Source organism: Eublepharis macularius, chromosome 7 (assembly GCF_028583425.1).
Source record: "Eublepharis macularius isolate TG4126 chromosome 7, MPM_Emac_v1.0, whole genome shotgun sequence".
NCBI lineage: Eukaryota > Metazoa > Chordata > Lepidosauria > Squamata > Eublepharidae > Eublepharis > Eublepharis macularius.
Window position 1 is genome coordinate 94,319,615 of NC_072796.1, and position 111,655 is coordinate 94,431,269.

General features: G+C 41.0%; 3 protein-coding genes and 1 non-coding gene across 6 annotated transcripts; 1 reads left to right on the forward strand and 3 right to left on the reverse strand.

Moving 5' to 3' along the window:
• Positions 1–1,820: 1,820 nt before the first annotated feature.
• Positions 1,821–15,471, forward strand: VXN (vexin). Of its 2 annotated transcripts, none has more exons than XM_054985665.1 (6): positions 1,821–2,928; positions 5,060–5,115; positions 10,366–10,534; positions 11,636–11,697; positions 12,823–12,911; positions 15,156–15,471. In XM_054985665.1, exons 3-6 carry the CDS (start codon positions 10,366–10,368, stop codon positions 15,340–15,342), a joined length of 507 nt encoding a protein of 168 aa, XP_054841640.1. In that variant the 5' UTR covers positions 1,821–2,928; positions 5,060–5,115; the 3' UTR covers positions 15,343–15,471. The 2 variants fall into 2 exon arrangements, with proteins under 2 accessions (XP_054841640.1, XP_054841639.1); XM_054985664.1 differs by lacking the exon at positions 1,821–2,928 and adding an exon at positions 3,548–3,611.
• A 27,197-nt stretch (positions 15,472–42,668) lies between these two features.
• On the reverse strand, positions 42,669–65,412 carry MYBL1 (MYB proto-oncogene like 1). Of its 2 annotated transcripts, XM_054985308.1 has the most exons (16): positions 65,342–65,412; positions 61,649–61,754; positions 61,491–61,562; positions 61,158–61,250; positions 60,639–60,859; positions 58,576–58,753; positions 57,968–58,042; positions 55,101–55,199; positions 51,790–52,023; positions 50,990–51,346; positions 49,457–49,602; positions 49,136–49,250; positions 48,407–48,523; positions 48,215–48,319; positions 43,862–44,038; positions 42,669–42,797 (listed from the first exon to the last, which is right to left on the reverse strand). In XM_054985308.1, the coding sequence occupies exons 1-16, from the start codon at positions 65,359–65,361 to the stop codon at positions 42,669–42,671; spliced, it is 2,244 nt and encodes a 747-aa protein (XP_054841283.1). In that variant the 5' UTR covers positions 65,362–65,412. The 2 variants fall into 2 exon arrangements, with proteins under 2 accessions (XP_054841283.1, XP_054841285.1); XM_054985310.1 differs by lacking the exon at positions 43,862–44,038.
• Positions 65,413–66,208: 796 nt separating this feature from the next.
• TRNAY-GUA (transfer RNA tyrosine (anticodon GUA)) lies at positions 66,209–66,298 on the reverse strand. Its single transcript is given in 2 exon segments — positions 66,209–66,244; positions 66,262–66,298. It is a non-coding gene; the product is annotated as a tRNA-Tyr (tRNA).
• A 14,822-nt stretch (positions 66,299–81,120) lies between these two features.
• On the reverse strand, positions 81,121–98,150 carry VCPIP1 (valosin containing protein interacting protein 1). The gene is made up of 3 exons (XM_054985595.1): positions 95,343–98,150; positions 93,032–93,118; positions 81,121–86,043 (listed from the first exon to the last, which is right to left on the reverse strand). The coding sequence occupies exons 1-3, from the start codon at positions 98,011–98,013 to the stop codon at positions 85,196–85,198; spliced, it is 3,606 nt and encodes a 1,201-aa protein (XP_054841570.1). The 5' UTR covers positions 98,014–98,150; the 3' UTR covers positions 81,121–85,195.
• Positions 98,151–111,655: the final 13,505 nt, after the last annotated feature.

The following is a 111,655-nucleotide window of genomic DNA, read 5'->3' on the forward strand; positions in this document are numbered from 1 at the left end:
GTTTGTTTTGCCAGAAGTCTCACTTGCATATAGCAGGGAGGGAGTACTCCATCACCCCAATGCCCTATGAACTATATTTTGCACTTATAATGAGTTACACAAACTTGAATGTTGGTCCCAAAGGCCTTAAGTTCCCTACTTGGCATTCAGATGCTGATTTACAGCTGCAGCTAAAATAGGTAACATATCTTAAAGATTGATTGATTCTCAGGGACTCCAGTGCACTCCTGCCCTTTTCCATTGTGGTGTTACTTGCTTTGAAGAGCACCAGTCATTGTCTGGCATTGTCAGTGTGGTTGTGGACACAGCTGTATTTTCCAGTGTGTGTGTGTGTGTGTGTGTGCATGTGCATCTTCTACCCAAACACACAGCTAACTGCTGCAGAATCCAGCTGATGCTTCTGTCTATCAATACATAGTCACTAGGCAATGAGCGTGACCCAGTTGGGCTATCCGTATTTTATCTATAATGTATATAGATAGTTTCCTCTGGATGCAGAGAAATGCCTGTCTTCTTTGGATCTAAGTTTGTGCCTTCCACAGCACTTGATGCATACAGATCTGCTTGCATGCAACACTTTAGTGTGTGAGCATCTGCATCAAGGCCAGTGTGGGCAAATTTCATAGAAAAAAACCACAACCTACATTATTACTGTGCTTTTCTAAAAGCAGACTTTGAGCCATGCCTTGCCTACATTATAACAATGAAAGCATACTAATTTGAGAGGCAGGAGCTGCAGATAACTGGAGATAATCTCCTTATTAGGGGAGTAAAAACAACATTGGGGTCAGGTGGTATAAACGAAGCTGTGGTTGTCATACACACACACAGCTGTGGTTGTCATACACACACACATACACAGCCAAGGTTAGAAATCCTCCTCACTATGTATTTGTAGCATTCATAGATCTTGTTATCTGAGGTGATTTACTTTAATCAGATTCGTAAAATGAATTAAAGCTTTGACCCTCTTCAGAGCAGTATCAGTAGAGAGGCTAAGGGCAATCGGATGAGAGAGGGAATTACTGATCTGATAGACTGCAGCACTGATAGGAATTTCCTTGCAGACAGAAATAAACCAGTCTCTTGGGGCACCTTAACCTATAAACAAAATGTGTGTATATGTATGTTTTCCTTCTAGCATCAGAGTTCATGGACTTAAGCCCACTTAGTCCAACAGAAAGAGTTATTCAGACATATTTAACATAGAAATGTACCTAAAATGTGAAAAAACAAGCTAATTTTACAGTAAAGTTGCACAAATTTTAGTTGACTTACGGTTAGATTCACCACAGCAAGAATATTATGTACAACAATGTTTGTTAGATGGACATTAGAATTAATATTTAGTTTAATACCTAGTAACCTGAATTATATTTTATGGATCAGATACCTTATCAATCTTGTGATTGTTGTTATGCCAGTAAAGGTATATGATGATGATGATGATGTTGATGATGATGGTAACCCAAATTATACTGATGTCTTTTTTTAATAACCCACTTTTCTCTTCAATGGACACCCAAAGCAGCTTTCATAACATCATTCTCCCTTCTTCCATTTTATCCTAACAACAATTACCCTGCAAGGAAGGTCAGGCTGAGACAGTGTGACTGGCCCAAGGTCAACCAGCCAGTTTCCATGACAGAATGGAGATTCAACCTGGGTCTCCCAGCCCCTAGTCTGACACTCCAACCATTACATCATTCAGGTCAAAAACTGCTTTCCAAAACTGGAGGGGGGGGGGTCAGAGTACAATGCCTTAGTGTTAATACCCAAATTAGCATTGATTTTAATCACTTTGGATGCTCTTATGAGAGTCTGCCTTACTGAGTACCTTAAAATAAGCAGGTGGTGAAAAGTCAAACTATATTTGTTACAGCTCTCCATTTTTGTCTGTGAGTCCATGTGAGCCTCTGTTAGTTCTGATCATTTTTAAAAGCTTTGAAATCCCCACTGCCTACCCTCCACTTTGCTCACCGCTGAATAGATGGCGAGCTGATCTTTTTATTAGTCAGTAATGGATTTGGTTTGATTGCTTGACACAAGAACAATGGAAGAATAAACAATTCCATTTGTGGCCATGAAATCCCCCATCTGTTTAGCGTGTTTGTGTTCAGGACGAAGTGGACAGAGACCGATGAGCAAGCCAGCCGCATCTGATGTTAATGACATCAGTCATAAAAACAGAACATGTGGCACCATAAATCAAAATCTAATTGAACTTTGAGACAATTGCATTGATTGCTTTCTGAACATTTTAAACGTATCAGTGATTTCTAGAACAATAGCCATTCCCCCTCATGCTGTAATAGATCTACTGCCATGATGTTTTGAGATCACCCTAGGAAGGTCAACAAGTAAGGCAACTATTGCCTTAAAATCTGTTTGTTTGAGACTGTAGCCTGGTTCACAAGTTACAACCTGTGTTCAGTACGCACTTCATTTTATATATGTATGTGCATTCACTGTAGCATGAACAAGGCCCTTTACTCTTGTGGAAAAGAGCTCTTTGGCTAATTTGCTCAATATAAGTATCTTCCTTTAAACATTTTATTACATCATGACAGTGGTCGCAAGTTGTCTTTCTGTGCCATCATGTGGCAGAAACCAGTGTTTTTGACTCAGAACTACTTTACCACATATGCAGTCAGGTAAAGAGTGCATTTACATTTTAACTTCTCAAGAAATTTCTCAAAAATATTTATAAAATCAAATACACTCATTACGATGGCATTAATTACTAAAATTATAATCCTGAAGAGAATTCATTCATAAGCAGATAAGCATTAAGGTGGAGAAGATGCAGTGATTTCAATGAGCTTTATTTCTGAGTAAGTGGATGTAGAATTACACCTGGTGTCTATTGGTTTTAGCAGGAGCTCAAGATACATCAGCAAACCTGGGCGCCTATTAAAAAGGCTAAAGGTAGGCTCAGAGTGCTTAAGATCAAGCGTTTATATTTGAAAATGTCATCTCCATGCTAATGGCCTGAGTATTGTTGGAGGATCTTAGCCCACTGTCTTATAAAACTGTGTTTTCATTACAGCATCTGTTAACTACCGGATATCTATTTTATAGAAAGGAATATGTCTGTTTGTTTATAAGTAAAGTACAACTAAAATATAACAAATGCAACAAAAAAGCCTACTGTGATAACTTCTATAATTTCTTATTTGGTCATTCACAATCTCTACACAATGTGCCACATTCCTGCAGTACTTCACTACTTATTATTCTTGAGGGGGAGCCTGCAAATTGTATGGTAATAAGAGGGACTATGCTAATAAAATATTATTAGTGTGGCAGTGGCTTCAAGCAGCAGCTAAATCAAACCTTGGCGTGAGCAGAATTCATACAAAAGGCAGACAAGGGTAGAAAATGTGGCAATGAAGAATATGAAATGAGATGAGATCACAGTATCAGTCTGTCCTTTGTGGATCTGGACAATGATCACGGAGCCAGATGGGATTAGGGAAACCTATTTACCAGAAGTTCAGAGCAGTTGCATGAAGCTGATAGGCAGCCAGAAGAGAGAGGTGAAAAAATGCACCAGATTTACAGCTGCAGTGATGAAAATTTGGAAGTCTTTACTGTGATTTCTTCCAAATGTGAGTACCAGTCAAAGTTATTGCCAGGGCTGTGGGCTTTATGGAAATGAAGTGTTTGGCAGGGAGGAGGAATCTTCAAAATGATACATTCAGACGCATTGTCAGTTGTACTGTATTTGCTGTGTAGTGATCACTGGGGGGGGGCGGGATTTCCTCCCTTTGCTGGAGAGAATACAGGCAAATATTTAAATGTTTCCACAAGAATAAACAACGTGCAGTTGTGTAATTTAATGTGGCTTTGTTCCTAGTCCTTTGAAGTGATTTAATGTTAGGAATATAAATAAACAAGATGCAGAAAATGGCTCTGTTCAATTGTGTGTGGCCTATCGGATCAAAGGAGGAGCTGTTTCCAAATTAGTGTCCTCAGGCTGAATGTATAGATAACCTCAGTGTTAGCCTGTCACAAAGAGCACAACTCAAACAAAGATCCATATGCGCTCACAAGAATAATAATTTTTCAATTTTAATTTTATTTGAAAAGAGAAAAATTAATAATAATAATTTTTCAGCTCCTTAAACTGGGGGAGAGAGAGATCTATGTGTAAAAAATGTAATCCAGCAAACTCAGCTCAGGGGGAAGAGCTTTGTTTCTCAGATTACTATGAAATGTTGCAGAGAGACTTGTCACAGTTCAAAAGAATATGTTTTCATCACTGGATCTATTTAGTGCATGAACAAAAACTTCCTTGTTGAAACATTTTTAGATAATCTATTTTTAGTCTGTTGTTAATTTTTAAAAATTTTCTGGTAATATGTTTGCTTTCAGTTCTTTTCACTCCTGACAGGAATATAGTGATCATCCAAGCTAAAGGGCATGCATGCTCATCTGCGTTCCATCCCACAATGCCCCCATATCCTTTTATAAAGAAACAAAACATTAAATTACAAGGAAACCTTTTGCCCAGTCTCCCTTTATTATTTATGGGAGGGAGAGGTGATAATAGACTGTCTCCCTGGTATTTGTCTGACATTCTGAGGGGACTTGATTTACCTCATTGTACCAGTGAACTTGGCCCATCCCCCCCCAAGAACTTTCTTCAAGGTCAAACCAGCTGGGGGGGCTTTCTTCAAGTTACCACAATTTGTCTGAAAGGGCTCCTATGCATTTAACAACAGTGTGATGAACTGGAATTCAATATGAGAAGCTTTTCCTGGCATACAGTTACTGGAAAAGTTCATCTGTTCCCTTTCTTCCTCTTCACTCAACTGTTAGAGGCATGGATAGGGAACGGGGTGGCAGCCTCTTCTCTGGAACCTGGATTTGTAAGGGTAACATCTGGAACCTTTCTTATCAGGGTAACAACATATTTCTAGATGATCGGCGACAAGGGCTCTTTTTATCTGAAAAGGGGTAGTGCATTTATATTCCGGTTTCAGTTCAATGTTACGACAAACATTGAACACGGTGGCTTCCCTTCATTCTGATAAACTTTCTGTTCTGTTTGTAGCATGTAGTCCAATCAGAAGAAAATCCAAAGGTACACAATGCATCCTATCAAAAAAGGTAAGAAAAAGTGTAGATTTCTTTTGTCCATGGAACTGATAAATGAATCATGCAAGAACATGGTATACAACTAGAACATTTAAAAGTATAAAAAGAAATATTAAATGACACAAAAAACAGTTTTTTTGAAAAATATTTTACCTTTTAAAATAGCCTTTTCATAAAAGAAGATTACTCTAAAGTGAATAAAAGTACAACTCAGAAAACATTATGCCCTATGTTTAAAATATCTGAAAAACCAGGACAGATATCTGAAAAACCAGGACAGATATCTGAAAAACCAGGACAGATTAAATGTATTAAAATATGAATTCATGTATGGCATATATATGTAGCAAGGACACCAATGTCTTTGCTCAATGTTTCAGGGGGAAAAGATTGCCCTTCTAACTAATCAATTTCCAAAGGCTGACTGAAATACCACAGTCTTCATACTAATTGGTTCTCTGGGCAGTTTACAAATTAGGACTTTTCCCCAGTGCAGGGAAGTGATTAGAGTTTCAGAATAGGATCTGAGAGAGCCAGGTTTGAATCCTATGCAACTGAGCCTTGTCTCAGCTGGAACCACACACCTGGGCAACAGGGGAGCGGCTGCAGGGTGGGAAGGGAAGAAGATGGATGGGAAGAAGAGAACGAAGCAAGAAAAGGAGTGGAGGCTATGGGGACAGGGAAAGGAAAGAGGACATTTGGGGGAGAGGAAAATGAGCTGTCCTGGGCAAGTCTTTGCAGGTCCCCACTTGCAAGTAGTATAAAAACAGCAGCATCAAAACAAGACCCCACAAAATAACATGAAAACTATCTATTATAAGCTTTTCAAGAAACAGCTTGGAGAAAAAAGTATTTTTGTTATACCCACACATACAACACACACACATACATACATCTACACACACACCACTTTTCTCTGGGAACCAAATTTAAAGTGGCTTAGATATCAAATTTTAACATAATCAAATTAAAGTACAACACAAATATTATAAGAACAAAGGGAACCAGTCCCTAAAAGCCCACCAAAAATAACCAACAGGTCTCTGACTAGATCAACCAAGGCATCAATAATTAGGCCATTTCAAAAGCATGTTGATATATCCGGCTTTGAGCAGCTACATGAACTATTGTAAATTAGACATCTTCACTTGCTCCACATACCTGTGTGATCGCCTCTCCCCCTATGTTCCACAGAACAGCTTAATTCATCTAGACAGGACCTTCTGCAGATACCACCCTGCAGTTGGGCAAAATCAACAGCTGCCTGTACATGTGTTTTCTGTGTGGTAGACCCCACCTTATGGAACGGCCTGTTGGAGAAGTTCAGGAAAGCTCCCACTCTCCTGGCTTTCTGCAAACTATGCAAAACTGAATTATTTAGGAGGGCTTTCTACCCAGGTTATAGGACTGTGTCATAAGAAGTAGCTTAGAGAGAAGCTTAAGTTGGGACAGGGACTATATACTCCTCTGTTAGGTACTATCTGCTAATGTAGACACGAGCCTACTATGGAATTTTTATGTTGCTAAACATGCCATGTAAATTAGTTATGCGTTGTTTCAGAAAGATGTTATCTTTATGGTTGTTTTTCAAATGTTCTTCTACCATACCATATTGTATCTCTTTCCTTGAATGTCTTAACTGTCGTTCATTATCATACTTTGCTCAATGAATGTCCTAGCTATTGATTATATTGTATTTTCAATTGCACTGTGTAATCTGCCTTGGATCTCAGTGAGAAAGGCAGACTATAGATTAATAATAATAATAATAATAATAATAATAATAATAATAATAGATTTATATACCACCCTTCAGGACAACTCAGAGTGGTTTACAAAGTATGTCATTATTATCCCCACAACGTATTATCCCCACAAAGTATGTCATTATTATCCCCACAACAAAATACCCTGTGAGGTGGGTGGGGCTGAGAAAGCTCCAGAGAGCTGTGACTGACCCAAGGTCACCCAGCTGGCATCAAGTGGAGGAGCGGGGAATCAAACCCAGCTCTCCAGCTTAGAGTCCCGCGCTCTTAACCACTACACCACACTGGTACAACAATAATAAAGTGTCAGAGCAGCAACAAAAAAAAGCTTGGGCCATCTTGGCATAGATCTTGCTTCTCTACAACATGACATTATTAAAACTTGGAGTGACAATGAAGTTGCCACTTAGATGTATATGGGAAAAGAATGTCCCAGCTGACCAGCCAATCCCCGCCCCGCCACAGTTTAAATGGCCATTTCCCTGCCGTTCCAAGCGGGTCTTGGTTGGCCAGCTGGGCTTGGCTGTTTAAACAGCCCCACTGTTTAAATGATCAGCAGCACAGAAAGGGGCATTGGTATTAAAATGAACAAACGAACCAGCAGACCAGGTCGTGGAAGTTCGTGGAAATGAGCTTCCATGAACAGCTGGTTCGTGAACCACGAACTGGGCCGGTTCGTGGGTTTTTTTGGTTCATATTCCAGTTTGTGCCCATCTCTAGTTAATCATCATGTTGCCAACTGAAGCTTCCCTATAACTGGAAAGTGATGCCAAGGTACACATTTTTCCCCAATGCAAAGTAGTAAAACACTCTCTTTCTCTCTCTCTGTCTCTTTTAAAAGCCTCTTTACCTATTATTAGAATTGCAACTCTGCCAGAGATGATATGAGGTCTTCCACTCCCGTACTCTTGACAGATACACTAGCTTAATCCTCAACAAGGACAAAAATAGCAGTCACCCTGGAAACCTGCCAGAGTCTTCTATAGCAATAATACTTGTGTGAGCCAGGGCAGTGTTAAGTGCTGCACAGTCATATGACTAACCCTGTGAATTAGCCTCAGATGCCTTCCCATTAACTATTTTCTAGCTATAGTCACCCAACTAGATTCTTAAGCTTGGAAATTTCCAAATAACCAGTTGTCAACAAAACATGGCATTTATTCTTCGAGTTATCACTGCCCGTGTGTTTTCTCATCTGGAACATTTGTTTTCAAAGTCTTGAAAATATGTGGAACTGAAGTGTTTTAAAGGTAGTTGTTTTCTTGATGGTGCTTGATGTTTTACCCCCTCATCACAATAAGCTAACAATTTCTAAAATCAAGCCAGTATATCCATGCTAATCAAGTGTTTAGCTCTCTCCCATGGACACCAATGGACTTATAAGTGCTTAACTTTGAGTAGATCTTGTGCTAAGCCCATAATCTGTGGTACTTTACTGAAGTAATTAATTATTTGAACAGGTAATTAATTTTAATTAGTTTTCTGGAACATAACAAGTGACTTACTACAAGAGTAATTTTGTAATGCATTAATGGCATACAATATTCTTATTTCTCCACACTGGTTTCTGGATAATTCGACCACAGTTTGTACAAGACAACTTAGCACGATTGGGTCAGATCTCACCAATCCATATCACTGAGAGCCAACGTGGTGTAACGATTAGAGTCTTGAACTAGGATCTGGGAGCAGAACCACAAGTGACAAAAGGCACAGATTGGACACTTGTCTGCTTCCCTCAAGTTTTGATGGGAAATGTAGGCATCCTGGTCTCGCAGCTTCGCTCTCTGACTGCTGTCCAATGGACTTTTCAACTGTCACTTGTCCAACATTCCGCCAAGTTGCCTACATTTCCCATCAAAACTTGAGGGAAGCAGACAAGTGTCCAATCTGTGCCTTTTGTCACTTGTGGTTCTGCTCTGGGAGACTCAGGTTCAAATCCCCACACTGGCATGGAAGCTCACTGGGTGACCTTGGGCCAGTCTCATTCCTTCAGCCTAAGCTTCTTCATAGGATTGTTGTAGTAAGAATAAAATGGAGGTGGAGTCCCCATTGGGGAGAAAAATGAGGTATGAATAAATCTCTAAATAAATAAACTAGTGGCCACACTTTTCTCCAGTGGCAGGAGACTACCTTTTATGCAAGAGCCTTGTCTGCCAATGAAAGAGCCTCTTGCTCCACTGTATGCTCTTTGCTCCAGAGGAAAGCACTGTCATTAGTAGGCTGGACCCTCAGGAACCAACCCAGTTTCTAAGAAACAGTTATTGGTTTCTTGGAAAATGCTGTGCAGAGGGATGGGGGAAACAAGTTTGGCAAAGCTTTGTATTTCAGGACTCTACAGCAAGCTAATCCAGCAGGTTAATTCAGCAAAAGGAGTAAGTGGCTTGTAAAACAGTAATCAAATATTTAGAAAGTTGCTCACTGATGCTGCTTACTTTGAAGGACTCTGCAGTGCATCTGAACAGCCACCAAACTCACATTTGTTGCTTTGATACAATTAGAAAAGAAAAGTGACATCAAGATTATCCTAGAGATTTACCTTGAGTGTTCAGAATGACCTAGAGAAGCTTGAAATCCTGTTTGGATCTAAACTGTGCTACTATATGCATGGTTTCCTGACCCACATAAGCCATCCAGACTTATCCTAGCATGGCATGAGGCCATCACAGACATGTGGCTGTATTAACAGCCAGACATACTCAGGTTTTGTGTGCATGCATGTATCTCTCCTTATATGCTGTAAAATAATAGATTTAATTTTAATTTAATTTATTAGATTTATATTCTGCCCTCCCCACACCTGCAGGCTCAGTGCAGATCTGGCCCGATGCCCTTCAGATCAGCTCTGATGGGTTCACAAGTTGCATCCCTTCCTAGAAAAGCAAGATCTAGACACAATTATCCATGCTCTGATCATATCCAGGTTAGATTACTTTATCACAGTCTCTGTTGGGCTACTTTTGAAGACTTTCTAGAAACATTTACAGCTGAGAACATCAGACAGAAACCCTGGTGTGTGTGTGTGTGTTTTTCAGTGGTTGGATGGGTAGTCAACAGGAACACAGCTTTCCCTGTTTTGATGCCTCACTCTTTTCCACAAAAATAAGACACACTGTGTGATTTGTATATTAGGCTCCGTCACCTTTGGAGAGTCTTTTTGGTGGCAGTACCAAGACTGTGGCGAGCCCTCACCAGAGAGAAACAGCTGATACAGTCCCTTGAGGTTTTTAGGAATGTGGTGGATACTTTTTGTCTTCAGATAGGCATTCAGACTAAACTAGGCGGTTTTGTGCAGGATTGATTTTAAAAACTGTTGGTCTGCTTTTGTGTGATTTTAGTATTTTTGCATTAAATTATAAAGCATTTTAGATTGTTTTTACTTTAAATTGTTTTAGCACATTTTTATGTAACAATAAGCTTCTTTGTGGGTACTCGTACTGAGAGAAGCTATCCATAGCAAACAGGTAATGAGACAGTTTCACCTCTTTCTCCACAGATGGTAGCAGTGTCTGATTATCATCCTCAGGGGACAGATGAACTGTTGTCACACCAAGGCGATCTCATTCAAGTTTTCTACAAAAATAAAGCTGGACCAGAATTCACCCAACTACAGAACAGGCAAAAAAGAGTCATCCGTAATCCTATCAAGTGCTCTGAAACACATTGTAAGTCCCCAAAAAAGTAAGCAATTACTCAGGCTTTGAAATTGTTCCAAAACCCAACTAATCTGGGACATTTGGAGACTAAAGACTGGACAAGGCATATGCTGTAAACTATCTCAAGTACTAAACATGGTGGTGAGATGGTATACAAGTTAAATAAATAAATAACAAACAAGACACTCACAGAATCAGATCCTCTTCTGCCTTCCCTTTTCTTCAGAACCCTTCTTTAACTCTCCAAAGCCATTGCTGAGGTTCAGGGGACATTCATGGACAAAAAGCCATATATCATTGGAAGTTACTGCAATGAAACTGGGAGAGATTAATCTCTCCTGCCAGTGGTGCCTCAGTCAAGGAAATTTTATGTCCTACTGCCTCTTCCACTGGCAGAGTTTCCAGAAGATTCCTGGTAGAAAAATGAAAGGAAAAATAATTTTGCTTGCCTCTCCTTTCTCACTTCAGTTCTACCTTGTTGCATGGCTTTTTATCCATAAGGCTCCACCACCCTTCCCCGGTGACTTTTGGAAGTCAAAGGCAGCTACGACAGGCAGGCTGAGATGATTTCCATACATAAATGCTTTGCACTCATGGTGCATACGGTCATCACTAACACATTAATCTTATTAATTGTAGCATGCATGAATACACAGAAAATACTTGATGTGGCAACTTTCATCTACATGAAGCTTTTTCTTCTGAGAAAGGTAGTTTTGGTAGGATCCCTCACAATTAAAATTGTGGTAATCATGTTGTAGAATATTAAGAAAAATTTTAAGCAAAATTCAAGTTGCTCCTCTACAAGATAATATATAGTATTCAAACACCATTCTAAATAATTTCTCACACTTTCACATAACATATTTTTTTTCCACACATCACACTACCACCCATTTTCTGAAGTATTGATCTAGCAACCCTTGCTCAGAACAGGAAGGGAGGATTCATCAGCCGATCTCCACTCAGGCAATACATCTTTCTAACAAAGAATTGTTACAATATGACACTTATTGAGGAATTAAAAGTCCAATATTGTAACAGTTTTCAAAACATAAAGAGAGAAATGAAACCATTAATGAAGTTTATCCCCTTTATTGTACATTGCAGCAGAAATTTCTAAACAACAGTCATTCAGCTATGGCAAAAACCAGCCAGACATAAATTCTTTGGTAAGTACAACATAATACAAAGCCAGCTGTGTTATTGTAATTATTGTCACAAACTGAGTGAGTTTTAGTACAATTTTTGAAACATCCTCAGCCCTTTTTATAACTGATGATATTGTGTTTATGTCGGTTGGATCGTAGAAAATGACACTCCTAGAGATAAGATTATAGCAGTCAGAACCAGAAAGAACTTGTTACAAAATTCTAAAGAATGAGGGGTATTCTAAAGAATATCTGAGAATTATATAAGCACTGTTTGAGTAAAGTACTGTTAAGTCATAGCCGACTTAATGGAGACCCCCCACCCACCCCCACCGCACGTGCCAGATCCCTAAGGTGGTGCCCATGGACACAATTGTGCCCACAGACACCTTTCCTGGTGCCCACCAAGTGTTTTTAGAAAGTCAGTGGGACCAGATGGGGCTTTTGCAAAGCATGGATTCTGACGGGCCATTGGAGCATTGACTGGCAGTGCAGATCTTTAAAAACATTGCTTTGGCAGAAACTGCTTCCACAGCACATGGATCTTCACTGTGTGACTGAAGGTAAGCTGTAATAGCTATTTTGTGGGTGGCTTTGTCTCCTGCAGCAGCCATTTTATGGCAGACATTTTGTTGCTGTGCCCACCACACTGTGTCAGAATTCCAAATGTGTCCACAGACTCAAAAAACCCTGCCATAGTGTTTTCCAGGCAAGAACAGAGGTGGTTTGCCATTGTCTGCTTGTATGTAGTGACCCTGGACTTCCTCAGTGCTCTCCCATCCATGTAACTAAACAGGGCCTTAGCTTCCAAGATCTGATGAAAACAGGCTACAAGCACTATCCCTTGCTAAATTGTTTTGCAGTTTGTCTGCAAAGTCAGTAAGCATAAAGAGAGCAATAATAAAGATTCGAGAATAAGGCTGGGCATGTCAAATGTTCATTCCATTCTTGAATTGACCTTCTCTAGTTTCATAACTGTTTACATATTGAAATACCAGAATCAGCTTTTGATACCTACCAAGTTTATACAGTGCCAAAACTCCTTCTACCCAGCTATAAGAAATACAATCACAATGTTTTTTCATTGCATCTGGTCATTTTGTATTTGAGTGTTAAATAGACTTTTAAAATTCCTGTATAATTTAGCAACCTCAAGCATCTTCAGGAGGATCCCACCACAACATAAAATGGATTGCAGTTAACGAGCCAGCAATAAAGAATGGTGTTGCAGAAGAGTAAGGTTTTTTTTCCTACTACATTATTTACAAAGTATTTCCTTAGGGTACCACATAGTATATCTGCACTAGAAATGTATATATTTATACCAGGTTAAATGTCACACACCACCACTGTCCTGTCCCCCAGTCCTAGGAATTGTTCTTCTGTGTGGTGTGCAGAGAATTTCATTAGAGATCCCTAGCCCCTCTTTCAGAACTACAGTTTCCACTGACTACTTCCAGAGTTACTTTGAATGAGAGAATGACTATTACATCAGTTTCCATCTAGTATAGCTATATCCACAGTTTCTTGTTCATATTCCAGTGCTGTGAGACATTTAGCAGTTTGGGTATATATAACAAGGATATCTTTGTCCTACCACCCACTCTAGAATAGTGCTGTAACTGGACTTGGCATTCCTGGAAAAGAAGACTCTTGGAGGGAAAAAGTCTACCAATCCATGCTTCCTCCCCACGATTATGCTATCAACATGCATGGCCCTAGTTAGTTCCAAAGTTCCCCAGCACTCACTTGGGACCTCTTTGCTTGCCCCTGGCAGTGTTTGCAGGCTCCTTTGCTCCCACTCACCTACCTATCTCCTTTTACTGTCTCCTAGGGTTGGCTGCTTTGGAGAGTGGACTCTATGGCATTATATCATTCTGGGGCTCCTCCCTTCCACAAATCCCACCCTCTACAGGCTCCACCTCCAAAATCTCCAGGAATTTCCCAACATGGACCTGGCAACCCTACTGTCCCCGCCCTGCAGCTTTTCCCTTTTGACCCTTTTAACTCCTCCCACCAGCTTTACCTTCCCCCCTTCCTATCTTTTACATTTTTTAGTGTCTGTTTCTCCCCCTTTCTCACTCCAAGACTAACTGATGCCTGGAATCCTTAGCAATGCTGGTTGTAAGTTGTTTAGCAACCCCCCAAAATGACCACCAAGATCTCACACTGTAGTCTTGCAAAATCATAATGCTTCTTTTAAAAAGTATACATTGCTTCTATGATTTATACATTTTTCTAACCTCTCCTTTTTCACATTTCATATTTTTCTGCAAATCTAGAACTTCCATAAGGCTTGTATAACACTACCCCCTCTGTCTATCCATAACCCAATTCTGTGGGGTATTTGAGCCTCATTCTATAGCCCAGTTCAAAATTGGATATAATAATGGTACTTTAAAACAAAAATGTAAAGAATCAAATGAATTAGCAATGTTATGGAAGTAAGGTGGGAAAGTGGCTTTTCTGTCTGGGAATCTCTCTTAGAAAAGGGTTCATGGAAAGAACTCTGGTACCAGCTGCCACCACTCAAGGACCTCCTGGAATCTTTTAAGAACATCTAGGCTGGCCCATGAGAAGGTGCTCTTCCCATGCAGTACTAGAACAATGACCAAGTAACTGCAAAATACCTTATAGCAACTATGTAGCATTCATGTAAACTGGCATATAGGGAAGAGATTCAGAGAAATATCCCAGGGAAATATATTATACTAAAGGAAACCAAAGGAACAAAGAATTGTTTTATTAAAAAAAGGTTTATTACAGAAAAAGGGGGGAACAGATAGTGGTTGGATTCAAAAGCAGTAGGAGTTGGGTAAAACTCAACTAAGGGAAGGACACAATCTCACAACACAGAGACTTTCAGATATAAAAGTAATAAAGTTGATGTAACTCAACAAAGTGCACTTTGTGTAGGCTATAGTAGATTCCTCAGGGCATTTACAGAGTTCCTTGCAGTATCAAGATAGTGGAGGAGTCTTTAACCACTGCCCATTGGTTTTGGGGTATCCTGATGTCACACTATCTCAAAATGGGTACAAAAATAAAGGCGCTGGTTTCCCAGATATTTATTGGCAATGGAATCTGACTTAAATCCATCTTCTCTGTAACTGACTAGCAGATTTAACTAATCCCAAGTAAAGCTCCATCTCTGATGTCAGAGGCTACTGTCACCAATCAGGAAATTATTAGAGGATGGTCTTATCCTATTAATGACTCTCTACTTCCATGAGAAATAGAACATCTGGCCCAAATTAGTTGTCCTTTGTCAAAATGGGGTTGTCTGGCTAGTTAGCTTCACGCTTACTGGGTAAGGAAGTTATTCTCAATTTCTCACATAAAACCCTGATTCCAGACACTCTAGGTGGCGCTCTTGAACCATACTGAATGTAGGGTTTCTGTCACAAGCAAACATCCTATAGTTATTCTATCAGAAATTAAGAATGAAGTTTTCTACCCTCTCCTAATTTAAACTGTAGGCATGCAAAGTTTTCATGGAGGAATGCTGAAGATGACACAGCCCTCACTCATGGCGCTGAAGTTTGTTTACCTTTGACTGGGAGCACTTTGCACGGCACACCTGGTTTCCTGAGAAAAATATGGATGAAACATAAAAAGAAGGCAGAATACCTGGGGGCCACCAATGGTGCCTTTGAAGCAGATTGAGAAGCCTCAGCCTGCCTTTTGCAGGACAGAGTTTACTCTGAGAGAATCCTGTCGTATTTATCTTACTGGTAATGAATAAAAGTGTTGCTAACACATATCCATACAAATATTGTTTGCCTAATTGGCAGAAGGAAAAGGACTAAAAACAAGGTGCCCAGGAGAACAGGAAACTGTGACCTGATGGATATATTTATGCATGTTTTGATCCTCATGAACTTAACCTATTTGGCTAAGATAATTCATTAATCAACACATTGCTTCTTTTTCTGTCCCTCTTGATTTGGATTCATCGGGAGTGTCAGAGAACTAACATGCTTCTAAATAGGCCCTACATCCACTACAGTGTGCCAGTAAGGTACAGTCCTGTATGTGACTGCTGTTCCTGAAAACAGATTCTCTAAAACAGTGGTTTTCAGACTTTTTATGTTCAGGGTTTTTTTTTTGCATTTCCTTGTTTGCTGAGAAAACCCCTGCGTGTAGCAAAAGATTTTCTACATTCTGTTTACATGGTGTGCAAGCTGGGACTGCTGGATGTCACCATTGGCCTCTGTGAAAAGGCTACACTCCCAAAAACATAGCCAATACTGTCCTGCTGTTTCACTTGAGAATGAGCAAACAGTAGAGATGAGCAAACAGCTTAAGAAGGTTGTCTTCCATTACCATCCTTTAGCTTAAGGAAAAGCTGTTAAAAAATTCCATGGTTCGCGAGAATACAGTTTGAAAACCACTGTTCTAAGCCAAACATAACTATTTCTTTCTCTCAAACACAGGACTTAAATATAACTCAAAGAAATATATACCACTCTGCGCAGTCATGTGTACCTGAAACTTGGCCACCAGAAATAGTCATCTTTAAAACCACTGAAGCATAGTGTATATCGGTGACTACTTAACAGGAAAGCTTTGTCAGTTCAGAAGTCTCTGGTCTCTGGTTATATATAGAATAGCTTTAAACAGTATAGAAAAGTGGCACTGAATGTGGATGTTTTCTACATAAAAATCACAGTATCTAAAAAAAAAAACCACTTATGTTTCCCCCTAATTTATTTAATTTATAACTCAGATATATCTGGTGAGGTTTACAAATGTAATTTAATTTATATTCTTTGACAATGTTGAAACTCTTTTGTAAATGTAGCAAGTACCAGTTTTATTGTTCCAAATGAAGTTTGTCCCCTTCCTTCAGTAAGTTCCACAGGGCTGTTTGCCCTCAGAAAAGAAGTGGGATTGGGGCAGGGGAGGGGGGAGGAATAGTTGCTCTATGTGAATTTACTAGAAGGAAAAGCAGAAGTGGAAGAAAACACAAAAATACAAGGCTGTTATTTCCTTACTCTGACATTTTACTGTGTTTTTCATCATACTTCCAATAATAACTCTTTCTCAAAGTTATTGCACAACTAACATCAAGTCATAGTTGATTTATGGTGACCCCCGCTGGGTTTTTTAAGGGAAGAGGCTAACAGAGGTGGCTTACCATTATCTGGCATGGGTCTTCCTTGGTGGTTTCCCTTCCAATTAGTAACCAAGGCCGATTCTGTTTAGCTTCAGAGATCTGTGTTCTACTACCAATATGATCCTGGCCTAATTTCAATTTACTGGAGTGCTGGTTTACATACCATGGGAGAATTGCAACTATAGGCCACCTGCGGTTGCCAACCTCCAGTTGGGGCTAGAGTTCTTCCAGAACTACAACTATCTCCAGACTACAGAGATCAGTTCCCCTGGAAAAAATGGCAGCTTCATGAAATTCCTCCACAAATTCTCCCCTCTGCAGGTACCTACATACAGACTTCAAATCTCCAGGAATTTCCCAGGCCAGAGCTGGCAACCCTAAACCCACCAGCCAACGTCCTGCATTTTGCAGTTAGTTATGTAATTCTCTCTGCTAACAAAGAAATGCAAAACCTGCATTCATTCAGGGACTGATTGTAAGCTTACCTGTGATCTAGAAATGTCCAAAACACTGACAAGCAGAGTTTTCCTTGTTTCTGTTTGTGTGTATATGGTGCCCTCAAGTTACCACCACCACCACCCCTTTCTCTTTTTTCTTTCCCCACCTCAGCTTTCCTTCATTTCCTTTTATTCCCCTTCTGTGATTCTTTTAAAAAGCAAGTAGGGAGGTATGGTGTTTGGTTCTACCTCCTCAGCAGCCATTTGGCTTTGGCTCCGCCTCCTGTGACAGCCATTTTTGGGGTAGTATTCATCACTTCATTGCAAAATTTCAAAGATGCCCACAGACAAAAAAGATTGGAAACTGCTACTCTAGATTCATGTCCCCTATACGGACAAGTAGTGCGTATACAGTGTCTTGGGGCCAAGCTAGAAGAAGCTGTGTGATCGAGTGGAGTGCAAGTGAACAGGGAGGAATATATGTGAGTCTGTTCACTTGCCATTCAAGTGTAATTCATCGCTTCTAGCTTGGCCCTCAGCCAAAGATTTTTCACAGCCTGGGTTCCTGAAATCCTTTAACTGAAGGTGATAAGTAGGGAGTGATGTATATCTTTGAACATGTGCACAGTGCCTCCCCTTCAATATTAATGGATAACCTCAGTCTAGCTCAGGAGAAACTTGCAGAGTAACTACTCTTTATTATTACAGCACTTAGCCAGTACGTTAACCATAAAATTTAAGTTGCAGAGTAACTAAATATATCCCAAACAGACTTCACTTCTTATATGATAAGCACTGCACTCCCCACATCTCTCTGCACAGTCCAGCAAACAGTCCACTCTGGTTTTCTCCTCCTCTTCCCTTATGCAGGGATTCCTTGCAGGAGGCTTTCCTCTCACACAGGTTTCCCTCCCATCTACTCTACAACTCTTCTGAGCAATTAAGATGCACATTCTAATGTGTTCATGTAGTGAGTTGCGTCCAAGCAGTAGATGACGTCCTGGCTGGTAGACTGATGACATCACTTTCAAGCTTATCCTCAGTTCAGATAAATGAGCTGTTCTGTTGACTGAACGCACCATGCTAAGTATTGTTTCATGCTTATCCAGTGCCCCCCATTGTTCCATATTGCAATTTGAAATCTCTGTTAAGTTATTGATCTTTGTATACATACCATTAACAATGTGAATTCCCAACAGTCTTTGATTGACCAACAGCCTGCCTGATCAGCCAGTAACCTGAGAAGGCCAGATGGTGTGCCACAGGTCAGGTGATGTATCTTTCCCCTGTCCTTTGTCTTCTTTGGAAACAGGACAAACTAATGTAGTGGGAATATATGTTGCCTGTACAAAAGCAGATTTAAGAAATTTCCCTTGTCCTGTTGGCACACATCTCCAAGAAGCTTTTTGGCTTATATTATAATTGGTACTGCAAGTTAGAAAAGAAACTAATCTAGTTGATTTGTATCCCAGCTTTTAGAAACCTGAAAGCATCCAAATACTGCTTCTTAATACACATTTATTTCCATGGTGGAAGATCAGTCCCATAAATGGTCATCATGATAGGACACTAAACCTTCTTAGCTGCTTGAAAATGCCATAAATACAGATGGGAAGAGAGGCAGAAACATTTATTCTACATTATGCTACAGCTCCACTTGCTCTGAACTGATTACATCTCATTCTATGGACTACCAGAGCTTCATATATGTAATCAAGGAATTTGAATTTTTTAGCCACGCTCTCCTTGTAGTCTGAGATTATTTTCTAATCACAACTTGCTTATAGTGGATTATAAGCATCTTTTCACACAAGTGAAAATGCCTCTCATTTTCTGTGATATTTTATCTTACTGGTTGTGAAATAAATGCTTAGAAAGTCTGAGAAAACTGACACTGTGATGCCTGCCAAAAAATGAGCATTGAATTCTGCCCAAATATTTACTAAAACTTAGGCTCTGTTTTTACAATCAGGTTTTAAAAAACATTTGTAGTGCCATGCCAAACTTCTCATTTAGATCCAGTGTGTGCTGTCAGATTACCAAGACCACCTCATCTGGGGATGGGGGGCTTTTCTCCTGTGGCTAACAGACTGAGAAGGTTATGTAAAAACTATGGCTTTTTGTCCTTTAGCCAGAAAATGGTAGAATATTTTAATATTTTTGTGATATATACATCAAAAGATCATAAGCCATCATAAATTTATGTTCAGCAAAGTGAAAAGACACAGAAGGAAAATGTACATTGACATACATTATAGATGTAATTATAACAACACCCTCGTCCTAGGCCTAGCTACCATGTTTTGTGGTGCTACATGCCTACTTTTTAAGGAATCATAGATGTGACTGGGTGCTACACCACCAATGTCAGTTACTCAACTGGAGCACGCAAACGCATACAATGGGAGGACGCCTATGGAACCACCTGCTGCCACTACCCCACACATGCTAGTAATATGAAGCACTGAGTATTGCTATTCTTATCTCCCTTCCATTCTCACCTCACAACTACAGCCATCTTTTACTAGCATTAGAGGCTTATCTAGGGGTGGGGACTTGCTAACACCTGGTCTACTAACCATTTTGATTTTCACTTGAGCAAGTTCAAACACATTGTTTTGTCTCACAAACATCATTATTACAGTACAAGACTACATAAAATAACACTTGTCTTGCAAACCATTATAGGTGGGTAACAAGTCTGGCAGCTCACCAGCAGAATTAATCATCATTCTGAGGAAGAAAGCTTAATTCCTCTCAGGTGGCCTGCGGGCATTTGGCATTAGATTTGTATTTCACCTTGCTTGCAGCTGTCATATTGTTCAGGGAAACCAATAGCTTAAAGACCGTTAATCACATTTGCTGAAGAGTTGAAAAGAAAAGAAAAAAGAACCTTTTCAATGGCTAGGGAACAATTACACATTAAAGGCATTAGGCTAAAGAACTCACCTGCAGTTGGGAATGAAAGCTGCCTTCTGACAATTCATTCTGGAAACATCTTGACAGAACTAGCATAAACTATAAACTTAATTCCATTTTTAACAAGTTCTATAATAGGAAGTGATGTGCTGCAGACTCAGAGGAACTCCTGGAGAAAGGGCAAAAGCTGCCCTCTGCCCCTGATACAGGGTGTCCCACTCCCAGCCCAGCCAATCCTTGTTGACTGGGATCCTACAGAGGGTGCATGTGCCTGTGCACTCAGATATGCACTGCACACAAAGTATATACACACCCAGGAGTTCTTGTGGCATACAAGCCCTCCTCCAAGAACCAAAGTTACCGTTGCTATGACATTTTCAGGTAGGTTGCCATGCTTGGTCTTTAAGGTGCTACTGGACTCAAATCTTGCTATTCTATAGATCAGAACTAGCATAAACTATAAACTTAATTTCATTTTTGCTATTCTATAGAATAGCAAGATTCAAGTCCAGTAGCACATTAAAGACCAAGAAGATTTTTGGGGTATAAACTCTTGAGAATGAAAGCTCCCTTCATCAGATCCATGTATCTGACAAAGAAAGCTTTGACTCTTGAAAGGTTATAGCCTGAAAACCTTGTTGGTCTTTAAGATGTGACTTGAATATTGTATAATGGTTTTACAGATATAGACAGATTGGAAAGCTTACCTTTTTGCTTCACAGAGGTTCTACAGGAGAAAAATTATATATTAGATTTATAATCTCAGCCTCCACCACCACCACAGAGTGCTCACAAGAAATCTGAAGTAAAACATAATAAAATATCTAAGCATGAACAATGTAAAACAAGAATCCAATGTGAAAGACCAACCATCAATTAACAAAAGGACCCTCCCCAAGAAGGTCTCTCCCCTCATATTGGCCCCGGTTTGTTAGGGTAAGCCTTGTGAAATTTGTTTACAAGTCTCGGGGCATTTCCATTTGAAGCTTTTACCCATTCCCTTTTACTTTAATCAAAATGCACCCAACGAAACAGTTCTCTCCATTTTAATTTTGAGTCCAGAATTTCTTTTACTTCATGGTGCAGCTTTCCATCTACCACGAGGGTGGGGGGGACTCCACGGTCCGGATGCCATTTATCAGGTCGGGGAGCTTTCTTCAGGAGGCTGAAATGAAACACTGGGTGGACATTCTTTAAGTTCTTAGGTAGACACTTCATTGATTATTTTTCTGACTTGGAATGGACCTAAGAATTTCCACCCCGGCTTTTTACTGGGTTACTCCCCTCTTAGATGTTTAGTGGAGACATAATCTCCCACTTGTAATTTCCATGGGACATACCTTTTTTTGTCTGCATATTTTTTGTAATCCTCTTTAGCTTTTTCCAGAGTCTTTTTAATTACCCCCCACTGGGTCGTTAATTTAGACCACCATTCTCCCAGATCCCCGTTTGTTGGTTGGGGTTTTCACAAATGGTATTGCTGTGCCTTCATATCCATGTGCAACCATGAAGGGGGAAGCTCCGGTGGAACTATGCACCGAGTTGTTATAACAATATTCTGCAAAAATTAGGAAATCAGCCCAGTTATCCTGCTGGTAATTTATGTAGCATCTTAAGAATTGCTCCAGCACTTGATTAACCCTTTCGGTTTGTCCGTTGGTCTCGGGATGATGGACAGAGCTAATTCCCTGTTCAATCCCTGCCACTTGCAGTAGCTCTCGCCAGAAGTTGGCAACGAACTGGACACCTCTATCGGATATTACCTTATCCAGAAATGAGTGTAGCCTGACAGTGTGCTGCATAAAGAGGGTGGCTAGTTTCTTTGTGGTTGGAATTTTAGAGCATTGGGATGAAATGAGCTTGCTTAGAAAACAAATCAACCACCACCAAGATTACAGTCTTTCCCTTCGAGGTGGGGAGGTCAGTAATAAAGTCCATTGAGATTACAACCCGTGGCCAAGAGGGGGTTTCTAAGGGCTGCAGAAGAACAGGCAGTTTACCCCTTCTGCTTTTCCCCATCAAACACACTTGGCAAGTGGATACATACTGAGAAATATCCCTTCTCATGTTGGGCCACGAGAATTGTCTTTGCACCAGATGCAATGTTTTTAAATATCCAAAGTGGCCAGCCAATTTGGAATCATGACATTGTCTTAACACTTCCCCCTCAAACTGGCTGGAACATACAATTTACCCTGTCAATACCAGCCACCACCCTCTCCCTTCTGCAATTTCCTGAACTGCCTGGCCGATAACTTCCTTTTTCAAAAGGTGGAGGAAGCTACAAGGGGCTCGGCCATACTAGACTTGATATTAACCAATGGGGAAGAATTGGTAGATGAGGTGAAGGTGGTGGGGACCTTAGGGGGAAGTGACCATGTCCTCCTTGAATTCCAGTTGCTGTGGGGGGGGGCAAGGAAGTTCATAGCCAGACTCGTAGGTTAGATTTTCGTAGGGCCAACTTCGATGAACTCAGAGGCTTGATGAGAGTCGTTCCATGGGGGAGTGTGCTGGAAGGGAAAGGAGCAAGTGAAGGGTGGGCTCTTCTCAAACATGAGCTTTTACAACCTCAATCCCTCACTATCCCAGCAAGACGGAAACATGGTAAGGGCTCCAAGAAACCGATGTGGATGTACAGAGAGCTCCAGAATAAGCTAAGGGAGAAAAAGGAAATGTTCAGGAAATGGAGAGAAGGACAGACCTCTAAAGAGGAGTATATGAGGGTTACTAGGTACTGCAGATCAGCTCAGTACTACCAACTGGCATGTAAAATAAGGCCCCTTTTGGTCTCACCTCTGGAGGTGCTGGTTCCTTCATGACCTGCCGACAGGGTTTCTTGGTTGTCCCCTGGTGCTGCATCTTCAACAGCTTTACTACTTGGTCCCGGTTCTCCACCTCGCAGGTGAGCTGGATCCATCCCAGCAGGATCCTGGGGTCATCCTGTACCAAGGCTTTGGCTACCAAGTCAGGGTTCAGCCCGGCCCAGAAAAATCCAATCTTGATCCCTTTCGTTCAGTCGCGCACCTTTGCTTTGAACTGCCTGAATTCTGCGGCATATTCAAGCATGGGCTGGTGGCCCTGCCACATCCTCTTCAGTTTGGTTCTCACCCACTCCTCCTCAAGTGGGTCCTTGAACTGAGCCCGCAACGCTCGTATGAATGTATCGAGATTCCATAGTTCTGGTGCCCAGGCCTCATATAGGGTGACATAGCACTTAGCTGCTGAGCCCCCCAGCCTGGACCTCAGGTGGCTTACTCAGTTGTGCTCATTCAGGAAGGTATGGCCCCACTCTTGGTAAAACTCCAACGCTTACACAATGAAAAAGCCCAACTCTTCTGTGTCTCCCTCGAACCGTGTATCCAATTTGCACCACCCCTGCCATGGTGGCATGATGGGAGGGACCCCTTGTGGGGCGACCGGTAATCCTGGGTGCGGTAGAACCAGAGGAGGTGGCCGCAGTTGCAGAGGTTGCAGAGGTGGCCCAACCGGCACCCCTCCTGACAGCTGGATAGCTGGAGGGTGAGATTATAAATCTAATATATAATTTTTCTCCTGTAGAATCTCTGTGAAGCAAAAAGGTAAGCTTTCCAATCTGTCTATAGCTGTAAAACCATTATACATCCTAAAGACCAACAAAGTTTTCAGGCTATAACCATTCAAGAGTCAAAGCTTTCTCTGTCAGATACATGGTATCTGATGAAGGGAGCTTTCATTCTCAAAAGTTTATACCCCAAAAATCTTCTTGGTCTTTAATGTGCTACTGGACTTGAATCTTGCTATTCTATAGAATAGCAAGATTCGAGTCCAGTAGCACCTTAAAGACCAAGCATGGTTCCCGCCATCAGGATTCCCACCATCAAGGTTCCCGCCATCAGGATAGGGACTGTTAAAGTTTTGGCCGGGGGGGGGGGGGTGAAGAGGAGAAACTAGGTTTAGGCTAGACAGAACAAAGAATGAAATCATCTCAGTTCCCAAGGATAAATTTCGAGCCAGCCACAGCCAGCCTTCAAGGACACTTGCTGGAGGCAGCGGGGAAAGAGAAAGTAAATACTTGCAAGATAACCTACTGCCTTAACATCAATAAGAAACTTCTTATGCCCTCAGAGGACCAGTACATAACACAGAATACATCCATGGCAGATATGCTGATAGGCATATATGACAAAGGCCTTCCTAGTATGAACAGTTCTGCAGGCTTTCCTAAAGGCCACCAAGATGGGTAGGCTCTTGAGTGCTACTGGCAAACCTTTCCATGACTTCAAGAGCAGACTGAAGCCACTCTAACTGTCCTGAGAGATGGAAATAACAGATGAGTGTAGCTGGGGTTTATCCAAGGAGAGCTTCCCGAAACTATGTAGTTCCCAGATCACCTCTGGCTTTGAAATTAAGAACCAGCATCTTGAATTCATTCCTAGAGCAAACAGAACTGCCTCAAAAACAGTATATTGTGTAAATTCATCTGTTCCTGCCATAAAAGTGAGTTGCTGCATTCTATACTAGCTAAAGTTTCTGAATTGTATTCAGTGGCAGTCCCACATACAGTTGTGTTGCTATAGTCAGGGTCCAAGGTTATAACAGCATGGACAAACATAGCCAGGGCAGCTGAGTCTAGAATGGACACACTACATCACACACAATTGACAAAAGGCACTTTTTACTCCACACCAATTTGTTTTATCATCAGCAAGGAGAGATCCAACAGCATCAACAAAAATCCAAGTTCTTGACTGGCAGGACAAAGTACCTAAGCCCATTGGCAATAAAGCCTATTGATATAAATTTGTGAACATAGCCCTGGAAGGGAGCACAGACACTTATCCGGGAGCTGGTTTCAGGTAGGTAGCTGTGTTGGTCTGCAGTAGAACAGCAGGATTTGAGTCTAGTGGCACCTTAGAGCCCAACAAGATTTTCAGGGTATGAGCTTTTGTGAGTCAAAGGTCCCTTCTTTAGATACAGAGAGGAGTGGAGATCTTTATGATTTTAAATCACAGTAAGGAGGTGGGTGGGGTGAAGCAAAGAAGGGGGTCAGGTAGGGTTGCCAATTCCAGGTTGGGAAATTCCTGGAGATTTGAGGGGTGAAACCTGGGGAGGACAGGGTTTGGGGAGGGGAGTGACCTCATCAGGGTATATTGGCATAGAGTCCCTCCTCTAAAGCAGCCATTTTCTCCAGGGGAACTCATCTCTTTTGCCTGGGGATCAGTTGTTATTCCAGGTGATCTCCAGCTGCCACCTGGAGGCTGGCAACCCTAGAGTCAGGATGTAAAGATACAATGCAGCTTGATTAGAGCAGAAATTAGCATCTATAATGAGACAAGAATCTGATTCAGCCCCTGAAGTTCTATAAATGAACTCAGGTTCAGCAGTCTCATGTTGTAATCTGCCCTTGAAGCGTCTTTGAGGACAGGTCAGCAATGGAATGTCCTGGAAGATTAAAATGTTCTCCCACTAGTTTTTGAGTATTGTGATTTTTAATGTCAGGTTTATGTCTATTCATTCTTTTGTGTAGGGACTTTTTTTCCATTTTATATATAAGGCATTCCTCAAACACAAGAGTGATTCTTCTGTATTCATATAGCCTACAACATTAAGATTGTGTACTTCTCAAAGTAATTTAGATTATTTAAAAATACCAGCTGAATATTTCTCTCTAAATGAAGATCTTGGCCAAATATACGCTATTTCAGATGTGCTTTTTGGCCCAGAGGAGTGACCCTATGAGGGACCACAGTTCTCACTATTTTCTCCTTGCCGTGAAAGGTCATTAGGGAAAGGTCATAGGGAAAGATGTCGGACCTTGCAGAATGCTTTGCATATTCGGCTGAGGAAAGAGACTCCATTTTGGCCATTAATAAATCTTTATTGAGCAGTAAGACACCAATACCACTGGAGGATTGGATTACATTGGAACAATTAGAGACTAAAAAATGTAGATTGCTGCTTAATGCAGCTTCCTTGACGGACTATTCAGTCAGCAAATTTATCCCAAGAGGCTTACGTATTCATAAGCCCCCCGGGATGTTTCAAGAGGATGAGGACTTTAAGCAGCGCTGGGCAGCTAGTCTCAATAAGTGTTCGTTTGATCTGATGTTATTGCTTATTAAAACATCAAACGTAGAGGCGGATAAGCTTTCATTAGAGATTACTCGAATAGAGGAACAACTGAAAGCAAAACAAACAATTGATGAGTTTGATGCCAAAAGGGCGGAACTGGACCGCTCTGTGGCAGAAAGTAAAGAAAAGCTCAAGGAAATAAAACTAAGGAAGTTTGAGCGTGATAGGAAGGACTATACTTCTGGTAGGATTTATACCTGGAAGGAGGATTTCCCCACCAGACCCCGCAAAAGAGTATCTTGGGCTAAAAACCTCCAGACTGGGTCTGAATTTGAGACGACAGAGCCCTCGGAAACGGACACTTCGGGTGATGAGGGGACCAGTACTAAATATTTGCGTAATCGTAACGTCTCCTATCCCTCTGGGGGCCCCCGGAGTAATTTTTTAGGGAGAGGTCCGCCACGCCCCAAGAGACCGTACAAGCCGAGGACCTAGTGTTCAATCTGTCCTCTCGGCCGCTGACTCAGGCCGAGAGGAGAGTTTTGAACAAAGGTCTCGGTTTTGTACCCACCCCTAATTACTATGGGTTCAACACCAGATTGGATGTATACAAACTTATTAGACTTATCAAGCTTAGAAAGTTTTTTGGCAATCTCCCTGATAGGGCACAGGATTTTGATAGGCAAATTAGATCCAGATCTACCTTTTGTCCACCCGTCTCCGATGCCTCCATTGATTGTTTTGAGAGAGTGGTCCTGCGTGATATTGAGAACCTGGAGAGGGAGAGGAGATTCCGGAGGTATAATTTGGACCGAGAGGAATGGCAAGCGCTTAATTCCTTAAAAAATGACCACACAATAGTAATTAAATCGGCTGATAAGGGCGGGGGTATTGTTATCCTAGATACTGCCCACTATATTCAGGAGGCGACTCGACAACTCTCGGTTGCCACCGATTACAAGAAAATCGCCACGAATCCATTACCGCAAATTAAGAGGGTTATTAAAATAGTCCTTGATGAGGGTCTAGGCCAATCTGAAATAAATAATAAAACACACGAGGGGTTACAGAATAAGAATCCCCGCACCCCCGTGTTTTATTTACTCCCGAAAATACATAAAGGGGGCATTCCGCCGCCTGGCAGACCAATCATTTCGGGGAGCAATTCGGTCCTTGAACCCCTCTCCCAGTTTTTAGATAACTTCCTACAGCCACTTGTTGTGGAAACGGCGGCTTATTTACGAGATACTATGCACCTTATTTCTTTAATAGAAGAATTGGAGCTACCTAGTTCAGCCTATTTGTTGACTCTTGATGTAGCCTCTCTGTATACATCGATTCCCCACGAGGCAGCCAGGGCCGTGGTACAAACAGCACTGCTAACTAGGACACAGCAGAGCCCCTCCACTCCTTTTCTTCTAAACATTTTGGACATTATACTTGAACGTAATTATTTCAAGTTTAATGGGGAATTTTATTACCAGATAAAGGGGGGTGGCGATGGGGTGCGCGGCGGCCCCTAGTATCGCCAATTTATTCATGTCACAACTAGAGAAGGATTACATATTGAATGACATTAATAATCCTCTTAAGGCGACCATTAGGTTTTACCGCCGATATATTGATGACATCATAGCCATTATGGAAAATAAGGAAAGTGCAGAACAGTTTGGCCAATGGATTAACACGATCAGTACGGATATTAAATTTACCTGGCAGGGGAATGGTCAATGTATCAACTATTTGGACGTAACTATTTACAAATGTAGTGAGAGGAGACTAGGTGTGCGTCCCTTTAAGAAAAATACGGATAGGTGTTCATACCTTCATTTCTCCTCGTTCCATCCACAGCGACTAAAATACAATATTCCCATTAGTCAATACCTTAGACTGAAACGGAATTCATCACAGAATGCGGATTTCAGGGAAAGTGGCACTGCATTAGGGAAGGCACTGGTTAGTAGAGGATACCCTTTGGCTGCCATTGCTTCGGCTAGGAACCGGGCATTGAGGACACCGCGTGAACAACTATTGGTTCCTAAAGTCACGGATAGGAACACACATTTAAAATGGGCTATTGACTATACCACACTAGCCACCCCCATTTGCCGCATTGTCCGACAGCATTGGCACCTTGTTGATAATATTCCCGGGTGCGAGGTGAGTCCAAGCATTGGTCTCCGTAGAACTCGTAGTCTTAAGGACATACTTACTTGTTCAGAATTTATACAGCATAAATTACCATGTGGCTCCGCTACCCGGGTGCCGAGGGGACATTTCCCGTGTGGGGATTGTAACGTTTGTACCCTGATGACAAAATTTGAAGATCTGTTCCCTGGACGCCGAGACGCTCCAGGTGGATTCAGTACATGTCGGACTCCCAATGTGATATATGCGATTTGCTGCGGGTGCCCTTTAATTTATGTTGGCAGCACGTCACGTCCACTCAAAACTAGAGTGCAGGAACATATATCGAGAATCCGTAATCAGGTAAGAGAGGCACCATTGGTCCAACATTTTTTGAGTTTTCAGCATAACCCAAGAGATCTGAAGATAACAGTTATTGATATGATTCGGGAGGGTGTTCAGGATGGCCCCAGGAAATTGTTGCAATTAGAGTCTAGGTGGATCTTTAAAGTACGGAGTTTGGCACCAGGAGGACTCAATAGTGAAGTGGATTACTCATGTTTTTTGGGTTAATGGATGCCCAGCGTTGCCTTACCCATTTGGGGGATATAGACTGCATTGTCTTGTTGAATGTGTAATTAATATTACTTGTCTCTTTAAAATCGGAACAAGACTTAAGTGGTGTTGAGGTCTGTGCTGCAATCTAATTGTTGCTTGTTTCATTGTAATTTGGCCAATCATTCAATTACTGGTTTGTGGTTAAGAGAGTCCTTTCCTATGCATGATTTCTGTCTGTCAATTCATGCTTTTTGAAATTGAATGGAATCAGAATGGTATAAGCAGCAATATTGGAGCTACTGGTGAAGTGGGGGCTGGTGAGTAGATGGAATGTATGTACAGAGTTTTGTTATGTATGTTGAATTATAAATTGACTACGTTTAACTTTTGTTCACAGTCCATATTTATTGTGCCCATGAAGAAGTATGTTATACGAAACGGGAATTGTATAAATATGCACGCATAATCCCGTCGGCACTTTTGGACTTATTTGCAGTTTGGACTGGAGCTTGCCATCTCATGCCTCCCACACGTCTACATTGGAGCTCTATCTGAGGAAACCTGCATGCTGCTACATTTTCATCTTAATTAATTCATGGACATTGTTCCTTTGAAAAATATACTTCATAACCATTAGTATCAAATTCTGTATTTTTACCATATTTATTGCATGTTGGGACAGAGATATCAATATTTTATTGTATTTATTGTATATTTATTATTGTATATATAATCATGCACTATATTTTGCACTTTGCACTTTGCACTATAAAAATATAAAAAATTGTTAGATATATACATATTCCCGGAATTGTTTGTTTGTTTGGTGAAAGGTCATTATAGCTGGTGCTTTCTTCCTGGTGGCAAAGGGATGACTTGAAAGCCTGTTGCTTGAATTCAGCTGTCAAGGCTAAACTGAGCAGCAAACTTTCCCTGCACGGTCACAGTGTGGAGGAGATGGCAGAGCAGCATGGCAGGATTTTGAGGTATATTATTAATCCTTTGCAGCCAGCCTCCTCACCAACCTCTCAGGTTGCTTTGGAAAATTTCATGCTTCAGGTCTTTCCTATGTCCTACTGAACGACTTCCTCCACTTTAAGGGACAATAGTTTGGTCACAATTACATTTGAGGCCTTGGACTATTTAATTGGCTCCCGCTAAGGCTATAAAAAGAAAGGGAAATAGCAGAGCTCCTGGCCACAGCACATAGAAATTCAGCCACTGAAAATCCTCCCCTTCACTGAATTGCCAACATCAGGAAAAACTCACCCGATGAATTTGATCTTGTCATAAAACCACACAGACCCTGCCAGCAAAAGATGAGAGCAGGGTAAGCCCCACATGGCCATTTGATCATTTGGACCCATATGCAGTTACTCCTTAGTGTAATCATTGTGTTGGGGGAAAACTAACAAACCTTAGGAAATCTCTAGATGAGTTTTTTTTAAAAAAACACCCACCACACAGAAGCACATTTCATAACATGTTCATAACATAGTTATTTCCTTCTCTCCTTCGTCTGTAACAGAGAGATTTTTATTATCTTCAAATTTATTTGATTTCATTTACTTCCTGCCATTCTCCCCAATGTGGACCCAAAGCAGCTTACATCATTTTCCTCTCCTCCTTTTCCTCATAACAACCCTGTGAGGTAGGTTAGGCTAAGAGTAGGTGACTGGCCCAAAGTCACCCAGCAAGCTTCCAGAGCAGAGCAGGGAACTGAACATGGGTCCCTGAGATCGTAGTCCATAACTCTATCCACTATATCACACTAGCTCTCTTTGTTATGTAGTTATAGATGGTTGAAGGTATGTATATTTCTATTTATTCTCTCTCTCAGGACTAATATTTTTAAAATGTATTCTCTGTGGATAGAGGAAGAACCAGATTGTATCATTATGCAAGGAATCCACAGTTGTAAGTAAATTATTAGAGAACCCAAGCCCCTCTCGGTTGGTTAGCATTTTCAGTGCACACACAGATCTACCTTAGAGGCAGGAGAATGACCTTGAGCAAACTACAGTCTTAAATCAAACATTTAACCGTTCAGGTCACACAAGTACTTAACAGAGAGAATAGTGTGCTTTCCTTCAAGAACTCTATTACCCACTGAAACAGTTAACATTTTTGAAAAAGGTAAAATGAAGTTTTGTTCCCGCCAAAAATTATGCGGTCTCAACAGTCCACAGAGTGCCTGCCAGATGACCTGCTTGTCACATTCATAATTGTGTGCCATCTGGTGTCTGGCATGTAACAAAGCCTGGCCGTTTGCCAGAGGAGGACAACCCTCACAAGTCGGTCGATCTGCTTCACTTCTGGCGCGGCAGCCAGGCTCTGGGGATGCTGTCATCCTACTCTTCTTAATACTTCTGAGTATACGGCATTCACTCCTTTATAAAAACTATTTTGTCCCTCTCTAAACAGACTTCCAGTTGTTATGAATGAGATGTAATCAGAAGCATCAGTAGATTTGATTTTCTCTTTTATTTTTCTTTGAAATCTGGGACTACCTACATTAATCCAAACTGTTAAATGACACATGGCTATATTTTTTGAAGGGGGAGACAGCTGGATTCTGCCATCTACCCTAAAAAGCAATTTCTTAAACACTGGCTGACATGTAGAGCAAAGAACTGCAGCATTGCATCTTAATGTTTAGCTTTCCACATTTATTATAAATCAGCGCATTCAATGGTAGATCAGAAGCTGAAAGGAACCCTATCAAAGTTTTTTTCCTTGTGCACTCCCCTGAAAAACCCTTAAACGTGCATCCCTGAGCAGATTCCAAGATAACAGTCTGCTCATACTCTGAGGTAATTCGTGAGTGTGTGTGTGCATCGTGAAGTTTAAAGAACAATGTCAATTTATTGCCTACCAGGTTGCTTCAAAAGACATGACATGGACAAGAAAAGCTATGTTGGAATCAACCTCTGATTTCATGCAGATGTACAAAAGTAGATGGCACACTCCTACTGATATCACAGCCTAGCTTACTTATAATAATTAATAATTAATTGAATGCTGATAGACCCAATACAAGCAGTGATTTCTTGTGTCTGCTATAAGCAATTCACAATTGCTTAGTTATTCTGAGAAGCTATGTTTAGTTACATTGAGTACCGAAGGCAAGATAATGGTACAGGCTAGCATTGTGTTTGCCAGATACATTTAGGCAGAAAGAAATTCTTAAAAGGTAACAAACTCAGAGAATGGCTTATTCTGTAGGATCACACATGCACAAATGTAACATGAGCTGACTTTGCCTAATCCATTCTTCCCGGGCAAAATGATTGAGAGAGCAGTAGCTGACCAACTCCAGATGATCTTGGAAAACTCTAGTACTTCTAGACCGTTTCCAGTCTGGATTCAGACCAGGGCATGGGACAGAGACAGCACTAGTAGCGTTAGTGGATTCTCTCCATCAGAATATAGACAAAGGCCATGCCTCCTTATTGCTCCTCCTGGATGTGTCTTCAGCCAACACAGTAGACCATGCCATCCTGTAGAGGCATTTAGAAACAGAAGTGGGTGTCGAAGGATGTGCTCTGGACTGGCTTAAATCATTTCTCATGGAACGGACTCAAAGGGTTGCCGTCAGAGATCAGCTGTCTCCACAACGGGAACTATCTTGTGGGGTTCCGCAGGGCGCAATCTTATCTCCCATGTTATTCAACCTCTACATAAAACCTTTAGAACTCATTTGCAGCTATGGAGCAGCATGTCATCAATATGCAGATGACACCCAACTCTATATCTCGCTATCCAGGACCCTACAGGATGCAGTAGAAATCTTAGATCACTGCCTGATAGCTGTGGTGAAATGGCTGAAAAATATCAAATTGAAATTGAACACAGACAAGACTGAAGCGATGCTTGTTGGGAAGGCAGAGACCTTGAAAGACATTGTACTGCCCACTTTCGATGGAGTTCATCTGACCCTTGCAGACTTGGTTAAGAGCTTAGGGATTATACTGGATCTAGCACTACTACTAGAAAACAAAGTTAAGGCAGCTGCAAAAAATGCTTACTATTGTCTCACTCTAGCCTGGAAGATGGCTTCTTACCTTGGCATGGCCGACCTGGCCACCTGGATCCATGCTATGGTAACATCAAAACCTCACTATTGTAATGCACTATACATTGGTCTCCCATCTAAGTTAACTAGGAGTCTCCAATTGGTGCAAAATGCTGCAGCTCAACTATTAGCAGGAATGAGCAGGAGCATAAACATCACTCCCATCCTACAGTCACTCCACTGGCTACCTATCAGTTACTGTGCTCAGTTCAAGGTAATGGTTATTACATCTTCACGGCCTTGGCCCAGCATACCTATGGGACCACTTCCCTCTCGATGTCCCTTCACGGTAGCTTCGCTCCTCTGAACAGGGTCTCTTGCAGGTGCCGGCCTGCACATGGGTGAAATCAACAGCAGTCTGCACATGAGCTTTCTCTGTGGTGGCCCTTACCCTGTGGAAAGGCCTGCCTGAGGAGGTCAGGAGAGCCCCCACTCTCCTAGCTTTCCGCAAATGATGCAAAACTGAATTATTCAAAGAGGCTTTTTACTCAGCTAGAAAAATATTGTAGGGAGGAGTCTCAGATGCTTCACTAATGAGTTAGGGAGCATAGACTTCACCACTATGTTACCTTGTACATTATCTGTTGCTTTGAATATGTACTCCTATATACAACCTGTGCTTTATGTTATCAAATGTCAGTCCTAGAATTGGCCATGTTCTGTTTCAACAATTCTTCAACTAATGCTATGTCTTTGTAAAATCCTATGACATCGTTTATGGAAATGTCCTTGATACTGGTTGTACTAATCTCACACTATGTAATCTGCCTCGAGTCTCAGTGAGAAAGGTGGACTATAAATAAATAAATAAATAAATAAATAAATAAAAAGATGATATGCATACTAAAATTTCTAACTGCAACATAAACTATGAACCAATCATATTGGAATTAGGTACAATGACATGGTGATGTCATAATTGCTATAAAAACTCTGCTGCTCAAGGGAGGAGCCAGAGGGAAACATTTTTGGTATTTTGTTCTCTCTCCTATAATTGCAATTAAAGTTCTATAGACCACTCCCTCCACTCCAGCCCTTTGTGTTTAATTGGGAATGGCGCAGAGGGTTAGTTGTTTTCAGGCATAACACCACTGTGCAAATAAATACTGTACTAGTCACATTCTATGACCCAAGCAACTAGTATTTTCATTCTCCCCAATTACTCAGGAATATATCCCTCTGAACACAGAAGGTCTTATATCTAAATAAACGTTAGTATAGGACTGCAAGCATAGCCTAATAATTAATCTAACCTTGTGTGTATCCTGGACTTGGTCAGGTAGGCCATTTGTGGCTCCTGTTCTTGTGCCTTTTTCAAAAGCTCAATCTGCAGCCATCACACTACATAAAATTTCATATGCCAATCTTTGCAAATCAAAACACTGAGAAGGCCAGGTGACTTCCCCTCCCTCCGCTCCTGGTCAGCTGGCAACCCTCCTATAGACTGCAAGCCTGAGAAAATCAGGCCTGCCACATTTTAATCACACTCACTAATATTAAGCATACTGTTAAATTCTTGATTTTCCCCATTTCAATTGGATTTTGCACATCTAATCAGCTCTGGAAGTTGCTGACAAATAGAACAAACTGCAGTAAGGGCCAAGCACCAAACTGCAGGTCTGAGTATCCATCCATCACATTGATCTGGAAAGAAAAGCATGGCATTCTTTTTATGCTAAAAATCTGTTTATCTATTTTAAGTACTAGGTTATTTCAAGGATTCCTTTGTCTGTGAAGGATTTCATAATATTAAATCAATATGTTTAGCAAATTCCACAGAAGTGATGACTACCTTCACCACAGGGCAGGGGAAGATATGAACAAAGAGTTGTCCTTTTTTTGGAACAGACTGACATCATAATATACAAGATATTGGGCTGGTTTAACACTGTAACATAAAAATATGACCGTATCACATCCTGAAATATTTAGCAGGAGCTGGAATATTGGTATACAGCATGGGCATTAGTATTCTAAGCAGTATAGGCTCATCCAGCACCACTTTTAGAGTTAATATTATTTCTTTATAGTCCACCTTCCTCAGAGACCCAAGGCAGATTATATAGTTCAAGTCAATGTGATCAGCAGGTACAGCATTCAATGTTGCAAAAAATAAGTAAATTGTTGCAGTAAACAAGCATAAATCCAAACACAGATGAAAACATTGCTGAAACAAAACATAGGCAATTGAACATTACATCTTTAATGATGCAGAAACTACCCAGTAAGAGCACATCTACAATCAACAGAAAGAACACAGTAGAATAATCTACAGTCCCTGAACCTCTACCAAGGTATCTCTCTGACCCGTTTCTTAACAGCACAGCCCTATTACCCAAGTAATATAATTTCACTGGACCTATGTCCCACAAGGTCCCTCACAGCCTAGAACCCACGTATCTGCAGGATGGCCTCTCTCGATATGCTCCACTGAGGCAGCTTTGCTCATCTGAGGAAAGCCTTCTGAAGGTAACCCCCTACCAATTAAGATGTGTGGAATGACATTGGCAGAAAACTTGTGCTGAATCCAAGCCTACTGGAAGACTTATAAAGTAAGCGGTGATAGCAGCAAAGAAACATTACTTTTCTGCAACCATTGCATCGGCTAAATCACGTCCATCCCAACTGTTTAAGGTATCTTAATATCTTTTGACTGATAAATCTGAACCTTCTCTGGTTAAAGGACAGAAAATTAGCTGTGACACCTTTGCTAATTTTTTTTCTGATAAAATAGCTTGAATTTGCTCTACTCTGGATTGCACCTATAATATGGGCGAACCAGAAGTAATGTTTAACACACTGTCTGGCCCATTTTTGAATCATTTTGATCCAGTCACAGTGGTGGCAATTGTCATAATTCTAGCATCTGTGAAGGTCACTACTTGTACTCTGGATCCTTGTCTATCCTTGCTAATAAAATCTTGTAAAGACCACATAAAGGAGTCCTTGATGTCTATCATAAATCAGTCACCAACTCAAGGCACTTTCCCTCAGTCTCTCAAACAGGTGGTCATCTGCCAACTACTTTAAAAAAATCCTTAGACAAAAATGATATAGCCAATTATTGTCCAGTCTCTAATCTACCCTTTCTGGGCAAAGTGGTTGAGAGCGCAGTAGCTGACCAACTCCAGGCCTTCTTTGACAACTATGGTGCTTTGGACCCTTTTCAGTCAGGTTTTAGGCCAGGCTATGGGATGGACACAGCTCTGGTGGCTCAAGCTGATGACCTCTGCCTGAATGTAGACAAAAGCCATACTTCATTGTTGCTCCTCCTGAAACCTATACTGATGACCACGCCATCCTGTTGAAGTGTTTGGAGGGAGAAGTAGGTATTAGGGAATGTACCTTGGACTGGTTAAAATAATTCCTCAAGGAAGGGAATCAAAGGGTTGCTATTGGAGACCATCTATCCACAGCATGAGAATAATCTTGCAGGGTTCCACAAGGCATAATCTTATCCCCCATGTTATTCAATCTTTATGTAAAGCCTTTAGAACTCATTCCGTAGCTATGGAATTGGATGCCATCAATATGCAGATTGCACTCAGCTCTAAATCCTCTAATGATAGAGGTACTGAGTCGCTGCTTGACAGCTGTTGTCAACTGGCTGAAAGCAAAAAAATTGAAATTGAACCCAGACAAGATGGAAGTGTTAGAAAAGCAGAGATCTTGAAAGACATAGTGCTTATGACCTGGTGACTCAGTTACGAGCTAGGGGTTATACTAGATCCAGTGCTGCTGCTAGAGAAGCAAGTAAATGCAGCTGCAAAAAAAAATCCTTCTCCCAGCTCAGACTAGACTGGAAGATGGCCCTCTATCTTGACATGGCCAGTCTGGCACCTGGATTCATGCCACAGTAACATTGAGACTAGATTACTGTAATACATTCTACATAGGCCTTCTCTCAAAGCTGACTCGGAGACTCCAGCTGGTACAGAACACTGCAGCTCCTTTACTTTCAGGAGACTGTCAGAGCAGTCATATCACTACCATTCTCTGTGGTGGCCCCCATCTTACGGAATGGTTTGCCTGAGGTCTTATGGAATGGTTTCCTGGCCTTCTGCAAACTATGCAAGACTGAACTATTCAGGAGGGCTTTCTGCCTAGATTATAGGGCTATGTCATAAGAAGTAGCCCAGAGAGATGCACTGGTAGGAATGAGGACTATACACTAATGTATATATGTACATACTAGGGTGTTTCTGCTTTGCTAAACATGCCATGTTAATTAGTTATGCTTGGTTTAGAAAGGTTTCATCTCTGTGCTTTGGCTTTATGCTTTTTAAAAACATTTCTACCATTCCCTATCTGCTTCCCTGAATGTACTGTTGTTCATTGCTGTACTTTGCTCAGTGAATGTCCTAGCTGTTGATTATATTGTATTTTCATTTGTACTGTGTAATCTGCCTTGGAGCTCAGTGAGAAAGACAGACAATAAATAAATAGCTACACGTACCTATGCATTCTCTGTTGGGGCTCCCTCAAGGTGGAGTGGCCTATCTGATAAGGTGAAGACGGCAGCCATATTTCTGTCATTCTACAGAATGTGCAAAATCATCAGGAAGACATTTTTATAAAGAGAATAGGATTGTAGTAATGTCTGTAGAAAATATTATGCAATATTCATCACATTAATGTATGAATTATGCAGTTTTATTGTATAATTATGCAGTTGTTATTCTTTTATTGCATTACCTGTTGTATGTTTTATAGAATAGCTTTTGATGTGTTCTCTAATTTTGTATTCCAGTTTTCATGCATTATATATATTATGTTTTTATCACATTTTTCTTAGTTCTCAGCGAGAAACACAGCCTGTAGATGAAGTGAATAAAATAAAAATAAAATTACCAACAGCAGGTAAAGGCATACTACAACTTGAGATGAGCCTCTATTGCTCCAAGCAAAGGGTCCAATTCCAACAAAACGTGTTCAGGAGCTGGGGGTTTTTTTAATCACTTTTCACTGCCATTGCTTGCTGGAAAAAAGCCACCTCTCAGCTATTTTTACACCTGCTGGTAAAAAATAAAGGGCATTTGTATTTCCCCCCAGTAAGACTAAAAGCAGCTCAGAGGTGTTGTCTTCTTGTGAGAAAAGGGTTACAGTTTTTCCCTCTTTCTCTCTCCTCACACCGTTCTCTTCTTTGATCAAACAATCCTGGAAACTGCACGGTCCTAAAAAAAGGGAACATGTAGAACCCTGAGTCAAGAAAATGAGATAAATGTCTTGTCTCGATGAATAACGAGGAGTTAAGACACAGAATTGCATTGTTTTGTTTCCTAAAAAACAGATACCTCTCATCAAGTCTGAAAGGCATAAATGTATACAATTAATTACATACCTTATTAAAATACTTGTAGGCTTAATTGCACCCTCATTTCAGAACAAATCTTCAAGTTAGAAACAGATACAAGTAAAGCATACCTTGTGCTTGTTTGTTTTTAAATATTTATACTGCATTTATTATTTTTTAAATTGTGGTTATAATTTTAATGTATATAAATGTGATTTCCCCTGAGCCTGCCGGTGCGGGGAGGGCGGAATACAAATTTAAACAAATAAATACCTCACATATTGAATAACAAGGAACAAAATACAAAGAAAATACGCTTATGTCCAGCAGATGTGTACATAAATGTTTTATTTCTGATGTTAATGTGGACCTGCATGGTATGCAAAATACTTTTAAATAAAACAGATCTGCAGTACAACAACAAATGTAACAGAACTTCATCAAGATTCATCTTATAATTAAAGCCAAAACTTTTAAAACAAACATAAGTATTAAAAGATGCTGTCAGTTTCCAAATGCATGTTTGGCTGCTGCAGGTATATTCTACTTACACCTAAAATAAAGTTTGATGCTTCTAAGACTTAAAAGGTATTTTTTAAAAGAAAGATATGCCTAACATGTCAAAGTTTTTTTCTTCTGCTAAAGCAACACTAAAGCACTTATCTGAACGATTCAAACAATACCAAATCCAATTGGTACTATGTACCAGAGACCTCCGTTAAACGCTGGTAATGGTGACTTTGGTACCATTTTTTAATTATAGAATAATTTACATACCTTCTGCAAAGCAGCAGGGGGATCCAAAGAGCTACAGGTCAAGATTACTAGCATTGAGTCTCTACCCCACCCCGATCCTACTGTTACCTTTCATATTCCTTCCTCTAAGACCTACTCCAGAAAATCAGGGGAGCCTCAAAAGTAGCTGCTAATGTAGCACTGGGAACTGCAGCCAGAAGGTACGCACTAGGGTACACACAAACCACACACAAACACACACAGGGATATCTTTGGATCCTGCCATACTGGCTACAAGTTAGGTGTTTGCATACACCCAGCAGATGTCACCTACCCATACTACCTCATTATCCTGCCACTAAGCTGTGGACATGGCTTGTGACTGAGTTGCAATTTAAAAAAAGCTATGTTGGGTTTATCATTAGATGACTGATCTCCTGTACTGTAGCCTGTACTGTATGCCTGCCCCATTCACTTGACTTCTTTGTGTTTCAAATAGGGAATCTTCAAAAGAAAGTTCTTTAAAGAGTGAACATACCAAAACCAACAATGTTATAGAGTTCCAAACTGGTTTCTCACATTTCAATAAAGAGGAATAATTCTCTTCTTTAGAGAATTCTTTAGAGAATTATTCTGAAAAAACTCAAAAACAGTTTTAAAACTGGATAAAACTTTGTGTGCCTATTGAAGGCAACTAGGTGAACATTCTATATATAAATACTCCTTTAGAATAATAAATAAATAACTATGGTATAGGACCTTGAGCTATTTTTTAAAAGTATTGTATGTTTTACAAACCACACAAACAAGGGAATTCATTCTGAAAGCTCATGGTGGTATCAAGTTTCTTGCTAGTAATTGTATTACCCCCCACACCAAAACAGCCAATATCAACGTTAACTTGAGAACATGCCATCATTCTATTTGTCATTTACTTACAGTGCATATGATGCTCGCTCTTTCCATCTCTCATAGCAGCAAGCAGATTCTGCTGCTATCTATAGCAGCACACCCAGGAGTGGAGAGGAAGAGTGTCAGATTTATAAATAGCTAACATCTACAGTATACAATTCTATTTACCTGTCAGTATTTAGGTTGACAGCACACCATTATGTTCTACAAGAAATTAACTAAAAATAGCTACAACACAAAGCAAAACCAAGACATTCCTTCAAACAGGACAAAATAAGTGCAAATGTCTAAGGCAAGTAAACTGAAGCAACTGTTGTAACCCGTGACACTGTGAGGAATGGATAAAAACTTAGTTTTTTAAATAGTTTGGCATCTGTGTATTTGAGGCTTCCAAGGGCAGATATTAATGTTTTAGAACTAGTTGCCATTCTCAGTGCCTCTCCACAGCCATGCACATGCCTATGCCTATATGGAGAAATAGCAGTGGCTGTACACAGACAATTGCTAACAGCAAGTTAGTGACTGCAGAAGCACCTCCTCCAGCTACCATATTCACAGGCGTGCCTGCAGCTATATCTGTTTACAGTCTAGTTCACACCACCAGCTCCCAAAGTTCTGTCCTTATATAAATATATCCCTTTATAACCAAGTTATTGGAATACTTGTAGTATAACTAAGCTGAATTTAAAACTACTATGTAGACCAAACATGATTTAAAAAGGAGATGGTGCAATCCTGAAGCTGATCAAATGCAAGCTTGTGTACTTCACAGCATATAATGTTGCTGCTATTCTATGCACCAAGGTTAAAATTTGCCTTCTTATTTCTGCTATAGCCACTATCAGGAAAACATCAGCAGCTTCTAGACAACCTGCATGCCTATAAATATCTACACATTAAGACTGCAATCCTACATAGCATTTGTGCCAGTATAGACCTATCTGAGTTGCTGGTGTTTGCAGAGCTTCAAGCACCATGTCATAGCAGCAGATCCTCCACCATTATCCTTCACAGAGAATATCTTAGATTCCCCATTTTCCTATTTACACTGTGCAGATTATAGGAAAAAACCACCCGAGCCTTCAAAAGAGGAAGTATTTCTCTTGGGGATGTGTTTATACCTAAACCTGCTCTTCTCCTTGACCTCAACACAGCATGCATTCCTTTACTCCTGTGATGATCACAGACAAGCTACAAGCATCTTAAAGTCATCCTTCCTCAATCAGAGAAGACTCAGGTCCCATAACTAGTCCAATCAGTTTGCCAAGAAGAGTTATAATGCATTTGTGAGAACTGGAAGGTAGGGCACATGCTAAAGGAGACCATCAGTCTCTTCTCATATTCAAAACTTGTTACATTCTGTCATGCACAATATTCTACAACTCTTCCACAGCTCTGTCAGTTGCGATACTTTAGATGTGACAGACAGCCTGCTCTTCATTTTCCCTACCATACAGTATCTCTGGGGTTACAAGATACTCTCTGTAGTGACAATAAACTCAATCTGAGTATGAGCATAGCCCAGTAAGAATGCTTTCTTCACATCCTTCCGACCTAGAGGGTCCTTTCTGCTTTCCACGATGGACCCACTCTAAGACTTATCTCACTATTTTCCTTTTGTTCTCAGCTTCCTTATAAAAAAGAACTATTTTTTGCTGACCTGAACCAAATGTTCTGCATTGTTCTTCCAGTTCCTATCACATGAAGACAGAGCATGATGTTCTCACAGCTTAGACATGGGGGAAAGGGAGTAGGTTCAGATTTGCCCGTCACAGGAGATAGACTAACTTCTCAGGACTATCCTGAAAATTTTCAGCTGTGAATATGGGAAATAAGGGATAAAGGAGATATCACAGACCAAAGTAGTTGAGGAAGATAGCAGGAGATAAAGTCTCTCTCAAAGGACAAGAATGGACTATGTGTGAAAACAGATTGTACACCAAGCAGAGACTAAAGAAAGTGGAGGAGGAGAGCAAGGAGGCGTAGTTTCTGAGCAGCAGGTATTAAAATACTAATTCCTATGCACAGTGCAAGTTTGTCCGGCTTTGCAGCACAGCAGGCATATGTGCACACTTTGTGAGACTGCAGCCTTAAGTTTTAAAATAAAAATAAATTAAACACAAACACACTTCCAATTTACAAAAGCTTTCCTGCTCCTACATGCTGTACAATACATTCAACAATGGTCTCAGTTGGAGATTTATGAATACTGATGCTTTACCCTAATAAAATTCAACTTTTTCCTTTGCCTCTCTTATTAGAAGTACCATTCACAAATAAATACATTTAACACTGTAGTTAGTTCTGTGCAGCATACCTTAGAACTAGTAGTGCAACCTCCTATTCTTCCTTTAAGTCTCCATTCTTTTGTGTTTCTTTATCAAATTGCTACATAAGCAAATGAGCATTTAAGCAAAAGCATTACCAAAAGTTTTGTGTGTTATCCTTTCACCTAGTACCTGTAAACCTACTCTATATTAAACGTTTCTTAACAGAAGAGTAGAATCATATAGTCAGGAATACTAAAAAATTGCTTAAAAAGAAAAAAGTTATCACAATTTTCTTTAGATTGTTTTTAAAAGATCATTTAAAATCCACTTTTTAAAAAGCTTTACATGACGGTTGTCATTTTCTAAAAAGAGACTTGTTCTCCCTTATAAGGCATCCTAGCAACTACACAAAGAATCAAAACGTACATCGCTGAAAAAAAATTCAGCATATAGTCCGTAGTAAAAAGGAAAAGGAAGATTGGTACATTTATAACAATCACAAGATTAGAGCCCTTGAAGTGCTGCCAGTAGCTGTATAGGTACTCAGGTATCTTCTTGCTTGCTCAGTCATGATAAGTTGATCTTCTGTCTTTCCATAAACAACAGCTTCCCATTCACAATTTGCCTGTAACATACAGTCCAGTTAACAGTTTGTGTGAATTCAGCAATTCTTGAATTGGCGTTAGATAAACTGCTATTTTCAGCCCCACTCCTCAGCCTTCTGCAATGCCATTATGCATGTTATTGAAAATGTATGCAAAGAAGCAACTGAAATATGATCTAGTTCACTAAAACAGTGCCCACATGTGGAGAATTCCAATAGGCAGGCAAGGCAATGTGTCATTACCTCCCATCCACCCCTCCCTTCTGTTTGGTGCAACATATTCTTGTGTGGTGAAGAAAGTCTGGTTGGGAATGTGGGAATCATCCACAGATCTTCCATTCACTTTAAACGCTCTTTGCAACGCCCATGTATGCCTAGACAAGAATAGAAGGGCAAAAACAGGGCCTGCAGAGTGCTGGATCCTAGCCTTTCAATAATCTGGTTGTAGGGTAATGTTAACATTATATAATGCTTCCTCCTGAAACTTTATTATTTATTTATGTTATTTACAGTCCACCTCTCTCACTGAGACTCCAGGCAGATTACACAGTTAGTAGCAGTAAGGCTACCAAAAAGACACATCTCTAGACATTGATATATACAAATAGGGAACATACAGGTCTTGCGGGGGATCTCCCATTTCCCCTGTCCCTCCTCACTATTGCCTGTTTGGCTTCCCTGGCAGCCCCAAGACCCTCTCCCCTTCTACTTCCATCTCACCCATCAGCCAACCTACTTTTATTTGTCCCAATGCCCTCCCTGTCTTCAACTTCCCCTCATTTCCTTCCCCTGTGCAAAGTGGCCATAGCCATCATGACAAGGGAAGGGAAGGGAAGGGAAGGGAAGGGAAGGGAAGGGAAGGGAAGGGAAGGGAAGGGAAGGGAAGGGAAGGGAAGGGAAGGGAAGGGAAGAGGACCTTTTCCAGGGCTTCCAACCATGCAAGAACCTTCCATTCTATTTGGACTATATTGAAAAGCATAGTACAAGTAAGCAGGAAATGCTTACAACTGAGAAAAAATGTATTTTCAAAGAATATTTAACAGCCAACCTGAACAGAACAATACCAAGATAAGATGAATACAGACCTGAAGCATCTTTTCCGTTTTAATATTTTTTGACGTGCAAGTATTTAATTTTCTTTTCATTGCTACATTTGACTTTGCTAAGCTGGAATCCTGTTTCTCTGTAGTCAGGTTTCCTCTATTGTCGTGTATTTCCAGTAACGGAATCATGAGAAGTGATGTGGTATAGATATTTTCTGACTACATAGCAAAGAAAAAGAAGTTTTAAAAATTATTTATTTATTTATTTATTTATTTATTTATTTATCTATTTATTAAATTTGATTTTTAGCCCGCCTCCCCGCTCAAAACATTCAGAATACATTTAACAATCAAAAACCATGATACATATGCGGACAACATCTCAGATGGCAGCCCTCTCCAATTTCCCCAATCATAATATAAACAAAAGAGTGGAGGGTGGGGGCCACAGTTAACATTCCAGTGACTGCACTTGTAGGGGGGCAGATGATTTCCTGACCCCCCTGGCGGAAGACCGATAGGAAGGCTCCTAAGACAACCAAAGGCCAGCCTCAACCGTATGCCTGGCAGGCCTCCCTGGGGCCAGGGACCACCAGTAAGTTCTTATTTGCTGATCTTAGTGCTCTCCTGGGTACATACGTGTATGTATGTATTCAGGTATGCTGGTCCCAGTCCATTAGGGTTTTAAAGATTAAAACCAAAACCTTGAACTTGATCCAGAACACCACAGAGAGCCAGTGCAGCTGCTGCAAAATTGGAGTAATATCTGCCCTGTATGGTGTACCCATCAGGACACATGCAGCAGCATTCTGGACCCGCTGTAATTTCTGAGTTAGACCCAAGGGCAGCCCTGCATAGAGCGAGTTACAGTAATCAGTTCTGGAGGTGACCATTGCATGGATCACTGTAGTTAGGTTGCAGGTTGATAGATAGGGCACAAGTTGCCTGGCCTGTCAAAGATGGAAGAACGCAGACTGGGCAGTTGCCGTGACCTGGCCCTCCATTGATAAGGAGGAATCCAGTAGCACTCCAAGACTCCGGACCGATGAGACAGGCACTAGCGGTGCCCCATCAAAGACCAGGAATCACATTCCCAAATCTGGCAGCTCCAGACTCAAGTACAGGACCTCCATCTTTGCTGGGTTCAACTTCAGCCAGCTCTGCTTTACCTACGATTGATTGATTGATTACATTTATAGCCCGCCCTCCTCCCCGCGAGCAGGCTCTGGGCGGGTTACCGCAATAGATAGATTACAGTGTAAAGCAGATAAAACTGTAAAACAATAAAATCACATCTCAACATAACAGTATACATTTCAGTATCCCAGATGGGGCGCCATTCCTCCTTCCCTGTACACTACACACATGGGGAAAGAGGGCAGAGATGTGGGTTGGTAAACAATAACTCCCCAGCGCATGGGGGCAGGGAGGTGATGGACCATATAGCCCACCATCCAGCTACAGCCTCCAAAGTTCTCACCAGGACACCCGGGGCAGAGTCAGGCCAGCCGCCCATCAACAGATACAACTGGGTGCCCCACCCCTTCAGAAGGCAATGGCATCCTGACACTCCCAGGTCTGTGGGAGAGACATGCAGCTTTCTTTTGTGGCTGGAGAGTCTTTCTTCAGCTGTTCATCACTCTTGATAAGACAGTAATCGGAAGATACTCATTTGTGCCTCATTTGGCTGTCTCCGTCCTGTGGCACAGGCGGAAGCCAGACTGGAATGGGTCTAGGACATTACCTTCAGGAAAACCTGCAGCTGTTCCACCACCGCCCGCTCAATCTCCTTACCAAAAAAAGGGAGGTTTGAAACTGGTCGGTAATTGTGGACGGATTGGTGGGATCCAAAGATGGCTTTTTCAAAAGAGGCTTCACCATGGCTTCCTTCAACGCTCCAGGGAAATCCCCGGAGCTCAGCGATTGATTAGTAATAACCTCCAGCTGGGACCCCAACCCGTCCACACTGGCCTTCACCAGCCATGAAGGGCAGGGGTCCAGGGAGTACATGGTGGGCCTCACCAGCCACAGAATCCTGTCAACTTCCTCCTGGGAGACCGGACTGAAGTGATCTAAAAAAGGACCAGAAGACAGCCAAGGGGTCTCCAATCCCCTTACTGTATCAACCATGGCTGGCAGATTGCAGCGGAGAGACAAAATTTTATCTGCAAAAAAGCTCCCAAAAGCATTGCAGCTACTAGCTGCAATTTTTAAATTTGGCAGTCTCCCTGAGAGAGGGAGACCAGGGATCAAACTACTTGAAACAATTTTGCTGAGTGTGAACTTGCAGATGCTATGGAGACAGCAAAGAAATCCTTCTTTGCCACCACAGCCACCTCATAGGCTTTCATAAATGCTCTATAAGATGATCTTGCTTCTTTGTCCCGATTTCACCGCCATGCTCGCTCAAGTCGTCTCAATTCGTGCTTCATCTGATGTAGCTTCTCCATATACCAGGGGGCTAGTCTAACATGGGAATGGAGAAGGCAACGGGGAACGATTTTGTTGATGGCTTCAGAGAGACAGTCATACCAGTTCTCCACCAGCTCATCCAATGAACTGCCAGAGGCATCGGATCCCGCAGAGCATCCTGGAAACCAATTGGATCCATTAGTCTCTGCTGGCGAGTGTAAATTAGTTCACCCCCTATGCAGGAGGAGGCTGTCGCTCCCAAATGAGCCTTCAGGACAAAGTGGTCTGACCATGGTGCCGCTTCAACAGCATCAAGGTCCACCTGTATCCCCATCCCAAAGAACAAATCTAGCGCGTGGCCTGCCCTGCTTGATGCATGGGAATGGAAACAATTTGGGAGAGTCCCAATGCTGCCAGGATGACACCAAGTCCAAAGCCTGTACAGAAGCGGCATCATTGACGTGAACATTGAAGTCACCCAGGACCAATAACCCGGAATGCTCCAAGACCCATCCCGCCACCACCTCCAACAGGCTTGACAGGGTGGCTGCTGGTGCACTAGGTGGTCAGTACACCACATAGATAGCCAAACTCTCCTCAGTATCCCATGTCAGGCCAACATAATGCCAGTGATCTTTGGTGTGGGGAGTGGCCTAAAGGAGAAAGACTCTCAAATGAGTATCACCACCACCCCCAGCCATCCGTCCGGGGCTGGTGAAGGACCGAGAACCCTGGGGGGGGGGGGAGAGTTCTTTCAAGGCGACTGTTTCGTCATCCCTCACCTAGGTCTCAAGTCATGCATACCAGGTCCACATTTTTTGCTGCAATATAATCTTGCAGTTTTTGGGTCTTTTTATGGACCTGGCATTACACAAAACAGTGCTGGAGGGAGGCATTTCATCCTCGTAGCCTCACAACCAGCATGCCTTGGGATGGGGTGGTCGGAAGGACACTGAGCCCTACCACGTCTCCGTGGCCTTCCTTTCCAGCCCCACGCCCCACCGCCATACCTCCCTTGACCCCGGACTACTGGGATCCCAGCCCCACCCTGGTCTCCACTTTCACACTTATGGACCGCCCCATTCTTCACCCCATCAACTAATACAACTAACCTATGATGTAACTGTTGAAGAACAGCAAACGAATGAAGTTAAAATAATGGACATATCAACATTTAAAAGATTTGTACCTAGCAAATGTGTAGTAACTTTAAAAGCATATAATTAACATATTTTTAAGCTAACAAAATTTGAATTAAGCAGATTTAGAAAATATGATTCCAGTGGGGCAAGCTATTTTTAACACCAACAACTTAAAATTAATTATGTATTTGCCTGACAACTCTAGAATATAAACATACAATTGGTATGAATAAAAGAGTCATTCTGACAACAAGCATCATTACAGGCATTAACCAAATGTGCTGGATTCTCAAGCTCTGTCCCATCCCCTACCAAGGAACCTGCAGCAACTAAACCCACCCCATCAAGAATGCCTTAGTGACCTGGTCAGACACTTCTCCTTCCCCATGCCTGATGTGACCACTCCCCTTCCCCCTAATCCAGGGAGCCATCCTATGCAGCAAGGAGTCAATCAGGCCAGCTGCCCAAGGGTCCTTCAGCAGAACTGGATCCTGACAACTCCAGGTAGTCTGAGGGGGAGTGAAGCACCTAATGATGATGTCAGCTGGCAGCACCAGCTGACAGAAGCCCTGCAACAACTAGAAGAATCAAGCTGGCTGGCTGGCGAGGCAAGAATGGGGTGCATACGCTTTCTAGTGGCTGACAAGAAGGAGCTTGCCCTCTGGGTGATGCTGGCTAAGTGAGAGATCTAGATAATCAAGTACCCAATAGCAGAACTTTTATCAGTTTACTTTCAGATGTTTAAGTGGCCCCAATGCAGCTCTCGTCAATAAGGCTTCAGTTATTACAAACAGGTTGCAATTTCCTCAAATATTTGCATTTTGTATACCATGCTGCTCACCTGCACATCTAAAATATTGTCCTCTGTAAAAAGTTGGGCACCAAGCTCTTCTTTTCCCCAAGGATCCAAGACTAATGATTTTCTGACTTTCTTTGCAGAAAGATTCTGTGGCCAACATTTTAAAGACAAAGAAAGAATTAAAATTTCTTCCATTGTTCTTGCCATTCTGAAATGTCAGGTAGGATAATTTACCTCTAGTTTGCAGCCCTTATAGACGGACTCCTCCTCTTCTTTGAAGAATATATCTGTTCCCGTTTCCTCCTTTAAAACTTCTCTAATATCTTCTTCCAAATAGGCAAGCGGCTGTGACTAAATAAAATGGCAGAATACAGAAATTCAAAGTGATCCTTTCATATTCCTTTGCTCATTTTAATTTATCTAACAGGAATGAACAGCATTTCTATAGATCAAGACATTTAATACAGTTTTATAACCATATGTGGTGATTCACAATTTTTAACACCACACAAAATGCTAAAGATTTGTAAATGATTTTCTTCCACTCTGAAGTCAATTAAAATACCCAAGGGGTAAAATACCCAAAAAACCCAAGGTCAGACTATAGTTTATGCCACTTTAAATCCTATTTCCTGGTAAGTAAAGTAAATGTCTGCATAAGACTTTTATAATCATGTATTATATAACATCATAAGCATAACTGCATGTTGAATTTCTGTACATTCTCTCTCTCTCTCTCTCTCACACACACACACACACAGGTAGGGAAGTAGGTCACCAAGCCCCTAAACTCATCTTAAAGCACAGCTTAAAGCAAGGAAGACAAAGCAGGCATAACTAGTTTAAAGCAAACAGCACAGACCATGCTTACATCTTAAAAGTATTTCTTCTAGTGCTATACATTTGTATCATCAAGTTAACTACGAGCACACTAAGAGAAATACAAATGAAAATGCTACATACCACAATTTTCAGAGGACCGTATTTTTTTTCCTGAGCAGCTAAAGCATTCTTGAATGGAGTTGGAGTCCTTGGTGTTGAACCCAGAAGAGATCTTCTAATAGTAGGAGTCCTAAAACTATCCAAGACCCAAAAGATGTTTGTGTCATGTTATACTATTTAAAAAACAATGGTTCTAGGGAAAGGTTTCTTGGGAGAATCAACCTATGTTGTTTTTTTGCTATACCTGCCAAGTCATTTTTTTAAAACATAGCTCTATTTATTTTCTCTTCAAAAAGACCGCCCCCCCACTCATTCCAAATCAAATATTTAATATCAACCTACCCTGCATTTTCTTTTTGATCTTTGGGAGTCACTTCTTTGTTATGCAAAGGAGTTGTAATAAGAACTTTCTGTCCACATATCGGAGTTGATGTAAATACAGGATTTTCAAGGTTAAACTGCTCGTTTCCAGAACAGGTGTTAAAGAACTGCACATAAGACAGACAAGAACAAAACTTGTTATATGCACGTCAAGCAAGAGCTTCCTCATTCATCTCAGATTAAATACACTAAATTTGACAATACAGCCTTAATTTTTCTTTTTTGTTATAGAGACATATTTATAGAGTCATGATGTAGCAGAGCACTAGGAGAAAATTACAAGCATTCTGGAAAGACCCAACTACTTCATTCCAGGTAAAGGTGATCAAAACTGGCAATGATAAAAGCAGTTCAACACCGCAGTTATAAGTTTTAAAACTATTTCCATTTACTTCGTAAAAGCAGAATTTTAAGGAGCCATTCCCATATTTTCTGTGTTTTTCCCTGAAGTCAAGAGGACTAGACACTGGAAACAAAACTATACAAAAGCACAGCAATCTGGTCATTCCTGCTGTGAGTCAATTCAAAACCTTTGGATGGGGAAGGGGGAGAGTACAGGTTTCTTAGGTACCAAAGATTTAATCCACCAGACAGAATGAGGAAAACTCCTCGCTTAATAGCTTTAAATCACAGTTCAATCACTGTCTGCACTGAAGAACACAAAGATTATTGATCTAGCCAATGCAAGCAAACTTATTATTAGGTTAACAAAAGTGGGGAATCCACAAGCACTTGCACTTATCTCATCTTTTCCTGTTCCTGGCAGCCCCCATATCTTCTGCATCCTTTTCTTCCCCCCACCCAAGCTTCCCTATACCCTTGTCTTCAGCTTTATGTATTATTTAAATCATTTATGCCCTGCCTTTCTCCCCAAACAGCTTATATACTTCTCCTCGCCTGCATTTTATCCTCACAACAAACCTGTGAGATAAGTTATACTGGCAGTAAGTGACTGGCCCAAAGTTACATATTCATGGCAGAGTGAGGTACAAAACTGGGTCTCCCAGATCTTATTCTGACATTCTTATCACTACTCCACATCAGCTTTCATGTGGTGGCTCCTGTTAAATGGTAGGTAGTAACCAGGTGTTTGCTGCTGGGTCTGGCCGTAGTGAGTCCTCCCTTCCAGGGCATGGGGGAGGAGAACAGGGTGACTGGTGAAGCACAAACAGCCTTGGAAAGGACCCTGCTCCCTCCCACTTCCTGTTGCTTATAGAAAACCAGAGCTTGAAGGCTGGCAATATTGTTATGATCACCTAACAACCTCTATAGTAGCCACTGAATTCTCAGAAGGTATCCATTTCTTAAAGCTACAGGTGCTGCTTCTATCATTGTAATCCTCCAATGTATTTTCCCAGATTTTTCTACAAACCTAGGGCTTTTCTCAGGTTTACAGAAACATCTGTTTTGTCTGTTCATAGTCCCAGTCTCCAGATTTAAATATCCAGATGCAACCATGTTGACAATTAGATATACTGACTGATTTGTGCTTACCTGAGAGGGAGAAAAGGGTAGTGTTTTCACTGGTGTTTGTTTTAGTGCAATATTGGGAGCATTACTACATGAGCCATCATTCTGCTCACTGACTGGTGACTGTCCAGCTCTGGGTTTCTTCTTCTTTCGCAAAATGGTAGGGGGGGTGCTGAACTTGGTGGCACTTGGGGATGTTGACACAGTTACCTCTTCATCACTTGTTTTCTTGCCATCAAGCACAACACTGACATTGAACTGGCACTCCATGGCCCCATTGTTGTGTTGAATCCGCATCTGTTTTACTGGTGCTTGATTGGCAGGAGAAGTAGCCGCATCAGAAAGGTCAAAGCTGGTGACATCACTCCATGCTACAGGATCCTACCATACACAAGTCACATAGAGAAAAAAAGCATCTGTTAAACTGTTGTTGAAAGAAACAGTTATTTCAACTGAAGCGAATAGGTGGGCTGAACTCAGTATCAGCTGTATCATTGTATATCTTCATTCTAACAGGAAGTCACGACTTTAACATCAGTCCTTATATACATATTTTACTGTTTTATGATACAATTCTCAAACCGTTGACTTCAAAGGGTATGTTTAGGATTGCACTGTCAATATAAAATTTTCTCAGCGATTATTCTAGAATTTTATATATTTCCTAACTACAAAGAGCCAGCTGTATATGACAGCAATCCATGTACATGATACTAACGCTAATATAGGCAATAGTTCATTAATTGTGAATTTCTCATGTTGTATACTCTGAAGTAAAATAACAGTATTAATTAAGCACTGGAAATGAGAGTCTTCAGACTTACAGACTCAATGAGTTCTAGAGTCTCTGCAAATTCAGGAATGGTTTGTAGAGAAGACAAAACTGCATTTGCCTCCACAGCCAGATATTTGGTCGGAGAGTTCTGCTGAGCTCCTGCAGCTTGGGTTTCTTCTATAGCATAAAATTCATTTGTTTGTTCCCCAAGGCCATTCAGGGCATTTGACATGTTATCTTCCATGATGAAGCTTCCAGACCAGTTAGAAATATTTCCAGCTTGCTAAAAATACAAAAGGTATTGCTATTATACTGAAATTAAACATGAAAAGTAAGTTACATTATTGCAGGGATTTAAAAGATGTCAACAGAAACCATCAATAAATAAAGTAAGTGTGCCACTTACTAACTGGTTAGACACCAACTTGAGTAGACAATTGTTTTGTTTTCCCTGTGCTCTACACAAGTTGAGGTTCTGTAAAGTTAAACCAGGAAAGGACTACATATCTAGTTTAATTAACACAAACTGTTGTTCCTAGTTATGTTAACTTTCTATCCTTCTAAATTCACATAAATACTAATCAACTGCTATCATGTGATTGCTTGGCCATCTGAAATACACAGCAGCATCTGTTGCTGTAATATGGGTAATTTCTGTGTCATTTAATATGTTATGTTAAATTGCCTATGCTTTGTTTCAGCATTATTTTAGCTTTGTATCAGTTTCTGCTTGTTTTCAAATTTCTGCCAATTTGCATTTGCATACTATTGCATTATTTATCAAATGTTCCAGTTGTTGATCATATCTGCCTCGAGTCTCAGCGAGAAAGGCAGAATAACATGAGTATATAAATAAATGCTATGCAGAATAGGCCAGATGATTTTTTCACAATATAACACAGCACCCTAAACTGCTTCCAGAGCTTGAACTAAAAAAAAAAGGCAAGTTCACTGTGAAATAAAATGCTTGCACTCAACATTTTTTCTTTTTTCTTATATACTGTATACTGATTTTTTTAAAAGAAAAACAACTATGGGTAAGAGGTAATTTGGAGCAGAGAAGAGACAAAAGTAATCCCAACTCTTTTTCCTACCTACCACTCTGCTGCGAATTACACCCTCACACTACCCATCTTGTTATAGCCCAAACACTTAAATGGGCTACAAGAGACTGCCCAAAGGAGGGAGGGGGACCAACTGTGTGTCACCTACATGAACAGATATTCAAAATGCTTCACGTCATGCCAAACCCACTAGGCCAGGCACAATACTACACATTATGCCACAGTACAGTAATGGACTTTGAGATACCACCAGGGTCCTAGCCCTATGGGCAATAGATACCCAGGTTTCTCATGTCTAGGTCACATATATCACATATATAGTTGAAGCAGGGGGGAGGGCTGCTAGAGGACAGCCCTATGGGCACTACTGAGTCTTCTATACGTAAGGTGTTTAGAAGCAGCAACAAGGAGCGGTAATGTATGCTCAGGGCCTGGGCCGTGTAGCCACTAAATGAGGAGTTAGCTAAACCAAAAAGTACCCGGAGGTAAAAGGACAAAATCCTCTAAGTATTATGAATCTAATTTATACATTTTTAATATTTTTAGTATTTTTATTACTATATTAAAGTGCAAAGTGTTAACAATGTGCAATAACTACATATAAATAATACATTCATATACTTAATAATCAAGCCACTCCATAACAAGACTAAATAGTAATAGTCAAGAATAAATAGTAATAGTAGCAAATAACTGTTAAGAAGTTCAATCACAGTCCAACTGGTGAGAAGTCAATAAGCCAATAAATATACGTTTTTCTATTGTAGGTAATAGTTCCAGTTGTAAGAAACTCATGGAAGTGACTTTCACAATCCACTGTTAAACAGGAGAGCACCAAAGCCAAATGTTACATCCAAAAGCTGATGGGCTTTGCCAGCATATTTTCAAGTTCCTGTTTCGTATCCACATTTCTTCATATGCTTTAATATTAAATTAAGAGTCACTTATAGTACAATAGCTCATCACCAAGTCGGTTTGGGCTGATGGCATTGTTCCGTCAGTTGGACTGTGACTAAACTTCTTAACAGCTATTACTATTGGTGGGGGCCCACCATCTGTTTTTGTGTGTATTTGTGGTGTTTTTTGGTTTTAAATGTATTTTATATGTTTTAATGCTCACTGAGCATTTTATTGTAACCCACCCTGAACCCATTCGCGAGGATGGCAGGCAAGAAATAGAGCCAATAAAATAATAAATAAATAATAATTACTATTTATTCTTAGCTATTACTATTTATTCTTGTTATGGAGTGGCTTGATTATTAAGTATATGAATGTATTATTTATATGTAGTTATTGCACATTGTTAGCACTTTGCACTTTAACAGATTACTAAAATACTAAAAATATTACAAATTTATAAATTAGATTCATAATACTTAGAGGATTTTGTCCTTTTACCTCTGGGTACTTTTTGGTTTAGTTAACAGTCTGTTATTCCGGGTGGAGCCTGTCTAGGTTAGCAACTAAATAAGGAGTAGCTGGAGCCTACCAACATCGCTAGCACTTACTCCACCCAAGTTACAGGAGTTAGGAAAGAGTTTGTTGTAATCCAGCCAGACTGCATTTTTGATTCCTCATATCTATACACATAAGAGCTGGACCACATGAGTTACTACTTTCAAGATACCGGTTCATGACAATAAGGGCTTTTGGACTTTGTGGTAAATTATAACTGATTGGTAGACTTTGTGAAGACATGTTCCTGGAATTCATAGAAATAAGCTTTTGGAAAAACTGTGTACAAATCAATCTGCTTCTAGCCTAAACAAATGTATATGCAGACATATTTTTCCAGGCACTGCTTGTCTAAACTGCAAGCAAGCTACAATTCAACTACAATTTGGGACCCTAATCAAAACAGATTCCACAGATGAAAAACAGGTCATTCATGATTCTGGAAGAGAAAGCAGTGCAGCTACAGTTGTGGTCTTCCTCTATGCCTCTGAAGCCTTCCTTTGCCCTCCCCAATTTAGCCTTAAAAGAAGGGAAAGCTGGGAAAAGCAACAAGTACATGCATGCTTTGTTTGAATCTTAAGCAACTGTTCCCAGTGCCACATTATGTTACCCCAAACTCCGTATCAACTATTCTCCCCCTTGTCCCCACTTGCCCAGAGAACAAGATCACCCTGATCAACACCTCTTGAATTCCATGCATACATGAGAACAGGAAAGGAAGGCACACATTACAAAATTAGATATATGAAACCATTCATACACACTATGTACTTCAGAAGGGCATCACTGTTATTCATCAATGCACTATAAAAAGCACATTTATTCAAGCAGCTCTTACAGATGAGACTCTCTTTCTTCTGATTTCATTTTCAGCTGACATAAGCAGCAACTCAAGTTCTTTTATTTTCTTCTCTTTGTCAGGATCATCATCAAATGGCTGGTGAAGGGTGCATATTTAAAAATAGACAAAATATTTTATTTAACATATGGTTTTTAATAATGCAGCTTTGGTTTGTTAAATTCTTCCTCCCTGGAAAACAGCTATTTAAACCATTTCAGATTAAGGCAGCAATCCTAATGAACTCACTAAGAGTCTCTCTACACAAGATGCAGAGGAGTTAGCTGTGTTAGTCTGTAGTAGCAAAATCAAAAAGAGTCCAGTAGCACCTTTAAGACTAACCAACTTTATTGCAGCATAAGCTTTCGAGAATCACAGTTCTCTTCGTCAGATGCATGGAGGGCAAGACCGGTTTCTTCTTGCCCTCCATGCATCTGACGAAGAGAACTGTGATTCTCAAAAGCTTATGCTACAATAAAGTTGGTTAGTCTTAAAGGTGCTACTGGACTCTCTACACAAGACATCTTATACAAGTAGGATCAAGTGAAAGATCTAACACTAGTTCTCCCATTGTGGATACACATGCACTGCTAGGGAGACAGAGACCACACAGAAAGTAAATCAGTTGAGAGTCTTCGTGTAAGATGTCTTGTGTAGAGAGACTCTAACCATGGATTGGATTCTACAAACCACAAGCAGCTGGTGCTCACAAATTTGGACTTTTCCAATTTCTTCCGTCTTCCAGCAGCATCTAAAAACCTGATGCTGAGAATTGAGGAAACCACTGAGTCAAAATGCCACAAATCAAAGATGTGTGTGTGTGTGTGTGAGGATAGGAAACTGGGTAGTCACCACACCTCTCTCGTCCACAAGCAGCAGCTCTGCCAGTAGAAGTGAGCTAAAAGTTTGCTCAATTTTTTTTATTCTCACTGCAATGCCATAGCATGTTTCTGGATTAAGTTTCCATGCTCCCTTCATACCAGTTTTTCAGGGACTGCTTTGCAGATATCTTCAGGCAACCAAAAAATAAATCCATTCATTCTGACCATTCTCACAGCTATGAGAATGCAGCTGCTGCACTCTCTCATTCTTGGGACTGTCTGCACCTTTGCAGCTTTCCTCGATGGTTAGCAAGTTGCAACTGCTAGGAGTGTCTCACCAGCCACCAAGGATGGCTGCAAAATGTAGGCCTGTGTGTGTGGGGGGGGGGGGGGGTCATGTGTGAAGGAAAATCATATCCCCTGCCCATGCACACAATGGATTCCACTTTCCCCTCTGTCTGTTGTGTCTCCAGACGAAGGGAAATCTCATTACTTAAGTCCTCTGTACCACCCTCCACTTCCAGCTGTTTCCAAATTCTTTTCTCTCCCTAGCTTCCCAATCAGCCTTTAGTCTCTCCTGCTGCTTCAGTTCACTTGTTTCCTGCCCCAGCTGTTGTGGTTGCTCAGTTCATTTTTTTCCCCTCAGTTGTTGTAGTAAGCATTGTCTGGTGAATAAAAGAAGAGAATAGGACACTGCAGAGGGCAGCAAAGGGAAAATTAATTAGATAAGAAAGTGGGGATGGGGGCGGGTCAGCACCTTTGTCCTCTCTTAAGTGTAATTCCTTGTCTGTTTCCAGAATGCTTACTTTAAGTCTATATTCTGCTTCTTCTCAGAAGTCTCTCTCTTTCAGCAAGCAACATAGTGTGAACTACATCTCTCACCTTTCTATTAAGTATGTAAGTTCCTCCATAAAGCTTTCTTTACTCCTTAATTACTTTGCATAGTCATTACTCACTCAGCTAATATCAAATGGCACTTTTACTGTTTGGGGTGGGAGCCCAAATCCCAGCTTGTAAAATTATCTCCCCTATTTGTATGTGATACCATTGTGTAGATTTTTTTTACCTGTACCTTGGAGCCAAGTTCAGAATTAGATATGATAACTTATGAGAAATGATAATTAGTTATTTGGGGAAAGCCAGTTATTTAAGTTTGGACATACTATACTAGTCCCCTGTCTATAGTAACAAATACTGTACCATTTCTTGTGATATCACATTAAATATTAAAAGAAAGAGACATCTCTTAGCCATAGCTAACAAATTTAGTGTAGCATCAGTTCTGCCTGTGATAAAATAAGCTCCAGCCTGTTAAAAACACAATACACTGGTTAACCCTGGCATAAGATTCTGTTTATATCTTCTTTCCCCATATAATACTTAAGTGAGCTTTTAATTAAACTTATCAATTGAATGTTTCAACAGCTTTACAGTATTAGACTTTCCAAAAATAAGATCAAAATGGGTAGCCGTGTTAGTCTGTCTGTAGCAGTAGAAAAGAGCAAGAGTCCAGTAGCACTTATAAGACTAACAAAATTTGTTAGTCTTATGGGTGCTACTGGACTCTTGCCCTTTTCCAAATGTAAGTTACACCTGTTTACAACTTATACATTACAACCCTTATCTCGCCTGAGGCCCTATAGTTTTACCTTGAGAAGTGTAAATTCCTATAACAAACTTTCTAGCTGTAGAGTATGTAATCTATTTCCATATGAAAGAAAAATAATGCTTGAAATACCAACCTGGCTGGGACAGGTTGGCCCAGCTGAATTCCTTTCAAGGGTTCTCCAGAGGCCTATATTATAAGGAGACTGATCAGTGCCGCCCCCTACATTGCCCCCACAGAAATCTGCACACGCTGTTATCCATTTCCATGATACCGGTGCAGATCATATTTCCAATACACAATGCCTGTAGAAGTGCCTTGGAAAAAATATCTGTATATAAAACCTTTAAACTATAAAATATTTTCCAGTTCTCTATCTATAAAGAACGTTATATGATTTTTGGAAGTTTGAGAAGTCAATAAAATAGACAGGAAGTTACCTGAATAAAGCTGGAAGTAGTTGGAACATGGTCTATACAGTTGCCTTCTGATGACATATACTGGTACCCTGGGATCTAAGAAATCAAAATTGTTCTTTATTCATTGCTTTGATAATTTTCTTCTGCATTTTTCATTGTAGTGCACTAAGTTTTCATAAGCTTATTTTAAAACTGATGGTATTTTGAGACATAACTTGAACAGCCAGATCATCAAATTAAGAAACCAAAATTTATCCCAAACACCAAACTTCCACAAAGATGATGATATACCAAACGGGATTTAAAAACTTATCAAATAAACATGTCAACTGTAGAGTTTTGAAAATGTTTTGACTCTTTAGGTCAGAAAATTACAACCAAATGCCATCTAAATAAGGAAGTTTATGCTGCATGTTTTAAGCAATGCATACACTTTTCTAAATTGCTACTTTTACGAATTTACATGGAGTACATTCATAATGGTATTTGCTTTAAGAACTTGATTTTTTAGTGCATCTTGCCAACAAAAAAAAATTTACTGTAGTTTTCACCTATTCGTTCACCTTTCTCTCATTTTCATTAAAAAAATTATATAAAGACAAAAAAATCTTTGGATAACTTACATGTGCCTGAACAGGTATATAAAACTGATTTTGGGTATGAAGATGATCATTAGAAGTGCAAGTTTTATGTGGAAGTTTTGATGAACAAGGTCGTTCAGTCTTGATTCCATCTTGTAAATATCCTTCTTGTTCAACTTTTCTTCTCATAGTAGAGTTCCAATGATTTTTTATTGAATTGTCAGTCCTAAAGAAATTATGGGACATGACCAATCCAAAGTTAAGAGCCTTTAAGTTATATTGACTTCACCAGGACGAAGATGATTATATGTTAGAGAATTCAATCCTAGTCTCACAATTCTCTGAGAGTAAAGCACATTAATAATACTGTGACTTCTCAGCAGAAATGCATAGGATCAAGATGTAAGTCTCAGTGAAATCAATGGGACATTATCAGTGAGACAACTTGGCTGGATTGTGCCCCAAACCTAGAAATTATATTGATTACACATTGCATAGATCTGGGAACTGAACTAAGCAACTTATTTACGGTAGAAACTATTTTTACCTTTATAAAGATAAAAATAAATTTCAAGACTTTCCCAGATTGAAGAAAAACTGTTCCAAATACCTCTAAATAAATAGCATGATAATTTTAGCAAACAAAGAGTTGATTTTCTATTGCAAAAAAGGAAAAAATATTTACAGAAACCAACACAGGTAGATTTTTGTATTTTTCTCCTTTTTGCTAACTGAATCATGTAAGAGACTGCTTATGAAACTCTTCTCAGTTTCAAAGGGACGTTACTGTGTGGCAAGGAGACTGCTTTTTTTAAAATTAAAGTTAATTCCCAGCTCCGCAGGCTACCTTACATTCCAAGAGCTATTTTTTTGGAGTGTCTGTTATTTAAATATCCAGCATTAACAACTACTTGAAAACCTCAAATACACATTAACAAAGACTTTGGAAAGTCATATTATCATGAACTTTCCTCACATTAGTCAATGGAACAAAGCAAGTATCAGCAAGTAGCTCATGATCAAACTATTAAATATGTATCAGATAGTCTAGGATGCAGTGGATTTCATTAACCCACAAAACAGTTAAGAAAATGGCATAGAAGTTTGTTTCAGCCAAGGTCTTATTTGCAAGCACTTTCCTGTATAGGAATAATAAGAGTACAGCTGTAACATCCATAATACAGTTTTTTTATATCCATTCACATACGGACCTCTTTTATTTTTCCTGAATACAACCCCATTTCATTTTCTGAATCGTATCATGTAACTCTGAGAAGCAGCTAGCTGAAGATATTCTATGTAATCCAGATTTAAAATAATTCAAAATGAATTGTACACAAGGAGGAAGGCTGAAAAAAGAGATAGGAAATGTGCACACAGCCTGTAATCTCCGAATTGACAAATCCTGAAAAATCCACTGGAAAACTGTCATATATCTCCTTACTTAGTTCACCCTACAGAGTTACTGACAGTTTGAAAGCCAACTTGGTATACTGGTTAGAGTGCTGGACTAGGATCTGGGACACTCATACTCAAATCCCCACTCTGCCATGAAAGCCTGCTGGGTGACCTTGGGCTAGTTACATAAACTCATCCCGCTTAACTTACCTCACAAGGTTGTTGTGAGGATAAAACAGAGATGATCCCTAATGAGGATAAAGGCAGTGTATAAAGTAAATAAATAAATAAATGCATACCCCTAAGAAGTGAGATCAGATTGCATGTCATTCGGGGGAGGGACGTCATAATGCAGCCCACCCCAGGAGCATTTGTGTCAGAAGGCCACATGCCAGAGACTTAAAGAAGCTGAGAAAAACTTAGCTGTTTGCACATTGGTTGCTGAAGCCAGAAGACCACAAGGCAGTTGTTCTACCAAGCACCTCTCAGTCTATTTCAAACCATCAGGATGTGGCCGGGTGAAGCAACTACATTTGCATGATGTAACAGCAAGGTTTTGAAGATACATAGCAGTAAATACTTAAGGTACAGTATGATTGCTGCATCAATATCATGACTTTAAGTCTGGTGCCTTAATTTGGGTATGAACTTCACAAATCTAGAAATAATTTACTATTTGCATGTACAGCATACAGTGATAAATTTAAAAATACCTTCCAGGAAGCAGTTTTGCTATTTCAGCCCACCGGTTTCCCAAACGTTTGTGAGCTTCATAGATGATTCTATCTTCCTCTTCAGTCCAGGAAGATTTTTTAACCTCAGGATTAAGATGATTATGCCACCTCTCTCGACATTGCTTCCCTATTCTTCCTTTTAAGTGCTTTGCAATCAAAGACCAGCGTTTTGGACCATATTTCTGAACAAGTTCAATAACCTAGAATATAAATGGACCAGAGACAGTGCTCAAGTTAGCCTGTCAGAAAAAGCAGGCGCCATCATACTAAAGAAACAAAGCACCAGAATCACATTTATGATATTTGGGCAACAGAACTTTTTAAGTACACAACAATGTGAATGCAGATTTCTATAATATGAATGTTTGCTCACTGAATACGTTAATAAAATTCCTAAGTCTGAGGCAGCCATATTGCAAAGTGGGATATCTTACTCTTGGGTGATCCTAATGTTCTTTTAAAAAAAAGCATCAACTATGTACTATGTAAATTATTTACCCTCTGGTCCTCTTCTTTTGTCCAAGGGCCTTTAATCAGTTCTGGATTTAGGACTTTCTGCCATCGATGCTGGCACTGAAAATCAGAACGATTCTGCAGAAGAATGAGGAAAAACTATTTGTTGTACATCTTTGCTTAATCAAATCAGATGATGGAGAACTAAAATTTGAACACACAAATTTATTAAAAAGGCCTTGTGGCTTGGGTCACCCAAACTATAATTAACATTCAAACCAGAACTAGAAACCATGGCTGAACCACCCTTGTTTGCCACAAACCAGGAAGAAGGTATGAATGAGGGAGTATGTTTCAGTATGTTGAATTTTCACTCACTTGTAGATGATTAGCAATGAATGTCCAATCACTTGTCCCATGCTGTTCCACTAGTTTCTTCAGCTTTTCATCCTGTTAAGGCACAATTTTTAAAAATGTTAATAGCCGTATGATATCAGATCCACCTGAAGGAAAATCCACAATCAGTTTAGGCTTACCTCATCACGCGTCCATTTTACTCTATTACAAATCTTCTTTATTCCTTTTTGTTGGGGTACTTCATAGTCATGATCTGCATAGTGAAGGTCATCATCATCTTCCTCACTGCAAAGTGCAAGCTATTATTAAGTTAACTTAGACAGTGAAACGATGCATTTGTAACAATTTACTGGACACATGGACATGACTGCACCATATTTGTCTTTGAAAACACTCTGCTGGTTTTTAAAACCACTCTATTATCTTCACCTATCACAAAGTCTAGCTACATTAAACAACAAGAAGCAATAAGGTCAGATCAAAACATGGGCAAACTCTAACCCTAACCCATCTTAAACAGCAGTAAGTTTCTCAGCTTAGCACAATGTCAAGTAATAACAGTTACTCTCTTCAAGAGTAAGATTCACTTCTTGCTGCGTTAGAAATAAAACAGGTTGTTTCTGGAAGATCATCAAGGCTGGCCATTTGGTGTCGTGGTTAAGAGAAGTGGGACCCTAATCTGGAGAACTGGGTTTGATTTCCCACTCTTCCACTTGGAAGCCAGCTGGGTGACCTTGGGTCAGTCACAGTTCTTCCAGAGCTTTCTCAGCTACGTCCTCCTCATAAGGTGAATGTTGTGGGGATAATAACATACTTTGTAAACTGCTGTGAGTGGGCGTTAAGTTGTCCTGAAGGGCAGTATATAAATCAAATGTTATTATAATATTATTATTTAATTACAGAGAAATTCCCCGTTAGACCACAGCTCTAATGGGCCACTAGCGGCCAGAAGCAAGCAAAGACAAGTCAATGCCTTGAGTCAAATCCTTCATCAGCAATGGAAATTGGTCAGCAAAAGTCTTTTCCCACACTGCTGCCAGTCTAAGGGAGGAAGCAATGGGAGACTTCATGCCCACTACTTAGCACCACAAAAGCTGCTCGGCTTTGCTTGCTCCACAGCCATTTTCACTGCCCAGTCTACCACTGAAGATCAGGCACACATGGACAGACAAACAAACCTCCAAGGCTGCTTCACTTGCAACTTTTTTTCCTCCATGGAGATAATTCAATAGAGGTGAGGGGGTGAAATGTAAACTCTTTTCCCCCTACAAGAAGGTGATTTGTCCAAGAAAAACAGAATGCTGGAAAGCAGTCTTCCAACTAAATTATTCTGTTTACAACACTTTATTAAAGAAATTAAACAGTGACCTTTGTTCTCTTTGAGAGCCATGCGCCACCTGCTGGCTTAATAAAACGCTTCTTATATTTCTTCCAAGAACAAATATTTCATAGTTATACCAATACCTCTCTTTTACAGCAGCTAACTGTTTCGATTTTAACACTAGCAAAATGATCAAATCTACAAGAATCGTTGATTCAGTCAGTATCAGTCATATTAGTTAACTAAAACATTCTAATTAAGATGTCAAAAAGATCCATCCTTTATAGGAATATTATTTTTCTTCACACATTTTTCTTCTTCCCCCCTTGTTTGATGACCTCATGACACATTTAAAGTCCATATTAGCTAGTAGGGCAATTTGGAAAAACAAGAAAAAACACCCAAATATTTTATCAAAGGATAAATTTATGAAAATCTGAACATTTTTGAAAAAGCAGTTTACAGACATTAAGATGTATAATAAAACTATTTTGAACACTGACAGTATATATGAAATGTAAGATAATATAGGCAAAAGGGTATGTGGATGACAGACTCTAATGAACTGGAGTGAGATTTACAATGAAATCCTAAGCAATTATTTCAGTGGGTTTAGACTGGAGTAACTTTGCTTAGAATTTCACTGCCAGAGCTGTAATTCTTCTCAGAGAACTGATTTGTTTTTGTCCTATCATATTCAACTGTTTACAATAAGCAAATTGTAATGCTTAGAATTAGTGCACTGTAAATTATCTTAATTGTATTTTCACTGCAAACCATATTAATAATATAAATAAGTTATTATCATGCAGAATACTTGAAATAATGCCCTAATGTAATAGACAGAATTATGCCATTTATCATTATCCTTGAATAATAAATACATAGTATCCTTCTGTTGTTCCTCAAAATATGCATTACTTTTTCTAAGAACATTACATGAGACATATTTAATTTCCCATACATGCATGATGACATCATATTATTCTGCATTATGCTACTCTATGCCAAGGAGTTTCTAGTGAAAAGCCATGCCCTTAGGAGCATTGATCAGCAACTAAGTTTCTCAATTTTACAGACAATAGTTAACCATGCATCTATAAAAGGGCATCAGAAGACAAATATGCACACACCAGAATATTCTTACTAATCACAAAATTTACACTACACCCATTTTACACAACCATATTTATATTCAAGAAACTGCCCATATCAGGATTACAGCTTGATCCTATCTGTATTTTACTTGGAAACAAATTCCAGTGATTTCAATGAGAGTTGCTGTCACTGTAACAATGCATAAGATTGAGACCTAGAAATACTAGCCAGCTAACTGACTACAGGCTGACTAAAATATAATTCAAATCAGGTCGATCTGTACATGTATGTGATTTACTGATCTATAAACTGCCAATTCAAACCAAGTTGCCAAGTACAAAAAATAAATCAAATTTCAAACAATTTTTAAAAGACTGGCACAAATCGTGCTTACCATTGGCCTAACACAAGAGCAGAAGAACAATTCTAGCAGGGCCATAGTCACTCACACCTTATGCTGCATACACAAGCTACTTGTAAACACTGTTCACTCTAGGCTGTTAGCAATCATTCCACTGCCCCAATCTTTTACCCAGTATGGTCATTTGGTCTCATCTAGAAGAACTGAAGACTTTAAAAATATTGGCCCTAAAATACACCCATGAATAGATGAAGCTGCCTTATCCTGAATCAGACCATCAGTTTCTCAAGGTCAATATCGTCTAGTCACACTGGCAACAGCTGTCCAAGATTTCCAATAAAGGTCTTTCACATTACCTACTACCTTATTTCCATTTTTTTAAAAACTAGAAATACCAACAATTGAACTTCAGACCTTCTTCATACCCAGCAGATGCTCTGCCACTGAGCCACTTCCCCTGCACACAAAAAAAAACCCTTCAGATAGCCATGTTGGTCTGCAGTAGAACAGCAGGGTTTGAGTGCAGCGGCAACCTTAGAGACCAACAAGATTTTCACTATGCAATACTGGCATCTGAATAAGGGAGCTCTGATTCTGGAAAGCTTATAAATAAATAAAACCTTGTTGGTCTCTTAGGTGCGACTGGATTCACATCTTGTTGTCCCACACACTTTAATATGCAAGCTCAGTTTTCCCTTTCAAGTCTTTCAGTAACGAAGACCAAAGAGATATTGCTTGCCTTTCCTTCTCTGCCATCTCCCCACAAAACAGCAGTCATCTTTTTTGCCGTATCCAGTCAAGCAAGAAAACACAGCCGTAAAGCAAACTATGTATCAGTTTACAGACGACCCACTATTCTCTCTCATAGACCCATGTCCAGAAAGAAAACAAGAAAGGCGTTTTGGCACTGGCGTGTGCCACAGCAACAAACACAAAACGGAGATGGAGAGGCGGAGGACGGGTCGGTTTCCAAAAGGGAAAGAAGTGGGCGTGGAGCGAACAGGGCAGCCGACGAAGGGATCCTGAGGAACCGCGCCGACAAGCCAGCTGTCAGGAGGGCCGGGCCGAGGAGGGACACGCGGGGCCACTAACCTGCGTGGCCTCTTCGCCATCCTCGGCGCACACCATAAGGCGAGGGAAGGGGAGCGGGTAGGTCGCCGGCCCAAGGCGCTCAAGCAGGCGGAGCAGGCAGTGTCCAGAAGGCGTTTTAGCCTCGGCCGCGCCTGGCCCCCCGAGCGGGGGACATGGCGCTCACCCAGACCCTACTGAGGGGGAAAGGATGGGGAAGGGTTCGGCGTCTCCTGCCGGTCCTCCTGGGCTGTCACTCTTCGGCCGTCCTCCGGCTCCCTGTGAGCAGCAGCAGCGCCGCCGCCGCCCTCGCTGGCCAGGCTCCTTTTCTTCTTTCTAGTCCCTGCCGCCGAATCTCGCGCCCAGCCTTTCTCCAGAGTCACCGTTTGAATCTGCGCACGCGGACTGGCGCCCCATTGGCTGCTCTGGACAGCACGCGGCCAAGCGGGAGGCGGTGCAAGAGAGCGACAGGAACGGCCCGTCAGGGAAGGAAGGCGGGGGGATGGGGGCGGGGGAAGAGGTGAGGGCGGCAGGAGCGCAAGTTCTTCTGGGAAACAGAGTTTCCTTGTTTCTTCGAGAGTTTGCAGGGAAGGCCTGCTTTTTCAATGTATGTGAGCAAAGGCCGTCAGTACGCCTCCCCAGAGCTGTGTCAGCAGTTACTCCGCCTTTTCCTCAAGTTTAAAAATGAGAATTTACGTCCAAGTTCCTGATGTACTCCCGCTTGGCTGCTTGCACACAAGTCGGCTATCCTTCCCTCCGAGTCTCTCAGAAAAAATGTACCTAAATGAAAGTGACTAGATGGTGGACCCAACATTAAGCGAGGGGGGTCTACAGGAAGAGAGGAAGCCACACAAAAGTTAAATATACATTCACATAAAACAAAATTGTGTCTCCTTCGAGCCGGAATCGAACCAGCGACCTAAGGATTACTACTTATAGTTTCTCTACAGTCCTCCGCTCTACCAGCTGAGCTATCGAAGGGACTATAGAAAAACTGGAGCATATTCTCTATATAGAGTGTCTATCGACAACAATACGGGCTAAAATTTAACATGTTTGAAAAGAAATATCAGCCATAGTAACTGCCTCCAAACATGTCTCGACAAGTCATGAAACAGTGATCAATATTTCTAAAATATCTTAAACGTACGCTTTCTGTGATGTCAACTGCATTGATGTCAGTGGAATTTGTTTCTGAATGCATGGGGTAGGGCTGATCGATATTTTCAAGCGGTGTTGTAACGCTTCGTTTGTTTTAAAGACTATGTAGAATTCAAAAAGCAAGAGAAATTAACCATTTCCTTCTGAGAAAATGACTTTTCTCTAATGCAGGTTCCCCCCTTTTTAAATTAAATACTTATGAATTTTCTGTCACACAATAAGGAAAGAAAGCTTCTCGCCAAAGCTCAGCTAACTGGAAAGTTAAGCTTTGTAAACAAAAATGTATGGTACCCAACTCATCTTAAATCCACTAGTATTTACTTACTTTCATTGTAACTAAAGGAGTCTGGAAGGGGTTAAGTAAACTAGAGGATACATTTAATTAGCAGTGGTTTAATACCATTGTTTCTTCAGTCACCCGCAACATCATTTGGAGCCACTTGTCTTCTATGGTTAAAATACCAGCCACTTTGCAATTAGGCATCTAGCAAATGAAATAATTTCAAGTAGTGATCCACAAGAACTTATGGGATCACATTTCCCCCCCACACACACACACACTTTTTTTTCTTTCTTCCCTTTCCTGAAAGCCTTATAGCCTAAAGTTCATGGTCATCCTTCTGTGCAGCCCCACATTGGGACTGTGCACGCGCAGGCAGGCCGCGGAGAGATTTTTCTAGCTTAAAATCTGTTAAAGGGGACGCTTGCCCGTACTGCGCCTGCGCAGTAGCGTTCCTGCCTGCGCAGTAGCGTTCCCACCAAAAAACGGTTGCTAGGGCGAGTGTCTCCGACATTCCCACAGTTCTTCTTTTGCCGCCGTCGAGAGAGGTTCCTTTCTAGTGATCTTCTAATTGGTATAGTGATTTCTTTGCTAAAATGTCTCAGTCACTTTTCAAGAAGTGTCAACGCTGTGGCACCATAATGACTCAACTTGATGGCCATGATCTCTGCCTGTTTTGTCTGGGTGAGGGTCATAATGTTCCCTGTTGTTCGATCTGCCAAGGGTTTACATCCAAGGCGAGAAATGATAGGGATGCCTGCTTAAAAGCGTTCCTGTGGGAATCGAACCTTCTGCCTCCTAAGACGCAGCTGGGGAAACAGTCCGTAGAGAAAGGCCAGTCTCCTGATCCTACGGCTTTGCCTGCGGCCTCGAGATCTTCGGATCCGACTAAGCCCCCTTCGGTTCCAGCCAAGTCTCCATCCCAACCTGGGACAAGTGATCTGGGGTCCCGTTAGAAGAAGTGTTCATCTTCGGAATCAACTACTACTGTCCAGGCTTCTTCGGAGCCCCCACCAGAGAAGGCTAAGGCTAAGACGAAGCATAGGAAGCGCTCAATGTCTACTTCCAAGAGTGATTGGGGTCGGTCCTCCCCCTCTGCCTACCATTCCGGAGGAGGAGGTCTTGGAGCTTCTCCACACACCTTCACCTCCCCGCACTCCGATCCTGCAAGTTGGGGATGATGACTTCCCTGCGGTTCCAGACTTGACTGAACCGATCCTCTCTTTTGAGCAATCTTTGCCTCCGGATCCCGCTTTCCTCCGTATGTCGGTTCCAACCAGACAGCCATCGGTTCTGCCTCATCCAGTGCAGTAGCCTCAACAGCCCGCTGTGGTACTTCCTCCAACTCCCCCCCCCCATCAGCCCGTACCGGGGATAGGGAACTTGGCCTGTTGGCAAGATTTTGTTGCTTGGCTCCAATCTGCGGCAGGGGCTTTCCAGCGTCAAGTAGCACCTGCCCTGATACCGTCCGCTCAGCCTTCCAGAGGTTCCAGATGCTGACCCTGGCTAAAGTCGTAGAGCTCCTGGAGGTCAGTGTTTGGTTTGCCATTATCGACCTGAAGGATGCTTATTTCCACATCTCTATTTACGAGGGTCATCTTGTCCTTTGTCTGACGGGGCCAATAAGAGGCAGCCAGAACACAGTGGGTCTTGAAGGCTCGAATTCTGCAGAGCACCTTGTGCAGAAGGGGGGTGGAAGAGAAGGCATAGAAAAACCCCGGGGACCATAGGATCTGAAATGCATCTCACAATGAAAGAGGGTCCACACCCGCCCTGGAGCAAAAATTGCAGGCCTTCTTGTTGTGTCTTGTAGCAAAGAGGTCTATCGAGGGAAAGCCCCACTTGAGGAAGACCTGGGTGAGGTATTTTGTCTGCAGAGACCATTTGTGCTGTTCTAGGAACACCCTGCTGAGTAGATCGGCTGTGGTGTTTATTGTCCCGGCAATGTGCATGGCCTGGGGATAGACGTTGTTGCACAAAGCCTACTCCCATAGGGTTGTGGCTTCGGCACGGAGCTTGAGCGATGCCATTCCCCCTTGCTTATTCAAATAATAACAGGCTGTCATGTTGTCCAAGAGGACCTGCACCCATCTGTTGCGAAGGATACCTGCAAGAGAAGCAAGGGAGTAATGGATCGCCCTAAGTTACAGAACATTGATATGTAGGGCAGCTTCTGCAGGGGACCATGTATCCTGAACTGACAATGCACCACAATGTCCACTCCAACCCAAGGTAGAGGCATCAGTAGAGACCATCACCTCTGCCAAAAAGGGACCAAATGTACATCCACTGCCCAAATTATCGTGGACAGTCCACCAAAAAAGTGATATAACAATCATTCTAGGAATGGAGAACCGCCGCTGTTGACTCATTGTCAGCGGGTTATATTTACAGACAAACCAGTTCTGCAAGGGCTCATGCGAAGCCGTGCAAAGAACACTACAGCGGTGGTTGACGCCATCTGCCCTAACAAGGTCTGGATCATAAGGGCTGACTGATAACGGTTGGATATGAAAAAATGCGCCAAAGAATGCAACATTTGAAGCCTATCCTGGGGCAAAAATGCCCTGCCTTGCAGGGAGTCAAACTGGACCCCAATAAAACGAATTGTCCTGGAAGGGATAAGAATGGACTTTTCCCAATTAATCAGGAGGCCAAGTTGGGATAATGTAGATATAATGGCCAATGTGGCCACGAAGGGAGTCTACCGTGGGACCCACCAGCAGCCAATCATCTAAGTAAGGGTAAATCGTGCAACCCTTAGAGCGTAGAAAAGCTACCACGACTGCCATATATTTCGTGAAGACACAAGGGGCAGAAGCCAGACCAAAGGGTAACACTGTATACTCGAAGACTGTATCTCCACATATGAAATGGAGGTTGTCATTGTCTATGACCCTCGTAAATAGAGGTGTGGAAATAAGCTGAAGGTGGCATTCTTGGTAGCCATTACATCTTCCAAGCGGGTGGGAGAACTTACTGCTCTACGCACTGACCCTCCATTTTTGCAATTTTTCCCCCAAAAGGTAATATTGCACACTAGTATTGAGTTCCAACCCAAAGTGGTATCAAAATTTTACTTACAACAGAAGGTAGATCTGCCAGGTTGTTTTCCAAACCCCACTTCGCCTGCAGAACAAGCACTACACACCTTGGATCTCAAACGAGCTTTATTGTATTATTTGCATAGAACAAAGAGCTTTAGGAAATCATCTTCCCTGTTTGTCTGTTATGCTGGCACACGCAAAGGGTTGGCGGTGTCCTCCCAATCTCTGTCTCACTGGATTGTCTCTGCGATTAAACTGTGTTATCGACAGACTGGTACTCAGTGTCCCTTTTTGGTGAGAGCCCATTCCACTCGAGCCCAGGCTGCTTCTGCTGCTTTTCTGTGGGGAATTCCTCTTTGGGACGTCTGCCAAGCTGCAACCTAGTCTTTGCCTGATACTTTCATCAAGCATTACTCTGTGCAGGGCCGCGCCCATTGAGGCCAGGTAGGCGGTGGCCTCAGGCGCGGGGTGCCAGAGGGAGTGCCGGAGGAGGTGCGGGGGGCGGGAGCGCATGCCACAGAGCTGCAGCCTCCTATCCCTCCCACCCTGCGCCACCACTGCCGCCACCAGCACACGCCCCCGGCCAGGCACAGTAGCCATGGGCAGGCATCTGTGGCAGCGCAGGCAACTGAGCGGGAAAGCTCGGAGGACACTTGCGCACCATCACAGCCACCCGCCACAAACACAAAAAACCCTGGCACCACCCCTGACTCTGTGGATGTGAATGCAAGACGAGGATCAGCGGCTGGAACAGCTGTCTTACAGTCCTTGTTCAATTGATCACTCACACCCGCCCCTGTTGGTGAGTAGCTTGCTATACTCCCAATGTGGGGCTACACAGAAGGATGACGACGAAAAACAGTGTTTCCTACCTGTAACTGTTGTTTGTCAAGTGTCTTCTGCGCAGACACACATTCCCTCCCGCCTGCCCCACTGTGAGTGTTATTTAATTATCCTGACTTGCTCTCCAGCAGCCCAGGTGAACTGAGGGAATGTCAGGGATGCTCGCCCTAGCAACTGCGTTTTGGCGGGAACGCTACTGCGCAGGCGCAGTATGGGCGCGTATCCCCTTTAACAGATTTTAAGCTAGAAAAATCTCTCCGCAGCCGGCCTGTGCATGCACAGTCCCAATGTGTATTTGCACAGAAGACACTTGACGAACAACAGTTACAGGTAGGAAACACTGTTTTTCTTTTCCTGCTTCCTTCTCTCCTTCCCACCTACCAGCCAATGGATCTGTATCTGTCTTCAGGCTTTCTTTCCCCCAACTCCCTCAGCCTCTACCTAGGAAAATCTGGCCCCATTGTAAGTTGCTGCCTGCTGGGCCTGGCCTAGTTGCATGGTGGGGAACGCACAAGGGACTTGCACGGGTCATCTTATTTCACCTTTCTTCCTATTTTCCGCACTATTTCTTCTTTTCCTCCACTCAGCAACCTCCATCCTCAATTTTCCCTGCTTCTTATTCTCCTTCCCACCAACCAATCATTTACCCTGTCCCATCTTCAGCTATATTTACCATAAACAGGCAAGACAAATCTTCCTACACATGTGAAAGTGCCCCAAGTTTGCAGGAAAAAAAACACACTGGGGGATTTTTTAAAAACGCAAAATGGTAAAAAGAGCAGCTGTAGCTTTAACCAGATGCCCTCAGTGGCTGTTGACAGGCAACCATAACAGTTTAGCCAGTATTCCAGGTTTAGTTTCTATCAGGAAATGGCAGGGGGAAGTGGCAGGGCCCTTTTGAGGGCTGTTTTGGACTTTGAGGCAGGACTCATTGGGACCAGGCACAGAAGCAACCACTAAGCAACTTGATACTGCATCACTTGCATGACTCACCCAGGCTTGGCTGAATGCTACTGTTCAAAAGCAGCCTCCCCCTGCCCCCACCAGCATAGTAAAGTGGTTAGAGTTTGAGAGTAGGATCTAGGAGACCCAGATTCAAATCACCACTCTGCTGTGGTAACTCACTGGGTGTCTTTGATCCAATCACACACTCTCAGCCTAACATATCACTCAAGGTTGTTGTGAGGATAATATAGAGGCAAGGCAAATGGTGTAAGCTGCTTTGGGTCCCCATTGTGGACAAATGCAATATATAAATGAAGTAAATTAAGAAATAAAGGTGAAGATGGGGGCAGATAAAAGGTTAGTAGTTTAGTGAGTTTGAAGGAAAGAAGGATGTAGGGAAAGGTGAGCATATGGTGGTTGTCAGGAGGAGAGAAAGAGAAAATAGTGTGAGGAAGGGGAAACAGGGAAAGGTGAAGTACCTCCTGAAAGTCCCTACATGTTCTCCACCCTTCAACTAGGCCATAGGGGATAGGCGGCCAGGGTGGGTTGAGCTGAAGACAGGGGGACAGACAAAGGTGGGTAGGAAGGAGAGAAGCAAGCAGGAAAAGGGGGAGAGGCTATGGGGGGCAGTGAAGGGGAAAAGGACATGATGGGAGAGAGGAGAAATTACACTTGTTAGATATATTGATAATATATGAGAAATAATGACTTGATTTGTGGGTTTGATCATTAAGAAGATAATGGGGAATATAAAAAATGTGAGAATATAAAACAAATAGAAGAGAGGCAGTAGTGGAAAAGAAAATTTTGGAGAGATTGTAACTGTTAAAATAAGACAAGTGTTGTAGAGAATAATGGAAATGAAATATGTATTATTGTTCGTTTTCTAAGTTTCAAGTTCTGTTTTCTTTTTCTCTTTTTTCTTTTCCCCCCTTTCTCTTCTCTTGCTTGTAAGCTTTCTTTGCTATTTTCTTTTTCCTACTTTTTCTTTATTCTTGTTTTCTGCCCTTTCTATGGGCTTTTATTTATATTAATAAAATAAAAATAACTCTGAAAAAAAGATATATTGATGATACATCACTGTAATTTTCCACTTTGATTTAGAATTCTATTTAACTGCAAGTTTGCAGACTTATTGTCTAGAATCAGGCCATTAATAAATCATCTTACTCATTTTGTTTGTGCTCCCCCAAGAACACACCAAAACAGGAAGGGCCACAAGACCAGGAAAAATGTTCTGCTCCAGATAATTATTTATCCTCTAAAAATTACAACTTTTAAACCAGCTACAATGGAACCCAAATTATGTACTTTCCTTACACATAAGAAACCTTAGCATTTACCTTTCTCTAAGTCTTCAGATAAGATTACAGAAGTTCAGCAGAACAGTAGTTACAAAGCTAAAACAACCTTTAATACAAGTCTGTAATCTGATGGAAATCTATCCCTGTTCTATGAATATCTTTCCTTGGCATGGCAAACTACCAATGCCAAACTACATGACAATTCGGTTCAAGTTTAGTCCTGTTCACAAGTTACAGTGAATTTATGCATAACCCATATACAGTGAAATACATCTGTTGAGTAATTCTCATATTATGTTCAACACATGAACTGTTGAACATGTGGTTGAAATCCCATATATATCAAGGTACGGGTTTCATTTGCAAAATGATCACACATTGGCTCTTCCTTATAAATAGGTGTACTCACCTACAGGCAGGTAGTATGTGCATTCACTATAACATGAACAGAGCTCTAAATAGCAACAGATTTCAGCAAAATATTGACAAAAGCATTTAAAATCCCAAAAACTATTTTTGATGTGGAAGTATTATTCCTTCTTGGGCAAAGGACACATATTACACCAGGGCTGAATCCACACACCCACGGAGCGTCCCGGTGTTGCGCTAAATGTTCGCTAAACACCCGGAAGTGTAGCGTCTTTCCAGCGCGATTCGCTAGAATCGTGCTAGAAAGACGCTACACTTCCGGGTGTTTAGCGAACATTTAGCGCAACACCGGGACGCTCCGCGGGTGTGTGGATTCAGCCAATGACACATATTACCCCAATCCAGGACACATGTTACACGAATCCTACATCAGCTTCACTGGCTCCCCGTGGAATTCTGGATCCATTTCAAGGTGTTGGTTTTAACCTTTAAAGCCCTAAATGGATTGGGACCAGCATACCTGAGGGACTGTCTCTCCTCGTATGTGCCCCGGAGAGCACTTCGTTCAGCAGGTATGAACTTACTGGTGATCCCTAGCCCTAGGGAGGCTCGTTAGGCCTCAACCAGAGCCAGGGCCTTTTCGGTCCTGGCCTCAACCTGGTGGAACTCTCTGTCTGAGGACACTCGGGTCCACCAGGATCTTGTGTCATTTCGGTGGGCCTGCAAGACGGAGATGTTCCACCAGGCTTACGGTTGAGGCCAGCGTCAGGACCATCATTGAGCCTCCCACCGGTCTCTGGTATTCAAGTACAGCTCGTGTGTCTGTCTACCCTGTTTGTATGCTGGGGGCAGGAATGTGTAGCCAACTATATCAGGTTTTTGTATATATATAATTTTAATTGCTGAATTTTATTGTAGAATCTGCTATGTAATTGTACTTTATGACTGTTGTACCCCGTCCTGAGCCCACTTGTGGGGAGGGCGAGTTAAACACCGAATAAACTAAACTAAACTAAACTAAACTAAACTAAACTAAACTAAACTAAACTAAACTAAACTAAACTAAACTAAAGAACTTCTCTCCTCTCTTTCATTTACTCAGTGATAACAATATATGTAGAAAGCAGGTATTCTTATGAATGGATGGTATATATGCCAATAATGACAGGCTCTGGCAAGTATTACTGCTAAGCTTTGGATACTAAAAGTAACATAGTGTCCTCTAAACATGGTGGGTAGGGAAGAGATGAGCTTACCTAGCTTGCTTCAGTTTACCCTTCATATCATTCTCTGTAGTCAACACACAGGAGAACCTGTCACCCTTACACATACAGTTCCTTTATTGTTTCTAACTGGGACAGAACACTAACACACACTATAACCAACACCAAAGTGAGGCCCCTCCTGTACAGGCCCTGAGGGGGAAATAGAAACTAATTCTTGAGGACTCAAATTCTAAAACATATTATTATAAAACATATTTTTGGCAAAGAGGTACCCTACCTGGTACTGAAAATGCACCAGTGCTCTTTCATAGTGTTGGTGGTGGGAGAGGGTTCCATCAAGTCACAGCTGACTTATGGTGATCCATGGTGGGGTTTTCACGGCAAGAGACTAACAGGTGGTTTGCCATTGCCACCTGCCTCTGCATCCCTGGTCTTTGTTAGAGGTCTCCAATCCAATTACTAAGCAAGGCTAACCTTGCTTAGCTCCTGACATCTGATAAGATCGGGTTTACCTGGGCTATCCTTTCATAATACTATAGGAAGGAAAAAATCATCAGGTGTTGTTGGCTTTTAGAAGGCCAAAGTGGGACCAAATGTCTCCTGATATCACATTGCCTGCAGAGGTACAAGCCTGCTCTTGCATACCACGTTTATGCTGCTTGAAGAGCAGCAGTGTCAATGGCAGCTTTAATCCAGCAGTGGAATTGGATTGGGGGGCCATACGAGCCTATACAAGACACCACCAGACAAAATATGCACTAGATTATTTAGTTTATTGTGTTCTGTCTACACTAGCATGTAATCAATTTGTATAATAATTGGTCATTGCAGAAATAACCCTTAAAATGGGAAGTTCTTACTATCCTACCTAACATAACTCTAAATAATCAAAACTTGATGCTTAGCTAATAAACTGGATCTTTCCTTAATCCTGTCTTTGTATGATGGGCTCTCATTAGTCTCCAGGATAAAACTATCAATTACTAATGGTTGCAGTAGAAGACAAGTGAATATCTGTCCATTAAAATGACATGAGTTCATCCAATGGCCAGACAATATCCGTACTTATCAAATTTGTTCAACGTTAAGAACTAGTCTTGAAGATGAAACTTGTCGGTCATTGTCTTTCTGGGGGATGAAGCCAGGAGGAGGACAGACAGCAACAGAAGGCTGCTCCATGCCCTTTTAGTTCTCATCATTCTTTTTTAAAGTTTCTAGTTCTTATAATTGCTGAGATATAATTGCTATTTGCTTTTCTCCACTGTAAATGTTTTCTGTTCTACTCAGTATTTTTAAGTGTATCAGATAAAAGGAAGAAGCCTAAAATCTGCTTGTAAACACATGCAGCTATGCATGCAACTCTATGATAAATCAGCTTCTTCATTTGCCATCTTAAAGGCAATTTATGTTACTTCACGTCAGTATGTATTACTGCCTGTGGAGAGGCATCACTCAGGAATCTCATTTTCATTTATTTACTTCATTTATACCCCTTTTTTTCTCTCCAATGAAGACCCACATCATTGTCCTTTTCTCAATTTTATCTTCACAACAACCCTATGGGGTAGGTTAGGCTGAGAGAGTGTGACTGGCTCAAGGGAACCCAACAAGCTCCCATGATAGAATGGGGATTGGAACCTGTGTCTCCCAAATCCTAGCCCAACACTCTAACCACTATACTGTTAGGGGTCAGATTTGCCCTCACGATAGTAAGAAGGCTTATGAACATGGCAATATCATAAGCCCCTCTCTGTATGTTTAAACACAGAACATGCTGCCCAACTAGGCAGAAAAATGAAAGCCAGATCCCGCTGGGGAGATGGACAATTACTAGCACGTGAGATTCCAGGCAAGACCAGCTTTCAGCCCCCATGCCCCAGAGATGTGCAAAGTTCCTAGAGTTCCTGAATTAATCACCTTAACATACCCCACTGATCTTCCCTTATTCACGCTCCCATTTTCAGGTGATTCAGGGCTCTGATAGCCTTACCCACCTATCCATTGCAGGTCATCAATTATCACTGATAAGTTTAGTTTCACCCAGGAACTTTATTAAACCTTCCCAGTTTTATTGTCTCACCCCCCCCCCCCAGAGACAGGCTTCTAGCTCTTTTGTCTCACTGTGGAGACGGCCATTAAGTTATTATTTTGGGGGCAGGAGACGGAATCATGCCCCAGGGTATGTTCCACAGTATAATTGGACTGTTCCTCTGCCATAGTTGTATGCATGCCCTCAGATCCAGTATCCACCCACAGACTTCTGTCTGAGCTCTTTCTGCATTGAAGCACTGGTCACTCAACCCTCTCTCTCCCAGATGCTCTCTTCTGGATGGTAACTATCACCTAATCCCTCAAACTCTATCCCATTTTCCTCATTGTTTTCCAGTTAGCTCTGTGTGTGTGTTGTGTGCAGCTGACTTTTATTATTTTCAATAAAAACCCCTTTTGATTGAACATCTTCGTTATTAAAAGAGTTCTCTAGAAAGGACAATCCTCGTATACATAGGTGATCTTGCTAAGTTACCCGCCTTTCGCTGCCTCTCTTTGCATGCTAATTCCCTTCAACTCGCAAGGAGACCCTCCTATTTGAGTAACAATACCATGCTGGCACATTTTGCTGCATTCATATTGATATCAAAGGTAAACAATAACTGTTCTTGTAAAATAAAATTTTCACAATGAGCAGTACCTGACCCTTACAATAAATCACAAAGGAAGTAACCATTCCGTTTCCCTTAGTTTCTTCAGTGTATCTCTTCTCCCTCACTGGACTGAGAACCATGTATTCAGCAGTTTTTGTGTAGTCTCTTCTCTTTCCTTGATAACAAAAAGTCCTAGACTAAAAGACTTTTGGACATTCTGTATTCTTGGTCACACCCTTTTAAACCCAACTCTGCTTAGGATGGTACAATGAGAAATTTAGGAAACTTCATTATTAGCATGTTAATAAACCTATTAAATGGCTATTTATCTATGATGACTTTTATATTTTGTTTCAGCAACCTTTTTTCATTGCCTCAGTCACTGATTTTCATTTATAAGATTGGAACATGTGACCATTCTGGCAGCTTAGCTGAAGCTGACATTTCAATTCAGGCAATAAAAAAATACACCACATGAAGAACTCATGCTGAGAAATGGAAATAACCACTCTTACAAATATTTAGACCTTGTTCATACAATGCACTCTAAGTCCAGCAATACACATTCATTAGGATACCATTCCGGTTCAATCATTCCTATTAACATCTGCCAGTCAATCAAAAACAATGTTGAAAATGAGAACAGCAGTTTTAACTAATTTTATTTTATTAGGCAAACTATGCTCTCTTCCTATAGAGCCAAGATTCCATTAACAATCAAGTATTAGTGCAGGCACATGCTTGTGAAATAGTCATTGGGAGTTCCCAACTAAATGCAAAATCCACCGTTGGGACCTAAGTAAATTTTCCAACTTGTTTCTGGTCACATCAGTGACTATTTTCTGTATTCCAGACTTCAAAGTTCCTGGTTCTCATGGTGGGGAATCATCAGTACAGAACCTGAAAAACTAATAATTACAGTTTTGTGACATATGCTCTCACATAAAATATGACATAAAATAAAATTCATACTGAAATTGAAAAGTGCCAAAATATCAAACCATTTAAACTGTTATTAAACACAAGTAGTGTTAGCAAGTATTAGTTATAACCAAGATTTTTCTAAGCCAGCAATATTTCATCTTGCAGTATTTCTCACTCATGAGAATTTTAAGTCTAGCTGATGTGCAACAACTATTTCTTGGTTATTTGCTTTAAATAAGGCTGAATCATATAAACCACTTTACACAGTACGCTCAAGTTGAAGGGACCTAGCCTTAAAACATTTTAAAAGTTATTTTAAAACTCTTTTAAAAGTTATAGCATAATTTTCAATAAACTTTGTAGATAAGCCTTTGGTGGGAGGGGGGCAGGGGAGGGAGAGACACTCTTGTAACTCATAAATTATGGTCATTGCTATTTTGAACATTTCATGCAGACTCATGAGTTATGGTTTCTAAAAATAGGACAGAGTTTCCAATATGGTCAGCTGAAGGAAGTATGAAAATCACAAGTTCTTATTTAATTACTAACTTATAGAGGAACCTGATGAATGTACATGGCCAGGAAATAAAAAATGAAATTCTCAGAACTTGCAAATGAAATTGGTAACAAATCTGTGTATGTGTAGGATCACTATATTCATTAGGCATGCAGAATAGAGAACATTCAAACAAGACAAACCCTTCTTACATCTTTACAGAACAGGTGTTTGCACCACAGATAACTTGGCTTCGTGTTCCAGCCATATATATATCAATGCACCAAGATATTACATTTATATCCCATTTTCAAAGCAACTTTTAAAAAGATGAAGATAACAGCTCAAAGGACTAGATGTAATGATTCTAATGGCAATATGAGGGAAAACCTATTTTCACATGTCAGCAATGGGGTCCAATCTTGGTTTCAAAAATGTAGGGATAGCCATTAAGGATTATGTTCAGTACCAAGCTGCCCAAATGTTGGAGCATGACAAAGAGTTTAGTTCAGTTCAACGACATCAAATCCTTGTTTATAAAATGCAGCCATCCAGGTATGTGACCACTTGGCAATCATCACCTGGCTGCAGCACTATGTGGTAAACAGTGTGTGTAGCTTGGAGGAGTTTAACAACCACACCGAATACAGAGAGCCTCTATTTGGGGAACTGTGCTTAGGAGGAGAAAAAACAGCCAGATAGAGATGCACCCTTGCCTATCTGTTTCACGTAGCCATCGAATCCTCGTTGAAGGGAGGACAAAATTTTAAGTCTAACTTGTCTTAAACCAAGGTATTCTACTACTGATAATTAGGTACAACTTCAGCATCAAGCTGAAAAACAATTAAAATTAATAAGCAATCTAGTAAAACATTTAAGAGCTGTTAAAATACTATCACTGACTTTTATACTGAGTTTCACTATACATTAACACTGATTCTATAATAACTATTTGATGTAGAATTACATAGACTACTACTAATGAAAATTAACATCTGGTCATCAATACATCATCTTCCAAGTATGAAGCCTGTATGTTAAATAAGAATCAGCCAGCCTGCAATAGGTGTTACTGGTATTCAGATTTTTATCCTGCTGGGCTCGGGGCAAGTTTTGCTTCAAAAAACAAAAGCAACACAAATATGCCTGGAAGCATTATCAACCCCTTGAGAGCAGAGCATAGTTCCACAAACTGCTCACTTCCATTTGTTTGCTTTTCACACAGTCACCCAGTTTTGAATATCCCCTTCGTTTACAAACCAGCTTTCCCCCAGCACTCCTATGTCTCTGCAAGCAGACACAGAATAAGGGGAGACAACATTGGTTAGGATAATCAAAGGCCAACTTTTACTGATTTACATCCAATTAGTATCTGCAGTGGTCAAGGGCACAGAACATAGTCCACCATACCTGTTTTTGCAATGCAGGCACTCAATGGGATTCAGAAGCCAAACCCTCCTTTGGCTGGACATTCCTGACTTTTCAGGAAAGACCACCCTGGTTCCAATCCCCAGGTTGTCAAATTGTTTGCTGGCATGGCTTCTCCTTCTGGCAGTGCTGGAAGACGTACCATGTCCTATCTCCCAACAAGTCATGAGGTCTTTGGATTAAAGCTAATGGCACATCTCAATGGGTTCACATCCCAGCCCCATAAAGGCATTGTAGCCCAAGATTCTGGTCTGAGGTTTATCCCTTCACCTTATTAACTGATGGCTCAGAGTGCTCACCTAAGCTTTATACGTACTACTCAACCAACCTCAGCCACACCTGCCTGAAAATCTGCCCCAGCTCAGTCTGCTAGGGCTTGTGTGAATCCTATTCCTGCAACCTCCAGAGCAGACTAAATGGGTGGGGGTGCGGGGGGGCTTGGCTTGCAGCCAATATAGCTAAAGGGGCAACAATTCTATTCTACCCCAAACGGATGTGACCAGCTGTACCTAATCTGAATTGTTGGACTGGATGGTGCCAGAAGACAACAGAGCCAAAAGGAGAAGGGGGCTAGTTGGTCTTTAAAAACCCTCCCTCACTCCCCACATCCCTTTACTTGAACACCTCGGCACTCAAGCATTGGGACGGGCATCCGCCTTCCCATCTGCAAGGCTGCCAGCAAACCCTGCCCCCTCCTGTGAGGGATGGGATAGAAAGGCATTCTGCACAGAAAATAAACAGAAGTCATCTGATACAGTAACATGTTAAAGCATATCCAGTCTGGTCTGGAATCCTTGATATACACTTTCCCAAATGTCTCTGGAGGAAGAGCAGGATATAAAAGATTTAGAATAAGCAAATCCACAAGCCTTCCTCTTCTCTCAACACAAATTCTTATATTCATTTCTATGCTTTTGAACCTACAATATTGTAATTAAAACTCAACAGCTTAAACAAGTGTAGGCTCTGCCAGAAACAGATGGCTTCTGTATTAGGGTGGGAAGGTAGATGACTGCTGCTCCCTTCCAGCAACATAGACCAGCTAGCCTAGATTAATGTTCAAAGGGTTGCCCCCACAGTCCCAGTGCTGGCCATTTTGGCAGAGAAACTAGAAAAGTTGTTTAGCTCATATTTTTAATATAGCAATCAAAGAAAATTCCAAATACTGTACAGTAAAGTGTAATATAGTACACTATTATAATACACTATTGTTACATTACAGTTAAAAAACAAATTAGTACAGCAAATCACAAATAAAATCCAAATGTGCTGAATAGCCAGCATTGCAAACATGGTGTCATTGCTATTCTAATTTAATTCAATAAGTAAAGCACTTGCTGTTTTTAAAAGGTTTCCTAAATATATACAGTTCTAATGCTTATTTATACATTTTTAAAATCATTACTTCCGAAAGTGCACTATTTCTCCTCCTGGCAATAATTCCCTTAAAAAATAAAATCTAAATATACCAATCACAATTCAGTTTTACAACTTTACTACAATCATAAGTACTAAGTGGGAATTCTGAATGAAAGAATTGTAAATGCATCACCTTAAAATATAATAATGTTCTGATATTCATAAATTTTGATGGATTATAATGCAATTTCCCATATGAAGGATACCAAATTCTGAATTGCCATGTCCCTCAGTTCAAAATGATGCGAACAAAAAGTAACCTATACAAGGATCCTAAGCACTTATATTTGAATCTCAACGGGATTTAGGGATGATTCATGCCATCTGATTTTGTGTTTATATCTATGCCAATTTTTTTTCAGCTGGTGTGTGTGTGGGGGGGGAAGCATAATTTAAGGACTCCACTGTTGTCATATCTCAATTTATCCCTTTTAACAAACACAGTAATGTCGGTCTTGAAAATATACTGTTTCCTTTTCATTATTAGTACATAGCCATAGCAGCAGATTTACTAAAGAAGAGAAGAAAAAAACATTCCTGGGTCTTAAGGTGGCAATTTCTAAATGCTATCTCCTATAACAGGCTATTTTCAGTGGGATATGTATAATCTTTAAAGTGACAGGACAGAAATAATATACACATAGGGTAGGAAGACGGAAAACATCATTTTTTAAAATATGAGAATCTTTGTTACACCTTGCCATTTTATTTCCCATGTGAGCAACAAAAAGGCCACAAGAAAACATTTTAAAAATTATATGATCAAACCATTTTTGCAGCTGTGGAACAAAGATAAAGTGTTATTTTTTTAAAGATGCAGTGAAAACCAAATATTAAGTTTCCATAGAAATATTAAACTAGTATATTAAAGAACACATATACCCCAAACAACTTTAGATTGGAATAGAAAGCTGCAAGTATGTTTTAATTCCAGCAGTTTTCAACATCCATTTCATTTTTAATTCTTTTCTCTGATTGTACAGCGTCTTAACCCTCTTTAATAAACCAATGTATTAAATGCTGCTGTGCTTATCACTATAGACCTGTTTACCATCCATAAGCATACAGAGGCTGTGAAATAAAAAGTATGTTTAATCTGTAATAGCAAGTAGAATAGTCCTTGATCTGATAAAATTATTGTCTAATTGTTAAACTGGGAATCAAATATACATCAGAAACTCTGATGTGAATAATACATACAGAACTTGGTAATTTCTAGCAAACTCATCCTACAGGTCTTTAACATTTTCCTCTCCAGAACAGAAGTTGCCCATAAATTCATTTTATATTTGCCTGTCCATTATTAAAGAGGCAATTCCTTAGCTAGCTGCAAGTACTTAAACTCATTTGATAGTCTTTTCAGAACTGGTTGCAATTAAGCACCACAAAAATCAATGGAACTTACATAGTACTTCATTCAATTTTGATTGAGATAATTGGGGTTACTACCATAAAATTAAGAGTTCAAGTGTATTTCCCCCCAACAGTTCAGACCCAGTAGTATTTCCCATCCAGCTAGATAGCTCCTAATCTTCCTATATTTTTATGCCACAAATCAATATTCATTCCACACAAAGGAGATGATGGAACAGCACCTTGAACTATTTTCTTAGTAGGAGAAAGATGGTTCTGAATTCATAATACCATGTACTATGCTTTAATTGAAAAGACTTTCTATGAGAAGTGAACTTTTGCTTACTTATATGTGAATTTTGAGAAAGCAGTGTTACCAATATCCCTCTGTTTTATGCATCTATATACTATGGTCAAGCAATGAGGCTGCTTATCAACACTGTAAATTCAAGTCTGTTTTAGACCTGTTTAAGCACCATGGTTCTCACTCAAAAAAATCTTGGAATTGTAGTTTTGTGAAGGGGCTGGGGAGTCCCTAAGAATTATCATCACACTGATACTACAACTCCCAGGATTTTCTGATGGAAACCACATTGTTAATCCAGATTCAGTACAAATTTAGATCTCTAGCATAACTGGCCCTATTTGTCAGAAGTAACAGTGCTGCCTTCTTTTTCAGCATGACAGTCTTCTCACAGTATATCAAAAGCTACCTTTGAAATCTGGACATGGGAAGCTGGTGTGCCAGAATGGAGCCCCACTGCACATACCCTCATGCATAAATGGGCTTCTGGGTCATAGCCAAATACTTAAAGCTATGGTCATTTTCAGTATGTAGCATGGAGCTTACTGTTCTCACTAAGGCATAGATCAACTGTTAAGTCATATATTTTGTTTGACAAAAGTAAGCAACACAAACTTAGAGAAAATTATATATGTAAAATTGTTTATTTGTGAAGGTGTGATTTGTATGCTTATATATAAGCAGAGTAATAGATAATAAAATATGTATTCCCTATATGAGAAAAGCAAAATGGTGTTTGAATGGATTAATATATTTTAGTAGACCAGAGACAATTACACCTTCAGTTAATTTCTCATATAAAAAATAGACCTTCTCTTACTTGGGATATTTAATAAAGAATTGTTTAGAATTTCTTGCGCGATTATAAATGCAGGAAGAGAGAGCATATTTTCAGAATACAAACAGTGGTAATACAAACTTAATATTTGTGGGCCAGGTAAAACTCATGTGCACTCAACAACTAGTATCAGTAACTAAGCACTTGAGAATTCTGTATCTTCTGTATTGCAAGTCTTTTATCATTTCAAGTTTATTTTCATCAGATGAAGCAGTAATAATGCACATAAAATAAAAATATGCAAAGAGGCAAAAGTGCAATATTAATATCAAGATAAACATTCCATCTTTATGAAGCAAACACAATGGCTGCTTTTTAAAATTTAGCACTGTAGCTCTGATGAATATGCTGTTTAAGTGGATGACATTTTAATCAAACTGGTGTAGAAAGATTTGCATCACAAAGAACACTAAATATTTCCCATTCCCATGAAATTAAAAAGGAGCTTTTAACAATACCACTGAAAAACTCTGATGAAACTCCTTTCTGCTAAATTCCATTAATCCAACATGCTCAGAAATAAATCTTAATCATCACCCCCAGGTAACTAATACTTATCGAAATCTTCCTGCACTAAACCAATTCACTGGTCTGCTGTGACTTCTTAAAATGCTTGTTTATGACTGTCTTTGCAAATGTGAAAGCACGCCATGGTACCTAACCAGTTCAAAACTAACATGCAATCACTTGCCAACAGAGCAATGAAAAAGCTGCACTGGCTCAGACCGCCATGCATTAACATCACTGTTGCTTCATCTTATACTATATATTACCTTTATCCCTATCATTCCTTAAATGTAGAACTTTCAAGAGATTTGAAATCAGTATCATTGTATAGATCAAAAAACCTGACAAATGTAAATAAATCCAAAGCATTCAGATCTAGGGGAATGTCTCTTTATGCTGTAATCCTGAATGGATCAATATTTGACAACACACATTACGTTTGCCAGGGTTTATTTTCGCATATCAATCTTAAAAATCTAATAAGGATCTCAAATGGGCTGCAACATTAAGACTTTAATGGAATTAAATTACAAAGAAAATTATAATCCACATCTACAGCAGATATTCATCTCAGTGCATATCCTAATAACTAATTTACAGGTAACTGAGAGCTAACCTGGGCAGCAGAATGGTATATTAAAAGCTATTGTCTATCACACATTTGTTATCATGCAATGAGTAAGATATAATCTTTGAAACATACAAGATTCAATGAACTAATTTTATGTGGCCCTGCCAACAAATGTTACTTTTGCACAGTAATCTCTTGTATCTTTATCAGCATTTAATTTTTCATGAATGATCCATTGGCTCAGTTGTATTAGTAATTTCTGCATCTTGACTATCCATCTCTTCTGGCTCTTCAACAGAATTTCCTTTTTGCGCTTTTGATCTTGTGGGGAATATTCCTCCCACTGCATTTGATATGTTACTATCCGTTTCTGCATTCAGATGTCCACTGCCACTTGAAAATGATTCAGACAAACTTGTCTGAGGGCTTCTAGTTTTAGCAGAAGAACCTGACACCTCCAATTTCCTTTGCGCGAGCTCATGTGATGAAGATTGCTCTGCATTCTGATCCCGCAAATGCCTGTCCATTGACGCCTGAATTGAAGAAACCATTTCCTGCAATTTTTTTCGCTGTGCCTCAATCAAATTAGGGTCAAGCTGCCTGCTGTCTCTCATTGTTCCTACTCCAGGAGCTATCCGTATAAGCTCACTGTTAACAGAAGGCTCAGATTTAGCAGAACTGGGACTGAAATCTGTGCCTGTACTCTGTTTTCTTGTAAGTGGAGTTTCCCTTGCTCTTTGATGAAGTTGTTGACTACCAGCTGCAGTTCCCAGGGAATGCCCTTTGCCTTGAAATGCAGTTACATTATGAATTTGCTCTGACTTCTTTTTAACCACTCCACCACTACCTAGTTTTAGAAGCCCATGTGAAGGACTTGCTTCCCGGCTTCTTGAAGAAGCTTCTGCTCGTACTTGACTCAGTGCCTCCTTAACCAAGTCTTCTACATCTGCACCCACAGGAAAGTGCCCAGCAGCATCCACACAAAGTTCCAGTCTATCTTCTGCAGCATTGTACACAAAGGTCTTACCAGGCAAATGTGGAAAAGTGCAATGCTTGCCATCAGCCAGGCCTATGAAAGAAAAAGAAAAAAAATCTTAAATGTTCATACTGATTAATAATGGCCTCACAGCAGTTAATAAAAACCACAATCAGTACCAAAAAAACCCACTAAAATGCAAGTGAAGAAAACCAACCAACCAGCACTTATTGAATTCTTCAGGGCTACCATTTGAGAAATTAAGTCCCTGAAAGTCATGGATGCTCTGGAATAAAGACATTTGGCAATTTTTCAAAATGTGAAATAAGAGAAGAAGCAGGCCTTCTTGGGCAAGGAACTCCATAACTCTTGAATATATTTATTTAGAAAATGTGTAGCTACCTCTCCAGTTACCTGCTTGAGGCAGCTTACAATTAATAAAACAAAGCCATTAAAACAAAGAAAACATCATTGAAATAGTCAGGAAATAACAGCATAAAATACACATTAAACAGTCTAAAAGGCTGTAGAGAAAATGATCCTTGGGCCAGAAGCAGACCATAAAAACTTTAAGAGATAAAACCCTTAGTTAAAATCCTAGGTAAAAAGGAATGTTTTAGCCTGGCATCTAAAAGAAAGCAGTGTAGGTGCCTGATGAGCCTCAAGGGAAAGGATGTTGCACAAGTGAGGTGCCAATACTGAAAAAGCCCTGTCTCTGGTTGCTACCTACCTGATCTCTGAAGGCTAGGGCACAGAGAGCACTTGGAGCAGATCTTAACTAGCAGAGGTGGTACTTCAAGTACTCTGGTCCTGAGCCATTTAGGGCTTTAAAGGTAAGAAGCTGCACTTTGAATTGTGCCCTGAAACAAATGGACAGCTGGTGCAAATTTTTCAGCACAGGGGCAATATGATTTCTGCATCCAGTGCAACAATAACCTGCTTGCCACATTTTAGATCAGCTTGCAAAGGCAGCCCCAGGTAAAGCACTTTACTGTAATCAAATTTGCAAATTTGACTCTGTCAAGCTGGGACTGAATAGGGACTATGAATGGTTATCACATTACCACAGGTAACAGATTTCCTTTACAGAGGTGGGGTCTGGGGGAGCTCAGTGGTACCTGGCGTGGGCTTTCGGGAACCACAGATCTCTTTGTCAGATGCATCTGGCAGGGAGAGCTGTGGTTATCGAAGGCCCATACTGCATTGGAATTGGATGGTCTAGCTGTTTGGCTTCTACAAACTAACAGGGCAAACTCCTTTGAAGCCAACTGATACACACACCAAAAGGAGATGTTTACATATACTAGCAAAGGAATGTTTTGATTGCTCCCTCCCCCTCCCCTCCTAATTGCCTCTTCCCTCTGCTCTTCTGTGTTTGACCAGTCTCTGTATCAGGCATCTGACGAAGAGAACTTGATTCTCGAAAGCTTATGCAAAAATAAAATTGGTTAGTCTTAAAGGTGCTACTGGACTCTTTTTGATTTTGCTACCACAGACTAACACGGCTAACTTCTCTGCAAATTTAATAAGCATTCCCTCTATTCCTTCATCCAAATCATTTATAAAATCATTGAACAGAACAGGTCCCAGGACTGATCCCTAAGGAACTCCACTTGTCACTCTTCTCCAAGAGGATGAGGAACCATTAACTAACGGACTGGGACCGGCATACCCAAGGGACCATCTCTTCCCGTATGTACCCCAGAGAGCACTTCGTTCAACCGGGAAACATCTACTGATGGTCCCTGGCCCTAGGGAGGCTCAGCTGGCCTCTACCAGGGTCAGGGCCTTTTCGGTCCTGGCCCCAACCTGGTGGAACTCTCTGTCTGAGGACACTTGGGCCCAACATGATCTTGTATCATTTAGGCGGGCCTGTAAGACAGAGATGTTCCGCCAGGCATATGGTGGAGGCTAATTTTAGTCCATCAGTGCCGAGCTTTCCACCGGTCTATGAGGGGTTATGGAGGGTCCACTGCTGGCTACCCTGAAAAGGGGTACAGTAATCTATCTGTCCATTACTACCTCCCCTTTTTGTATGCTGACGGGCAGGAGTGCAGGACTGCCCGTCTTGGAATGGTTTTACTGATTGCTGTTTTTATGCTGTGTTTATTGTTTTTATGTTGTATTTTAATCAATGTTGTACCTCGCCCTGAGCCTGCTTGTGGAGAGGGCGGGTTAAAAATATAATAAATAAATAACACTCTTTGGGTGTGATCTGTCAACCACTTACAGATCCACCCAATAGTAATAGGATCCAAACCATATTTTACCAATTTGTTGACAAGGATATTATGTGGAAACTTATCAAATGCCTTATTGAAATTGAGATAAAGTATGTCTACAGCATTCCCTGATCCAGCAAGGTAGTAACTTTCTCCAAAAAAGAGATAAGATTAGTCTGACAGGACTTGTTCTTGAGAAACCCATGCTAGCTCTTAGTAATTACAGCCATCCTTTCTAAATGCTCAAGGACTGACTGTTTGATGATTTGTTCTATGACTTTTCCAGGTATAGATATCAAGCTGACGGGTCAGTAGTTACCTGGATCCTCCTTTTCCCCCGTCTTGAAGACAGGGACAACATTTGCCCCCCTCCAATCTTCTGGCACCTCACCTGATCTCCAAAAATTCTCAGAAATAATGGACAGAGGCTCAGAAATTACATCTGCAAGTTCATATAGTACCCTTGGGTGCAATTCATCCTATAGCTAAGCAAGACTGGGTGCGATAACTGTCTGGATAGGAAACTCCATGGTAAACTCATGTACAATGCCTTGAGTGCTATTATGGAAAGGTAGCATATAAATGTAATAAATATAATTTCTTAATATTCACAAATGGAAGAATATGCAATGCTAGTGTTAATTTGCATTCCAAGTTTTAAAATCTGGTTTTAATATTGTGACAAATATTTTGGGGCCTGAGAAAAGCTTCTTAGGTGGAACAAAGATTTTGGAGAAATATCATTTTGCAATGGAATCTCTGCAGTTTAGCTAATATGAGGCACCACCAGAGGTTGTCTATTTCATGCAGCAAGGATCACATTCTTTTCCAAAGTTCAGCACTAATACTGAATAGCCTGCAAGTGTGCAAACAAGAGTTTCACCTGGGAAGTCATCACTTTAGAGAAGCACTAACAATAAACCTAACTTCAGTTACAAGTTTAACTGCCAAACAGCAACAGGGCCTTTTCAGTGGGCGGTCCTAAAGCAATGGAACTTCCTCCCTCTAGAGGTCCATCTGACAGCCTCTCTTTCAAGAGACCAGACAAGACAGTGCTGCCTAAAGAGTTTGTGAAGGGGGCAAGGATGAGCATTGAATATTATCGTTAAACTGTGTTTAAAGTTTTGTGTTTTAACAGTTCTATTAGGTTATACTTTACTTTTATTAATGTATTGGAGAGTAAGCTGCTTTGGGCATCTCATTAAAGGCAAAATGTAAAAATGGAGATGTTTTAAAATAATAATTAAAAAGCCAGATTGGCTGAGCACTGCAAGAGTCAGGCAGTATTCTATAAAAACCATTTTGGAACAGTGTGTTTGACTATTTCAGCAATGGCAATTAAAGGAAAGCTATATTACCTAACTCTATGCACTTTTATTTTGAAATAAACCCCTGATACGTTAAATGAGGGTTACTTCTATACAAGATTACAATGGAAACACCAAACTATTAAAGCAGATATGAAGAATGCCATGCAAATAGTAGCTTGTAGTTGCTTCTACATAAAAAAACAGATCTTTCATCTATTCTGCATTCTTCTCAATCAAGTTCCTATAAGATCTGGAACTTTCTCCTTCCTACACATCTCTTGCTTGTATCCTCAGCCAATAACAAACAAATCCAAGCAAATACTGAAGAGAGAATAGATCAAACTATGTATTACACTGGCTTGTTTTTCTTTTTAAAATACTGAAATGGAACTGTGATAGGCAATCAAATTGTTTGGTGTAGCAACAGTGGAAAAGGGGTTTTAAACTTTTCTGCCATGCCACTCTCCTGATCAACTCCTTCCCCAAACTGCTGAGGCCTCCCTGGAAGTAGACTGATTTTATCCAATTCCCTCTTCTCACTACAGATTTCCCAAGTTGCAAGGTTGGAGGAGTTTTGGTCTATGCCAGTTCTGCAACCTCCAGCATTTGCTTTGAGGAGGGGGAAATCAGAAGGGGTTGCTGAGGAAGGGAAATACAGGAAGCATAAAAACATTCATGTCATATACATTTGGGTGGCCAAAGCTCTGGCATTTGGGAATTGCATATATAGACACTGAAAGGTGGAAAAACCAGATAGTGGCAAAACTGTTCTAATAGGTTACACAGTCAACACTAAAAACACTGTCAACGCTAAAATAGTGGACACTGAATATCTTTCACACATTTTAACGACCTTTTAGATTTTCTACTGGTTGCACTATCACCAAACTGAATCGTTAACCAGGCTGATAACTAGAGGTGGGCATGAACCGGGAAAATACCAAACTGTGCAGTTTGTGGTTCATTGCATTTCACGAACCATGAACTTTACTGCAACTAGTTATAGCTGATTCAAAACTTGGGTTAGCCCAATCGACTCAAAGCTTGCAATATTAAACCCAAGCTTGAGTCATAGGGTTTCACTAAAAAAATCCTTGCAAGATGTAAGAAACTGATTATTTTTAAAAGACTGGGCTACATTAAAATCTAGAGCTGACCAGAAATGCTCCCAATAGATTTTCAGAAAAAGTTTGAACCGGCTAAATATTTTTTTCTACTTAACACTTACAAAATATCAGCATTCCTTTATGTTACTCAAATGCAATGTATTACCTTCTGCTGAGATGAAGGTCCGTTTTAGTAAAATCTCCCCTGAGAAGCGTTATTGTATCCATTGTACAGATCAACCACCCATATCCTTTTTAACTGCCCCTGTTACAATTTACTTCGCAACCAATATATTACTCCCTGGACTGACCATCTACAGAATATTTCTGAACAACAGAAATTAAAGATCTTGCTGTCAGGCAAGATAAGAAAATGCTCATGTGATCTAGCCATATTTATCCATGGAGTCATAAATTATTTATAAAATACTTGACGTACGGCTTGTGGGCTGTTAAGTTAAAGGGAAAGGAACCACGAACTTTTATGAACTTGCCCCGGTTCATGAACCAGTTCGTTTGGTTCATGAAAATGTCACTTCTGGGGCTGCAGAAAGCCCATCCTCCCTGTTGCCTAGGAAACTGACTGATTGGAGCCAGGCTGTCTGCAGTGACGAACCCAAAAAACTGAACCAAACAAACCGGCCTAAAATTCGTGGCAGTTCATCAGAAATGGGCTCTGACGAACTGCTGGTTCGCGAACCATGAACTGGCCCGGTTCGTGATGAATTTTGGTTTGTATTTCAGTTCGTGCCCACCTCTACTGATAACCATTTAAAGAATTTTTCTAAAGGTAAAGCAATCCTTTTTCCCTCTCTCACCATACAGTATGGCAAAATACCATCATATCAAATTTGACAAAATACTGATGTGTATGAATGTATGAGACAAGATGTGCTGAAGAAATAGGCCTCTAAATTTAAAAATCAGTTATCTTAACTATAGAGCCAGTTTGGTGTAGTGGTTAAGAGCGCAGGACTCTAATCTGGAGAACCGGGTTTGATTCCTCACTCCTCCACTTGAAGCTAACTGGGTGACCTTGGGTCAGTCACAGCTTCTAGCTCTCTCAGCCCCACCTACCTCACAGGGTGTTTTGTTGTGGGGATAATAACATGCTTTGTTAAGTGCTCTGAGTGGGTGTTATGTCATCCTGAAGGGCGGTATATAAATCGAATGTTATTATTATTATTATACAGGTAAGGGAACCCGTACACTATATTAGTTTTAAGCCAAAAACGCCCATAGTAAGAACATGTATTGTTGCTCCTTCTATAAATCTTTAAAATTCTTATAAATTTACGAACACATCAACAGATGTATGAAAACATGGGGACAGGGTTTATTTCTAGAACACTGAGAGGATCTGAAGCACCTGTACAATATAAAAAATGTGCACAACAACTCAGATTACTGTTTAAATGATACTCCACAAGCTGAAAAAAAAGAAGCATTTATAGAAGTTCCATGACATGACAAGGTTTTCCTGAGTATTAGATGCTTATGGTATCTATTTTAAAGAGGAACAAATCTCCCTTGTACACTGAGAGCCAAACTACAAGTGACGCCTGACACAGGTTGGACACTTGTCAGCTTCCCTCAAGTTTTGATGGGAAATGTAGGCATCCTGGTCTTGCAGCTGTAATGGAGAGCCAAGCTGTAAAACCAGGATGCCTACATTTCCCATCAAAACTTGAGGGAAGCTGACAAGTGTCCAACCTGTGTAAGGCGTCACTTGTAGTTTGGCTCTGACATTCTTAATGAGAGCCAAATAGGTAGTTACAAATTTATTTTGATGGATACTAAATTTGTATTTAGCCTGCTTTACAGAGTTTGCTGGGTTCTAGAACAACAAAAACAACAAAGCTAGAATCTAAAAAAGCTCATGGAGGCAGCCAATTTTACTTCCAGCATCATCCTCTCATGCAATACCAAATGCCACCTGAGAGGGTATCTGACCTCCTATAGCAGCTTGTGGGGAGCAAGAAGCTGGGAAGGGGAGGCTGGTATGACTTGGGACATAACTGGAACATCACACATGGTCCTTTAGACCCTGGCCTTTATTTATACTTTAAGAGTACACATCAAATGTGGTTATATCCTCCTCTTTCAGTTCAATATTCCAATTTCATTCTTCCAGAAACTGAGCAGCATGCAAAATTAAGTTTAATAAGCCAACAATACTTCTAAATCACATGTAGTGTCAGTAGCATAAGCCTGCAAATTCTGAAATTCATTACTCCAGATTTCAATTCTTAAAATTGGAAGCAATATACATTGTGAATAGGTATGTATGGTGGATAGCAAGTTGCTGATCAGCTTTCTATAGAAAGCCAGCAATAATGGCTTATATTGCCAACTAGAAATAGGCAGTCTCCCCCCCCACCTCATGCCTATTATGAAAATGACATTTGTTGGAAACGTAGTAGCAGAGATTTAGAAACAATACCCATTGTTTTCTTCATTATATTGTAGAACACACCACCCTGCTGGAACAAGTGAGGAAGCCCCTTTGCATAAGACCAAACATCTTCTCCTGTGGATTAGACATAAGAAGTTAAAATTAAATTAGCACAATCAAAATTAACAGCAAACTATGAATTAGTGCCCTTCATTCATGCATTTTATAAAACAACCAGTTTTAAGAGCCATTTCCCAACGTGCCAAACTATTTCAACATAGCATCACAAACATATGTGACCAAATAATATTTTCCATATTGGGCAGACAAAAACAAGACGTTGGCTTGACGTCATGCCAAGTTTGCTACATGTTACGTTTTCTTATTCCTACTTAGAGTGAGAACCATTTCACACACTATGAAGAAGCACAAATCATGAGGAGTGGGGAGCAGAATGATTTGGTTTTACTGTGACATGAGAAATGAGACTGGCTGGAAACCTAAAACCACTTTCATGGGAGCAAGCTCCACATAATAAAATTACTTACTCCTGAGTAACTTGCTTAGGATGTCTCTTCCATAATGAGAAAGTTTCGAACCCCACATATGTTACAATAAAAGCAGAAAAATAGAAAACAAGTCACATAACCTTTTAGCTCAACCAGTAACTTGAGAGTTGTTTCATGTTACAAAGAAGGAAAATAGGGCTTAAGGGCATTTATGAAAAATAGGGCTTAAGGGCATTTATTCCACTGAAAATAAATGAGATCCAGGTACTTGCTTGAAAGAGTTCCTTGAGAACTTTGATCTAAAGCCTCATGAAAGAGATCAGTACTCTGCTAATCATCTTTCATACTCCAACTAGATGATACAAAAGCATTAAAAAGCATTGAAAAGTTATCCTTTGAAAACTTGTGTACTGCCAAGTAACTTAAAGCATACTTTATTGTGCTTTCTACCTCCACTCACACACAGAAGACATGTCCTCCAACAATGAGGAACATAAGGGAACATTTGGTCCCCATGTTCCTTTGGAAGGACTGCCTAACCCTTAGAGGATTATACCATCAGTGTATGCGAGCGATGTTGGGAAAGTATATACATAAAACACAGATGGTTACTTCAGAAGCCCAACCTTCTACTTGAACAATCCTCACCTAGTTTGCATACTCATTGTTTCAGTCTGAGTCCTGAGACAATACACTTACAGAACAAAAATAGGATGGGTAACACTTCTTCCCAATTAGCCACCTGGTCCTGATGGTGCTGGAATTTATGAGGGACCCAAGGTTTTTGTCTTTCCAACTAGGAGAGGGAGCTGCCTTTTAAGACTTGATTGCATTTGAGGAGATTCAAGGAAAAACTGAATGTATTACAAAACTCATGACTAGACAGCCTACCAAGCTTTGGTACTAATTATATCAAGTAATAGTTTCACTTTTGTTTCTTATTTTCTACTCAGTTTTACTTCCTAGAACAGATGCACTTGTAAGTTTCAAGTCAAGACCTTGAAACAACAATTTCCCTTTAACCAATCTTTTATATAGTACCTTGACTAACAAGCTAAAATTTCAAGTTGTAATTACAAAACTTTCAACTTTAGGTAACACAGGTGATGGCAGTACCAAAGACACTAAAGACCAGACAAGGAATAAGCCTTCTGGAAGCCTTTGGCGATTCTGCAGTCATGAGGGGTTTTAGATGCAGCAAAACAAATGTTCAAAAACACTCTCGTATCAACTAGCCAAACTACTTCTGATGTCATAAACCCAGTGCTTCCAATGGCAACCACTGCAATATAGTGATTTTATTTGTAACACTGCCAATTAATTTGGTTTAAAAGGCTTCTTAAAATATAAGCTTCAATAGATCTGGCTGAGCAGCAAAAAAGACATTTGATATATTAATCATCATGCTGATACATCTACATTATGTACATTCATTGACAAGCAATTTTGCCTTCAATCATAAGAGTTTTTTATTTACTGCTTTGAGAGTTTCCAATTTTATTCATTTGCTCCATCATGCATTAAATGAATTGCAATAGTTTTAAACACTAATATATCTGGTACCAGACTGGGTGTTGTACTGAATTAAGCAGAAAAAAACATTATTTGGCATTCAGATATACTGCAAAGTCTAAATGATACGTATATGTACGTTAAAAGCAGACAACCAAGCATTTTCATTTTTTCTAAAAGGAAGAACTTTACACATATACATACTTCCTTTGAAGGACACATTAATAACTTGTACTTATTTCAGTTTGTAATAGCCTCTCAAGTTTTATAGAATTCACTATTAAGGCACACTTTTAGCAAGTCAGATCTTGGAAAATGTGAATTAAGGCCTGTCTTACCCATAAATGTTGCTAGAAGACAGAGAGAGTACATTTCCTTATCAATTTGCTCTTGGAGTTCCTTGGAAGAGATTTTACTAGTAACTGCAGCATCATCATGTTTCACAGCATGAGATGAGTGGACCAAACTAGACTGGCTACTATCCCCCTTTGCTTTAAGGATCTCTATGGTTATTCTGTCACCATGCAGCAAAGGAACAGGCTCATTTTCCTGCCCTTCTTTGGGAGGGAGAAGCTCTTTGGGAGGAAAACCAAAGCGAATACATTGCAAATGAGGAGGAATATTAAATTCTCTAGCTATGCTTTCTTGCAACTCTAAAAATGTGGTTGTGGACTTCAGTGTAAGCATTGCCTGCCGCCCATCATTTGTTGTTATACGTATTTTCTTTTCTTTTGTAGATGTTGGGGAATAAGGAGTCTTGGTTGGTGTAGTAGGTGCTGACAACGGCCCATCAGGAACAACACCAGGGGAAGCAGTTCTAGCTGGCCCTTTCTGTGCCTGTTTTAATTTTTCAGTTTTTCGTTTCTGCATTATAGGAGCCTGTTCTGCAATGTTTTGCTGAATAGTTCTTTCTGTTTTGCTCATATTCAGCTCTTCTTTGTGCAATGTTTTTGCTTTTTGTCCAGTAAGAATAATTTTAGTTGGAAGCTGAGATTCCAAGTCTTGTCCTTGTTGAACATCATCAACTCTTCGGGCATGAGCACCATCAATATTTACAGGTGTATAATCATCAGGGTTCTTTTTGGCTGTTTGATGCAGAATCGTATTGACAACTTTCTGAACAAGAATCTCACTACCAAACTCCCCAGGAAAATGCTTGGTAACAAGTTTCATTGCAACATCATACACATTGCTGTTCAGAGACAGGTCACTTTCGTACTGGAACCAGTACACTGACTCTCTCACCACTCTCCCACCCCATTCTAAAGTAATAGGAAAAGCTTCTGGGAGATTGTCATATTCTTTCCCTTCCCAATAATGCTTGAATCCACAACCACATTTGCCACCGACAGATCTAGTATTAGTTCTGTCCCCATCCAAATACACAACAGAACCATCACTCCTGACTCGACGCACCAAGGTTCCATGGCACCAATTACAGGCAGTCAAGCTACTCAAACTGTAGTCTGGGACAAGAACATCCTTCACGGGATTATAGGAGCATACTAAACTGTTAAGGGGGAAACTATAATTTTTATCGGGCCTTAGCTGGCCATGGGTACTTTTTGCCAAGTTATAGAGTTTCCCTCCTGGAGCCAACCACTCTGGAGGAACATGAAGTTCTGAAAGGGCACCACAAATCAGACACTTGTGTAGGCGGTTGTCCATCACTGCCTTTTTAGCAGCTGCTGTGACGTCTTCAGGCTGAACTCCTATTACACCAGTCCGTCTGTAGAAATATTGATGCACATCAGATACTAAACTTGGATGAATACCATGCTTATCCATAAACACCTCCTCCATGGCAGCAACCAATCTCATCAAATATTTGTCTTGCAAACTTCTGTCTCCTCCTATCACACAGCCACCGTCCTCTTCCAATTTTATATACTTTTTAATGAGGTCCTGAGGTACCCCCCAAGCTTTAGGAAGTAATTTCATAGGCAATTTAGGCAAAGTAGCACCTTTTATTCCAACTAGAGGAATATAATGGTTACGTCCAGAACTACTCCAGGCAATACAGATAGGTTTGTTTAACATGCCATCTTTCCCCATACATTTATCTTCTGGTATCAGTCCAGGAAGGAAAGTGGCTGAGTAGTCTCCTGAACTGCGCATTCCACTTAGGGAATCCAAGAGAATGATGGGCCGGTGTAGCACATTGGCCAGACCAAAAATGTGGATGTTTCTAAGGCCCATTGGCACACCTTCTGGGGGAATGAAAGTAGGGTCACACTCACTGATGATGTCTTCCCATTCCACCGCATCAATAAAGTCATGAAAGAGAGCTTTGTAGCGACTGAGGTTCTCTGTGAAGTGCTTCTTGAGGTTCTCCCGTAACGCATGCCAGAACAGTTCCCTGCCCACCAAGGCCCGAGAGACTGCATGGACCAAGCAATGGCCGTCGCCATCCACATGGACGGGGATGAGGCATTCCTGGCTGTTGTTGGCCTTCTTGATATCTTCCAGGGTGTCGTGCAAGTAGAGAAGGCTGCCAGAGCGATCTTTGCCATAGCCCACGGTCTCCACGTGCTCAGGTTCGATCAGGAAAGCACGATCCCCTAGAAGGGCACAGTCAAATACGTCCCCCTGGTTCATCTCCCTGAGGAGCTTGGCCTTGCCCGTCTGCTTGTCCATGCCATAGCGGGCCAGGATAGGAGACAGCAGCTTGCAGTGGTAGTTGGAGAGGCCCATGACTTTGATCACCTCCGTGTTCTTCCGGGGAGGCCCAGCCCCGCTCACCCCCAGAAGCGCGTTCCGCAGCAGGTTGTGCAGCACCAGGTCCGGGTCCGTCACCTCCTCCACTCCCAGCAGTTGCCGCTGCTCATGGCGCTGCCCGCAGTCAGTACACTCGATGCTCCCGCTGCTCAGCGGACCGTGCGCCGGAAAGAACAAGCGCGCCTGGCACTTGGGATCCGGGCAGGTGCCGGAGAAGATCCGCCGGTCCCTTTTTTTCGCCACCGGCTGCTGCTCCTGTTGAGGCGGATGTTGCTGAGGCGGCTGAGACATCGCTCCGCGCCTCTCTGCCTGCTGCGGCCGGTCTCCTTCGCCTCCCCAACCCCTGCGGCTCGCGCCCCCTCACAGGCTCATCCCCGCCTCCCCACCCGTAACGGACGGAGCTCAGCTGCACCCGCCCTCCTCCCTCTCTGCCTCGATCAGACAGCAAACACGGAAGCCTCCGGCACCACCGCTGACTGCCTCTTCACTGCCCTGGCCGTTGCCCTCAACGTAACGGCCTCCCCTTTCCTTCCATGCAAACTGCGCAAGCGCCACTCCGCTAAGACAGCCGGGAATTGTAGTTTCCTCAGCCCTGCGAGCCAAACCGTTGGGGATCGGGCTATCTGTTCCGCGAAAACTACTAGTACCGTCGTACAACGCGGTACAGGAAAAAGCGTAGGAGAAAAGAAGTAGGCTTTTTCACCTAAAGGCATCCGGGAAATGTAGTGTTATCTTTAGCAAATGCCTAAGTGATCTAAGAAGAAAGGAATTAATAAAAATACATTTCCTAGAATGCTTTGCGCGCCTCTTTCTGGGGGAAATACGGAGGAAGAGTGTAACCGACGCGACGTTTGCGGCTCAGTCCTTTTCGTGTTTACATGGAAGTAAACCTTGCTGTGTTTACCTCGGGCTTGTTGCTTGGTAAATTTGCCCAAAGTTGTTGTAGTGTGTTTAATAACAGGAAGTAGCTAAAAAATGACGTAATAGTGGATTTGGCTTGAGCACTTTGCTGTAGTTCCTTAATTTCACCGTTAGAGAACAAATATATTTTCTAGACATCTCTGCACACATGATGAAAGCATAAAAACCACCTTATACCGAAAATCAACTGATCACGAAACATAGCTATACATCTCCAGCCGTCATCCCAAACAATCCATTGTCTATAGTCAAGCTAGTGAGTCCAGTAGCACCTTTAAGACGAACCAACTTTATTGGGGCATACGCTTTTGAGAACCACAGCTCTTATTTGTCAGATGACGAAGATACATCTGACGAAGAGAACTGTGGTTCTTGAAAGCTTATGCCTCAATAGAGTTGGTTAGTCTTAAAGGTGCTACTGGGCTTTTTACGATTTTGCATCTACAGACTAACACAGCTAACTCCTCTGGATCTACAGTCAAGCTGTATGCTATAGCCGTATCTGCTCCAGGCTCTCTGAAAGAGATTCTCACCTGCATGATCTACAACAGAGATTCCTGGAATTATAGTACCTACCAGATGTAGTCAACCAAGCCAGAATGACACCCGAAGGATAACCTGCTACAAAATGAGCTCAAAAAACAAGCCACGAAACCAAACTAAATCAAAACATTGTATGTATGAATGATTCAGTAAGGATCTTAATACAAACAAATTAAGTACATATGTATATACTCATTTACAAAGCTTTTAAAATATCTAACAAAGTTCTGTATGCATTAAGCAAAGCAAAGCGGACAGGGTTGGACTAGATGGTCTGTATGGCCCCTTCCAACTCTATGATTCTGCAATTCTTAAGCCACACTCAGTCTGCTGCTTAAACAGTGCAAGTGTGTCAAGTATATGACCTTTTCCTAATCACCTTAATAACCATTCAATCTCCTGAGTCACTCCAACTATGTGGAAAATTAATCTCACGCAAGAAACCACACTAGCTCTTGCAATAAGGAAACTATTTGAGTTTCCTAGGTAGGGGACGGCAACATTGACTGACTGATTGACTGACTGACTGATTGAATACAGAAGGAATAGCCACAGTGTCCATGGTACATCTAAAAACAGGAAGATTTTGGTATTGAGCAGCTTGAAGCAAACATTACTCCTGGCTTAATGTGAGCATGTAATTATTACACTTGTGATCATACCTGCTGCAATGTTAATCATATAAACATCTGATTTTTAAAAAAATATTTGCACGAAAACACACACATTTTAAGTTAGAAGAGCAAGAATTTTCAAATTTAACTGCCCTTAGGGTTTAACTTATCAGACAAATTCAAAAATTTTAAATTAAGAAGATAAGCCACTTTCTAATGTTACAAAAAAATACTAGTTCAATGATGAAATACAAATGTCTTTAATGAAGGAATCTGCCATGATTATACTACGTTTTGAGCCTGTAGGCCTCTTCAGGGATGCTGAACTACATCCTGCCTTACTGGATAAAGCTTTTCCAGCTTAAAGAGACTTCCTCCAATTTAAATGGCTTTTCCATTGGAGGAAGAGCCATTTAACTTGGAGGAAGGTGCCTCAGGTTGGAGGAAGGCCTCCAGTTTTGCTTAGTGGAGTGGTAGGATACAGGCTACTGACAGGTATACCCTTTATCTCTTTTAACTAATAAGTGGAGAAGGAAGAACAACCTGCTGATGAAAAACCACGAGTGTGAAATGCATCAGATGACAGTAGAAGATTCATTAGTCATTTTATTGCACCTTTGAGCTAGTCCCTTTTGTTCCCTGCGGGAGATGGGCACTTGCTTTCTAGCCAGCCATTTCTCCAACTGATGGGTTAGGCGGACTCCCCACCAGGAGCCTCACTAAGGTATGAGAATGGGTTGCTTTACCCAAGTTATCCTCTTCTCTGTAGGCTATTCCTGCTCTCTTGCAGCCTAGCACTCTAGCCTGCCAATACCCACTCAACATCTGGCAAAATAGCCTTTATCAGCTGCTACAGGCTCCACCCATCACATTTTGACCTAATGAGACTTTTCCATCTTGCTAGAGCCTTATTGCCCTGACAATCAAAGTGGCACCAAACCCTGCCCTTAGATGTCCCTGACAGGGAGGCTTGGCTGACTCCTGTGCCTGCTGAAGTTCCAAGAAGCTGTGCACAGCACACCAGGCCCATGCCAGTTCCAGTTCTCCTGCTGGCCTGCATATGATGAACATGACTACTTTCCAGCTAGGGTTGCTAGCCTCCAGGTGGAGGCTGGAGATCTCCCAGCACTACAACTGATCTCCAGGTGACAGAGATCAGTTCACCTGGAGAAAATAGCTACTTTGGAGGGTGGATTCTATAGTATTATACCATTCTGAGGCCCCTCCCCAAACCTCTCCCTCTCCAGGCTCCACCCCCAGAATCTCCAGGAATTTCCCAGCCTGGACCTGGCAACCCTGCTTCCAGTTGATCAGTGGTGGTATTCTGGTAAGCATTTGGTAGACAGTGCAATACACCAGTGACTAGGACCCTAGACAAATTAATGTCCCACATTAATATCTGAAACTGGGCCATCTATAATTATTAATGTTTTTTCAATGAGGAGGGTTTCTCTGTCAGTTGTTCTCTATACTGTGAGATTTTAAGCTTCATTGCCATTGAAAATGTGGTAGAAAAAGTCTTCACTGTTTAATTTTTTTGTTTCTGTACAGCAAATCTGGGAAGAATTGTTTGAGTTCTGTTTATAGAAACATCTGTGCTATAGTGATGGGACCAACATGAATAACAGAACAGAATGGTATGGGCTGAAGTGTGGAAGGCTCCAGGCGGGATCGTAGCTGCTTTAACTGGTGCATGCCTCACAACATGTATAAATATTACCAGGGCTGAATCCACATTACCTTGGTGCGTCCCGGAGTCCTGTTTATTGATAATGTATAGACTGGTGCTGTTTGAAGTCTACAACTGAATGATATTTTTACGAACTTATGTATAATGTTACCAAACATCTGAAAAATAATGCTGCTGCTCTAAAAAAAAAATCTGCTTTTGGTGTTGGTGGTAGGAAGAATGTGATTTCTTTCAATATATTGTGACTACATTGCATACAAATTGCTCCTGTGATTTGTTAGGGACCACCCAACTGAGGCTAATATTTGTCTCCATTTCCCATTGAAAAGATATAGGGTTATACCCTGCAGCATCTTGTGCTGTGATCATATTAGATCTCATAAACTAAGCAATATCTGGCCTGACCAATATATCACATGGCTGACAGATCTTTGAAATGAGCTGCTGGTCCTGCAGATGGTGTCAGTGGATGTTTTCTTCTGTTTATCCTGAACTACATGGTACATCCCTTGTAGTCATTAAAGAATGGTTCCCAAGAGGTTTTTCCTTCCTTCTTTCCTATTAACTATAAAAAGACTATTATAGCCTAGTCCAAAGAACAGTGTGGGCAGTATTTGGTTATATACAAGGATCTAGTTGCATATATTCTCATCTAGCAGATGGCTACTGCTGTAAAAGTTAACAGCACTAGTCACCTGTTCTCAAAGGGAGGGGCTTTAACCAGGTAATTGGCATAGTTCACAATGCAAACATTCTGTGGAACAATCTTCAGAATTTAACAGCATGATTTTCTTATTTTAATGCCCAAGTTTCTATTTTGAATAGAATAAGTGATTTTGGTATATTGGGATTCAATTATCTCTGGATGACATTGCTTTTTGTTGATATGACCTTCTCACTTTCTCTTTTGAACAATTTAATTAAGAGGAATGGTTAGATATTATCTTTAAGCAGGACAGGCAAGGGCCAAGAATTCAATTAGGAAATTACAAAGAGGATGGCTGAATCTTTACCACACAGAATGAGAAACAACTGAGAAAATAGGAAGCATCCTAGGAAAAGGAAGGTACCCACGTCTAGAACAATCCATGTGGAATCCAATCCTCATACTGCACTTGGGTTACCCCCTTGTAATTCAGTAGAGCCAATCAACATTGACTGAAATGTCTGGACTGACAAGTCTTAGAACAGCACTCACGATCTCCAGGTCTGAGTCTGCATTTAAAAAGCGTCGAAGGTTTACTTGGCAGAGACCCCATACCTTTAATGATTGTGCAAAATTCAGTAAGTGACACTTTTTACTGGAATACAGATCTAAAGGTTGAAACCCTGATATGCCATTGCCTACTGATATGCCTACTCTGATATGCCTGATATGGCTCCTGCCGTGTAGTTGTTGAAGACACAGAGGCCTTGCCATAAAATTATGTATGTATACAACTTTTCAAACTAAACTGACTCCCAAAGAAGCTTATAAGAATGAAAGTTCATCGTAAAGACAGAATATAAAATATTAAGTATGTGGGTGTATGGGCTGTTGAGTCGCTTTGGAGGAAGATGGATGAAAATCTGAGCTCCACTTCCCCCCCCCCCCAAACCTAACTAAATATCTAAGAGGCACTGCTGAGTTACGATCACCCTTGACATGGGTAAACAAAACACAGGAAAAGAAAGCAAATGATAAAATCTCCAGAAGACTCCAGGACTACTTCTCCACAATGCAGCTGACTGAATCCCAGAACAGGGTCAGAAAAGACGCAGCTAAAATGGTGTCGGAGGCAAAACCAGCAGGTAAATCTCTACCCAGAGTTGATCTGCCTTTATTAATCCAAAATATGGAGCACAATATTTTGGATAAAATGACAAATCTAACAGAGCAGATTAATGGAATAAAACTTGACATTACCAAAGCTATCCAAAAGGTGGATTGCACAATAAATCTCAGTAGCACATTGCAAAAGGAGATTCAAGTTTTGCAAAAATAAGGGATTCTTTCTGGCTCACTTGGGTACAGCAATGGGTTGAAGACTTCATAAGATAGGCAGAGAGCAATGACCCATAATTTGTTTCAGGAAGACAATCAAAGCTGATAATATAATAAAGAAAATGGTCCAAGTCATGGTGGATATGTAATCTATATATATAAAGAAAAGTGTCCTGACTGACTCATCAACACCTAACCCCCTGGACCTAGAAACATGAAATTTGGGGAGAATATTCCTTTCATGAGGTAAAGACTCACTAAGAAGGGATTTTAAGAAATTCGCCCCCTAAGGGGTAAAAAGGGGTAAAATGTGTTTTCCCACAGGGATACAGCTTCCCTGTGTGGCTGGCAGGCTGCTCCCCGTCCCCCCCTCCCCGGCCAACTGCCACCTCAGCCACTCTTCCCTGAAGTCATTTGCATATGTGGTCTGATTGGTCATCACCCCAACATTCTAAACAGTATGCAGTTGCTGTTGGGAGTCATTGAATGTGTCCTGAGGTCAAATGCACCTCCTGGTGTTCCCCTAAAAGTTCCCTAGGGTTGCCAATCTCCCTGTGGGGCCTGGCTTTCCTGTGTGGCTGGCAGGCTCTTGCCTGCTCGCACCTCCCCTCCCTGATTGGTCAGCTGTGAAACTCTGTGTTCTGAGGTAAAAATCAGGTCAAGGAAACTGCAGACACTTGAAGAAAGATAGTACAAGACTCCTGAACAAGGGTTTTATAGAAAAGTCACTATGGCAACTGAGTTTTTAAATGTTAATGGGGAGATGGTGCAAGACCTTTCTAGAGGCCATTTCAATGAACCTGCCAGTGTCCACCACACCACCCCTCCCTCAGTCCAACTCCACCTCACACCTCTGCAGCCATCACCTCTTACTGCTGCCAAGAAGCCTTCTGGCAGATGTCCTGCAAGATACACCAACACTAAAAGGAGGAAACAACTTAGAGATGCAGCTAAGAAATATGCACATCCTACTCCTGCAATGCACCGAGCAGCTGTGGCCAAGTACCAGCAAGATCACGCCAAGGTACACAGAGCGGCAGTCTCTCTCTATGAGCAAAGCAATCCTGGAAGAAGAGTAGAGAGGTGCTCATCACTTTCATGGAAGGTCAAGCCTCACTCAGGCATGGCATATGATCCTTCCGCTACCTTCAAGCTGCCTCTTAACTTCATCCATGCAGAAACACCCCTGTTCAGCATCTCAAGACAAAGCAACATGGCCCAAGTGCTGTGGAACTGTAAGCTAATTGTTTGGGATGAGAGCACCATGTGATGTTTTGAGGCACTGAGCATAACCCTCAAAGATGTCAGGGGCAACGAGAGAGTGATGGGGGAGTCACTGTGCTACTGGCTGGAGACTTCTGGCAGATTCTGCCAGTAGTCCCAAGGGGAACTCAAACTGACAAAGTTACCATGTATGTCAAGGCGTCATATCTGTGGCCCCTCATCAGGAAAGTCTCATTAAAAAAGAACATGAGGGTCCACTTGAGAGGCGAGATGTCCGCTGGGGAATTCTCTGAACTCTTACTAAAAATGTCATGAGTCACCTTGCCCTGTGCTCAGTGAAGAGTCATCAGATGAAGAGCTGTCTACAGTTCACACCCACACTGACCCAGCTGCAGCTGACCTTGAGTTTGATGAACAGCAATTGCCAGCTAATCAATCAGCAGAGCCTTCAGCTGTAAGAGACCCATCAGCAGAGCCTTCAGCTGTAATAGACTCAACTACAGAAGGCCACCCCTCCCCTCCCTCTTTGCCGACACCCTTGCAGCACCAGTGCTGTCAGAGACGGGTAGAGCTGCAAGAACACAGGAGGTTTCGTAGGCCAGCCTTGGCTGGGCTCTCTACCTGCTGGTGATTCCTCCTCAGAGGACGAGGGGCTGGAAGAGCCAGTGGAGCCAGCAGAACCGCCCCCCCAAGTCCCTCGGCGCAAGCTAGAGAGGGAGAGGGGTCGTGCAGAGAGGAGGAGGAACTGGCGCCTCGGAGATCCAAGCTTCTTGAGCCGGCAGCAAGGCGGCGAGGGAAGCTGTTCGAGAACAGCGAAGGAGTGCATGCCTGCAGGTGCAGCAGCAGATAGAGCTGGATGCTGAGGGCAAGGCGGGGCAACCAAGAGAAGGAGAAACACCTGGCCCTCATTCTCTTACGTTGTCTTGAGCATATAAGGAGAATGCTGGGCAGGGCCCAGTGTGGGAGCAACGTCGGTCACCACTCCTTGCGCCCAGCAGCTCGGCTCCTGGAAGCTTCACCTCTGCCTCGTACCCTGCCCTCGCTTGGATAGACCTCCTGTTTCCTGACTTTGGCTTTGTCCGACCACTCCTTGCTTGTTTCCATGTTTGACTGACGACTCGGCTTTCTGACCTCAGCTTGGCTTTCGGATTCTCGTTTGCTCGCTCCACTGATGGACTGACTTTCTGGCTCTTGACCCCGATGTGTCTTGGACTCTCGTTCGCTCTCTCCCTCACCCAGCCCTGCTCGTGATAGGAGGAGTGCGCGACTCATGAGTCAGCGGCAACTGTCAAATGACCAGGATGAATGAGTGAGGTCAGGATGTCTACCTAGTAAGTGGCTGACAGTTCAGCTCATTAAGACTTTGCTATAAAAACAGCTAGAAGGAGCAGCAGTTTGTGGAAGCAACTAGTACACTTTATGGCTGCTCCGCTGGCCTGGCTATTGCTCAAACTCTGGAACTCTGACCCTTGGACTGGACCTGACTTGTGGCTTCTCTGGAACTCTGACCTTTGGATTGAACCTGACTTGTGGCTTCTCTGGAACACTGACCCTTGGACTGGACTGTGTTTATTCTTTGCTCTCTGATCGTGACAGGCCCCTGCACTCCAGCCCCTAGCCCCTGGGGGACTATACCAGTACAAAAAATAGAGGACGGAAAGTATCCCGAGCCCAAGGGAAAGGTGACCATCCCTGCAGGACTGGGCACAGTAGTGACGACCCTAGCAGACCTAACAGCCACGTTATACCCTGATATTGTCACTATCACAGAGATGTACATGGACTGGCTGTGCAAGCATGCCATTCTGACCCCCAAGAACGACAATGCCATCATTAATGAAACACAACTTAACTCCCTCGAAGGGGCAGAAATGGAGTACAGATCTGTGGATTCAGTGATGCAAATGGATGATGCGGTCCACTACCCTGTGGAGTTCCTCAACCCGCTCAACCCTCCTGGCTTCCCAGCCCACAAGCTTCTCCTTAAAGTAAGGGCTCCAGTGACGCTGCTCCAGAACCTCAGCCCACCCAAACTCTGCAATGGCACCAGACTACAAGTGAAAGCCCTGCACGGGAACATAATCTAGATCACAGTGTTCACCAGCAGTGCTTGGGGGGAGTTGGTGTTCATACCACGCATACTATTCATACCATCAGGTAACCTCTTTGAGTTAAAGAGACTGCAGTTCCCCCTCAAGGCCTGCTTTGCTATGATGATCAACAAGTCCCAGGGGCAGATACTGAAGGTGGCAGGAATTGACTTGAGGGAGGACTGCTTCTCACATGGGCAGTTCTACGTAGCCTGCTGCAGAGTGAGCTCACCCAGTAGCCTGGTGATCTTAGCACCTGAGGGGAAAACCACCAATGAGGTCTACAAAGAAGTCCTTCGGTAGGAAAAAAAAACGTTGTACGTATTTTTCACTTTATTTATTGCATTGCAATCTTTTCCTTTTAAAATCTCTTCAATAAATGTTACATTTCGAAATTCACTTCATCAGTTTTCGGCATCAACACATTTTACTTTATTCAAACACTTTTGTGAAGCTTGGGTACTATGCTATTATACTACAAAACCAACTTAAAAAAAACATAAACCAAAAAATGTTACATACCCATAAGTATTATAACTGGATTTAAAGTAGTTAAATACTGAAGCAAAGCATGGGTATCAAGCTAGTACATAATAAAGAAAGATCTGGCCATGTGTAGTGGCCAAGATCAAAGGGCAGGCAAAAAAAGGAAGGGTAAACTAGACAAGACCAAAAGTCTCTGAAAATGAATGACAGAGGCAGGATAACAAGGGTAGTTAATTTTATTCATTTAACAGCAGGATTACAGATACTTTTCCTGGTACGAACACTTCAGTATTTGGCCACAAATTAGTCAGATACGGAAATTTTGGCTGAGTTTTTGTATTCACCTTAAGGAAATAATGTTGATGACTGGCTATAATAAATGTAGGAGTTCTGATTGTTCTGATACATCCAGTGCACCAAAAGCTCCTGAGACACAAACTACTCTCCTTTCTCAACACTGCCTTCTTCCAACATATACTGCATTGGGGAGCTGTTAACACTTGCAGAGTTATTAATGCAAGCGAACATATTCATAAACTTCAAAGTTCCTTGATCTGCACTGCTAAATCATGTCTAGTGACCTTGATGAAAGAATAAAGGAGAGGGTAACAGCTCCAAGTCAAATTATTGATTTCATTGTTGACGTGCTTCAGCAGGGCCAGGATTTGACCCAAATGTTGTATTCTGTGTGTCTTACCTTCAAGTCTTGCCTTTGCCTGCTGTGTTTAGGGGGTTATATAAATCTAAACTTCAAATATACTTTAGCGACATTCCTTTCACACAAGTGGCTTTCCAATTATAGCAAATATTAACTAATCCATTTTTAATGAAGGAGAAAAGCAGTACGATAATTGTAGTGTGAACGTAGGAGATGCTTGCTAAACTTACAGTGAAATCCTAAGTAGAGTTACTCCAGTCTAAGCCCACTGATTTCAATGGGCTTGGACCGAAGTAACTCTGCTTAGGATTTCACTGTTAAGGTGATTGTGCTATGAATGTAATTGAATTAATTAAATCTCAGTAGCTAAAGGAAATGGTCAAATATGTCAACCCTTGAAGGAGTTGGGGTTTTTTTTGCAGAAAACCAGCAACTAATACATCATAAATTCATAATTAATTCAAAATCAAGCTATTTATAAGCTACCAATTGTATAAAAATCACTCCTATATGCAGCATCTTATCTATACTTTTGATTTTAAATTTGTATTATTTAGCATTTTAGTGTAATTACAATACAATATTAGCAGAGTTATACCCTTCTAAGTCTTCAGTAGATTTAGAAAGGTCTAACACTGCTTAGGATTGCACTGAAAGTGCATTAAAATCACAACTTCGTAACGACCACTTTGGAAACATCTGTCATATACATGACCATTCATCCACAAATCTGCTACACTCTGTTTATACATCTATCACATTTTTATTCCATCTTCTGGCAATAGCATTTTTTGTTCTCCCTTCCTCCATTTTATCATCACAGGTAGGCAAGGCTGAGAAAGTACAGCTGTCCCAAGATCACCCAGTGAGTTTTGTGCCTGAGCAAGGATTTGAATCCAGATATTCCCAGTTTTAGCCTAAATTACAGTAGCTTTCTTACAGTGGAACACTATCAATGGATTTAAACAGGAGTAAGTCTGCAAGATTGCAGTAATGCATAATGAATGGGACAGTATTTACAAGGGTGCCCAATGTCCTCTCTCTCTCTCTCTCTCTCTCTCTCAATCTGTTTGTGTGTGAGTTTAGGGGGCTGGGTCTGTTGGAGTGAAGATACAGAAGAAGCTGGTAAGCACTTAAAAGTCAGTGCTGCTAGTGCAAGGAAGATGATCAGGGGAGACTCAACAGTGAGAGAAGAGAGGGGTAAAAGCTAGAATGAGTCCATATAAAGCCAGAGTGCAAAGGGAGAATGTGATGGGGAAGGCAGTTTGTTCCTAGGCAAAAAAGTAAAAAGCTTGCAAAGGAATGGAGGCAAAAAGTTTCATGGTACAAAATCCCTCTGCAAGTTTCATAGTACAAAATCCCTCTGCATTCACATGCACACACAGAGAACCAAACAACAAGATGTACAACAGGAGAGGACTTTTTAATTCCATCATTATGCATATTTAAATATTCTTCCACCATTTTCCAGAATCAGAGAAGCTAAGCTCCTAGGAAGAGACTCTATATGTTTGTTTTGTATGTATGTATGTATCTTTCTTTTTAAAATGTATATACTACCTTTCAGGTCATTCAGTCAGAGTCCCCAACCTTGCTGAACCATTAGACTTTGGGAGAATTTTGAGAACAGATTTTGGACACCACAACAAAATAGCTACCATGTGGGCTGAGTCCCATAAAAAATGTTGGGAGGTTCCAGAATGGAGGCAGCAGTTTCCAAACTGGTGTTCCCTGTGGTGTTCTCATGGGTTGTTCTTAAAAGCCTGCTACTCCAAAGAAGGAGAGAAATGTCAGGATTGTCTCTTAGTTTTAGGGAAGAGATGCTTTGGGGAAGAAGCAAATGAGCACCAGGAGGCACATCAGTGGCCACCATAACACCCATGGCCACAACACCAGGAATCCCTGTTCTAAGTGGCTTAGAAGAATCTAAAAAACATTTGATAACTGTCAATAACATCTACTGGGCAGTTTTCAAGGGCAGCCCTGAGTGCATTACAGTAGTCAAGTCTGGAAGTTACTGGAGAAGAAATCAACATGGCAAGATCAGACAAGTCTAAAAGGGAGCAGACTAAACTTCATAGATGTACTCCTTCCATACTGTTCAGCCCACCAACCTCACAAGCTCTGCTCTCTGTGCCCCAGCATTCAGAGGTAAGGTGGGTGGGTGTGACCAGAGACAGGGCTTTTTCAGTGGTGATATGTCACCAATGGAATGCATTTCTCCTTGAAGCTCACTTGGAGCCTACGCTACTTTCTTTTCAGTGTCTGGCCCAAAGTTTCTGTATATCCAAGCTTTTAATTAAGGGGTTGATTTTTAAACAATGTTTTATAGTCTGGTTTTAGCTTGAGAAATGTTTAAGACCTACAAACATCTCAAGAAAGTCTGCTAACAAGAGCAGATGGGAGAAAGCGATTTTGGGAAATGGAATTCAGAAGTATTAACCTGGATCTTGGTGGATCACAACCAATTTTAAACCACAAGGAACTAGAGACTCAATATTGTGGGTCAGTATGGTATTTTGTGAAGGTGCAAGCTAATTTTGACCCAGGAGGCCTGGTCTAAAGTGACAATCTAATGATTATATGGCTTTTTGGAAGTGGACTCCATCACTGGAATTAATCCAAGGTACATAAGTAAGAAGAAGGCATGAAGAAAAAGGACACAAATGAAGACTGGGGAGGGGGGAGAGGGTGGAATCTATTCTGAGGCTTTGATACTAGCAATTACTATTGACTAGATATCTATTTTAATTTTTCATCTGCTTTTCCAATACTTTTTTTTACCTCTGTGGGTCTGTGTCTCTTTCTCCTAATATCACCGGATGAACCTTTTAAATATATAAAGGCAATTTATTAAATTAGAAATGTATAAGCAGTATAAAAATAGACTAATAGTTAAAGAATAGTTAAAGAAAATAGTTAAACTAGTAAATTCCATCAGGCTCAGGAAAATGTTGAAAAAATGTCTAAGGTCTATTCTGTTTTTGAAGCTTATATACTCTGCTATTTTTTAAACATTCTGATTTATATAATTAGGCCACAGAGGCTTCTAAATATTCTCTTTCTTTTCTAATATTACTATTCTTACTATGGGGTTTTTTGCACGAGCAGATGAATCTGTAATATATACAATAGGTCAAATTATTAAATTTAGTAGGTATAAGGTATACTAAAATAGACTAACAGCTAAGTAAAACAGCTATACTAATAAACTAACATACCAAATATTGAGGCTAAATATGTGGTATATAAAATGTTGAATTAGATACTCTATTTAGAAGCACTACAACTCATCTACCTTTCCTTTTCTTTTTTATAATAGAATAATTGAAGAAGAGAAGTATCCTATTAAGTTCTGTTATATACTGTTTGTATTTTTTAAAATCAGATCAATCTATTTTATATAAGATTCTATGCATTTTCTATTTCTATTGTAATTTTTATCTAATCTTTCTAAATAATTTTTTAAAAGAAATGTTTAAGATCTGTTTTAAGCTGCCCTGTACTTTATGTTCTGCCTGTATTTTTGAATTCTGGGTTTTAATAGCTTTTGTGATGCTTTATGTTTTATTTTGTAATCTGTCTTGGGCATGTTCCCTGGGGAGGCAGCACAGAAATTTTCCAAATGAATAAATAAATCTGTCATGGTGGAACCATTCTCTATAGAATATCAGCATTATCCATTAGCATTGCATTCATTTTGTCCAGATTCAGTTTAAGTTT

Bases quoted from the DNA above. Each gene is read 5' to 3' on its own strand.
- VXN (XM_054985664.1), top strand. From the start codon at position 3,548: ATGCACCAGATTTACAGCTGCAGTGATGAAAATTTGGAAGTCTTTACT. The intron at 10,535-11,635 runs GTAAGTCCCCAA...TGTACATTGCAG, and splicing joins CAAGTGCTCTGAAACACATT to CAGAAATTTCTAAACAACAG. The intron at 12,912-15,155 runs GTAAGGTTTTTT...TTTAAACTGTAG, and splicing joins AAGAATGGTGTTGCAGAAGA to GCATGCAAAGTTTTCATGGA.
- MYBL1 (XM_054985308.1), bottom strand. From the start codon at position 65,361: ATGGCGAAGAGGCCACGCAG. The intron at 58,754-60,638 runs GTATTTTTAAAT...TAATTTCTTTAG, and splicing joins GCAAAACTGCTTCCTGGAAG to GACTGACAATTCAATAAAAA. The intron at 55,200-57,967 runs GTAACTTCCTGT...ACCCTTCACCAG, and splicing joins CTACTTCCAGCTTTATTCAG to CCATTTGATGATGATCCTGA.
- VCPIP1 (XM_054985595.1), bottom strand. From the start codon at position 98,013: ATGTCTCAGCCGCCTCAGCAACATCCGCCTCAACAGGAGCAGCAGCCG. The intron at 93,119-95,342 runs GTAAGACAGGCC...TCTAATCCACAG, and splicing joins TCTTCTAGCAACATTTATGG to GAGAAGATGTTTGGTCTTAT. The intron at 86,044-93,031 runs GTATTGTTTCTA...TTTCTTTCATAG, and splicing joins TATAATGAAGAAAACAATGG to GCCTGGCTGATGGCAAGCAT.